A 144,179-nucleotide genomic window follows, 5' to 3' on the forward strand; every position below is an offset into this window, starting at 1 on the left:
CTTTTTTCTAATGCATTTTTCATTTTAGTCATTTGTGCCATTGTTATAGTCTTGGAATCATATGAAGGAATCACAATATCTTCATATAATTCAGGGTCTCCATAGTGAAGTACCTTGGCCACTCTTGTTGAACTCAAGCCTAGAGTTGAAAATTGCAAGGGGATGGCTTTAGTGCTCGGCTTCTGAATGGTCTTTATAGGAATGCTACTCTTTAGTAATTCTACCAATGTCTGAATGGTAGCCTACTCCTTTTCTTTTTTTGTATCTTCCTTTTCATCTAACTTCCTTTCCTCTACACTCAACATTTAATCAATATTACTTGTTGCACTTGGTAGAGGTGGTGGTGGAAGCATCAAAATTTTATTCTTAGTAGTTGTGTATGTGAAAGATGGTTCCTTTGGTTTCACCTTTTCCTTTTGTGGTGCTGCTATTGCTTTTTGTAACTCATCAACACTCATCAATATAGGGCTTGTGCATAACTATGCCTGTAAATTAGATTGGTGAAGGATCTTGGAGAGATCCTCTGTAGTAAGGGGATTGATGTTCTGAGCTAACTTGTTAGTAACATCCTTAATGATTATTATCTCTACAGGTGTGATGGTTGTATGAGGAGGGCTAGGAGGTGGCATTTTTGTGTCTTACACACTCTATTCCTCTTCTTGCTATTGATCAGTTGTTGCCATTTCTTCTCCGTTAGCTGATTCCTCATCTTCTTTCTCCTTACTCTCTTCCTCTCTTCTTTCTTCCTCATTTTCCTTTCCCTCCTCTTTCTTTTCTTCTTCTTTCTTCTCTATTTCCTTTGTCTCTACCTCTCTTTTATGTTCTTCTACCTTCTTTTCCTCTACCTTTTCTTTTGCATTGGTTTCTACCTTATTTGCTTCCTCTACCTTCTCATTAGTTAGGTTATAAATTGTTTTCCACAATTGTGTGGATTTATTCATAACATCTTCAATCTAGTTTTGAAGGATGCAAAAGGCTTTGTACTTGGGTGCAAACTTGCTACTATGTTTCTTGTTTGCCTTATTTATTTGAGCCTTTGTCATCTTAGGCTTTACTTGTGCTAGGGTAGATTATCTAATTTCCCTTTCCATATTTAAACAATAATGCCACTCATTCTCAATTATTTCATACAATTCCTTAGGCATGGTATTGTCAAGCTCTAAAGGTGTGTTTTTAATCTCTATCATCATGGCATACACAGATTCCTCTACTTTATTCTGCTCTTCCCTACTGAGCTTATTGAAATTAAGAGACTTTAAATCATTCAAATCTACATTTTTAATCTTATTACAAAGTTTTTCAATTGTAGATTTAGAAGGATGACTTACCACTTTAAATTGGCTAATGTCCTTTGATTGTGTTCTCTCCTCATCATCTATATCTAGCTATTCCACATACCACCTTCTCTTCTTGGGATCCTCTACAAGCTGTATAGTGGCTTTTTCCTTCTCCTTTGATGCCTCTTTGGACTTTTGAATGGATGCTCTTGTAGTGGCCCTTGTTGTTGTTGGCTTAGTTGGAGTTGGCTTAGTGACCTTTTCAGACTTGGGCTGAGCTGTAGGCTGTGTTTTTTCCTTTCTCTTCTTTTGTTCAGCAGGTGTAGGTGCTTTCTCAGCTTCTTCTCCCTCTACACCTTCCTCCTTTTCTTCCCCTAAGCCTTGTTTTAGCTCAACTAGGCCTTGCCATTGCTCTCCTTATTCTTCACTATCTCCTTCTACTTGTTCTTCTTCTTCTTCTTCACCTGCTTCTCCCACAATGTTTGCTCCAAATTTCTTCTTTATCTTCCTTACCATTTTATATTTCTTCTTGATGAAAGAAGCTATTTTCAATTTAGTCTCAATTTTGGACTTGACAACGTCATATCTTCCAAAGTGAGGGGCTACCTTATCAATTTCTTCTACAAGCAATGGTGTAATTCTACAGAGGCTTCATCTACATCAAGTTCATATCCTAATGGTCTTAGCCATCTTACTCTTGGTATTGCTGCTAGGATGTAGGTGTATTCAATGTCAACCAAGAAAAATATGTCATTGACATGTTTCTCTACTAATGAGATTGGTATTCTCATTCTTTGTTTCGTAGACTTCTTAAAGTCTTCAAAATAACATGTCATTTGAGCCTCAAAATTGTCTCCCATATGATCAATGAGCTCATTGATTTGTGTTATTGCAATTTTGTTGGGGTTCCAATTCACCTTTTCTATAGAAGGGAATTCTTCCATCACATAAAATAATATACACATCAGAACTAAACCAAATTTGCATTGAGCACATTTTGATCTCCTTATTGCTCCTAGGTTCTCATTAATTTGCTGCAACATGAGTTTTGCCAGATCATAGGTATGATCTTTCTTTACCAGTTTGTAGGCTACATCAACTACTAAACATGGTACACTATTCAATCTACTTGATTGATAATATAATTCTCACAGAAAAATCTAGAAGTGGATAAATTATTGTATCAATGGTCATTCCCTTATTGTTCCATTTAGCTCTTGTATTTTTCTCAATGACCTCCTTTCTATCACTTCTCAAGGTCTTTGGTCAATCTAGGGTTAGGAATCTCGTAACCCTATGAACTATTGTCTTGGTAATCTTAATAGGTCTTGTCTCTAGCCATAGACATCCATCATGAATTCTACTCAAAATAATGAGAATCCATTTTGTTTTGAATCCTATAGGGTAGACTAGGGCATTGGTCAAACCCTTTTTCTTAACTATCTTGAATTCCTTTTTTAGAATCTTACTCTCACATAGTTTATTATAAGCTTGGAATATTTCAAAGTCACCTATGGCACCAATTTTGTAGTTGTAACATTTTCTCACATCTTGCACCATGACCACTTTAGGCAGAATGATGGATAATGCACCAGCAAAGTCATTTTTGTAGGCAACTTCAGGAATTGGCTTGAATTCAGGCTATTTAAACTCATTGCTAACTAAATGAATCTCATGACTCTCTTTTGCTTTGGAATTTCATGAAATAGAGGCCATTTTACCGAACTAGGACTTTAAACATATTAAAAACTTTAACTTTGCATAGCTTGGCACTTGATAAATACCTTTATTAGCCAAGTATGTCAGAAGACATCATTTAGTAGATCATATCATTGGAGATAAATCTGAAGGAACCATGACAAGAAATAAGCTGAAAGGTACTTGTTTACTTGCTGATTTTGAACCTAGAAATGTCAAAGATGCATTGGAAAATGATAGTTGGATTGAGGCTATGAATGAAGAAATAGAGTAAACAGAGAAAAACAAGACATGGACTCTTGTACCTAGACCTAAAGACAAAAATGTAATTGGAACTAAGTGGATATTTAGAAACAAGTTGGATGAAGATGGTAAGGTATCAAGAAACAAAGCTAGACTAGTATGCAAAGGATATGCTCAAGAAGAAGGAATAGACTATGGAGAAACTTTTGCTCCTGTTGCAAGATTGGAAGGAGTCAAAACCTCACTAGCATATGCTGCTCACAAGGGTTTCAAAGTTTATCAGATGGATGTCAAATCAGCATTCTTCAATGGTATACTAGATGAAGAGGTTTACATTGAACAACTTGAAGGTTTTGTTAATCCAGATAAGAAGAACATGGTCTGAAAATTACACAAGGCATTGTACGGTCTGAAACAAGCCCCTAGAGCATGGTATGAAAGATTACATAACTATCTTATTCAGATTGGTTTTCAAAGAACAAATGATAACAGTAGCTTGTATATTAAGGAAGGACCAGATAATAAGATTGTCTTGGTAGAAATATTTGTAGATGATACTATTTTCACAGGGAATGATGATCTGTGCAAAGAATTCTCAGAACAAATGAATAAGGAATTTGAAATGTCTATGTTTGGTGAGATCAAATTATTTGTTGGTCTTCAAATTCAACAGAATAAAAATGATATCTACATTACTCAATCAAAGTACATCAAAGAGATATTAAAAAAGTTTGGAATGGAAGATTGTAAACTAGTTGGGACTCCTATGTGTACCATATTAAAACTTACCAAGGAAGATGAATCAAAGGAAGTAGATCAAACATTGTATAGATCTATGATTGGAAAATTGCAGTATGTAGTTCATACAAGGCCAGATATTGCTCTTGCAGTTGGTATTGTAGCAATATTTTCAGCAAAACCAAGAGAAAACCACTTGATGGCAATCAAAAGAATAATGAGATATTTAAAAGGAACTGAAGAGTATGGTTTATGGTATAAGTTTGGAGGAAATTTGGATTTGAAAGTATTTACTAATGCTGATTGGGCACGAAATCTTGATGACAGAAAAAGTACAAGTGGAGGTGCATTCTTTCTTGGAAAAAGGTTGGTTTCTTGGACAAGAAAAAAGCATAATTGTACATCTCAATCAATAGCATAGGTAGAGTATGTTGCTGCAGCAGTAAACTGCTCTAACATTGTTTGGTTTAAACAATTGTTGGAAGGCATGAAGATGGAAATCAAAGAACCTATTTTTATGTTCTGTGATAATACAAGTGCAATCAACATATCTAAGAATCTAGTGATGCATTCCAAAACCAAGCTCATTGCAATAAAATATCATTTTTTCAGAGAATTGGTGCAAGATAAGGAGATTAGATTGGAATATATTCATACAAAGGACCAAATTGATGACATATTCACAAAACCATTACCTAAGGATGCATTCTTGTATCTAAGAGGTAAGTTAGGGGTCACTCCCCTATCCGAAATTCACTAAAATAAAGTTCTAGTGATGCATCAACTCATACTAGATTGAAGATCTATCAGTTGATGCAACATAACTAGGAAACATTGCATATGAATCAGTACTAAAGGTACACTGAAATTCATTTGAGTTTGAATTGTCTTTGGCATGTGTTTTCAAAGAGAGAGAGTTTATTACTATCATATCTCTCTAAAATTTGTTCAAAATAAAAGGAGATTACTATAAGAGGAAGAGTTTTCTATCTTAGAGGGAGAATTTTTATCTTGACATGTTGTGTTGCCATATAAGTAAAAGACTTGTTTTCAAATTTCATTTCTGTTATGACATGTTGTGCTTCCATCAATGCCAAAGAGGGAGATTGTTGGATACAATTTTTAATTGTGTATTGTCTTTGATGTTACACAAATGTCATATCAGTCATCAGATAGAGTCTACCGAGCTCAGATGGTTAGCAAAGCAATTTATAGTGACTATCGAGCATTCCTGAACATTACAAAGGTAAGTTAACTTTTACCAAGCTCACTCAGTAAGTAAAGGCAAGTTAGCTTTTACCGAGCTCATTTGATAAGAAAAGGCAAGTTAGCTTTTACCGAGCTTACTCGGTAAGCAAAGGCAAGTTAGCTTTTATCGAGCTCACTTGATAAGTGAAGAAAAATTAGCTTTTACCGAGCTCACTCGATAAACAAAGGAAGGTCGGTATTTACCAAGTTAACTCGATCTTCAAAGGAAGTTGCAAGGTTTGTAGTGTTTACATAGCTCCATTTGGTTAAACACTGGGGAAACATTCTGAGCAATGGTCATCGAGTTGGGTCAGGCAGTGAAGAATTTTATTGTTCTAAAGAATTAAGTTTAATGCAGCCGACTGATTTATGTTTTTTAGTTGATTAAGCCGACTTGACAATTTGTAAGGTATATATGAAAAGTCAAGTTGTGAATTCAAAAGTAAGGAAATGAATGGATGCAAAAAGTGTGAGCAAATACATGAGCGAATGTTGAGGAAGAATTTTTTATCCCTATGAAGCTGCAAAGTTGCATTCGATTAGTGAGGATTTAATGAAGCAGAACAGAGATCTATATTCAGCAAAGATAAGTTGCATATATCTTAGATAACTTCATTGTTTCTTTCTAATCATCGCAACAGTGATTCAAAATCTCTTAATAGAGTTGGTTTGACAACCATTTTGTAAATCCTCTAACAAGGTGACAATTCAGTTGAATTGTTTTAAAGACCTCTCACAAGGCCACCTCTAACAAGGTGATCAAATCCTCTAACAGGGTCACACCTAATAGTGTGTTTTGTAACCTTTAACAGGGTTGGCTCCTAATAGGGCTCACTTCAGAAGAGTGAAAATTGGTAACTAGTTACTTGGTGGTTTTTCCCAAATTGGGTTTCCACGTTAAATCTGGTGTCTCTTGTGTTCATGTCATTTCTTTATGCATGCATGTTAATCACTTTAAATGCTTAATAAAGTTAACAGAACATCTATCAAGTTTCAACATTTATTTGTGTGCTTACCTAGTGTCAGCAACAGCTGTATTTTAAGACATCTAAAGATTTGTAGAAATAATTTTTGTGGTAACCGATTCACCCCTCCGCTCTCAGTTACTCCATCTCTATTTCCAACAAGTATGTGCTGAGATTTGCCTCAACAAGCTTGCGCACATTTTGATGTTTATTGGATTATTGCCCTAATTGCTCAATCCTATGACCTTGTGAATCAGGTCACTATCAATGCTAATGAAAGAACCTCCCAGCCATAGAAGATCATCATGTACTCTACTAAGAATTATTCTTGTCCAATCATTATTATTGAAATCCATGTAGAACATATACTTAACTAGGTTAAGAATTCTAGATATTTGTGTTCAGATTTTAATGATAAAGCATTGTTGCACATCTTCTCCAAATCCTTGTGAATTTCTAAATCACCTATGCTTTGAATCTTGCAGTGGATATAACCTTTGATATCTTCCACATGAAGAACATTTTTGAAACTTGTGAAAATGCTCCAATGGGGTTGTCGAGCAAAGGAAAAAATGGGTGTCTCTTAAAATTATACCTAGGCCTAGTGCTTACATTACAAACTTCTTGCCTTTCCATTCTTGAAGAATTCTTTCTCAACAATTCAGAAAAATACCTTAATTATGCATACTAAGGTTTCTAGTGATTTTGCATACTTGCAGGGTTCCTTAATTCTCCAAATCTTGCTTCAATCTCACTCATAAACTTCCTAAAAGAAAATGATGTGTGCCAATCAGTTTGTATCCTTTAAATCTTCCACAATTTGTACTACACAATAAATGGATATCTGCCACTAGTTTAGTAAACTATCTCTATGCAATAGAGAGATTGATCTTTACATATATCCTCATCCTAATCATATCAGGCAATGCATACTTTACTACAGACTTCTCTTAATGTCTACTACCTTCTGTCAACTACACAACCCTTAACACCTTCTCTAGCATCAGTTATCAATAACTGGTACTCTATTCCACTGAGAGTTTTCAAAGATAACAAGTGACTTCATCATCTTGTTAGGTGCATTTTCTATAGCTATGTAAGAGCTTTCTAGTTCTATTGCCTTTACAAATGATTCCTTTAATTCATTAGGCTTTTCTTTAACTTCATTTCTTCTATTTTTCCTCCTATAATTCTGATTCCTATTTACGTCTCTTCTATCCATTCTACAAAACCTTTCTATGTGTCCAAAGTTGTTACACAACTAACTATAAGTACATCTCTTTTCTATTCATGTAGTTTATCATCAGGTGTTTTGGAATTTCTTGCAATGTGTCCATGATTATTGCATCTGTAGCAAATAATCTATCTTCTTTCTCCACTTTCATTACTATGAGATCTTCTTTTGGTTCCTACATGGTTAGTATACCTATGTATCCTATTATTTGCATTATCATTGTCAAATTTAGGTTTCTTACAATCTGATACATAATGACCATATCCATGAAAATAAAATTTAGAAATAGGTTTGAAAGAATTACCTTTTCTATTGAATTTAGTGTCTTTAGGTACATCACACCAAGCAAAAGATTCCTTTCTCTTGATATTCATATCATGATCAAATTCTTTGACTATCTCAGAGTGAGCAACAGTCACCTTGTCTTTAGATGTATCATTTGTCTTGCTTAGGTCCTTATTGACTTTAGGAGTAGCACTTTCTTTTGTTTCAATAGGTTTCTTGGCATATTGACCAAGAAAGAATCCAAGTCCAATTTTTCATAACTGGGTCTTTGTACACATAATTGTTCTTCAATTTTATCACTACTAGTATATAATTTCTCAAGTTGCTGCCTGGTTTGTACCAACTCACCTTTCACAATGGTGTTGTATTTTCCTAATTCTGCATGTTCTAACTTAATAGATTCTAGTTCTGATGTTATCTTGATTAACTGAGATCTCAGATCTACATTTTCTACTTTTAGTTCAGAATTAATCCTACCTCCATTTTTCTTAAGACTCAGCTTAAGTTCAACTATCTTCAACACATGTTTTAGGATCTCATTTTATTTCTTTGGTTCTTCATTTTCATCATCATTGGTTTGATTAGTAGGTCCTTTCTATTTTAGGTCATCTACCTTGTCCTTCAATTCACCAATGTAGGCTTTTGCATCCTTGTATCTATCTTTAAGACCATCTCTTTCATCAGTAAGAAGATCAATCTGTTCAAGTGCTTCTTCAAGATTTTTCTTTAGTTGTTTCATATCCATGATGATCTTATTCAAGTTTTTAAACATTTTTTGAATAACTAGGCTCTGATACCAATTGTTAGAAATAGATAATATTGAGTGTGTGTGTGTGTGTGTGTGTGTGGGGTGTGGGGGGGGGGGGGGGGGGGTGGGGGGCAGGGGGTGAATCATTATTTTCAATCCTTATAGCCACAATTGAATATTATTAGTTACTTAACATGTGCATAAGAAAATAAACCAATAGTGCTAAGGAATGTAACAACCATACACAAAGAGAAATCATAACACCATATTTTTTAAAATAGGGAAACCCTAGCCAAGGGAAAAGCCTGTGGGTGTCATGCCCAAACTACGAGGGCAAAAACACATGCACACAAAATCTTTTTTTTTTAAATAACGATAAAATCACTCTAAGTTTGAAAATGGTTGCGATTACAGTTTAAGTCAGTTTCTCTACATTAACTTTCAACAATAAGAAAACAATTATTTAAATGAAAAAGCAATTGTATTCGAGTTTAGATTCATTGAAAATGTATAATCAAAATCAACTATAACTTCTTAGACAATAATCAATTTACGACCCCATCGATATTGAAAAGTCACTTTAAGGAAAAACAATTTAACTAGAATTCAAACTGAATATATGCATATCAAATTGATTACTTTAACCTTTCAACTATTTTTTAACAAATTAATGAGCCATCAGAGTCTTACTAAATATAAATCAAAATACATTTAAACTAATTAAAATCATATCAGTATAGCACTAACGTTACACTAATTTAAAAGATGGTAGATCCTATAACTTAATAGTAATTTAACATGATACTAATTCATAACCACACCACACTTATCATTTTGATTTTAATACAATCGTAAATCAATACCAAATTCAATTGTCACAAAATTAAAACTATAATAGCAACTAAGCTATATTCAAAATATATATATATATATATATATATATATATATATATAGATATATATATAAAGACTAATTTAATATTAATCTTAAAATTAACTAATCATTATGTTATGGCTGTCTAAGTCGATTAACAACTAAATCAATTATAAAACAAAACTAACTACATCTAACGTAACCTAATCTTTAGATTAATTAAATACTATACAAAAATGAATTAACAAAAATATAGCTAAATTTATTTAATAATTAACAAAACAAATCTTTAAGATTTAACTGAATTAAAAGCTAACTAAAATAACATAATATAAAGTCTACTAACTAAATAATTTTAATAAATTAAGACATATTTGTAAGTAACATACTAACCCATACTATCTCTCAATTCAAAATAGATTTAACTAACTACTAATAACACTTAATTTAAAACTATATTATTTTAAAGATTAAACAAAACCTATAAAAACTAACTAAAACTAATGGCAGGATAAAACTAACATACTTTAATACAAATAAAATGGCACTAACAAAATTGTATTGAACACTTAAAATTCTAACTATTTAAAAACATACTTAGTTAAAACTAAATACTATCTAACATTTCACCTATTTGTTTAAAGTAACCAAAATTGCTAATATTAATTAAAATCCAATTTTTTAAAAAATATATATATAAATTAAACAATTCTATATTAAAATATATATGCATATGAAAATACTAAGTAGAATCTAAACTATCTTACATTATAAAAATAATAATTTAATACTGAACTAACTAATATGATTAAAAAAAACAAACCTACATTTTAAACAAACTAAACTATAAACAAAGACTCAACTAATCCACTTGACAAGTGGATTCCCCTACACCTACCCTAGTCACCAACCCCTAAACTTCCATCCCAACTAGCTTGGGACAGATTCCTAGCTTCCCACGTAGACCGAGGTCTGCAAAGCGTGGCCCAAGCAGACTTGGCCTAGGGTAAAGTGGGCAGTGAAAGGACAAGAGCAAGGAAAAGAATGCCTCTCAACCAAGGTAAAGGTATTAATGAGGTTTAACTTCATGCAAGAAAAAATTAGACAATCACTTGCCTCAGCCCCAATATCGACCAACGTGAGAAACGTGACAGGGTAACGTCATCACATCATGATGGCACATTGCATATCACCACCTAGGAAAGAGGGGGGGAAGGTAAAAACTTAAAGTATAAAATTTTTTTTTGGTGAGAAGAGGGTTAAGAAGTAAAGGGGTTAGGAAAAAGATATTAGAATTATTATTTTTATATTATATATATGTATTCTCTTGTTTCTTCTTTTTTTTTTTTTCTAAATTAATTCTAATTTCAGTTTATACATTCTATTCAAAAGCAAAGTTAAGAGAATCCTTAAAGATTCTCTGTTACAAAGATAGGATAAAACATTTCTCATTCAAAATCCAGAGGCCTTTTTGAGTCTAGGATAGATTTTTTTTTTTAAAAGGTCTTAATTTTTGCTAAGTATGAATTTCCAAGTTGATTTATTTACCAAGAGGGGGGTTAAATTTATTTTTTTTAGAGCAAATCTATAAGGACTTATTACAAACTTAATATACCAAAGTTTTGAATTATCTATTTTATTCAATAATGCAATACTTATTTGATTCAAATAATCACGAAAACTGAATCTACATGCATGATCATAAATTTCCATTTTTCAACATGTATGAACAACTTGATAATTTGCCAAACTAAACATCAACATTATTCCCATCCTGTTCTTAATGTGCATCCTTTCTAAAATTAAAATTATGACCAAAGCACATGACAAGCAATATACTCAAACACCAATTTTATTGGCCAACCTGATTCAAAGGCTCAGCCGGGAAAGAATCAGGAAGAAAACCCGACTTCGTTGCCATTTACAATAAGATTTTAAAAATACAATTTCATAGGATATCAATCCCAATTACAAAAATTTTATCCAATTTTCTTCATGATCAAATCAAGGAGTTTGTAATATTTTCTGAATCTCATTTCAAGAACCATGGAGGAAACCAATAACTGATCGGGTGACAACCAAGCAGAAACAAAAGAACATCAAGCATGCATAATCATACATGGTTTACATTCACAATGAATCAAGACTAGGGAAAGGTGGATTCTTCCAACTGGAGAAGTCAAGCACAACACCAATTCAGATGCCCAATCGGGGCCAATAACCAAGAACTTTCGTTCTTCCATTTAAACTTGCCATACTCATACCAGGTTTATGCTGACGAGTAGGGGCCCATAATGCCCTACCCTTTATCCCTCTTCTCATCCTGAGAAGAGACTCTACATAGGTTGGAGTCAAACTAAACAGACCTCTCCCAAAATTGGTCACTTTTTCCCTCTCCTAGGGTGAGTAATAGCAAAACACCCATGCAAGGAAACTCAAAATTGCAAACATAAACAAGAAAGGAAAACAACCAAAATAACAAGGTTTACAAATATTCCCAACATACCCACAACCATACAACAGTAAAACAACAACAAGGTAACAAGAACATGAAACAAAACATAAAAAATGAATAAGGGAGATGGGAGTTTCCTACCTTCACAAAGAGGTCATGGAAATGAACCAATTTGAGTAGAGTATCCCTCCTTCCTTCAAGCTTCAAGAAATCTTCTCTAAAAGTAGAGATTGGGTAACCACCAACTAGTCCAAGGAAGGCCTCTAAAATAAGCCTCCAACTCAACCACCAAAGGGGATCAATAACTACTCCCACCCACTAGCCATTCTAGAAACTCCTAACTCTACCCTCACTATGGTTAAACCTTAAAAGGAGGTGGGGTAAGACAACTCATGACAACCACTTGCGATTTTTGCACAAAGGCAAAAAGGAAACTTTTGAGTGACCTCAAAAGTCAACAAAAGGAGCTTAGGGGTTGGAAAAGACCCCTAATCCATACCCATATCCCTTGGGTATAATTATTCCATGTTTTGAAGTCTTAGGAATAGGTTTAGAGCCATCCAAAATTTGAAGAATAAAATTAGGACCAACTAACAACTCTAAAAAGAAGATTAAGTGCTAATCTGAATTAGGGATGACTAAACTCGATTAACAAATGAATTAAGCAACTGACACTAACTTAAATCGACTAAGGTCCAAAGGTTACACGGCTAACCCTAACTAGCATACAGAAGAACATAAACAAATCACGAGTGTCAAGCGACACCACAAGAACACAGTTACAAACATTAACATTCACTGTACATAGAAAGATACATACATACATCTCACAATACAATATGTGAATTACGAACAACAAGGTTTTCAAAAATTAGCACAAAGAGATCAATTCTGTTCCTCCATAGGGTTTCTTGGCTAAATATCTGCACACTCATTGCACACATCAGTAGTCCCGAAAATCACATGTACATATATACGTATCAAAAATTTACATAAATTGAAACATACATAAATTAGGGTTTTTTTTTTTGCATCTTAATTATATCCTTAATCATAAAGATTCCAAAATCAATGTGTTAATCCTTAATTTCTCACATACATATACATAAAGCATTAAATGACGGACATCAATATCTGAAAACAACATCACACAACATGAAATAATATGATATGTTCAAGTATCTGATAGTGTCTCGACCATCTCGAGTCGTGAGTAACAAAATGATAAAATAATAACTAGGGCTACGGAGGGTTGGGGCAAGGCCTCACATCCACCCCGACTAGGCATGAACTTCCTCCTAGAGTTCATCAAAAGATAAGGGTATAGAGAATCGTATCCGTGACACATCCTTCCAAGAATCATGACCTCATCGCAACATACCCCCCCAGACTCTAACTTGGTCCAGCTCTTGACCTCGAGGAGCTACGGTCTGTCGAGTAATAATAAGGATAGTCTCTAGCACTAACTGGCTGACCAACTCCACCTGTAGCCTCGATAACTATAGCTTGATGCTCAGCCTAGCAGTTGTCAACTGCTGTAAAAACTCTGTGAGAGCTGCCCATGTCTCCCACTGTCGGCTCTGAAAGAACCCCTCTCTGACCATTGGATGTATGTCCCTGCGAACACTCTCTAGATATATGACCCATGCCACCACAAGCGTAGCATGGCCGTCGGGTATAAGATCGTGTATCCGTTGATCCTGACTGTTGTGGGCCCTCTGACATGCTAGACCCACTGTATCCACCCCTGGAAGACTGCTGAGTCTGTACTAACTGTGACTGTGGTGTATGTACTTTCTGATCCTGCTGTAACTACCACTGCTTGGGCTTGCAGCCCTGGTAACCCTGTGAGAATTCTTGCTGCTACTGCTGAGGCGGTTGGCCCTTAGAGGACCCTAGTGTATAATTCTGATTCCCTTTCCAAGGGGGTTTCTTCCGGGTAGAGTTTCGGTTCTGAGACCGATCCCGTGATTCCTGTTTGCCTCGAGTATCCTCTGCCACTAGTGCTCTCTCCACTACATGTCTGAAGGTGGTAGGGAAGGCCATCCAAACTAGACCCTGAAGTGAGAAATTCAAACCCGTGATAAAGTGATGGACCCGTAGTTTCTCGTCCTTCATGTATTCCACTTAGGGAAGGAGCTCAAGAAACCTACTCTCGTACTGAGCCACTGTAAGGCCTCGCTGATAAAGAGAATGGAACTCCTCTATCTATTTCTACCAAAAATGCTCTGACAAGTACCTCTCGCAAAATCTTTCTAAGAAAGATTCTCATGTGAGGGTGTCCATCCTCACTCCACCAATGATCTCCTCCTGATGCCACCAATTGGAGGCATCCCCTCTCAACTGATGAACTGCTAGGTGTGCTTTTAGATTACTCCCATAAGGGCGTAACCCAAAGCACCACTATAAGCTCTGCAACCATGCCTCTGCTACTAAACCCTCAGTTGTACCGGTAAACAATGGTGGTCCGAGTTGAATCAATTCCCTGATGTCATCTCCTATATGTCTAGGAGGTCTGTCAAAAGGGGGCCCTCTCTGGTGTATGGACTCTTCCTCGTGTTCACCCTGACCCTCTATCTGTCTCGATGGGGGACTCCTAGTCCTCATTTTGACTCTGGGCTCGCCTCCTCTGGGTCCCTCTGCTTCCACTACTGGAATCTGTTGGACTGGCTAAACTATAGGTACCACTCTTTGTTGAACTACACTGATCAAAGTCTGGAGTGCATCAATAATGTCCTGATTCAGGTTCGGTGGTGGTGGAGGTGGAGGTGGTGGTGGGGGTGGTCCATCCCCCCGTCCCGCTCTGCCACCTCTCGCCCCACGACCTCTGCCTCGTGGGTTGCTTCGAGTAACAGGAGGCATCCTACAAAATTTAACGTTTCGTTTTAAGTTTTTAGAAGCGTAAGGGTTTAAGGTTCCTAGTGTTGAAATGTGCGCTCTGATACCAAAATGTCATGTCCAAACTACGAGGGTAAAAACACATGCACACAAATCTTTTTTTTTTAAATAATGATAAAATTACTCTAAGTTTGAAAATGATTGTGATTACAGTTTAAGTCAGTTTCTCTACATTAACTTTCAACAATAAGAAAACAATTATTTAAATGACAAAGCAATTGTATTCGAGTTTAGATTCATTGAAAATGTATAATCAAAATCAACTATAACTTCTTAGACAATAATCAATTTACGACCCCATTGATATTGAAAAGTCACTTTAAGGAAAAACAATTTAACTAGAATTCAAACTGAATATATGCATATCAAATTGATTACTTTAACCTTTCAACTATTTTTTAACAAATTAATGAGCCATCAGAATCTTACTAAATATAAATCAAAATACATTTAAACTAATTAAAATCATATACGTATAGCACTAACGTTACACTAATTTAAAAGATGGTAGATCCTATAACTTAATAGTAATTTAACATGATAATAATTCATAACCACACCACACTTATCATTTTGATTTTAATACAATCGTAAATCAATACCAAATTCAATTGTCACAAAATTAAAACTATAATAGCAACTAAGCTATATTCAAAAAAAAAAAAAAAAAAAAAAAAAAAAAAAAATATATATATATATATATATATATATATATATATATATATATATATATATATATATATATATATATATATATATATATATATATATATATATATATATTTAAAGACTAATTTAATATTAATCTTAAAATTAACTAATCATTATGTTATGGCTGTCTAAGTCGATTAACAACTAAATCAATTATAAAACTAAACTAACTACATCTAACGTAACCTAATCTTTAGATTAATTAAATACTATACAAAAATGAATTAACAAAAATATAGCTAAATTTATTTAATAATTAACAAAACAAATCTTTAAGATTTAACTAAATTAAAAGCTAACTAAAATAACATAATATAAAGTCTACTAACTAAATAATTTTAATAAATTAAGACATATTTGTAAGTAACATACTAACCCATACTATCTCTTAATTCAAAATAGATTTAACTAACTACTAATAACACTTAATTTAAAACTATATTATTTTAAAGATTAAACAAAACCTATAACAACTAACTAAAACTAATGGCAAGATAAAACTAACATACTTTAATACAAATAAAATGGCACTAACAAAATTGTATTGAACACTTAAAATTCTAACTATTTAAAAACATACCTAGTTAAAACTAAATACTATCTAACATTTCACCTATTTGAATAAAGCAAGAAAAATTGCTAATATTAATTAAAATCTAATATTTTAAAATATATATATATAAATTAAACAATTCTATATTAAAATATATATGCATATGAAAATACTAAGTAGAATCTAAACTATCTTACATTATAAAAATAATAATTTAATACTAAACTAACTAATATGATTAAAACAAACAAACCTACATTTTAAACAAACTAAACTATAAACAAAGACTTAACTAATCCACTTGACAAGTGGATTCCCCTACACCTACCCTAGTCACCCACCCCTAAACTTCCATCCCAACTAGCCTGGGATGGATTCCTAGCTTCCCACGTAGACCGAGGTCTGCAATTCACTGCCCAAGCAGACTTGGCCCAGGGTAAAGTGGGCGGTGAAAGGACAAGACCAAGGAAAAGCACGCCTCTCAACCAAGGTAAAAGGTATTAATGAGGTTTAACTTCATGCAAGAAAAAATTAGACAATCACTTGCCTCAGCCCCAACATCGACCAACGTGAGAAACATGATAGGGTAACGTCATCACATCATGATGGCACATTGCATATCACCGCCTAGGAAAGAGGGGGGGAAGGTAAAAAATTAAAGTATAAAAAGTTTTTTTGGTGAGAAGAGGGTTAAGAAGTAAAGGGGTTAGGAAAAAGATATTAGAATTATTATTTTTATATTATATATATGTATTCTCTTGTTTCTTCTTTTTTTTTTTCTAAATTAATTCTAATTTCAGTTTATACATTCTATTCAAAAGAAAAGTTAAGAGAATCCTTAAAGATTCTCTGTTACAAAGATAGGATAAAACATTTCTCCATTCAAAATCCAGAGGCCTTTTTGAGTCTAGGATAGATTTTTTTTTTTAAAAGGTCTTAATTTTTGCTAAGTATGAATTTCCAAGTTGATTTATTTACCAAGAGGGGGGTTAAATTTATTTTTTTTAGAGAAAATCTATAAGGACTTATTACAAACTTAATATACCAAAGTTTTGAATTATCTATTTTATTCAATAATGCAATACTTATTTGATTCAAATAATCACGAAAACTGAATCTACATGCATGATCATAAATTTCCATTTTTCAACATGTATGAACAACTTGATAATTTGCCAAACTGAACATCAACATTATTCCCATCCTATTCTTGATGTGCATCCATTCTAAAATTAGAATTGCGACCAAAGCACATGACAAGCAATATACTCAAACACCAATTTTATTGGCCAACCTGATTCAAAGGCTCAGCCGGGAAAGAATCAGGAAGAAAAACCGAATTTGTTGCCATTTACAATATGATTTTAAAAATAAAATTTCATAGGATATCAATCCAAATTAAAACAATTTTATCCAATTTTCTTCATGATCAAATCAAGGAGTTTGTAATATTTTCTGAATCTCATTTCAAGAACCATGGAGGAAACCAATAACTGATCGGGTGACAACCAAGCAGAACCAAAAGAACATCAAGCATGCATAATCATACATGGTTTACACAACACGATTCACAATGAATCAAGACTAGGGAAAGGTGGATTCTTCCAACTGGAGAAGTCAAGCACAACACCAATTCAGATGCCCAATCAGGGCCAAAAACCAAGAACTTTCGTTCTTCCATTTAAACTTGTCATACTCATACCAGGTTTGTGCTGACAGGTAGGGGCCCATAACGCCCTACCCTGTATCCCTCTTCTCATCCTGAGAAGAGACTCTACACAGGTTGGAGTCCAACTAAACAGACCTCTCCCAAAATTGGTCACTTCTGCCCTCTCCTAGGGTGAGTAATACCAAAACACCCATGCAAGGAAACTCAAAATTGCAAACATAAAAAAGAAAGGAAAACAACCAAAATAACAAGGTTTACAAATCTTCCCAACATACGCACAACCATACAATAGTAAAACAACAACAAGGTAACAAGAACATGAAACAAAACATAAAAAATGAATAAGGGAGATGGGAATTTCCTACCTTCACAAAGAGGTAATGGAAATGAACCAATTTGAGTAGAGTATCCCTCCTTCCTTCAAGCTTCAAGAAATCTTCTCTAAAAGTAGAGATTGGGTAACCACCAACTAGTCCAAGGAAGGCCTCTAAAATAAGCCTCCAACTCAACCACCAAAGGGGATCAATAACTACTCCCACCCACTAGCCATTCTAGAAACTCCTAACTCTACCCTCACTATGGTTAAACCTTAAAAGGAGGTGGGGTAAGACAACTCATGACAACCACTTGTAATTTTCGCACAAAGGCAAAAAGGGGACTTTTGAGTGACCTAAAAAGTCAACAAAAGGGGCTTAGGGGTTGGAAAAGACCCCTAACCCATACCCATATCCCTTGGGTATAATTATTCCATGTTTTGAAGTCTTAGGAATAGGTTTAGAGCCATCTAAAATTCTAAGAATAAAATTAGGACCAACTAACAACTCTAAAAAGCAGATTAAGTGCTAATCCGAATTAGGGATGACTAAACTCAATCAACAAACGAATTAAGCAACTGACACTAACTTAAATCGACTAAGTTCCAAAGGTTACACGGCTAACCCTAACTAGCATACAGAAGAACATAAACAAATCATGAGTGTCAACCGACACCACAAGAATACAGTTACAAACATTAACATTCACTGTACATAGAAAGATACATACATACATCTCACAATACAATATGTGAATTACGAACAACAAGGTTTTCAAAAATTAGCACAAAGAGATCAATTATGTTCCTCCATAGGGTTTCTTGGCTAAATATCTGCACACTCATTGTACACATCAGTAGTCCCAAAAATCACATGTACATATATACGTATCAAAAATTTACATAAATTGAAATATACATAAATTAGGGTTTATTTTTTTGCATCTTACTTATATCCTTAATCATAAAGATTCCAAAATCAATGTGTTAATCCTTAATTTCTCACATACATATACATAAAGCATTAAATGACGGACATCAATATCTAAAAACAACATCACACAACATGAAATAATATGATATGTTCAAGTATCTGATAGTGTCTCGACCATCTTGAGTCGTGAGTAACAAAATGATAAAATAATAACTAGGGCTACGGAGGGTTGGGGTGAGGCCTCACATCCTCCCCCACTAGGCATGAACTTCCTCCTGGAGTTCATCAAAAGATAAGGGTATAAAGAATCGTATCCGTGACACATCCTTCCAAGAATCATGACCTCATCGCAACATACCCCCCCAGACACTAACTTGGTCCAGCTCTTGACCTCGAGGAGCTAGGTTCTGTCGAGCAATAATAAGGATAGTCTCTAGCACTAACTGGCTGACCAACTCCACCTGTACCCTCAATAACTGTAGCTTGATGCTCAGCCTAGCAGTTGTCAACCGCTGTAAAAACTCTGTGAGAGCTGCCCATGTCTCCCATTGTCGGCTCTGAAAGAACCCCTCTCTGACCACTAGATGTATGTCCCTGCGGACACTCTCTAGCTATATGACCCATGCCACCACAAGCGTAGCATGGCCCTCGGGTATAAGATTGTGTATCCTATGATCTTGACTGCTGTGGGCCCTCTGACCTGCTAGACCCACTGTATCCACCGCTGGAAGACTGTTGAGTCTATACTAACTGTGACTGTGGTGTATGTACTTTCTGATCCTGCTGTAACTGCCGCTGCTTGGGCTTGGAGCCCTGGTAACCGTGTGAGAATTCCTGCTGCTGTTGCTGAGGTAGTTGGCCCTTAGAGGACCCTAGTGTATAATTCTGATTCCCTTTCCAAGGGGGTTTCTGCAGGGTAGAGTTTCGGTTCTGGTACCGATCCCGTGATTCCTGTCTGCCTCGAGTATCCTCTACCACCAGTGTTATCTCCACTACCTATCTGAAGGTGGTAGGGAAGGCCATCTGAACTGGACCCTGAAGTGAGAAATTCAAACCCATGATAAAGCGATGGACCCATAGTTTCTCGTCCTTCATGTATTCCACATAGGGAAGGAGCTTGAGAAACCTACTCTCGTACTGAGCCACTGTAAGGCCTCGCTAATAAAGAGAATGGAACTCCTCTATCTATTTCTGCCAAAAATGCTCTGACAAGTACCTCTCGCAAAATCTTTCTAATAAAGATTCCCATGTGAGGGTATCCATCCTCACTCCACCAATGATCTCCTCCTGATGCCACCAGTTGGAGGCATCCCCTCTCAACTGATGAACTACTAGGTGTACTTTTAGATTACTCCCATAAGGGCGTAACCCAAAGCACCGCTATAAGCTCTGCAACCATGCCTCTGCTACTAAACCCTCAGTGGTACCGGTAAACAATGGTGGTCTGAGTCGAATCAGTTCCCTGATGTCATCTCCTATATGTCTAGGAGGTCTGTCAAAAGGGGGTCCTCTCTGGTGTATGGACTCTTCCTCATGTTCACCCTGACCCTCTATTTGTCTCGGTGGGGGACTCCTAGTCCTCACTTTGACTCTCGGCCTGCCTCCTCCGGGTCCCTCTACTTCCACTACTGGAATCTGTTAGACTGGCTGAACTATAGGTACCACTCTCTGTTGAACTACACCGATCAAAGTCTGGAGTGCATCAATAATGTCCTGATTCGGGTTCGGTGGTGGTGGTGGTGGAGGTGGTGGTGGGGGTGGTCCATCCACCCGTCCCGCTCTGCCACGTCTCGCCCCATGACCTCTGCCTCGTGGATTGCTTCGAGTAACAGGAGGCATCCTACAAAATTTAACGTTTCATTTTAAGTTTTCAAAAGCGTAAGGGTTTAAGGTTCCTAGTGTTGAAACGCGCGCTCTGATACCAAAATGTCATGCCCAAACTACGAGGGCAAAAACACATGCACACAAAATCTTTTTTTTTAAAATAACGATAAAATTACTCTAAGTTTGAAAATGATTGTGATTACAGTTTAAGTCAGTTTCTCTACATTAACTTTCAACAATAAGAAAATAATTATTTAAATGACAAAGCAATTGTATTCGAGTTTAGATTCATTGAAAATGTATAATCAAAATCAACTATAACTTCTTAGACAATAATCAATTTACGACCCCATCGATATTGAAAAGTCACTTTAAGGAAAAACAATTTAACTAGAATTCAAACTGAATATATGCATATCAAATTGATTACTTTAACCTTTCAACTATTTTTTAACAAATTCATGAACCATCAGAATCTTACTAAATATAAATCAAAATACATTTAAACTAATTTAAATCATATCAGTATAGCACTAACGTTACACTAATTGAAAAGATGGTAGATCCTATAACTTAATAGTAATTTAACATGATACTAATTCATAACCACACCACACTTATCATTTTGATTTTAATACAATCGTAAATCAATACCAAATTCAATTGTCACAAAATTAAAACTATAATAGCAACTAAGCTATATTCAAAATATATATATATATATATATATATATATATATATATATATATATATATAAAGACTAATTTAATATTAATCTTAAAATTAACTAATCATTATGTTATGGTTGTCTAAGTCGATTAACAACTAAATCAATTATAAAACTAAACTAACTACATCTAACGTAACCTAATCTTTAGATTAATTAAATACTATACAAAAATGAATTAACAAAAATATAGCTAAATTTATTTAATAATTAACAAAACAAATCTTTAAGATTTAACTGAATTAAAAGCTAACTAAAATAACATAATATAAAGTCTACTAACTAAATAATTTTAATAAATTAAGACATATTTGTAAGTAACATACTAACCCATACTATCTCTCAATTCAAAATAGATTTAACTAACTACTAATAACACTTAATTTAAAACTATATTATTTTAAAGATTAAACAAAACCTATAACAACTAACTAAAACTAATGGCAGGATAAAACAAACATACTTTAATACAAATAAAATGGCACTAACAAAATTGTATTGAACAGTTAAAATTCTAACTATTTAAAAACATACTTAGTTAAAACTAAATACTATCTAACATTTCACCTATCTGAATAAAGCAACCAAAATTGCTAATATTAATTAAAATCTAATATTTAAAAAAATATATATATAAATTAAACAATTCTATATTAAAATATATATGCATATGAAAATACTAAGTAGAATCTAAACTATCTTACATTATAAAAATAATAATTTAATACTGAACTAACTAATATGATTAAAACATAACTCCATTAGAAAATAAATATTAATTACATACTAAACTCGTAATTTGACAAATCTTAAATTTATGGAAAGATAAGAACATTCTTAAGATACCTATTTCATTTCATCAAATTTTGGTGAAAAAAAAGTCATTACCTACAGGTTTAAAGTAAAAATCACATTAAAACAGGCCAAAAGCACATTTTTAGGATGTTTTTAAAGTTGAGCATATAGGTTTGGTATCAAAAGATATAGTAAACCTTATAAAGATATTAATTATTTTCACTTAGTATTGGGGTGGGTGGGAAAAAAGTAAATATAGATTTTGAAATGGTTTGAGATATTTTAGAAGTATAGATTTTTCAAATAGCCACTTTTTGGCACACCATGATCCTGCACATATCCAATACTTTACTTATATGGAACATCTTAGTAAATTATTCTTTAGTCAACTCATAAAATTATTAGAGTTGTCTTAATAAGAAAATATAACTTAAAACAATAAATCAAATTGTTAAACATGTTCTACTGATATGCTTTGTTCTGCACTATGTCAGAACTGCATCATTGTTTTCATCATAACTTGAATTTGGTTGACTATACAGACATGTGCACTAGTATATTTCATCCTTATGATGTCATGCATCTCTAGTCAATTGCATAAGAGAATATTCCAAAGGAATATTCTATTATCACCAAAATTGTCCTGCTGCTCTAACACTATCTGATACTTAAACAATTTTCTTTTGCAACTAAATGAGGTTAATCTACAAAAAAAAAAATGTTGCCATATATTTTTACTTTATCTAATTGATTGGACATATTGCCAATAGTTGCATATAAGAAAAAGGTTGTATCGCATTAACCAATGAACTTATTTGTGATAATGCTTATTGGGTTAAGAGAATAAAGAATAATCTACTGAGTGTGGCATAGTTGAACAACATTGGATTCAAGGTTGAATTCATGAATGGAAAGGAAAACCAACTGGATGACAAAGGAAATTCGGTTGGATCTAACAAGAAAAATGAATGTAATCTATTTTATATTGATCTCGGTGAATGCTCTATTTTATTGCTCAAGTAGAAGAAATTTAGTTATGTCACAAAAGACTATGTCATGTAAACTTTGATAACTTGGTCAAGACAAGAAAACTTAGAAGAGTAAGAGGTATTCCTAGCTTGAAGAAACTAGATGTTGGTATGTGGAAGAATTGCCAAATTGGTAAGATGGGAAAGACTAGTTTAAGAGCAAAAAATATCAGTCAGAAAAAGTCTTGGAAATTTTACACACTAACTTATGTGGACCAATTGGAATAGAAAGTTACAGTGGAGAAATTTTTTTAATTCTTTTTGTTGATGATTATTCTAGAATGATGACTGTAAAAGAAAAATCAGAAGCTTTTGAGAAATTAAAATGGTGTCTTGCAACAGTAGAGAAAGAAACTGGAAAGAGATTGAAATGCTTGAGATCAAAAAAAGGTGGTGAATTGATCACCAACAAATTAAATAATTTCTTCATTGAAAGAGGAATCAAAAGACAAGTATCAGCCCCAGGTATACCTCAGCAAAATGGTATAGCTGAAAGATGGAATAGATCCATCATGGATTGTGCAAAGACACTAATGATAAAAAATAATTTTACTATCAAATACTGGAAGGATGCTATCAACACTATAGTTTATACTTTTAACCAAGTTCAGTTGAAGAAAGACTCAAACCAAACTCCCTATGAACTATGGTATAGCTCCAAACCTAATGTAAGTTACTTGAAAGTATTTGGAAGGAAATGTTATATCTTAAAAGTGTCTAGAAAAGGAAAAATTTATGTAAAAGGTGATGAAGGTATATTTCTAGGATACTCCTACAGATGTAAAACATACAAATGTTTGAATTTGTCTACTCGTAAGTTCATAGAAAGTGCACATGTGAGAATTGATGTGTTTGCGAAAAATTGTGAAGAAGGAAGCAAAAAGGAGCTAGAGGATTACAGAAGATTTTTATACTATGAACCTGATACATTGTCAAATCTATTAGAAAGAAAGGAAACTTCATCTCCCAAGTCCCCTAAATCTCCAATGGGTACTAATTTGCATGTAGTGCAAATTGAGTTTCATTCTAAAGGACCCAAGTCAGAAGCTATCGAGCTAGTAGGGCTTGAGTTAGAAGCTACCGAGCTAGGTCAAACAGAGTTTGAAGGACCCAAGTCATAGACAATGGAACTTGACCTTGATATTGAAGTTCATCATAAAATCAATGGAACTCAGGCTAAATTCAAAGAACCTATTTTAGCAAGATATGTTAGAAGGCATCATGCACCTGATCAGATAATTGGACATAAATATAATGGAACAATGACAAGAAGGAAATTGAAAGGTACATGTTTACTTGTTGAATTTGAACCAAGAAATATTAAATATGGATTAGAAAATGACATTTGGGTTGAAGAAATGAATGAAAAGATAGAACAAATTGAGAAGAACAAAACTTTGACTCTTGTTCCTAGACCTAAAGATAAAAGTGTAATTGGTAGTAAGTGGGTATTCATAAACAAGCTAAATGAAGATAGAAAAGTGTCAAGAAACAAACCAAGACTGGTATGTAAGTTTATTCTCAAGAAGAAGGTATTGATTATGGTGAAACTTTTGCACCTATTGCAAGATTAGAAGGTGTTAGAAATCTAGTTGCATATGCAACTCACAAAGGATTTAAAGTGTATCAAATGGATGTTAACTCTACATTCTTGAATGGAATTCTTGATGAGGAAGTCTATACTGAGCAACCAGAAGGTTTTGTAGATTCTAACAAAAGGAACATGGTATGTAATTACACAAAGCACTATATGGTCTCAAACAAGCTCCCAGAGCCTAGTATGAAAGAATACATAACTATTTGATAGAGATTGGTTTTCAAAGAACAAATGATAATAATAGCCTATATATCAAAGAAGGACTAGACAAAAGATTGTGGTGGAAGAAATATTCATTGATGACACCTTATTCATAGGAAATGAAGACTTGTTTAAAATATTTTCAGAAGAAATGAGAAAGGAATTTGAAATGTCTATGTTTTGAGAGATAAAATTCTTTGTTGGATTAAAAATTTAATAAAAGAAAGATGGTATCTACATCACTCAAGCCAAATACATGAAGGAAATACTAAAGAGATTTGGAATGGCAGATTCAAGACTAGTTGGAACACCTATGTCTACTAAACATAATCTTTAAAAACATGATGAATCCAAAGAAGTAGATTAGACCATATACAGATCAATGATTGAGAAATTGTAGTATGTAGTACATACAAGGCCTAACATTGCCTTATTAATTGGTATGGTGGCATGATTCTCTATAAATCCTTGATAAAACCATATTATGTCAATCAAGAGAATCATGAGATATTTTAAAGGTACTAAAAACTATGGCTTATGGTAAAAACTTGGAGGCAATTTGGACTTACAAGTATTTAATGATGCTTATTGGGTAGGAATTTGATAATAGAAAAAGCACTAGTGGTGGAGCATTTTTTCTTGGAAAAAGACTAGTATCTTGGACAAGTAAGAAACAAAATTGTATCTCTCAATACATAGCAGAAGAAGAATGTGTGGCAGCAGCAGTCAATTGTCCTAACATTATTTGGTTCAAACAACTATTGGAAGGAATGAAGGTAGAGATCAAAGATCTAGTAGTCATATATTGTGATAACAGTAGTGTAATCAATATATCAAAGAACTTAGTGATGCATACCAAAACAAAGCACATTGCTATAAAATATCACTTCTTAAGAGAATTGGTGCAGGATAAAGAAGTTAGATTGGAATATGTAAATAGAAAAGAGCAAATTGTAGAGATATTCACCAAACCATTACCTAAGGATGCATTTATGACACTAAGAGGTAAATTAGGGATCATTCCTCTATCTAAAGCTCACCAAATGAATTTTAGTGATGCATCAAATAGAGCATGTTGAAGATCATTCAGTTGGTGCAATATTGGCAAGGGCATATTGCAAATGAATCACTGCTTGAGGTATATTGATATTATTAGAATTGTTGTCTTTTCCATGTGTTGTCAAAGAGGGAGAAGTTTACTATCATATCTCTTAGAATTTTTATTATTATAAAGAGGGAGAAGTTCTATGAAGAAATGTCAAAGAAGAAGAATGAACTTGATAGAAGATTGTTGCAGAAAAATGTTTTCTGATAGAAGGAGAAAGATAAAAAAGTTCTCACTAATAGAGGGAGACTTGTTCTCAAAATTTCATTGTGCTATGACATGTTGTGTTTTCATTAATGCCAAAGAGGGAGATTGTTGGATACACTTGATTAATTGTGTGTTATCTTTGATGTTACAAAAATTTCATATCAATTATCAGTTAGTGCATGTTGAGCTCACATAGATAGAAGAGATAGTTTTAAGTATCTATCGAGCATTTTTGTTTAGAAGACAGTTTCTACCGAATTCACTCAGGCATCAAAGGAAAGTCTACAAAAGATGAGTGTTAAGCGAGCTCACTCAGTTAATGAAGGAAAGGTTGGATGGAATCACTATTAATCGAGTTTACTCATTTGCCAAAGGATCATTGTGAGTTTGTAGTGTTAACCAAACTTCTACTGATCAATGTAGGGAAATCATTTCTGAGTTAATGTCTACACTGAGCTAGGTTGGCTAATAAAGGAATTTTCTATTTTGGCATATTAAGCTTAATTAATTTATCTATTGATTCCAACAGACTAAGATGATGAATGTTAATTATTCTAAGTTTTATTCTAGCCAAATTAACAATGAGAAGGATATAAATATAAGGTCAAGTTGTGATATGGAATGTGTGTGAAAAAGGATCACCATTGAATATTTGAAGATTGCTCTAAAGAAGAGAATCTGGAAGTCAGAAAAATATGTTTGAGGAGTTAAAAGGATATATTTTTTTAGGAAGAATCATGTACAAGCTAGATTGAGATATGTAATCTATAATTCAGTTACATCTAATTCAGTTCATCTCATTGTTACTCTCTAGCCATTGTAGCAATGATCTAAATCTCTTAACATAGTTGACTTAATAGCTATTTGTAAATCCTCTAACAAGGTGGCAATTCTATTGAATTTTCTAAAGACCTCTAACAGGGCCACTCATGATGGAGTGATCAAATCCTTTAATAGGATCACACCTAATAGTGTGTTTTGTAACCTTTAATAGGGTTGGCTCCTAATACGGCTCACTTCAAAAGAGTGAAAAATAGTAAGTAGTTAAAATTGGTGGTTTTTTCTAAATTGGGTTTCCACATTAAATCCTGATGTCATATGTGTTCGTGTTATTTCTTTTATGGTTGAAATTAAGATAAATTAATGATAATCACTAATAATATCTTAAGATCTAAAAAGTTAATTTATTACTGAGTACATTTATTGTTAATTGAGTTACAACATTAACTGTGTATGTCAAGTATCGCTATTTCAGTTGTCAAAGTTCTCTTTATGTTGGCATCCAAAGGGATCTTGGATTTATTTTTGTAGTAACTAATTCAGCCCTTCCCTCTAAGTTACTCCTTTATACTTCCAACATTTATAACATTGACATTATTTTTTTATGTTATTATGATGAACCCTATCAATCAATCTCAATCCTATAGCATTTACAATGTTCATTAAATGTTACATGTTTTGAATCCATGTTATGTGTCCTTGGCATGTTGTCAATTCTAATGAATGAATAAATTTGATCATGGATTTGATCTACACACCATCCAGCTCCTAGTTAGTCTGCATAATCATCACATTTCATCAAAGGGATAATCTTTTATTTATTTAATCAAATTGGCCAATCATATATTAATTTATCCTCTACGATTAGATAACCCATAATCTTATCCAAATGTCACTAATTATTCTTTGTAACTAACATTCTCAATTAATTGATTCATCCTTTGAAACCATGGAAATTCTCAATTTTCTAACTCAAGATATTTTCTACCTTAAATTTTTATTTTACTAATTTCTATGTGTGTGGATATATGAATTTTCAATTCAAATATTCCACCTAGCCTTGACACATGGATATGATGTGTCATAGATTCTCTCTTCACACTTTGCTAAAATATGTCATATTTGATTTCTTACACATGTCTATAATAAACATCCATCATCATAGATTCTTGGCTACAAGTGGCTTTGAGATATCATATGCACATCATAGATTCTCCTCCATTTTTAGCCATATTAACATTCATGCATCATAGAATCTTACATTTGGTATCTTGTGTCAATTGTGCCATAGATATCCTAAGGACTATCATGCCAAGTTGCACATTTGTATTGAAAAGTGTCTGTCCTCACATTCATGTCTCTCCTCTTGCACTTTGACTATAAATTGAGCCATCTTGCTCTCTTTTTCTAGTCTTCAACCCTTATCTCTTAGATATCTTAGAGTCTTCAAAATCTTTAGAATCTCTTAGAGTCTTTGTCCTTGGAATTCATTGCACTTGAAACTACTGTACTAGTACTCTCAATAGCATTATATCATTGTAGGGTTTTGCTTTCAATTGTGTGCACTATAGGAAATTGGAGCTACGTAAAATGGAGAATAAAGAAGCACATGGGAGCTACAACTAAAAGATGGAGTTTTACTTATGTTTCTTTCTTTGTTTTAATAGACTTTCATTGTAGATCATAAGGGTTTTAGCATAGTTTGATTCATTTATCGTGGTTGCTCAACTAGGTTCCCACCCATTTTCTAGTCCTACACTTGGATACATTATACTTTGTTTCTTCTTTCAGTTAACTTTGCCACTTTAAATGCTTGGCCAAGTGATTTCATTTACAAATATGAGAAAATATGTTGTACTTATATTATGCATACGAGTACATATGATAAGATTTTATTTATGAATGAGTACATGTACTATGATTTCTTTTTTTTAATATATGTATGATATTATGTTTTTCCCTACCACATTTTATGTCTAGGCTCCTTATACATATGTGTAAACTAGTATGTCACATGGCTACACTAGATCCATCTAATCTTCTTGTTCCATATTTCTAGGCTTCTCATGCTAGGGTCAAGATTTTCTTTATGTCAAGAAGGGCCTTGTTGGAGAAAAATACTCTATGGTAGGCATGGTAAAAGCATATGGACTACACTCCTATCTCAGATAGTAGATGGATGACATTCAATGGCTTTGGAGATCAGAATTTATAGAAACATATGTTCAAAGCATCTTATTATTTTTTTAGTGTTTTATTTTGAACTATTATCATGAGATGATCATATTTATGAATTATGTAATTGAATAATGTATCATTCACGATCTTGATGTACTTGATAAAATGTGCATCTCTGATGGATGTATGATGTGTAGATCAACATCTTGGAAACATGTTGTCAATTAATTTTGATTATGAAGAATTCTATTTTTAATCTTGATTATTTCTTAACAAATATTTTATGACTTTTCAACCCATATTTTACTTTGTTATTTCTACTTTTCTCACAAATGTATGATGTGGAATTTGTTGACTAGGACATGGTTTCTACATATGGTATCAGAATCATATTTAATGTGTGTAGGTGTTTGATTTATCACCATGGCTACAAGAGCTAATCATAAGGGTGAATCAAATAGTGGTGCATGAGCTAATGAACCCAAGAGAGCTTGGATAACATATTGGCATCATTGACACAATGGAAAAATTTTCTACCAAAAATAATGCCAAAGGATGGATGCATTAGAGCATGATGTTTGAGGTAGAAATGATGAGGAGGAGGCAAGGAAGCACAATGAAGATCAGTACTAGGAGGCCCTACACAAGTAGGATGAGAAATATAGGGAGAAGTGTGAGGATGATCAATTGGATAAGGCACTTAGGAGGTCAAAGGAAGTGAAAATGGTAGAAGCTGACCATTGAATTGTTGTAATTAGTACTAATAGGGTGCAGATTGTGAATAACCTAAGAAAAGCCCTCAAGAAGGTCACTCCACCCATGTTTCATGGGAAAACTTCTAGGGAGTATGTAGAAGGATGGATTACAATTTCCTTGTTTTGAATTATACTAGAAAGTCTAGGGTAGTTTCGGCTACATTTTAGCTAATAGATGAGGTATCTACATGGTGGGAAAATGTGATGGCCAAAAAGAAACTTTAGCTTGGTAGGGTAACATGGAAAGAGTTCTTATAATTATTTTTGAAAAGGTGGTTACCTATGCTATTCCATGACAATAAATCATCAAATTTCTATAAGCCAATTCATGGAAATATATCAGTCACATAGTATCATGAATGTTTATGCCATATAGCAAAGTATGTTTGTTAGTATCAGCATGATGAACTATTTAGAACTAGGAAATTTTCTATTGACCTCTAACCTAATATTTATGGTGAGTTTGAGATGCTAGAGCCTAAGATCATGGATTTTTCCCTTTGAAAGGTTCTAAAGTAGGAGCAATGACTAAAGGATGTATCTTTATCCAAAAACTATTATAACTAGAACTACAAGAGGAAATACCAAGATGAAAAGAAGTATTAGGATGATAGGAAGAAGGGGGATGAAAAGAAGAAATAGAGTTAGAACATGAAAGGAAAAGGGCAAGAAAATTTGGAAAGGAATAAAAAGAAGAAAAAATGGAACAATAACAGGATCCAAAACAACATGAATGGAATTGGAAGGCACAAAAATAAAAAGGATGGAAACAATAGGAATAATCATATGGGGGACCTTGAATAGGGTGTTTTGTTTGTGGTGATAAATTATTTTCCATTAAATTCCCTCAACAATATGATAGGAGATACTTTCAACCTCAACATCACATTCATATTGCAATTGATCATAGGTAGGTCAACTATCAAGCCACTCCTATATAGATGATTGGTACACTTTTTGGTTACCCTATTTCAATTCTAGTTCATACTAGTGCTACATAATACTTTGTAGACCCTAAGATAGTAGCTAGATACCTATTGAGGTTGTTTATATGGATGAACCTTAGACTATTGAATATGGTAATAGGGTTGAGCATAGGGTAGAGTAATGCTTATTTTGTAGTGAGTTGGAACTCCCTAGATTCCAAACAAAGGTCAACTGATATGTAGCACCTTTGGGCTCATATGATGTCATCCTAGGCATCAATTGATTAAGTGAACATAGATCCTTAGTTAACTATTAGGATACGGTAATTGAATGCCTTGATGATATAGGTCACTTAGTGATACTAAATAGTGTCAAAATACCACTTTAACTGAGACAAATCTCTACTTTGCAATTAAAGAAAGAGAGGAGAAAGGTTTGTTAGTTATATGTGGCACATTTCATTGACATGGAAGAGATACCACCTTGTCTAGAGGATTATTCCATTTTGTGTGAATTTGGAGATGTATTATTAGATGATCTACTTGAAGTACCTCCTAAGAGGGAGTTTGATTCCTCCATAGATCTTGTGTTAGGGGTAGAACCTCAATCAAAGGTTCCTTACCACATGACCTCCATAGAAATGTATGAATTAAGTATACAACTGTAGGAACCTCCTAGACAAGGGTTTCATCCAACATAGTGTATCAACATGGGGAGCTCATGTTATCTTCATTAAGAAGAAAGCTGGTACCTTAAGGTTTTGCATCAATTATCATATGCTAAATAAGATGAATGTCCAATTTTGGCTAGGAAGTTTGTTTAGGAGATATTTCCACTACATGGTATGTTGGAAACCATCATCTTTGATAGGGACACCCATATGAATTCAATCTTTTGGATGACCTTGAACATAGCTTTGGGTACATGTTTAAACTACAACACTACTTATTACCCTGAGGCCAATGTATAGACTAAGAGAGTCAACCAAGTACTTGATGATTTGTTATGTATTTACTACATGGATCAATAGTACAAATGGGAGGAATACCTTCCATTATTAGAGTTCTCTTACAAGAAATATTATCACTCTTCATTGGGAATGACTCCTTTTGAGGCCCTTTATGAATTTAAGTGTCATACTCCTATCAGGTAGGGTAGGATAGAGGACCAAAATATTGTGGGTCACAAATTATTGAAACAAATGGAGGAGCATATGATTTTGATCCACAATCTATTGAAGGAAGCTATTAATCATTAGAAGAGTGACACTTACAAAAAGTGCACTATCAAACAATTCTAGACTAGAGGTAAGGTACTTTTATGGGTTAGACCACAGAAAAGTTCAATATCATTTAGCAAGAGCTCAAAGCTTGAATTGAGATTTTTTGGCCCCTTTGAGGTGTTAGAGATTATCAACTCTATTTCTTATCATCTTTTTCTATCACCCATGCTAGCCCACATACATAATGATTTTCATGTTTCACAGTATAAGCCTTATCATCCTGACATCTCTCATGTGCTTGATTGGGATGTGTTGCAAATATAGGATCTGGGGTGGTGGCAGTTTAGTCCACCTGAATCATTGAGAATTGTACCATCAGGGCATGAGATAGGTACATTCTCCAATACAAGATCCAATGGGACCAATTTGGCATAAATAGTGCCACTTGGGAGGATGCAAAGGATTTACAAAAAACTTTCCCTCATCTTTTTGTATAGATTAGTGTTTCAGTTAGCCATAAATTTTGTAGTGACTGTGCTATATTTGTTATGATTTAACATCGGGATGACATCTTCTCCTAGTGGGAAAGGATGTCATGTCTCACTTGTCCTCATGCCTAGTTGATTTCTTATGTGGTGATCGGGTCAACTTTGACCAATAAACCTTTTTTTTAAACATTGTTTAAGGGAACTAGAGTTGATTATCTAATTTTTGTGATTTAAATGACATGCATTTTTAAATATGACTAAAGATTAATCTGATGCATAGATATATTTTTTGGTGATTGTGCACTTCATCTTGATTATGTAATGATATTATGATTATTCTAATGGTTACACGATGTTGATACATGTATGTGTATATTGATTCATTTCTCGTTGCGAGTGTTTGAGGGGATACATGAACATTGAGATGAGAGTGGGGTTACGGTAGAGGATGCTAGATCATTGTAAGGGGATGGTCAGATATTTTCAACAACCTACATACACCACCTAGCAAAAAATTTGTATTATTGTGATCATATTTTATCAAATTTACATATATGCTATTTTCATTTTAATACATATGTCAAGCATTTATCAATGATTGAGCCTAAGAGTAAGTGTGGAATGTTAATGAATAGCTATGTTTTTCTTTTTATTGAACAAGATTAACTTCAAATAAACATTAAGTGTACATTTCACTAGTAAATTTAGACCTATTTTTCAATGAGAATTGGTTGATATTTTGACAGACAATGGTCAAAAAAATTCATCACTATAATTTCATCAAAATTTCAATGAAATCTAGAGTTTTTAATATATTGATGGCGAACCCTATTGAAAATGATCCTAATCTCTGTCACAAGATATAGTTAGAAAAGGTCAAAACTTTGACGATTATGACATTATTATTGATGACAAGCCTTATCAAATATTTGATGTTTAGGAGATTCTTATCAATGAGCTCACCATGCCCTTGATGGCAAGCATTGTTGAAACATTGATGATTAGGAGACTTTTATCAATGATCTTTCCATTCCATTTATGGTAGGCCTCATGCAAACATTGACTAATGGTTATTCAAACTTTTACAACAACCCTATATTTGTTATTAAAAAATCTTAAGAATCCTATTTGTTTGGCAATCCAAGGTAATTGGTGACTGTCATGCTAGTAGCATTAGGAGTGTAAGAATCCTATTTGTTTGATGATCCAAGGGAAGGAAATTGTCAGTCTCTGGGGAGTAAGTGTATTGATTGATTTAAAAGTGGGGGAATACATTTATAGTTTGATACGTGAGTGAGGCTTGACATGTTTAGTTGTCTATCATAAGTTTGACAAAGTTAAGAATTCTATTGGGGATTTAGTATCAAGTATTGTCTCTTTGCATCCTTGCATGATATAAGATGGGATTCAAACTCTTCTCAGTAGGGGATCAACTTGATATTATCATTTAGAGATTACTACAATTGTAGTAGCCTTAGTAACATTATATTCAATTGGAATAAGAAGGAGAAGATCATCAATTGACATCCCTCATTCAGCACCAAACATGTAACAAAAATAAATTATGTGGGAATCTTAAAATAACATTGTCATCAATACTTTCCTTCTAGATTCAAACCATAAATAGATTTAGTCCTTACGTAGAATTGCCCTCAAATGATGGGGAGATTCTTCCTTAAGCTTAAAACCTCAATTTATCATTCAATTATGTTGCTTGGTACTCTACAACCAAATACAACAAAATCATTGTCAATTAGCATTGCAAAAGATTTTGAAAAGTTTGAAGATATGTTCTTGTTTTCATGCATTGATGAGTGTGCTATATGCATATCAAGATCTATATTGTTATAAAAACAACTTTAAAAAGACTAAGATCAACATGTTACCAATATGGTTTCAAATAGAAGAGACCAATTTTAGTGAATGAAGACATGAGATGTTTCAACAAAGGAAACAATATATTAACTTTAATAACATCAAAATGTAGAGTGTAGCAATAGTCAAAAAATGGAACTCAGTGACAAAACTCCAATGTAAATAATGAAGAATCATTGTCTATAGCCACTGAAGCATCCATATGCCTTTGGTTTATCTCCCTCCCATCCAAAATAAGATTCAACCACTATAAATTGAGAATGTGCATACAAAAATGTTACATATGCATGGAAAATAGGTGAAGCTGAAAAAATGCACCATGTTTACATTAATGACCTATATAAAAAATGAAAACATGTTGCATTTTTTTAGCTCCACCTAATGTCCTATCAATATCAATTGAGATTACTTATTAAACTAGGGCCTCCTTCTGTGTTTCCTAAAACCAAGGCAGATGAAGAAAATTAATCCAAAATACATATTGAATCCAAATAAAAACTTTTACAACAAGTGATATGTAATAATGACCCAATTTGTGAAACCATTGGCCCGAGTTACATCTATAAGCCTGTTGGATACAATTGAATAATTTTTTGTTGTCTTCAATGTTACATAAATGACATATCAATTATCAATCAGTGAATTTCGAGCTCACTTAGGTGGTAAAGATAGTTTTATGTGTCTACCAAGCACTCCTATGGTTGCCTAGTTCAGAAGAAAGTGTTTGCTAAGTTCACTCGGGTGTTGAAGAAAAGAATACAAAAAATGAGTGTTAATCGAGCTTACTCAGTTTATGAAGAAAAGGTTTAATTGAATTAGTGTTAATCAAGTTCACTCAAGTACCAAAGGATTTTTGCAAGTTTTCAATGCTAACCAGGCTTCTGTTGGTTAACAAAGGAAATCACTTCTGAGTTAGTTTCTACCAAGATGGGTCAACTAATGTAGGATTTTCTTATTCTAGAATATTAAGCTCAATTGATTTATCTATTGGTTCTAGCTAACGATGGTGATAAATATTAATTATTCTACATTGTATTTGAGCTGACTTGAGAATATGAAAGGTATAAGTATAAGGTTGGGTTGTGATTTCAAAATGTAAGTTGCTATGAGTGAATCAAAAGGGATAAAGAGAGAAAGAAAATTTTAAGGATAAGAAGAATATCCTTGTGGAGCAAAAAAAGCTATATTCAATTAGGAAGGATTAAATACAAGCCAAAACATATATCTTTAATCAGTAATTTAGGTGGATCTCAATCAGGTCAATTCATTGCTACTCTCTAACCATTGTAGCAATGATCTAAATCTCTTAATAGAGTTGGCTTAATAGCCATTTTTAAATCCTCTAGCAAGGTGGTAATTCTATTGAATTATCTAAAGAAATCTAATGAGGCCACCTCTAATAGGGTGATATAATCCTTTAACAAAGTCACACCTAATAGTGTTTTTTGTGACCTGTAATAGGGTTGGCTCATAATAGGGCTCACTTTAGAAGAGTGAAAAATAGTAACTAGTTAAAATTGGTGGTTTTTCCAAAATTGGGTTTCCATGTTCAATCTTGGTGTTTCATGTGTTCATGCTATTTATTTTATGCTTACAATTAAGATAAAGTATGGATAATCACTGATAACATCATAAGATATGCTAAGTTAATTCATTACCAAGTACATTCAGTATTGACCTAGTTACAACATTAAATGTGTATATGTCAAGTATCAATATTTTTAGTTATCAGAGTTTTCTTTATGTTGAAATCTAAAGGGATCTTGGATTTAATTTTGTAGTAACTAAGTCACCCCTCCCCTCTCAATTACTCCTTTATATTTTTAACAATTGATAACAAAGCTTTTCATCCTTTTAGAGAAGGTTTCAAGGACCTATGCTAAAGATCAAGATGTCTTATAAAAGAGAGATTCCAAAACCCAAAAGAGACAACTTTGCAGCATTGAAAGGAGTTATGAGGTTACATCTAGCTACCATTAGTGATTCAGGCTACAAGAATCTTGATGCTGAATGCAAAACTCCCACTAGAACATTATCAATTGAAGATACTACTGAGAAGAAGAACCATAACATCATGATGATTGATATTGCATGTGCTCTCAGTTATGTTGAATTTGATGAGGTAAAAGAATATACAATTTATCATAAAATGTGGACCAAAATAAAAGATATTTATGGAGTAGATGATAATGTAAGAATAGCCAAAGAAAAAAGTCTTAGAGGACAGATTGACCAAATGAAAATGAGAGAAGATGAAAAAATTGCAAAATATGTGGAAAGAATCAAAGCCAGTGTAAGTGCAATGAAAGCATCTGAAGGAGACATTAACGAGGAAACTGTTGTAAGTAAGGTACTCAAAAATCTTCTTCCTATCTATGTAATTAGAGTGTCTACTATTCAAGATATTAGATGTGATCCAAATAATAAATTAAACTTGGATGCTCTAGTTGGAAGACTGATAGCTTTTGAACTAGATAACAATGATAACTATGTTCTTGTTTCCAAGAATATTGAGTTTACATTTGAAGCCAAATTCTCACTTAAAGAAAGAGAAAGAAATTGAACAATAATAAATCAGGAAATGAGGAAGAAACTAAAGAAATTTATGATAGGTGATCTTCAAATTTTTGAAGACCAACTTGCAAAGAAATACTCCAAAGGTAGAGGAAACGACAAAGGTAAAATCCCTCTAATCTATTTTTCTTCTAAAGACATTGGTCATATTGTTGCTATGTGTCCAAATAGAGAAAGCCAGGATGAGAAGAAATTCCACAAGTACAAAGGCAAGAAGGAATTCAAAAGTCACAAATCCTACAAGGAAAAAGGTAAGAAAACTTGTTTTATGGCTAAAGATTTTGATAATAGTGAAGATGAAATAGTGTATATTGATGTAAAAGATGAATCTAATGATGAAGGAGAGAAGATGGCACTTATCTTTCATGTTAGTAAAAATGACACATGGATTATAGACAATGGATGTTCACACCATATGACTGGAGACCAATCAAAGTTTGAGAATTTTGAATATTATGATAGAGGAAGTGTAAGGTTTGGTAACAATGAACCTTTTTGCATAAAAGGAAAAGGTCATATCTCATTAACCAATGAGCTTGTTTGTGATAATGTCTATTGGGTTGAAGTAATAAAACATAATCTAATGAGTTTGGCATAGTAGAATAGAACTAGATTCAAGGTTGAATTCATGTATGGCAAGGAAAAACTGTTGGATGACAAAGGAAGTTGGATCAAGAAAGCAAACAAAAGGTAATCTATTTTATCTTGATCTTGGTGAATGCTCATGTTTTATTGCTCAAGTAGAAGAAAGCTAGTCATGGCACAAGAGACTATTTCATGTAAACTTTGATAATATGGTTAAAATAAGAAAACTTAGAAGAGTAAGACATATTCCTAGTTTGAAGAAATCTGATATTAGTTTGTGCAAGAATTGCCAAATTGGTAAGATGGGAAAGACTAGTTTTAAAAGAAAAAACTATTAGTTAGAAGAAATCTCTGAAATTGTAGACACTGACTTATGTGGACCTATTGGAATAGAGAGTTACAATGGAGGAAATTTTTTTCCTTCCTTTTGTTGATGATTATTCTAGAATGATGACTGTGAAGTATTTAAAAAAAAAAAATTAGAAGCTTTTCAAAAATTCAAATGGTATCTAACAAGAACAGAAAGAGAAACGAGAAAGAGATTGAAATGCTTAAGATTACACAGAGGTGGTGAATTCATCTCCAATGAATTCAATAATTTATGTATTGAAAGAGGAATCAAAAGACAAGTACTAGGCCCTGGTATACCTTAGTAGAATCGTATAACTAAAAGAAGTTATAGATCCATCATGGATTATCCTAGAACACTAATGATGGTAAAGAACATTGCTACCAAATATTGGAAGGAAGCTATTGACACTCCAATTCACACTTTGAACTAAGTTTAGTTGAACTTAGGCTCAAATCAAGCTCATTATGAACTATGGTATGGCTATAAACCCAATGTAAGTTACTTGAAAGTATTTGGCAACAAATGTTATACATTGAAAGAATCTAGAAAGGGAAAAATTGATGTAAAAGGTGATGAAGGTATATTTCTAAGATACTCTTGCAGAACTAAAGCATATAAATGTTTGAATTTATCTACTTATAAGATCATAAAAAGTGAACATGTGAGAATTGATGAGTTTGTAGAAAAGAGTGAAGAAGAAAGCAAAACAGAGCTAGAAGATTACAAAAGATTTGTTTGCTATGAACATAATACATTTCCAAATCTATTTGAACGAAAGGAGTGTTCATCTCCTGATTCCCCTAAATCTTAACCACTTATTGAGTTGCAAGAAGTACAAATCGAGTCACATTCTAAAGGACCTTAGTCACAATCAAAGGCTACCGAGCTAGTTCAAACTGAGTTTGAAGGACCCAAGCTTGAATTTGAAGTTCATAATGAAGACAATGGAATTCATTCAAAGCCCAACGAGCCTAGTTAGAAAGATATATCAAAAGGCATCATGCACCTAATTAGATCATTGGAGACAAATTAGATGGAACAATGATAAGAAGAAAATTTAAAGGTACATGTTTACTTGCTGAATTTGAACCTAGAAATGTTAAAGATGCTCTAGATAATGAAAGTTGTTTTGAAGAAATGAATGAAGAGATAAAACAAATAGAGAAGAACAAAACTTGGACTCTTGTTCCTAAACCCAAAAATAAAAATTTAATTGGTACTAAATGGGTATTCAGAAATGAGCTAAATAAAGATGGAAAAGTGTCCAGAAACAAGGCAATATTAGTATGTAAAGATTATTCTCAAGAAGAAGGTAGTGATTATGGTGAAACTTTTGCACCTGTTGCAAGATTAGAAGGTGTTAGAACTCTACTTTAATATAAAGCTCACATAGGATTTAAGGTGTATCAAATGGATGTTAAATCTGCATTTTTGAATGAAATTCTTCATGAGGAAGTCTACATTGAATAGCTAGAAGGTTTTGTAGATCTTAACAAAATAGACATTGTCTACAAATTACACAAAGTGCTATATGGTCTCGAACAAGCTCCCAGAGCCTGGTATGAAAGACTACATAATTATTTGATATAGATTGGTTTTCAGAGAACAAATGATAAAAGTAGTTTGTCTATCAAGGAAGGACCAGACAAGAAGATTATGTTTGCAGAAATAATTTTTGATGATACCCTATATACAAGAAATGATGACTTAAGCAAAGCATTTTTAGAAGAAATGAGAAAGGAATTTGAGATGTCCATGTTTGGTGAAATAAAATTATTTTTTGGATTGTAGATATAGTAGAGAAAAAATTGTATCTACATCACTCAATCTAAGTATATCAAGGAGATACTAAAGAAGATTGGAATGGAAGATTTAAGAGTGGTTGGAACCCATGTCTACTAGACATAAGATTTCCAAAAATGATGATTCCAAAGAAATAGATCAGACCACATATAGATCAATGATTGGAAAATTGTACTATGTAGTACATACAAGGCATAATATTGCCCTAGCAGTTGGGATAGTGGCAAGATTCTTAGCAAATCATAAAGAAAATCAAATGATGGCAATCAAAGAGAATCATGAGATATATAAAAGGTACTAAAAATTATGGCTTATGGTACAAAATTGGAGGCAATTTGAACTTAAATGTGTTTACTAACGTTGATTGTATCGGAAGTCCTGATGATAGAAAAAGCACTAGTGGAGGAACATTCTTCCTTGGTAAAAGATTGGTATCTTGGACAAGTAAGAAACAAAATTGTACATCTTAGTCTCTAGCAGAGGAAGAATATGTGGTAGCAATAGTCAATTATTCTAACACTGTTTGGTTGAAACAACTATTTGAAGGAATAAAAATAGAGATCAAGGATCCAATAATCATATATTGTAATAAAAAAAGTGCAATAAATATATCAAAGAACCTAGTGATGCATACCAAAACAAAGCACATTGCTATAAAATATCACTTTTTAAGAGAGTTGATGCAGGATAAAGAAGTAAGCATGGAATATGTTAATACAAAAGAAAAAAATTGTAGACATATACACCAAGCCATTAACCAAGATGTATTTTTATATCTAAGAGGTAAGCTAGGGGTCATTCCCCTATTTAAAGATCACTAAATGAAATTTAGTGATGCATCAACCTGAGCAAATTGAAAATCATTTAGTTGATGCAGTATTGACAAGGGTGTATTGCAAATGGATCAATACTTTAGGTACATTGATATTATCAAAATTGTTGTCTTTGGCATGTGTTGTCAAAGAGGGAGAAGTTTACTGTCATATCTTATAGAAAATTTGGCATGTGTTATCAAAGAAGGAGAAGTTTTATGAAGAGATGTCAAAGAAGGAGAATGAACTTGGTAGAAGATAGTTGTAGATAGAAGTTTTTTGACAAAGGGAGAAGCAGAAGAAATCACATTGACATAGGGAGTCTTGTTCTCAAATTTTCATTATGCTTTGGCATGTTGTGTTACCATCAAAGCCAAAAATGGAGATTGTTGGATACAATTAAATAATTGTATGTTTTTTTATGTTACACAAATGTCATATCAATTATTAGTTAGTACATGTTGAGATCACTCAGGTGGTAAAGATAGTTTTCTATGTCTATCAAGTGCTCCTATGGTTGCCTAGTTCAAAAGATAGTGTCCACTGAGTTCACTCAAGCATCAAAGAAAAGAATGCATAAAATAAGTGTTAATCGAGCTCACTCAGTTATTGATTGAATTCACTCAGTTACTAAAGGATTTTTGCAAGCTTGTAGTGTTAATTGAGTTTCTATTGGTTAACATAGGAAATCGCTTCTCAGTTAGTTTCTACTAAGTTGGGTAAGGTAATAAAGGATTTTCTTATTTTGATATATTAAGCTCAATAGATTCATCTATTGGTTCTAGCCAACTATGGTGATAAATATTAATTATTCTAAGTTATATTTCAGCCAACTTGACAATGTGAAAGGTATAAGTATAAGGTCAAGTTGTGATTTCAAAGTGTAACCTACTATGAATGAATCAAAAGGGATGAAGATCTAGCAAGAGAATTTGAAGGATAAGCAGAATATCCTTGTGGAGCAAAAAATCTATATTTGACCAAGAAGGATTAAATAGAAGCCAAAACAAAGATTTTTAATTAGCAATTTAGTTGCATCTCAATTAGGTCAATTCATTGTTAGTCTCTAACCATTATATTAGTGATCTATATCTCTTTAGAGAGTTCGCTTAATAGCCATTTGTAAATCCTCTAACAAGGTGGCAGTTCTGTTGAATTGTCTAAACACCTCTAACAAGGCCACTTCTAACAAGGTGATTAAACCCTTTCAAATGGTCACACTTAACAATGTATTTTGTAACCTTTAATAGGGTTAGCTCCTAATAGGGCTCACTTCAGAAGAGTGAAAAATAGTAACTAGTTACAATTGGTGGTTGTTCCCAAATTGGATTTCCATGTTAAATCATGGTGTCTCATGTGTTCATGTTATTTCTTTTATGCTTACAAATAAGATAAACTAAGGGTAATCAATATTTCAGTTATCAAAGTTTTCTTTATGCTAACATCTAAAGGGATCTTGGATTTATTTTTTTAGTAACGGATTCATCCCTCCCCTCTCAATTACTCCTTTATATTTCAAGCAAAGCCATCATGGTCAAACTGGTCAAGGTGGTAAGGGTAGAATTTGGTGTTCTTAGATATTGGGAAAATTTTCAAGTCATATTGCACCTATTGTATGTGGTCTAAAATGATTTGGGTTTAATGCATTAAAAAATGAAAAAAGTTTTCAATGTTGCTTGACAACATTGTCAACATCTAAATGTAATCTCCTTAAAAACCTCATCAAATACTTATCATTGGCTATATCATTCAAATTTCAATTGATTGAGAGGTTATTGATATATTTATGATTCAATTGGTCAAATTCAAGGACATATATGTATGAACGGTTGGTGCATGGGGTTCAAAGGAACACTAGGGTCACAAGGTGATCTAAAAAGTAACATGAAAACTGATAATAAATTTAAGGTTATAAAATAAAGTAACCATGTCCATTAGATCCCTTTTAATTAAGTTTGAATATAAAAATGTGTCAAAAAGTTAAAGGTTACCAATATGAGAAAATGGGCCTAACAAAGGATACCTTTAGAGTTTAGTTGATGTTTGAGTCTAAAGGGGTAATAAGAGGCTATTTGATGTAATGGAATAATAAATACATGTTAAAGTTGAAAAATTGGTGTAAGTCATCAAATTGACAACATAAGGTATCAAAGCCTAATGATAAGTGTAATGGTCGAATGAGTTTTGAGCATCAATCAAGTAAAATTTTCTACATATTTATATGTTTTGACTGATATAACAACACTTTAAAATGGTTTTTTCATTGTTGATATGTTAGTATACTAAATTCCCCTAAATGATATTTGTTTGTAGAGAATATTTTTCAAGGGTTCTAAAGTCCTAGTTTGTGGAATTAGGACACAATTGAAGGATGAATTCTTGATAAGAAGAAAGCGATGACAATTAGTAAATTTTTATGTGATTGGTACTTAGGTGTGATAAGAGATTGATGGAAAACCAATATTTGGAGCATAGTGGTTGGATGGAGTTGTTTGTGATAGTCTCTAACCATTAATAGGTCTTAATAGATTCATTAAGTGATTGGCTGATTAGTTAATGGACTTGGTGTTGTTTCAACTAGTTTAGTGGTTTAAGAGGATATGATTTATGTGAGAAGTTGTATCTCACTGGAATAATTAAAGACCCTATCCTTGTACATGGGACAAATGTTTTGAACCACTATGCTTTGCATCATGATGGTATTAGATCAGAGGATTAGATTCTTTCAATTTGGTGAAGGTTCAGAGGAAGTCTAGGAAAGACAAAGATGGGTTTGATAAAATTAGAAAGAAATATGTTTGAAGCATACAAAGCATTGAAGGCATTGTTAAGTAATAGAAATAAGAAAAGAGAGAAAGACGAGAAGATGGAAAAATTATGTGTCAAAAGGAGGTAGAGCTATACTACCAAGAAAGAGATAGATAATGAGGCTTGATTCCATAGAAAGAAAGATGGGGTTGAAGCAGAAAAGGGATGAAGAACTTGAAAATGAGTTGGTTCAAAGTGTTTAAGTAGTGATGGATGGTGAAGAATATGAAGAAACTAGTGTTGAAGAGGTTCAAGGTGTTGAAGAAGATGTTGGAGACAAAGGTGCCAATGAGTACAACAATAAAGAAAGTTCTATGGGGATTGAGTATGATGAGTTAGTGGTGTTTGGGATAATGACGAGTCCTTTGAGTGAGAAGAAGGGTATAATGGAATAGAGTCAATCCCTATGATAGAGAGTATGGAGGCTAATGATGTAACCTTGATGGTGAATGAAGAGTTAGAATGCCAAAAGGAATGGCATGAGGTAAGTGATAATTTGGTATATGAAATTGTCCCAGTGAAAAGGACATAATGGTGTTGGTGATGGGTCATGAGAAGATCACAAAGGTTGTTTATGCTCCAAGAATGAAGATTGGATATGTTATTGTTACCAAGACAAAATAGTTTCTTTGGATGGCATACTTGGTGATTTTACAGATGTATGCAATTGGGATGAAGAAAATGAAGATATCTAACCAAATGAAGAGTAGTGAGTGGGATGGAGTGTTCACAATGCCAATGAAGAATCTTCCCAAGCCATCCTCCCCCAAAAATCCCTTTGAATGTGTGAAATTTAACAATAGAATATTATCTTCAGGTAATGAGATTTACTAGACCTTTTAAGAAACAACAAACCCTTGTTTTACATAAAACACTTGCATGAAAGGGCTACTAGGAAGTAACCAATTAATTTAGAAATAGATAGAGAAAGGGACTTTGGGATCATTTTTATTGTTCATTCTAGGTCAAAACAAAATATTTTAGATCTTAATGAGATTCCTCTAAGACATTGAAAAGAAAAGAGGAAGTTCAAGCAATTTAGGACAGAGAAACCATGTTTGGAAAAGAATATAATTTTTGGGTGTTTTAAAGGGCCTCATTATAAAGTTAAGAAAAACATGTTAGTCAAAGTTTGGTGATGACCAAAGGAGTCAATTAGAAATGTATACATCAGCATGGAATAAATTACACTTGTTAGTGACTATGGTGAATTTCTCCAACCACTCGATGATGGGACCATATATTGGTGTTTAGTTTTGATAGGATTAGTTTGAGCTTCACATGATTTTGAGAATCCTTTCATATTCTCTAGTTAAAAAGCCCAACACGTGAAGGTGGAAGCTGATTTGGCCTCTCCCCCCCATAATTACTCAAAATTCCCATTAACAACTAAGTAATTATTTCAGCCATACATTTAAGAACTATATCAATGAATCACTATAACCACATTCAACATTCATTAACATGACATATAATTAATTAATATGTATATTAAACATTCATCAATAATTCATGAACATGTCAATCATTATATTCACAGAACATTCATTAACACAACATATAATTCATTAACACATACAAATATTCATCAATAATTCATGAACACATAAATCATTATAATCACATTATATTATTCAATAACATGACATAAAATTCATTAATAAGAGACATTCATCAACACATTCATCATCAAACAAGGTTTTTAACATTCATGTCTTCTTCTTCTTCTTTTTTTGTCGAAGACAAAGGCTAATATGCACATTGTGACTATCTTCAAAATTCTCATATGGCTCCTGTGGTTCTGATCTTATGACATGATGCTTCCTCTTATTTTTTCAAGGACAAGGTTGATGTGCCCTTGCAATAAGAAATTCATGAGTTTAGTTCTAAACATTTTATAAAATGTTATAAGTATTTCATTAATCTAAAGAACATAACAAGGATTTTTATTTACTTGATAATGCCACATCATCTGCTATCATATTTTTTTCATTCCCAACCTAAGCATTCTCAACACTAACATTATTCTCAACTTCATCACCATGACATTTTGCATACTAAGAAAATATCACATAAAGGTGCTAGTGCTATTATGAGTCACCATTTTTCTTGATTTTCCTAAGCTTTCCTTAATGTATACTCAATATAGTTATTGAAGTTTCATGCTTGTTGTTTCATTTTTCCTTAGTCACTAAAAAACATTGTACAAGGTTCTCCATGCTATCTGTCAAGACTGTTATGTTCTAAATCTCTTTGAACCTCAGTTCAAATTAGTTCAAAGGAGTTCAATCAAATGGATTTATACTAACCATGTTCTTGCAAGTGATGCATGCCAAGGATTACAAAGTGTTCCTTTGAACTACATTGAAGCCATTTGAATCTCGGTTCAAAGCAACTCGAAGTTATTATATAACTAGCACTTTTAGGTGAAAAGTGATTATAATTTGCTAAAAACTCCTAGTTCCTGAGGCATTAATTGGTATGTCAGAAACTAATACTTTAGAGATGCACCTAAATTCCAAGCATGAGAAAATTGACATCATGACTTAAAGTGGGAAATTTTTCACTCAAGGAGAAGATTGGGTGTCAGACAAAAGTAATCATTGCTAGAACAACTACAAAGGGAAGTTATTTCATAAAGTGTATTGTGAAAGGATTTTGAATGTGTGAACCCAAACACAACTAATTTTTCATGAATGCCTCATTATGAGCCCGTAATTTCACATATATGTTCTCTTTGTCCCTTTAAAAAGAACACAAGTTCCCTCTTTTGTTTATTATGCGATAGAAAGATTTGAAGTAGAAGTGACTGAGAAGCAAGGAAAAGAGGTCATTTTTATTAGTGAGTTATACGTGAGAACATAGAAAAGCCTTCTCTTTGTTCTACTATCTATGTTTATTTTAGAGATAAAATCAATTTTGGGTTTTACTTTCTTTGCTTGAGATGAAATCTTTACTGCATTTCTTTGAGAATGTTTCAAGTCTTGAATGTCAGAGACCCATCATTAGTGATACTAATCTAGAGGGTGTTAAAATAGAGAAGTTTCAATCCAATTTCCTTCAGCAAGTTAATGAAATGAATGGTTGCATGGAAATATTGACTAGTGGCTTGATTGACTCCACAGGTCTCCCTTCTTCCCTGTTAAGCCTTGAATTGTTTCAATTTTGTATTGATCATTATGATGTGAGAAGTAAAATTATCTTGAACAAGGATGGGGAGTATGTGTTATTTATCTCCATGAAAACCATTTCCTTGATTTTATGCCTTCTAGAATGCAATTTACTACATTTTCTCCTATCCAGTCCCTTGTTGAGTATTAGGAAAGCACAAGTAAATATCGTAACATCCTAGCCAAGAAGTGGATAGAAACCAATTATGGCAGAGGTTTGAGGCTACCCAAGATAATCACTAAAGATCATATCAAACTCCATATTCATAATCTTATAGTGCTATTGCATCAAGTTAAGAATTCAACTAATGTTTTTCTTTTTGAAGAATGGATATTTCATTATGTAGATATTATTTTAAAGGGACAATAGTGAATGGATTGGGCTGAAGTAATTGCTAGTTCATTAAGAAGATAGCTCAAACATGCTAAGGAATCTAAAAAAAAATTCTATATGGCTTCTTATCTCACCTATTGCATTGCTTGTGTTAGTAAAATCACTTCCCTCCCACATGAAATTTGGAGTTAAGAAATAATAGTTTATCAATACTACCCTCCACTCCAAAAGGACAGGGTCCTAGAATATTTTAGAAAAGTACATGATGTGATACTAGAAAGCATGCATTTGACTCTAAAAAAGGCACCCATGCTCAGATTGTCCTTAGAAGCCCAAAACTTGATCCAAAAATATGGAAACTATTTCATCTAGTTCCCTAAGTTCACTTATTTGAGAGTGGGTGGGTTCGAGGATGAACCAATAAAGCTGTCACGCTATGCACTTTACTGCTTTGTTTTGGCTAAAGTTTGCAAACAACTATTTTCTCTAACTAAAGATAATCTACCATAGGAGAATTGGGAGTACATCTTTCCTATCAAACTCAATTCTTTAACCTATAGTAGTATGATTAATGCCTCTGTCATAGGAAGTAATTTGCTTGGATTTAGTTTTGGGTCTTATCAATGAAGAAAAAATTTTGATAGTAAAAAGATTTGTGGCTCAGGTTCTTAGTTTGAAAGGTCAATCCCCTATAGTCCCTCATTTGGAGGACTTGTTCTAGGATTGCAAAGATGAGGAGGAGGTGTTGAATAGAGACCATTGAAGGTTAACACTTTAGAAAATTAGTTCCCTCAAGCTAAAATTTCAATTAGAAGAAGTAATTGAGGATGGTTGAGATATTGTTGAACTAGGATGGGAAGAAGCTAGTGATTCAAAATAGTTAGAAGTGAATTAGAATCAAAAGGAGGAAGATGACATAAATCTAAGAACTAGATCCATCCTTGCCCACATCGACAACTGGCTATGGAGGCAAAGCATGAAGAAAGACAATGAACTTCAATCTGGAATATCTCCAAAAATAGTTTCTTTTTTTGAACCACTAACTTTTGACATTCAAGTTTCATCTCCTATTACAAGTAGTACATATTGACTCCTAATAGGTAGAAGAGAATGTTGTCTCTTGCATAGAACACAACTCCTAGAGCTAGATCCAAAACCAAGTCCAAGGAAATCATGCAACAAGAACTTCAGAAGGAGAAGATGATGGTTCAAGGATAGGATTTAGTAGATGGTCTCAGCTTCTTACATAATCTTGATGGTGATGTACAATTGATTAAAGCCCCCAAGATAGACCAACCCAAGTTCATGACTGCTACTAGAGAGACTCAAGGAATCTCTACTGGTCCTATTATTCCCTCTTGGCTATCCAACTTGGTCAACAAGAAAAGGAACCTCCAACCACTATCTACACCAAATAAAGACATTGTAATTAAATATGCAGCTCATGGCTTCAAAGTTAAGAAACTAAAAAATGATGCTCATTTAATTAAAGATCTAGAAACTGGAAAAATAATAGCAGAGTTAGCCACATATAAGTAGAAAACTAAATCTAGAGAAATAGAGACTGAAGGTTTCAAGGTTACTTCAATTGAACTAGGAACCATCAATAGGAGTACAAGTAATCACTTTTTACAATTTTTTGTTGATCACATGTTAACCTAGTCAGAGAAAGATAGTAAAGAGAAGAAAGAACTCAAAGATTTAGTAGTGACCATGGTCACCTACATAGATTTGTTAATGAATCTCAGGGCCTTTCTAGTGGTTCAGACCTTGCAGTCCTTTGATCCTAATTCCATAGATAGCCAACAATTGGTTAAACAAATGCAGAAAGGGAAATTACTTTTGGATACAATGCAAGACTGGATAACTTCTATCATTAAGGAGGGAAAGAAATTCATTCTATACTTCACTACTAAATTTGCTAAAGGAGAAACACTATTGGGTGAAATCTAGACTCTCACATTGGGATGGGAAGTCGATCAAAACTAATGTCAAGCCATTGTGTTTCAAATTAGTGAAGTCAAAAAGTATGGAGTATTGAAATAACTAGGCAAAAATCCTATGAAAACTATGGATTCTTGTATGTTGTTTACCCTGAAAAGTAATATGGGTTGGAAGGAATCGATGTACAAGGGGGCCATTGAAGAAATCCAGTCAATTTAAAATGAAATTATTTAGAATGCATAGGGAACTCTTACAGAATATGAATTTGGTGAATCCTATAGGGATTCTATAGATTGATGATGAAAATATGGATTTAGAGGTGCTAACAAAGAGTTTCAATGATGCAATTACAAAGATTAAAGATGGCAACACAGCTACTACTAGTGATTTCACTGTACTGGCAAATATTGAATCCATGTTGTACTTGAACAAGAACCTAATGCAATGGAAAAGTCTAAGAATAAAATAATTCAAATGAAAAAAAGATGCTTGCAGGTCTAAGTTGTTGAGTTTAAAGAACCCCTATTCCTATGCAATACAAGAGTTCATGAACACCTTCAGGAGCTAGAAACCGGTGAGGAAAATCGTAGGTGAAGAGGAGAAGACCGGCGATGAAGCTTGATCAAGACATTTACTTTCCATTTTTTATTTTTGAAACTATTTTAAAACTATTTGAATTAATGGAGGCCTTTCAGATATGTGAAAAACTATAAATGCTACGACATTAAACTGGTTAAGGGTTAGAATTTAGGAGGCTAAAAATAATCTAATAAAATAGGTCCTTTAAATTAAATGGCAATAGATAGATAGCATATATATATAATCTTTTGGATGACTATGTGCTAAAGGAAGATATATATATATATATATATGTATGTATATATATATATATATATATATATGTATGTATGTATATATATAGATATATATATACATACATATATATACATATATACATATATACATATATATATATATATATACACACATATATATGTATATATATGTATGTATGTATATATCTATATATATACATACATACATACATATATATATATATATATATATATATATATATATATATATATATATATATATATATATATATATATAGAATCTTTTATGGTGTTTTAAAACTAGGTGCTTGAAGCAGTCTAGGAATTGTTACTTTGTGAACATATGATCTATTGTATGGGATATCTATTGTTATTTTCATCTAGTTTATGTTAGTCAATTTTCTTGCAGGAGTATCTTGAAATTCTTGTAGTGCTTAGTTTCTTTCAGCTAGATTATCTTTTCTGAAAAGACTAGGCAATTTTCATCCTTTCTTGTGAACAAATAAATGAACTACCACCTTATTTCCTAAGAGTATGCAAGAGTACCTTAAGAACTTTTTGGTAAAAGTGTGCAATTGATCTTATTTACTTTCCTTTAATCCATTGATATATTTTGCAAAGGGGAGCTATACCTATAAATGTAGAGAGAAAACAAATAATATGAAGTTTTCTCAACTGTTGTGAACATTTTTGTGTTTTCCAAATCTTGGGTGTAGAAGAAATTTATGTGTAATTAGAAAAGACAATCTATTCACCAACAAATTTTTGGTGACTCTACTGGGGAGAGTCCCTTGGAAAGAGGGCCAAAAATTTGAAATAGTGATGAATTACAATGGTTCTTCCACATGATAATTTTTTCCCTATGTTGCAGCCCAATCTTGGATTCAAATATGCAGAGGAAGATATAATCTCATATTTAACTTTAGCTATTTGGACATTGCATCAAAATAACCAAAAATTTCAACAAGTTTTGAATGTTCTTGAAAGGGATGAAGAGTGTGCTGAACTTTTTAGAGGTGTACCGAAAGTTCAAGAGGAAGCAATAGTTAATAGACTTGCTCAAGTGCCTACAAAACCCTAGATAAACAAGTGAGAAGTAGATCTGACTGCTAGGAGGTATACAAGAGGAGAAAGAGAAAAGGGATTTTTAGATGAAAACTTTGAACCTTTAAAGAACTTGAGTTTCCTACCTGATTTTAATGACCTAAAGAAGAAAAGAACTAAGTCTAGTAGTAAACCTAGTTCTCCATCCAAACATTCCCCTTTCTCACCATTGGTGAAGTCTTTACTCCCATTAAAAGCTCTATTCTCTTCTCATTTAGATATCCAACCTCTACAAGTTATATTACCAAACATGGTCATCAATCAATCATGGGGGCATAATATAGGCTCTTTGAATCTAGGAGTTAATCCTGTAGCATTACCTAAAGGTTGCATTGAACTCTTACCTAAATTTGGTGGAGATGGTAAGGTTTCTATGAACAATCACTTGAGTTCTTTTCATATGGCTTACGGAATTATAAGTGTCCCTACTGAGGAAATTGTTGTTAGGTTATTTGTCTATATGCTGATTGATGCTGCCAGTGATTGGTTCAATCACCTACCCCAAGATTCCATCACTAGTTGGAATGATATGAAAGATTCATTTGAGAATAGATTCAAAGCCCTTGATAATTAATTCTCCTTGTTACTTTAGCTCATTCAATTAAAGAATGAAATGCATGAAACTATGAGAGAATTTGTGGCAAATTTCAATAGGTTAATTCAGAGAATTGTTGTAGCATCTAGACATAATCAAGAAAATCAAAAGATATTCTTTGTCAAAGCTATTCCTCTAGATGTGAGTTTTCATCTCATAAAAGATGTAGTCGCTGATTAGCTACCACTCAAATATTAGCTATTCAACTAGAGGATGCACTTATTACTACTAGTAAATAGAGAATAAAAGTTTAATCCTCTAGGACCACTTCAACCTCCATCCCCATAGACCTTGTCATGTAGAGGTTAATGAATGACATGGTAATGATAAAAAGAAAACTGCACAAACCTCATGGACCTTACCAATCTCCTTATCAAGATATGCATAGGCATCAACAACCCTAAGGTTATGGCAAAACTCCAACCTTGACCTCCCCTCAAACAAGATTGCAAATTGAAGAAATCCCTAAAGAGACCATGTACTCTTTCCACCTAACTATAGACCATGATGGGAAAACTTGTACTAATTAGTTATGATGTGTTCAATTAACAAAGGATTCTCTTGTAGCTAAAAAACCTATTGAATGCATAATGGTGGAAAATGAAAATACAGGCACCTATTTTATTGAGTATGAGTCTGACACAAAAAGGGGAGGTGATGCTTTTGTAACACTCCAAGATCCTACCTGTACTATATTGACCAAGAGTCAAAGAAATTAGAAACCTTACATGGGGGCAAACATAACTATGTCAAATTCAAAAGGGAAAGAGCATGTACACAATGATTCAACAAAGAATGCAGAACCCAAGATATTATCTAGAGCACAATCAACAGTGGATGCATCCACTTTTGACATTCTAGAATTTTGGAAATCTTCCTCTATATCAATTTCTCCAACTAAATACTTAAGTTTGAATCCTAAGGAGTTAGACAAATTAGTCTAGTATGTAAAGAGAGCTCGACTACTAATGTTCAATTTTCTGATGGTATGATTGAAAATCAAAAATCCTTAAATGAGCTAGTCTTGGTGTCTGAAAGATATACAAAAAATAATGCCCATATGGAACCAACAACCAATGCTACTAAAGGGGAGATAGTAGAGAAGAAACCTAATCCTTTCTGTGTATCCTTATTGCTAAATGGCCAAAAACTAAGCAATGTATCATTGACTCCAGAGCCTCTGATAATATTATACTTGCTCATGTTGCTAAAGCCCTTGGCTTAGATCTTTTTAAAACCTTCAGGCATTGTTATTCTATGGATGGGAAGAAAGTGCCCCTAGTTGGACAAGTGAAAGATGTACAATTTGTTCTTTATGCTTGTCCATATAAAAGAATAAAATTCACCATCCTAGTAGCTAACATCCCAGCTACTTATGGAATGTTTCTTAGTATAAACTTTTGTAAGGACATGGGTGGAGAAATCAAGATGGACTGGTCTGAAGCTTAGATCCCAATGGGAAAGAAAAGAATAAAACTAGAGCTAGAACCAAAGAATAAATATGTAGATGTACCTTTAGACAACCCCAAAGCTTAGATACTATATGAAGAGTGTTAGTTTGGAAAGTATGTTATTTTACCTGAGGATAAATGCAAAGAAAGTGAAGTGGTGAACTACGAAGATGCTCTATGGATTTTGGAGTTCAATGGTAGCTGCTTTAATTTAGAGTTAAGCATGGGAGTTGTTTTGATCTCACCTTCTAGAGATATATTACTATTCTCATTTAAATTGGATTTACATAATACAAACAACATTGCAAAGTATGAAGCATTTCTCTTAGGCCTTCAGGAAGCCAAAGCAAAGAAGATAACACAATTGAAGATGAGAGATGATGCCAGACTCATTTTAAAACAAGTAAGAAAGAAATTTTCTATGAAAAATGATAAGTTGAAACATTATAGAAATTTGGTTTGGGATGAAATGAAATCCTTTGATGCTTTTCTATTGAATTTGTGCCTCATTCTCAAAACACTAAAGTTGACTCCTTATCTATTTCAACCTCTTTGTTGTTACCATATCTAGACTTCAAAAGTGATACTTACAAGGTTAAAATGATTTATAGACCTAGGGTCCTAGACAAAATAAATCCCTATAAATTTTTTGATAATGATGCATAGTTAACAGATTTCATCGAATGTGTTAGAAATTTTTTTGATACTCTCTTTGAAGGGTCAAATACTGATGGCAATTTGATTGGAGAAGAATTAACTAAATTAGGGGAAATTATTCAATTAAAGGGTAACTAGATTGCAAAAGAGCTGGTGTCTTCAGAACATCTCTTTGGTAGAAAGGATGAAAGTTCCCCTTAAAAGGGAGATGATCCTAACCAAATTCTCAGAGAGCATGATAAAATAAACTTTGGGAATGAAGAAAATCCTAAGAGGATTTCTATCAGTCAAACCTACTCTAAAAAGGAGAAAGAAAAGTTGTCAAAACTTCTTACTAAATATTAAGATGGTTTTTCTTGGGGATATGAAGACCTAAAGAACTTTAGGAATGGAGAATTTCTACATCATATATCCCTAAAACCAAAAGCGACTACTTTCAGGAAAAAACTTAGGAACTACAATCCTAAGGTATATGTAGCTATTTTCAAGGAAGTAGAGAAAATGTTGAAAGCTCACATAATGTATCCAATCCATCACTCAACATGGATAGAAAATATTGTCCCTGTGAGAAATAAAAATAGTGAAATAAGAATTTGTGTGGACTTTAGGAATTTGAACCAAGCTAGTCTCTAGGATAACTATGCACTCCCCACTATGGATCATATTTTGCAGATAGTTGTTGGGTCCTAAAGTTATGTCAATGTTGGAAGGGTATTCAAGATACAATCAAATTAGTGTTGCACTTGAGGATCAACACAAAACAGCCTTTATCACTCCTTGAGGAACTTTTTCTTATAATCAGATGCCATTTGTCTTGATCAACGTAAGAGCAACTTTCTAGAGGGCAATGAATTCTTCCTTTAAGGATTTGAGAGATTGTATAATTTTAATATACCTTGATCACTTGACCATATAATCTAAAAGGAGGAAACATCACTTGAGAGATATAGAAGTAGTGCTTAACTGATGCAAGCAACACGATATATCCCTCAATCCTAAGAAGTTTGTATTCTTCGTAGAAGAAGGTAGACTGCTCAGGCATATTGTTTCAAAGGATGGTATAAAGATTGACCTAGATAGGGTGAAAGTGATATAGAAGTTAGCTTTTCCTACCAATAGAAGTGATTTAAAGTCCTTCTTTGGTCGAATCAATTTTTTAAGGAGCTTTATTCTTGAATTTTTTGAAAAGGTAAGGCATCTATTGAATATGATGAGCAAAAAACATCCTTTCAGGTGCCAAGAGGAAGGTAAGAAAGATTTTGAAGATATTAAAATGGCCATTTCAAATGCTCCCATGTTGGTTAGCCTAAATTTTGAAAAATATTCCATTATCTACTACTATTCTTTAGAACACACTATGTTATGCATTCTGATCTAATGAAGTGATAAGGAAAATGAAGCCCCAATTGCTTTCATGATCATTCCCCTGAAGAAACATGAGTTAAATTATACATAAATGGAGAAAAATGTGTTTGCTATGGTGAAAGTGTTAAAGAAATTCAAATAATACATTTTTCATTCCCATTCAATTGTTTATGTACTAGAGACAACATTAAAAACCATACTGACTCAGTAGGAGATTAGAGTGAATAAAAGGGTTGTGTGGGTGACTAAGGTTCAAGAATATGATTTAACCATCAAGCCCACTTCTATAGTAAGAGGATGAGGTCAATGTAGGTTGATGGCCAATAACAAAGAATCATCCCCTAACATTGTTGAAGCAATGCATTCTATTTTGCTAATAAGTTCAATAGATCCTTTGTTCTCTAACGTAGCATACTTTTTGACATATGGTGAGTGTCCTTCAAATATGAGCTATAAAGAAAAACACAATCTCCAATTGAAGGCTACCAAATATGTAATCTCTAATGGCATATTGTATAAAAAAGGAGTGGACAAAACCTTTTTGAGATGTGTAGATAAAGAGCAACAGAAAAAGTTGTTAAAAACATATCATTTAGATGTATGTGGGGGATATTTTTCATCTACAATTACTACTTTTAAAATCCTTAGAAATTTCTTTTACTGGCCAGGTATGTTTAAGGATTCTTATTATTTTGTTAAAAATTGTGAAAAATTTCAACTCTTCATTAGTCATCCTCAATTAGCAGCTTTACCCCTCAGGTCAATAGTGATTGATGAACCTTTTAATGAATGGGGTATTGATTTCATTGGGCCATTGAAGCCTTCATCTAGTGTCAGGCATGTGTACATATTAATAGCTACTAATTATTTCACCAAGTGGGTGGAAGCTATACCAACTAAAAAGGCCAACTCTCAAGTGGTATCTGAGTTCTTATCTAAATATATTTTTGTTAGGTTTGGGGTAGCTCAAAAGATAGTCATAGATAATGCAACCTATTTTTCATCTGAAGATATTTCCCTTTTTTTCTATGAACATGGTATATCATTAGCTCATTCCTTAGATAATTTTCCTCAAGGGAATGAGAAGGTAGAATCTAGTAACAAGATCTTGGTTGTTATAATAAGGAAATTGGTAGCTGATAATCCCCAAAATTGGCACAAGAAGCTATATGAGGCATTGTGGGCTGACTAGATCACCCCCAAAAGAGCTATTGGCATGGCTCTATTTGAATTGGTGTATGGAGAAGGTGCTCAAGTATCCCTACTTCTTGAACTATCTACTAGAAAGTTGCAGTCTATGATTGAAGATAGTTTTTTTCAAGACTCTCTAGAAAAGAGGATAATGTATCTAAACAAGCTAGAAAAAGAAAGACATAAGCTTGTTGATCACATCACAGAACATCAGATGAAGGTAAAGCAAATCTTTGATATGAGAACTAGGCCTTGTAAATTCTTAAAGGGAGATGAAGTGCTCTTATGGAATAAAAGAAGAGAACCTAAGGGAATGCATAGCAAATTTGATTCTCTTTGGAAGGGCTCGTTCATCATTTTAGAAAATGTTGTTCCAAGTGCTTTCCATCTAAGTTACCCAAATGACACAATTTTTTCCTTTACCTATAATTGGCAGTACCTGCAGTTAATAAAGATGTAGTTCCTTTAAGAGTCCTAGTCATGTACATACCCCATTTTTGGCTTTTTTCTGCTTTTTCCCCACTTTCCCGTTGTTTTCAGTTTTGGTGTTTTCTTGTGCTTGTTTTTTCTCTAGATTATGAGTTCTCTGTGTACTCTGTGTACCTAGTCCCTAGTTAGAGCCCCTATTAGTCCTATTCTGAGTAGCCATTTTTCTTGACTTTCCTAAGCTTTCCTTAAGTATACTCAATACAATTTTTGAAGTTTCATGCCTGTTGATTCATATTTCCTCAATCATAGAAAAAACATTGTACAAGGTTCTCCATGCTATCTATCAAGACTATTATGTTTTGAATCTCTTTGAACCTCTTTGAACCTTGGTTCAAAGTATTTCAAAGGAGTTCAATCAAATGGATTTATATTGGTTGTGTTCTTCTAGGTGATGCATACCAAGGATTACAAAGGGTTCCTTTAAACTAGTTCAAACCCATTTGAATCTCAGTTTGAAGCAGTTGAAAGTTATTCTATAACTAGCATTTTTCATCAAAAGTGATTATGATTTGCTAAAAACTCTTGGTTCCCAAGGCATTAATTGGTATGTCAAAAAGTAATAATTTTGAGGTGTGCCTTAATTCCAAGCATGAGAAAATCATCATCATGAATTAAAGTGGGAAATATTTCCCTCAAGGAGAAGATTGGGTGTCAGATGAAAGTAATCATTGCTAGAAAATCCATGAAGGGGAGTTACTTAATAGAATTTCTTGTCAAAGGATTTTGAATATTGAACCCAACCACAACTAATTTTTCATGAATTCCTCATTATGAGGTCATACTTTTGCCTATATGTTCTCTTTTTCCCTTTTACAAGAACATAAGTTTCCTCTTTTTCTTATTATGTGAAAGAAAGATTTGAAGGAGAAGCGATTGAGAAGCAAGGAAAAGAGGTCACTTTTTGAGGTGAATTATAGGTGAGAACATATAAAAACCTTCTCTTTGTTCTACCATCTGTGTTTATTTCAGAGATAAAATTAGTTTTGGGTTTTACTTTCTTTGCTTGAGATGAAGTTTTTACTACATTTCTTTAGGAATGCTTCAAGTCTTGAATGTAAGAGACCCATTATTAGTGATACTAATCTAGAGGCTATTAAAGTAGAGAAGTTGAAATCCAATTTCCTTGAGTACGCTGATGAAATGAATTGTTGCACAAAAATCTTGACTAGTGGCTTGATTGAAGCTACAACTTTCCCTCCTACCCTGTTAAGTCTTGAATTGCTTCAATTTTGTATTGATCATTATGATGTAAGAAGTAAAAGTATCTTGAATAAGGATGGGAATTCTGTGTCATCTATCTCCAAGGAAACCATTGCCTTGGTTTCATGCCTACCAGAATGCACATTTTTTGCATTTTTTCCTATCCAGTCCCTAGCTGAGTATCAGGAAAGCCCAAGTAAATATTGTAACATTCTAGCTAGGAAGTGGATAGAAACCAATTATGCAAAAGGTTTGAGGTTACCCAAGGTAATCATTAAAGATCATATGAAACCCCATATTCATGATCTTGTAGTGTTGTTGAATCAAGTTAAGGGTTCAACTAATGTTTTCCTTTTTGAAGAATGGATGTTTTGTTATGTAGAGATTATTTTAAAGGGAAAAAAATGGATGGATGGGACTGAAGTAATTGCTAGTTCATTAAAAAGCCAGCTCAAACATGCTAATGAATCTAAAGATAATTTCTACATGGCCTTTTAACTTACCTATTGCATTGCTTGTGTCAGTAACATCACTTCCCTCCCACATGAAATTCAGAGTGAAGAAATAATAGTCTATTAATATTGCCCTCTAGTCCAAAAGGATAGGGTGTTAGAAAATTTTATAAAAGTACATGATGTGTTACTAGAAAGCATCCATTTGACTCTGAAAAAGGCATCCATGCCTAGACCGTCCTCAAGAGCCCAAAACTTGATCTAGAAATATGGAAGCTATTTTAGTGAGTTACCTAAGTTCACTCATTTGAGAGTGGGTGGGTTCAATGACAAACCAATGAAGTTTCCATGCTATACATTTGACTACTTTTTTTTGGCCGAAGTTTGCAGACAACTTTTTTATGTAATTAAAGACAATGTACCCCAACAGAATTGGGAATCTTTTTTTTCTATCAAACATGATTCTCTAACCTATAGCAATATGATTAACACCCCCATCATAGTAAGTAATTTTATTGGCTTTGGTTTTGGGTCTTCTCAAGGAAAATGATATTTTGATAGTAAAATATTTGTAGCTTATGTTCTTGGCTTGAAAGTTCAGTCACCGATAGTCCCTCATTTGGAGGACTTGTGCCAAGATTGCAAAGATGAAGAGGAAGTGTTGAAGATAGACCATTCAAGGTTAACACTTCAAAAAGTCAATTCCCTCAAGATGAAATTTCAATTAGGAGTAATTAAGGATGGTTCAGTTATTGTTGAGCCAAGAAGGGAAGAAGCTAGTGAGTCAAAATAGTTAGAAGTGAATTGGAATCAAGAGGAGCAAGATGACATAAATCTAAGAACTAAATCCATCCTCAACCACATGGACAACTACCTAAGGAGGAAAAGCATGAAGACAATCAATGATCTTCAATATGTAAAGTCTCCAAAAATAGTTTCTTTTTTGAATAGCTAACTTCTAAGATTCAGGTTTCATCTCCTATTGTAGGAAGTGTATTGACTCCTAATAGGAAAAAAAGAACATTGTCTCCTACATAGAACATGGCTCCTAGAACTACATACAAAATCAAGTCTGAGGAAATCATGCAACAAGAACTTTAGAAGGAGAAGATGATAGTTCAAGGACAAGATTTAGTAGATGGTCTAAGTTTCTTAGATGATCTTGATGGTGATGTACAATTGATTGAGGCCCCTAGGTAGACCAACCCAGGTTCATGACTCCTACCAAAGAGACTCAAGCAATCTCTACCAGTCCTATTGTTCCCTCTTGGCTATCTAACTTGGTTAGCAAGAAAAGAAACCTGCAGCTAGTATCTACACCAGTGAAAGACATTGTAACTAGATATGTAGCTCACAGCTCCGAAGTTAAGAATTGAAAGCTAAAAATCATTTAATTAAAGATCTAGCAACTAGAAAAATAATAGAAAAGGTAGCCACATATAAGCAAAAAAATTAATCTAGAGAAATAGACACTGAAGGTTTCAGGGTTACTTCAGTTGAACTATGAACCATCAACAGGAGTACAGGTAATCACTTTTTCAAGTTTTCTATTGATCACATGTTAACCTAGTTAGAAAAACATAGTAAAGAGAAGAAATAACTCAAAGATTTAGTAGTGACCACGGCCACCTACATAGATTTGTTAATGAATCTTGAGACCCTTCCAGTGGTTTAGATCCCATAGTCCTTTGATCTTAATATTGCAAATAGCCAACAATTGGTTAAACAAATGCATAAAGGAAAATTACTTTCAAATGCAATGCAGGACTAGATAACTTCTATCATTAAGGAGGGCAAAAAATTCATTCTAGACTTCACTCCTACATTTTCTAAAGGAGAAACTCTATTGGGTGAAATCATGACTCTTGCACTAGGATGGGAAGCTATTCAAAACTGATGTCCAGCCATCATTTTTTAGATTAGTGAAGTTGAAAAGTTTGGAGTACTAAAATTCCTAGGTGAAAATCCTATGAGAACTGTGGATTCCTGTATGATGTTTATCCTAAAAAGTAATATGCGTTGGAAGGAATTTATCTATAGGAGAGCCATTAAAGAAATTTAGTCAATTGAAAATGAAATCGCCAGGATGCATAGGGAACTCTTGAAGAATATAAATGTGGTGAATCCTATAGGGATTCTACAATTCAATGATGGACATATGGATTCAGAGGCTCTGACAAAGAGTTTCAATGATGCAATTACAAAGATTAAAGATGGTGACACACCAACTGCTAGTGATTTCAGTACACTGGCAAATATTGAATCCATGTTGTACTTGAACAGCAACCTAATGTCATGGAAAAGTCTAAGAAAAAAAATTAAAATGGAAAAGAGATGCCTATAGGTCTAAGTTGTTAAGTTTAAGGAACCCCTATTCCCATGTGAAGCAAGATTTCATGAACACCTTTAGGAGCTAGAAGTGTTGGAATTATAGATGGAGTAACTGAGCCAGGGGGGGTGAATCAGTAACCACAAAAACAAATCCACAGATCCCTTAGATGTCTTAAATAACTAGTCACTACTATTACTCGGTAAACATTCACAAAAAATTGTTGTAAATCAGTTGATTAACTTGTTACTAATCTTTAATAATTCATAATTATTAACATGCATGCAAAAGTAAATAACATGAACACAAGAGACACTAGATTTAACATGGAAACCCATTATGGGAAAAACCACCAACTAACTAGCTACCAAGTTTTAGTTTTCTAAAGTGAGCCCTGTTAGGAGCCAACCTTGTTAAAGGTTACAAAACACACTATTAGGTGTGATCCTATTAGAGGATTTAATCACCCTGTTACGAGTGACCTTGCTAGATGTCTTTAGAAGAATTCAACTAAATTGTCACCTTGTTAGAGGATTTACAAAATGGCTACTAAACCAACTTTGTTAAGAGATTTTGAAATCACTACTACAATGGTTAGAAAGTAACAATGAATTGACCTGAATAAGATGCAACTAAATTTGTTGATTATAGATCTCTATTCCACATCATCAGATCCTCCTTTATCAAATATATCTTTGCTACTCCTCAATGATCTCTGATCATCCTTCAAAAATTTACTTTCCCAATAATTAGTCCTTCTTCACATTCACATCACATCAAATCTATCACATAGTTAGAATTCACAACTTGACCTCTTATATATACCATTCAAATTATCAAGTTGGCTCATTGACAAGCTACATTTACCAATAAACCATAGATCAATCGGCTACAAATATTACTTTAAATACATAAACTTTATTTCTTAAAATAATGAAATCCTTGATTAGCCAACCCAGCTCGGTAAATACTACTCTAGAAAAAATTTCCTAAGTTAACCATCATAACTCATTTAACACCACAAAATCTACAAAATCCTTTGGCTACCAAGTTAACTCGATAAGAACTAAACTATCTTCCCTAATCATGAGAGCTCGGTAAGAACTATTTTCTACCACATTTTCCTTTGATGACTGAGTAAGCTCGGTAGACACTGAATTGCCTTGCTTAACCTTGAAAGCTTGATAACAACTTTCTACACAAGGTAAAGCCTAAAAAAACTCGGTAGACACTATAAATCTTCTTTGCTAACCTTTTAAGCTCGGTAGACTCTGCCTTTTTCCTTGCTGACCAACTGAGCTTAGTAGACTCTATTTGATGATTGATATAACATTTGTGTAACATCAAAGACAACACATAATTGGACAATTATATCCAACAATTTCCCTCTTTAGCATTGATGTCAACACAACATGTCATAGGAGAATGAAATTTTGAAAACAAGTCTTTTCTGATAGAATGCTTCTCCCTCTTACATTTCATTCCAAAAAACTTCTCTTTCATAGTAATCTCATCCTCTTGCATAAATTATCTTTTTCTTGCAAATTTCAGAAAGATATGATAGTAAACTCTCCCTCTTTGACAACACATGCCAAAGACAACACAATTCAAACGAATTCCAATGTACCTTAAGTACTAATTCATATGCAATATCTTCATTACTTTGCTACATCAACTAATAGATCTTCAATTCAGTTCTTGTTGATGCATCACTAAAACTATATTTTAGTGAGCGTCAAATAGGGGAATGACCCCTAACTTACCTCTTAGATACAAGAATGTATCCTTAAGTAAAGGCTTTGTGAATATGTCAGCAATTTGTTCCTTTGTATCAACATATTCTGATCTGATCTCCTTATCATGTACCAATTCTCTGACAAAGTGATACTTTATAGCAATATGCTTGGTTTTTTAATGCATCACTAGATTTTTGGATATATTAATTGCACTTGTATTGTCACAAAACATAAAAACTGGTTCTTTGATTTCTTCCTTCATACCTTCCAATAATTGTTTGAACCAAAAAATGTTTGAACAATTTATTGCTACTGCAACATATTGAGCCTCTACTATGGACTGGGATGTACAATTCTATTTTTTACTTGTCCATGAAACCAAACTTTTTCCAAGAAAGAAGGCTCCTCCACTTGTACTCTTTCTATCATCAACATTTCCTGCCCAATTTGCATCAGTAAACACTTTTAAATCTAGATATCCTCCAAGTGTATACCATAATCCATAATCTTCAATTCCTTTCAAGTATCTCATGATCCTTTTGATTTCCATCATGTGATTTTCTTTTGGTTTTGCTGAGAATCTTGCTACAATACCAACTGCAAGGGAAATGTCTGGTCTTGTATGCACTACATACTGCAACTTTCCAATCATAGATCTATACAATATCTAATCCAGTTCCTTTGATTCATCATCCTTGGTAAGTTTCAATCCAGTACACATAGGAGTCTCAACTAGTTTATAGTCTTCCATACCAAAATTTTTTAGTATCTCCTTATTGTATCTAGAGTGAGTGATGTAAATACCATTCTTATTCTATTGAATTTGAAGACCGAAAACAAATGTGATTTCTCCAAACATTGACATTTCAAATTCCTTGTTCATTTGCTCTGAAAGTTCTTTACAAAGATCATCATTTCATGTGAATAAAGTATCATCTACAAATATTTCTACCAAAACAATCTTATTATCTGGTCATTCCTTGATGTACAAGCTACTATTATCATTAGTTCTTTGAAAACCAATCTGAATAAGATAGTTATACAATCTCTCATACCATGCTCTAGGGGCTTGCTTCAGACCATACAATGCTTTATGTAATTTGCAGACCATCTCCTTCTTGTCTAGATCAACAAAACCTTCAGGCTATTAAATGTAAACCTCTTCATCCAATATACCATTGAGAAATGCTAACTTGACATCTATTTGATAAACTTTGAATCCCTTGTATGCAGCATATGCAAGTAAGGTTATGCCACCTCCCAATCATGCAATTGGAGCAAAATTCTCTCCATAGACTACACCTTTTTCTTGAGAGTATCCTTCACATACCAGTCTAGCTTTGTTCCTTGACACCTTACCATCTTCATTTAACTTATTCCTGAATACCCACTTAGTTCCAATCACATTTTTTTCTTTAGGCATAGGTGCAAGAGTCCATGTTTTGTTTTTCTCTATCTGCTCTATCTCTTCATTCATAGCCTCAATCTAGCATTTATTTCCTAATGCATCTGGTTCTAACTGCTTGGGCTCAGTAGCTATTGATTTGGTAGCTTCTATTTGCAACTTGGGTCCTTGCAACTTGGTAGGCATTGACTTAATTTGAACTTCCTACAACTCAGTTACAGAAGACTCAAGAGTTGAAGTTTTCTGATTGACATGTGTATTTGGCACTGTATCAGGTTCAATGTAAAAGAACCTCCTATACATTTTTAGTTCCCTTTTTCTTTCTTCTTCAGTTCTTTCTGCAAATTCATCAACTTTAACATGTGCACTTTCTATGACTTTGTGAGTAGACAAATTCAAACATCTATATGCTTTACTCTTGCAAGCATATCCCAAGAATATTCCTTCATCACCCCTCACATCAAATTTACCTTTTCTAGATTCTTTCAAAATGTAACATTTTCTTTCAAATACTTTTAGGTAACTTACATTGGGTTTGTAGCCATACTATAACTCATAGGGGGTTTTGAATGAATCCTTCTTTAGCTGTACTTGGTTCAATGTATGAACTGCAATGTTGATAGCTTCCTTCCAGTATTCGATAGCAATGCTCTTTTCAATCATTAAGGTTCTTGCATAGTCCATGATAGATATGTTCCTTCTTTCAACTATTCCAATTTTTTTAGGAGTTCCAGGTGTTGAAACCTATCTTTTGATTCCCCTTTCAATGTAGAAATTATTGAACTCATGTGAAATGAATTCACCTCCTCTATCTAACCTCAAGCATGTCAATATTTTTCTTGTTTCCTTCTCTACTCTAGCCAAATACCATTTGAACTTCTCAAATACTTCTAATTTCTCTCTTAGATACATGACAGTCATCATTATTGAGTAATCATCAACAAAAAGAATGAAGAATTTTTCACTAGTATAACTTTCTATTCTAATAGGTCCACACAAATTGGTATGACCAATTTCTAAAACTTCTTCAGACTGATAGTTCATAAAAGCACAAACCTGTGTCACCTTTCATAAAGAAAAGTGATATCAGAATGTGACAGTTCAACATTAATGACAAAAAAATGGTATTTGCGTTTAAAATATGAAGATGATGTAAACTGATGAAATGTGTAGAATTGTATGAATTTTATGCCTATAATTTTTATTATTATTTTGACTAAGAATTTAATCATTTTATTTTATTTTGAAGTCCCTTTTTTAACTGTAAAAAATATAGGATGTAGTTCCTGTCAAACAAGTATGTGCAAATCATCTTTTTTTGTTATGATTTTAAAATATTTTATAGATGACATGTAGAGCTAGTGCACAAAAAAAGAAATAATTATTTTTTATGTATATTTTCTTTGTTATAAGTACTCAAGTTCAACCTTGTCAGAATCCAACAATTTTTTCCTCCCGTCAAAACTTCCCTATCAAATCTATACCTTCTTGAAAAAAAATTACATATTCATGAAGAGGATTCTCTCCTCTAGTGATAAATATTTATTTTTTATTTTTTTGATATGATTTACTATTTTTTTTCATTTTTTGAGAGAGCATCTTCTGAAATGTTGAAATATTGACTTATAATATTTTTAGATTATAGCATATTATAACTAATCAAAACACTCAAAAATTTATATAATGATGATATTGAATCTGAAATCTATAAAAGGGTATTTTTAGTTTTTTTTTAAAATTGAGTTTTGATAGAAAAAGGAGATTTGACCAAAACAATTTTTTTTATCACAAACGGTGACACAGATCTATGTTGTAGTTTTTGAAGGTAATCTTTCCCATCTTGCCAATTTGACAATTCTTGAATAGACCAACCTCAAGTTTCTTTATGTTAGGAATGCCTCTTACTTTCCTAAATTTTCTTATCTTTACCAAGTTATCAAAGTGCACATGACAGAACCTCTTATGCTATAACCAACTTTCTTCAACTTGCAATAAAACATGAACATTCACCAAGTTCAAGATAAAACAAGTTACCTTTTGTTTGAGTACCTAATCCAATCAACTTTCCTTTGCCATCCAATAGTCTTACTTTTCCATGCATGAATTCCACCTTGAATCCATTATTGAGTAGCTATGCCACACTCAATAGATTTTGTTTTAGTCCTTCTACCCAATATGCATTATCACATACAAGTTCTTTGGTTAGTGAGATTCTTCCTTTTCCTTTTATTCAACAAGGTTCATTATTACCAAAACTCACACTGCCACCATCACAGTCTTCAATATGTTCAAACTTAGTTTTATCACTAGTCATGTGATGAGAACAACCACTATCTATAATCCATGTATCATTTTTGCTCACATGAGAAATAAGTGCCATTTCCTCATCATTATCAGACTCATCCTTTACAACAATGTAAACAATTTCATCTTCTTCTTCATCATCAAAATAATTAGAATCTTTAGCCATGAAACATGTTTTCTTACCTTTATCCTTGAATGATTTGAAGTCTTTCTTGCCATTGCACTTGTGACCTTTCTTCTCATCCTTGTTTTGCTTATTTGGGTATCTAGTAGCAATATGTCCAATTTCTTCACAACAAAAATAGATTAGAGGAACCTTACCTTTTTATTTCCCTTTTCCTCTTGAATATTTCCTTACTAGCAAAGCTTCAACCACCACAAGATCACTATCTGAACTCTGTTGTAATTCTTCATAACTGTCTAACTGAGAATCCTTTTTCTTCTTACCTTTCTCCTTGAGTGAAAGCTTGGCTTCAAATGTCAATTCAATGTTGTTGGTAGCTGGAACATAATTATCATAGTTTTCTAGCTCGAATGCAATTAATCTTCCAACTATGGCCTCTAAATTTATCTTATCATTTCTTCACATCTCCTTTCTTGAATTGCAGAAACTCTGATTGCATAAATGAGAAGTAATGTTCAAAGAGCTTTACTTATAACTATTTCCTCCTTGATATCTCCTCTGGATGCTTTGATTGCAGTAACACTTGCTTTAACTCTTTCAACATATTTTGCAATGTTTTCATCTTCTCTCATCCTCATTTGATCAAATTGTCCTCTTAAACTTTCTTCTTTGGCTCTTCTTACATTATCATCTCCTCCATAGATTTCCTTTAGCTTGTTCCACATTTCAAAAGCAGTTTTGTAATCTTTGATATCATCAAATTCTTCATAACTCAGGGCATATACAATATTTATCATCATGTTGTTGTGAGTCTTCTTTTCATGAATATCATTGATACATAATGGACTAGCAATTTTTGCATACGCTTCACCCAAATATTTTAGTCTTGTATCACCAATAGAAGCAAGATGAAGTCTCATCAATCCCTGCCATGCTGGGAAGTTGTCCCTATTAAGTTTTGGAATTTCTCTTTCATAAGACATCTTGATCTTTGGCTTAGATCCTTGAAATATTTTCCTGAAAGCACCAAAAAGATTTGATACCAATTGTTGGAATTATAGATGGAGTAACTGAGAGGGGGTGGGGGGTGGGGCGGAGGGGGGGTGAATCAATTATCCACATATCCCTTAGATGTCTTAAATAATTGGTCACTACTGTCACTAAGTAAATATTCAAAACAAAATGTTGTAACTTGATTGATTAACTTGTTATTGATCTCTAAGCATTCATAATTATTAACATGTGTGCACAAGTAAATAACATGAACACAAGAGACACCTGATTTAACATGGGAATCCAATATGAGAAAAACTACCAAGTGACTAGCTACGAATTTTCACTCTTCTGAAGTGAGCCCTATTAGGAGCCAACCCTATCAAAGGTTACAAAACACACTATTAGGTGTGACTCTGTTAAAGGATTTAATCACCCTGTTAGGAGTGGCTTTGCTAGAGGTCTTTAGGAAAATTCAATTGAACTGTCACCTTGTTAGAGGATTTCCAAAATGGCTACTAAACCAACTCTATTAATAGATTTTAAAATCACTACTATAATGGTTAGAAAGTAATAATGAATTGACCTGAATAAGATGCAACTAAATTTTTTGATTATAGATGTCTATTCTACACCATTAGATCCTCCTTGATCAAATATAACTTTGCTGCTCCTCAATGATCTCTAATCATCCTTCAAAAATTCACTTTCCCAATAATTAGTCCTCCTTCACATTCACATCTGAAATGTCCCTTTACTGATTTTACATGGTATTTCCAGCCTCAAATCAGATCTTTAAAATCAAACAACCAATATTACAAAGATCAACCAATTTCCCAATAAAACCCAAATCGGGTATGTCCAAATTAGTGCAAAAAAACTTCACAACTTCACAAATTACTAATAAATATGAGAATGGAAATTTTTATAGAAATTTCAGCAGCATAACAGCCTACAAAATGACATTTCTAGATTTGTATAGCCTTTACACAACAGCTCACAAATGTAGGACAAAACTATGCTCAATTGGGCTCCCGAAATTAACAAACAATGCCCAGAAACACCACAAAAACACTCATAAACTATCTCAAAAGTTTAATCACGACCAAATACATATATTCAGCTCTATTTTAACATCTTAAAGTATGAAATACAGCAGCAAACCAAACTGATATGAAACACTCAACTGAAAACACCAAACTCAAACCAAAAACAACCCCGAAAACCCACAAATCGGCACTATTCAGCACAAAGGAAAAATCTGTATGAGCATGCACATGGAATGGCTTCAAACTCCCATCCTTAGCCTTCTTGGAAACCTACAAAATCCCATTCTTGGGTCTCCTTCTCCACAGGTTTGGCAGCCTCTGAAGAACAACAAGAAAATTAGCAAAAATCAAGTTCTGGAATGAGTCCAAAATGCCTCCAAACCCCTTTTAAAGAGGGAATAACCCTAACTCACATCCAAGAGGGGTTAATGAAATATAATTTAATAATAATTTTTATTTATTATTCCATTGGTTTCCAAAGATTAGCCCCTTTTTTCCGACTTCACCTTTTTGGAGCCTGCCTGCCTTAGCAAAGTTTTTTTTTTTTTTTAATTATTTGAATAGGGGACATGACAAGTCCTCCCCTCCCAAATATTGCTTGTCCTCAAGCAATGAAGGTTGGAATTCTCAAGAATATCCGCTCCTTCCCAAGTTGCATCCTCTAGTGGTAATCCTTTCCATTTGACCAAATGCTCTATGATGCTCCTATTTCTCAACCTTTTCTCTCTTGTATCCAAAATCTCTTCCGATATCAAAACTAATTTCCCTTCATCATCAAGAGGTGGTAATTCTGTAGATACTATGGTTTTCTGGCCTAGAACCTTCTTTAAGCAAGATACATGAAAAATATTATGTATTTTGCTGTTTGGTGGGAGCTCTAGTTCATAAGCTACCTCTCCTACCCTCTTGATGATTTTATAAGGCCCATAGAACCTTGGCTTGAGTTTCTCTGCCCCACTCCTCTTCAAGGTCCTTTGCTTATATGGCTGCAACTTAACAAATACCAAATCTCCCACCTCAAAAGATCTTTAAGTCCTTTTCCTGTCAGCATATATCTTTTGTTGGTTCTGTGCATGTTGTAGATTATCCTTGAGGGACCTTATTATGTCTTGGCTTTGCTTGATGAAATCACTTGCTGTGGGTACTCTGCTATCGAAAAGTATTAGATCAACAAAGGAAAGGGAATCATAACCATAAAGAGCATGAAAAGGAGGCATACCAATAGACATGTGATGAGATGTATTGTAACAATACTCCCCTAGGTGTAACCATTTCACCCAAGCATGTTGTTGATTGGAAACATAGTTCCTCAAATATCCCTCTATCCATTTATTAACTATCTCTGTTTGTCCATCTGTTTGAGGGTGATAGCTAGTACTAGGAGTGAGTTTAGTTCCTACCAAATGAAAGAGCTCCTTCTAAAAAGAGCTGAGGAATCTACTGTCCCGATCACTAACAATGTTTCTAGGCAAACCATGTAATCTAAAAATTTCCTTGAAGAACAATTCGGCCACTTGTGATGCCTTGAAATCAGATGTGATAGGAAAGAAATGTGCATACTTAGTTAGTCTATCTACCACCACATATATGTAATCCTTACCTTGAACCTTGGGCAACCCAGTGATGAAATCCATGGAAATACTTTCCCATTTTTGTTCGGGAATAGGAAGTGGCTGCAACAACCCTGCAGGAAAATTTTGTTCACTCTTGCTTTGTTGGCATACCATACATTCCTTAATGTGTTTAAGGACATCCTCCTTCATACCCTTCCATGAAAACCACTCTCGAATTTTCCTGTATGTCTTGAAGTATCCCTAATGACCAGCCAAAGGTGTGTCATGAAAGGCCCTCAATATCCTCTCCTTAGTTTTTGACCCTGGCACTAAGAAGATCCTGTTCTTGTAATAAATCAATTCATCAACAACCTTGTACCTGTTATCATCCACTAACTTATCCAAAATCTTGGTGGCAAATGAATCTTTAGCATACTCTAAAATTATGGAGACTTTCCAATCAGCAGAGATAGATGATAAGGAACACAAAGTGGGCTTTCTTGAGAGAGCATCAGCAACCACATTATTCTTTCCTTTCATGTATTCAATATCAAAATCATAAGCTTGAAATTTGCTTACCCATTTTTGTTGATGATCATTCAAATCCCTTTGGTTCAAGAAGAACTTGAGGGTATTATGGTCTGTCTTTACAATGAATCTCCCACATACCAAATATTGTCTAAACTTATGAAGTGCATGCATGATTGCCAACATTTCCTTATCATAGATGGAGTAACATTTCTCTGATTGATTTAATTTTCTACTCTCAAATGCTATTGGATGTCCCCTTTGAGTTAGGACAGCCCCTATACCTTCTCCAAAAGCATCACATTCAACAACAAAAGGTAAAGAGAAATCTGGAATTGCAAGCATAGGCCATGAACTCATTACCTCCTTAAGCTTATCAAATGTTTTTTGTGCCTCTTTTGTCCAAACGAAAGCTCCTTTCTTTGTAAAATCAGTCAAGGGGGTAGCAGGCTAAGAAAATCCCTTGGCAAATCTCCTATATTAGCTACACAACCTGAAGAAACCTCTCAACTGTGTAAGATTAGTGGGTGGAGGCCAATCCAAAATTGCCTGGATTTTTTGTTGATCAACCTGTACTCCTTTAGAGCTTATAATATGTCCCAAATATAGGATCTCTGTCAAACCAAAATCACATTTAGATAACTTAGCATAGAAGGATTGCTGCTCCAAGATTCCCAAAACAGTGTCTATATGCTTTAGATGCTCTTCCCATGTTTTACTATATATCAAGATATCATCGAAAAATACCAAAAAAAATTTTCGAAGATGCTGACTGAATACCTTATTCATACAAGATTGGAATGTTGCAGGTGCATTAGTGAATCCGAATGGCATAACAAGAAATTCAAAGTGCCCATAGTGACATCTGAAAGCAGTCTTTTCCACATCTTCACTCCTCATTCAGATTTGATGGTAGCCTGATCTTAAGTCAATTTTTGAGAAGTATACAACACCATGTAACTCATCAATGAGTTCATCTATGCGTGGTATGGGATACCTATTTTTTATGGTCTTCTTGTTTAGAGCCCTGTAGTCTATACACATTCTCATTGTACCATCCTTTTTCTTGACAAGTACCACAGATGATGCAAATGGACTAGAGCTAGGCCTTATGAATCCCATGTCCAGGAGTTCTTTAATAGTTTTTTCAATTTCTTCCTTATAACCTCTTGGATGGCAGTATGGGGTTGTTATAACTAGTTTGGCACCCTGTTCTAACTCTATAACATGCTCAAAACCTCTATCTGGTGGTAATCCTAGAGGCAAATCATTGAAAACTATACTATGCTTATCAAGAATATTTTGAATTTCAAAATGGAAATTACCTTGATTCTTTGGAGAGCTTGTTGGTTGGATTATGACTCTTGCTGCCCATGTTACTTGTCCTCTTCGAAAAGTCCTCTCCATCCTCTTTGCAGAGACCGCCTTAGGTGCTCCATTCGATAACCCTCTCAATATGACTTCTTTCCCATTGGAATGAAATTTAAACTCCATAGTTTGATGGTTCATGTAATAGCCTCTGATAGAGTGCAACCATTGAACACCCAATACAAGATTTGTCTCCCCAATACCAACCACATAGAAGTCATCACATAACTCATAATCTCCTAAGGTCATCTTGAGTTGTTTCACCACCCGTGTGCAAGGCATAGTGAATCCATCAGCTACAGTAATATTGAATCCCTCAAAATCTTCTTCTTTAAGCCCTCTTTTCATGAAAAATCTCTCATCAATAAAATTGTGAGTTGCCCCACTATCAAGAAGAACGGTCAACCTTTGCCCTGCTAGTACCCCTCGAATTCGGAAGGGATGGTATCTTGGGACTCCTGATAATGCTGCTAAAGTGCCATCCTTGCTGATTTCTTTTCCTTTCTCTTCTTCTACCTCCTCCTTAGTATCATGAAATTCCTCATGCTCATCTAAATCATATTTTGAAGCAACTTCAATATAGTGCACTTGAACTTTCCCCAAACATCTGTGTCCTGGAACCCATGGTTCTCTACAAGTAAAAGAAAGCTTTTTCCTTCGTAATTCACTCCTAGTCTCTTCATCTACCTTCTTTTTTGCCACATTTGTCACATCTTTTGGTGGTAGTGTTGGGAAAGTCTTTTTCTGAAAATTTCCCTTATGTTTCCAAAGATTTGGGGGTTTTTGATTAGTGATTGATTTCATAGGCACGCAAGTTTCAAGTTGCAAGCTTCTTTTGATAGCTACCTGTAAGGTTGAGGGTGAGAAAGCCTTAACCAAACCCTTAACAGAATCTTCTAAACCATCAAGAAAAAGATAAACGATCCTCTTTTCACTCATATCAGGTACCATAACAGCCACTTTTTGAAATTCTTCTATATACTCATTAACTGATTTGGTTTGCTTCAACTTTGACAATTCTTTAAAGTACTCTTCATCATCGTTGAGGTCAAATCTATCTATCACTCTTTGACTGAAATCTTCAAATGTAGTTACCTGATCGTGACCTTGAGTAGTCATTCCATGATACCACCAATCATAGGCTACATCTTCCAAGTGTAGACTTGCAAATTGAACAACATCACTCTCTTTCATGGGGTTAAGTGTGAAGAAAGTTTGTAATTTTTGTAGCCATGCTCTAGCTGAAATTTTATTTGTTCCATCAAAAGTAGGTGCTGCAAACTTGCTTATTTTATTTTTGAGATCTCTTCCACTTGTGTCATGCTCCCTCCTGTTCTCTTTCTTGGGCATCAAAGTGTTCATTATATCCACATATTCTCTAAAAGGAACTGGACTACGAAAGTCATCATCTAAGCCATTATAAGTAGCTCTTAATGTAATCAAGTTACCTGTAACCTCTTCCACTGGATTAATGGTTGGATTTGGTACTGGTGGCTCATCTGCATTCAAGAAAATAGTTTTGGTTGATTTAGATGGTGTGGATCTCCCATTTCTTGGCTCCTCTCAAGTGCTCCCTTTTTCATTAATAGATGCAACTCCTTGTAATTTTTCTGTCAATATTCGCAAAGCCTCTCTAGTTTTCGCCAAACCATCCACTATTTTCTTCTGAGTATTTTCGATGTCTTGGAAGAATTTCTTTTCCATCTCATCTGGATCAACCATTCTTTTTTCTTCCTTGGATTTTGTACTTTTGCTTTCAACTGGGGGTTTGATCAAAATTTCTTTATTCTTTTCTCGCTGCAAATATCTTTTTTCTCTTTCACTTAGTTGCATGCGATCATAAATTTTGACATGCAATTAATTAGAAGCAACATACAACCATAAAATATGACATGCAAGATCTGGGTAGTTGTCAAACTGACATGCAAGATCTGGGTAGTTATTAAAACTAACATGCAACTTCTACAAACCCTCAGGCTGGCAAGATCACGGCTCTGATACCACTGAAATGTCCCTTTACTAATTTTACATGGTATTTCCAGCCTCAAATCAGATCTTTAAAACCAAAAAACCAATATTACAAAGATCAACCAATTTCCCAATAAAACCCAAATCAGGTATGTCCAAATTAGTGCAAAAAAACTTCACAACTTCACAAATTACTAATAAATCTGAGAATGGACATTTTTACAAAAATTTCAGCAGCATAACAGCCTACAAAATGACATTTCCAGATTTGTATAGCCTTTACACAACAGCTCACAAATGTAGGACAAAACTATGCTCAATCGGGCTCCCGAAATTAACAAACAATGCTCGAAAACACCACAAAAACACTCATAAACTATCTCAGAAGTTTAATCATGACCCAATACATATATTCAGCTCTATTTTAACATCTTAAAGTTTGAAATATAGCAGCAACCCAAACTGATATGAAACACTCAACTGAAAACACCGAACTCAAACCAAAAACAACCCCGAAAACCCACAAATCGGCACTATTCAGCACAAAGGCAAACTCTGTATGAGCATGCACATGGAATGGCTTCAAACTCCCATCCTTAGCCTTCCTAGAAACTTGCAAACTCCCATTCTTGGGTCTCCTTCTCCACAGGTTTGGCAGCCTCTGAAGAACAACAGGAAAATTAGCAAAAATCAAGTTCTGGAATGAGTCCAAAATGCCTTCAAACCCCTTTTAAAGAGGGCATAACCCTAACTCACGTCCAAGAGGGGTTAATAAAATATAATTTAATAATAATTTTTATTTATTAGTCCATTGGTTTCCAAAGATTAGCCCCTTTTTTCTGACTTCACCTTTTTGGAGCCTGCCTGCCTTAGCAAAGTTTTTTTTTTTTAATTATTTGAATAGGGGACATGACAGCATCACATCAAATCTATCACACACTTAGAATTCACAACTTGACCTCTTATATATACCATTTAGATTATCGAGTTAGCTCATTCACAAATTACATTTACCAATAAACCATAGATCAGTCCGCTACAAATATTACTTTAAACAAATAAACTTTATTTTCCAAAACAATGAAATCCTTCATTGGCTAACCCAGCTCAATAAGTACTGCTCTAGAAACAATTTCTCAAGTTAACCATCATAACTCGGTTAACACTAAAAAATATTGAAAATCCTTTGGCTACCAAGTTAACTTGGTAAGAACTAAACTATCTTCGCTAATCGTGAGAGCTCGGTAAGAATTGTTTTCTGCCACATTTTGCTTTGATGAACAAGTAAGCTCGATAGACATTGAATCACCTTGCTTAATGTTGAAAACTTGGTAAAAAATATCTGCACAATGTAAATCTAAGAAAACTTGGTAGACACTGTAAACCTTCTTTGCTAACCTTCTGAGCTCAGTAAACTCTGCATTTTTCCTTGCTGACAAAGTGAGCTTGGTAGACTCTATCTAATGACAGATATGACATTTGTGTAACATCAAAGACAATATATAATTGGACAATTGTATCCAACAAGAAGTTGTTGAGGAAAATTGTGGGTGAAGAGGAGAAGACCGACAATGAAGCTTGACCAAGACAGTTAGTTTTCATTCTTTCTTTTTGAAACTTTTTTGAAACAATTTTTATTTACTATAATTTTTTTAACCAAAATGGCTAAGCTTTAATGGAGGCCTTTCAGATATGTGAAAAACTATAAATGTTGGGGCATTGAACTGGTTAAGGGTTAGAATTTAGGAGGCTAAAAATACTCTGATAAAGTACATCCTTTAAACTAAATGGCAATAGACAAATAGCATATATATATATATATATATATATATATATATATATATATATATATATATATATACTCTTTTGGATGACTGTGTGTTGAATGAAGTTTTGAATATATATATCATCTTTTATGGTGCTTTGAAACTGAGTGTTTGAAGCAATTTAGGCATTGTTACTTTGTGAACATATGATCTATTGTATGGGATATCTATTGTTATTTTCATGTGGTTTATGTCAATCAATTTTCTTACATGATTATTCTAAAATTATTGTATTGCTTAGTTTGTTTCAGCTAGATTGTCTTTGGTGAAAATACTAAGGGCTTTTCATCCTTTCTTGTGAAAAAATAAATAAACTATCACCTTGCCACCTAAGAGTATGCAAGAGTACCTTAAGCACTTTCTGGTAAAAGTGTGCAATTGATCTTATTTACTTTCCTTGAATCCACTGATAGATTTTAGAAAGGGGAGATTTACCTATAAATGTAGAGAGAAAACAAATAATTTGATGTTTTCTTAGCTGTTGTGAACATTTTTGTGTTTTTCAAATCTTGGGCGTAGAAGAAATTATTGTCTAATTAGAAAAGACAATCTATTCACCAACAAAAGGTTATACCATTTGTAATTTAAGATGTTAAATTTTATTTATAATTACATAATTAATTTTTAATAGAAATTTAATATATACCTCTATCATTGTGAACCACACCAAGACCTTCATCATGTGTAGGATATGTGCCTTCGTCATCGTGAGTAGGATCTGTGCTAAGAGTAGAAGGTAGTAGTAAATCTCATACGCATTTTTATCATTGTTCAAAATTAATATCGAATTATTTCTCATTAAGTTCTTAATTTCTATTATTATTCATTAGGCTCATTTTACATGTGTGAACTAATGCACTAGAATCTTCTACATCTCTTTTACAACTAGAATCTATGCAGTGGCATGCAACCGCTACTTTATTGCCTTTCTTGAAGCCAATTTGTTTGTCCCCGTCTATGGCTGCTAGGTTAAATTCAATTTCTTGCATATTTGCATAATATTATCAATATTAAATGTATTTCTTATTTGTAATTTTATACAAAAAAAAATTGATATGAAATTTCATTTACTACTACTTAGAAGTCATAAGTGAATTTTCATATATCCACTGGAGGCAAGATGGTATTGACCAACCTTCTCTTTCCTAGCTTGTGGAGAATTTGATGTGTCTAGAAGACTATATATGTAAACTTTAAAATATGTTAGAAATATATTAGATTATATAAATATAAATCTCACTAATTTTTCCATAATTACATTAATACTATACCATACCTATTTTTTCTTGGTGTTGAGTTAATTCCTTTATCTAGTAGCCTTATCTCATTTTCATCTTCAATTATTTCATTCCATTCCATCTCTAGAACCATAGGAGGATATCGGTACTTTAGGTTGAGCTTTAGAGCCCTTTTATATTGGTCTCTCATAGTCCATAGATGTTTGGAATCTTTTTAAAGAATTTATACTCTCTTCAAAATATTTTAATGAACGAGATCATCTATAGATTTTATGAGTTGATCTTTTAATTCAAGGCCTTGCTCATTCTACCTTTTAACAAAAGGAAAAATTGTTAGATAAAAAAGTTAGTTCAAGCTATGTACCTTGAATATATTACAACAAATGGATGAACGAAAACATTTTAACAACCAATTATATGAAGTTATGTATCTTTTATGTAATGTGGGCCCAAATATGTTCAATGTCAAATCATAAAATAATCATAAAAAAGATTATTTCCTACAAAATTATCATGGGATCATTATTCAAAATTGAGTTATGAATAAGAAAACTACAATTACACTCTAAATAATTACAATTTTTAAAGTATCTAAAAGCTTGGCCAATTTTAAGGGAATCATATATTTCTTAGCCATCAACAACAATGTCTCCAATAATTGAATAGAAGTAACAAGGGCTACTCCAACAAAGGCTGGTAAATTATCACCAATATAGGTGTTTTTTCTATCATAAGAAGTTGTACCTCTTAGTGCACAAAGTTAATCAAAGTCATATTATGATAAAATGAACAAGAAAGCACAAATCAAATCATATTCAACACAAAAAAAATGTACCAAAACAAGGATTTACCAATTCTACTTCCATTAGGTGTGATCTTTGCATGCTTCTTGTTGTTGGTCCTAGAGTCAACAAACTCAAAGTGCTAGTTGACGTCATGGAAGGAGGTGTATGCATGTCATAAATACCTAAAAAATAATCATATATATATGAAATGTACTGTCTTTTTAAAATATATATTTCAAAAAAATGACAACACTAATAAAAAACCATCAATAATAATCATGAAGAACATAATGTCCCTTCTAATGATTGAAAATTGAAATCACATATCTATAGGAGCTACATTGGTACCCTTGTCAAGTAGGACAACTTGGTAAGGTCTAAAAAATTGTTGTAACAACACATGTACATATTTTGGTTCATGATCCATAAATTAGTATAAAACATAAAACTTTATTGAACTATTGTCCTAGCAAAATATTCATTGTTTCTTACTTCCAGACAATGTTCTCTCTAACACAATTCATTTCTTGTCATTGCTTTCTCTTCAATTGGATTTGGATCCATCACAAGCACAAGAATTTTTAGATTGATACTTTTGAGGCTCTTTTTACACATGCTTATATGGTCACAGGTATATGCGATTTCATCATCACATAATATTATGGCTGCCATATTAGCAAGTAATTTCTCTTGTGTAATATGTTCTTTTCACTTTCCCTAAGCATCAAATTGTGACAAAAAATACATAAAACAATCAAAACAAGTCCAAAATCTTAACAAAAATATCATAATAATATGAAATTTTGTAAAATTACAATTATACAAATTTTTATACAAAAGGTTTACCTATGCTAGAGAAGGGGTGGGAGCATTATCCTTTCCTCTATCATCCAATGAATCATCCATATCATCTTGTGATAAAGAATATATATAAAAATATTATCATAATGAAAGCAATAGTTTACTTAGCAAAAAAATTATTTATAAAATGACATATTGTATATCGGAGTTATAATTCAAAGTAGTTAGTTTAAATTTTACATATATAGTGCTTACAAATCTTACAATAGTAACTTTCTTTGTATCTATGTTATTCAAGTTGTAATTTATTAGTAGCTCTTTACCTAAACTTGTTGATTTTATCGCACATACAAAAATACGATTTTCCTCATGTGCCTCAAAAATGCAATGGGGTCTCTTATTAGTTGACCCAAGATGCATACAATTTATAAAACTTTTAATGTTCCCTATTGCTTTTGACCTTCCATCAATGTACACAACAAGTCTTTTACTTTGATCATTTTCTTTCCATTGTAGATAATTTTCTGATAGTACATGCCTATACATACATTTTATTATATTGAACTATATGCATCCAATTATTGTAATTATAACAAGGTCCTACATACTCCATCAATTCAAAAACTTTGTTACAACTAACTTTTATTTCATCCATGGAAAATATGCCCAAACCATGTAATGATGATGGAGCTATGCGATATATCCTCTCGTTAACACAAAAATTAGTGTTAATAAGAGGTAACTCCTTGGGTACCCATTCTTTTTGAAGATGTCTGTACCTTAGGGAAATGTTGATGTTGTCCTTTGTCTCATCATCATAAGAACATGAACCCCCTTGATCAAGGAAATATTGCATGCATTTATTGAATTTTTTTCTAATCTTTTGACATCCTCTTCTATTCTCACATTTCCCTCACTCGAGGAAGAAAAATCTAAAAAATACCTATTTGGTGGTACTTGTAGCCCATTAAATGAGAGATATAGTTGAAGGAGAAAAATATATTGCTATAAAATGAGGCTAATATTGATGAAGTTTTCCTCAAGTTATTGTTGAAGGTAAAGAGAAAGAAAGCATGTAATAAACTTATACCTCTTAATCCATGTCACTCTATACGATCCTCATCAAAAGGGTATAGTTTCCTACATATTTAAATCATTTTTCTTAAATTAGTTACAAATTATATGATACTTATGCTAGAAATTACATAGAACATATCATGAACAATATGCATACATCATAATCATTTTATAGTTTTTAATTCGCTACATCTACAAAAATTTTTTTATAAGTAATCAACACCAAGAATTGAGCATGATAACAAATATTTACACATAATCAACACCTAATACATTTCCATTGATCATGTCTTTGATCATCTTCTTCATGCATCTCATCGTCATGAAAATCATCATTATCTCCATCATCATCAAAATTGTCAGAATGACCATCATCATCATTGTTGTCATCATCATCATCACCATCACCATCACCACTACCATCATCATCATCATCATCATCGTCGTCATCATCATCATCAATGACATCGCCATCATTATGAACATCTTCATCATCGTCATCATCATCTTCATCATTATCATCATCTACTTTGCCTTCCACCTCTTTGAAATCTTATTTTTCAATCACATTATACTTTACTAGTCTTACTCTTGGATTGTGTCTAACGAAAAATGACCAACCTAGTTTATATGGAACAACAAAGTAAAATAGTTTCTCACATTGCCTTGAAAGAACATGGGGCTCATTTCCAACTGGGTCAAATGACCTTGTATTAAATATTATAAATCTCTTACATGTTTAATAATAGTTCTATCATTTTTATTTAGTCATAGCATGTACCATTTGACAATAAATAGAACTAGTTTGAAGGAATTAAAGTCTCACTCAATTATATTATCCAAAATGCCATAGTATCTTTTTCTAGATTGTTGACAATGCATCATGTTTCTAGAAAAAATATTGGTGACCTAAAAGACTACAGTTATCCCTGAATCACAAGTTCTCTTAGTGTCATCCATGTTTTCTATGTGAAATTTATGACCATTGTAGTACATAGCTTTCTGGTGTTTGACCTATTAATTTTCAAACATGTCAAAATTATGCATCCATCTATGAGTTTCTATTAAACAAATGGGCCATGATAGATTAACTTACACATACCTTTCTACCTCTTAAACCATTTTCTAAATAAATTATCATTAGTGTAACATTGGTATCTCCATTACGATGAACTTCTTTAACCAATGAAGCAAAACCTTCCCATGTTAGTTAGCAACCATTTTGTTGAGATCATTCAATCCACATCATCATCCAATCAAGATTTTTTGCAATATATAACTGAAGTGCATCCCACTCATGACCAACTATATAAAATAAATAAACTTGTTAGAAACAACTTATATTGATAATGGATAGGAATTAATTAACTACAATAACATCTTATAATTACCTCTTACTTTACTAAATCTACCTAAACACATAAAGTACTCCCCTTTGAATATTTTAATGGAGTTGGGATCCCAAATGTGATCTACATGAATCTTTGATGGAAACTTGGGAAGATACTCAATAATATACACCACGTTCTGGCATATCATATATCCCTTGACCATAGAACCCTCAGGATGTGGTCTTTGTTGAACCAAACCCTTCAAAAATTTCAAGTTCCTCTCAACCATCTACATTGACCTAGTTAGTATAGGTCTACACAATTCAATCTCCTCAATTAGATTTATTAGGCAATGTTCTTATGCATTAAAAAAGGTTAAAAGTAGAAATTTTTTCATCACACATAAAAGCTGAGGAATTTTTCTCTTCTAATGGTTTATGTCTTTTATATTAATTTCTTTAGATGGCAACCAACTAGAAGATATTCATCACACAAAACACATTAATAAGACTCTACAAATAACTATGCAATAAATTACAAAAAAAGAAGAGCAAGATGAAAAAATAATATCTATACAACAAACATAAAAAATGACACTTCTAACCTCGTGTGCTTCCAAAGATCATATATAACTTGTTTGACACTCATGTTGTCAAAGTTGTCTCAGAGAGATAAAGGTAGAACATACTACAATAATAATAAAATAGTCTTTGCAATATATTATAAAATAAAACAATAAAAAGTACATGATGATTTATAAACTTATTGTAAATAGAGAAGAACATGACTTATCTTGAAAAAGGTATGCCAATCATGCATTTTCAACCCTAACAAAAAATAAGCTTTCTTTGATATGAGACTACTTATGTTTGCAACAAATCCTATGGGAAATTTAATTTTCTTTTATGGCTTCAAATATGCAATCAGATTGCTACTGCATTAATAATCAATGAATGACACTCATATTAATTTGGTTTACATTGCTATTTGATTCAATAAAAAACTTCAATGCATGATTGGATTCATCAATGTCATTAAAATTTTTAACCATTTTCTCCTTATCATGCCTTCCATCCAATATTTTCCATAGTGTCTCTATTAAATTCTTTTTAATATGCATAGAATTAAACAAGTGCATGATTGAGAGGTGTTCATAGTACAACAACATACTAAATTATCTAGGATATATTTTAAATCCTTCTGGAGGTTGCTCATCAATGTCTTGATGAACTTCACAAACATAAATTACATCATTATTAAAAAATATACAGTATCCAAATTTTAATTTCATACTAAAACTTGCATCAAATGGACTGACATTACCTCAACGATTCATTCTATTTTATTCCAACTTCCACATTTGAGGTGTCATTATTTGTGGATTAGATGTTGTCTCTTCTTTCCCATTGAAAAAATATTTTTTGGTAATTCAATACTTATGATTTTTGTGTAGAAAGTGTCTATGCTCATGGAACACCTTCTTTCCTAAACTTTTTGAATGATGAGTTTTCATATTTGGACCACAAATTGTACATGTAAATTTTTCCTTTTTATGAAGACCTACAAGATGTGTATAATTGGATGACGTGTATAAGAAGGTTCATATCTACAATTGTCACATGCAAATTCAACATAAAAAGAAAATCCATTAGCACTATCACATACCAAAATTATGTGTTAACAATTTTACATATCACAAAAATGTGTTAGTCCAAGGACATCATGTATTGTCCATACAAGAATTGCGTAGAAGAAAGGCGACAATCTAGCAATTGTCACCTTATTTTGTTCTTGGTTCATATTATTAGGTGTGGAATTTCTTTATATGAAAATATTTGGGCTATAAAATTATATCAAATATAAACATACAAGCATCAATAGTATCTTGTATATAATCAAGAATAATTAAATAATTAAATATTACAATCTATTCAGTAAGGGTGGCATCTAAAAAAATCAAATGACATAGATATTCCACTTTACATAAAGACATAGGCAGTGTCTTCATGGAAAATTATTGGTACATGTAGATGTCATATGTTTTCTTTGTATTAAATAACATTGGATATGGGTCTATATTATGTTGTGGACTAGGTGTTATTCATAATATTACATATAGAGAGATGTGTATTGAGATCAAAACAATCTATGGAGAAATCTTCAAATTATCTGTGATACATATCCACCTAACTAATATGTAAATTTTATGGTACAATCAATGGGGAATAAAGAATACAGACTCAAAGGAGCATTGATTATTTGCAAACTCAATAACTAGAAAACAAAGTTGTTCTATTCATGATGTTTGGAATGCACAAATAATTGTTGGTGCCTAAAAAGCTATGATCCCTATTGATGTTGGCTTTGATTCGAGAAAATATGAAAATTAATCCATACCCAAACTACAACTAGTTTTATTTAATCCATAGAAATGGACATACCATAGTAGTATTTAAAATTTTTGTACACATGGATGAGAATGAAATAGACATCTGCAAAGGCAATAGGTAGTGGAGATCTCTTAATCACAAGTACATTTTGCTAAGGATACAATTATAGCCTTTGACATTCACAATTGTTATTCTTTTGTAGGCTGAATATTTAGATCAATTGTAGAATATCATTAAGAATATCTTTAAATGATGGAATTATGCATCTAAACTTTCTTATTATATGCATGTTTGCCTAAAAAAATTCTTATTATATGCTTTTCTTTTCTAATTAAGAGAACATAAATGGCTTTTATTGCAATGTGTTTAAACCTTAAAGAACTCATTTATATACCAAGAATGTTAACTACAAATGGATGAGAATGAAAGTAGCATTGAACATATATGATGTCTCAATGGAGCATACAAACATTTTTTGTGTAGTTGGACTCTTGAGGTCTAATTCAAACATTTTATCAACAATGTGAGGCCTTGAAAGTGAAGGAAAAAGCTAGACCATGATATTTTTTATTGTAAAAATATGCATTATAATTTTTAAAATTGTAAGAAAAAAGCTAAACTATGTGCTCAACATTTGATCTTAACAATAGTGACCATGTCATCTTAATCAATTAAAGAACTACCTCTAAAATCATATGTTACCATCATAAAATTAGTCCAAAATATGTTTATTTCATCTAAATTGAAAAAACAAAAACAAAATTACATTTTTTACTATCAACTCTTTTATCATAGAAAATGGAACTCATTTACCTAAAAGAATGACTGGGTGAATAGAGAGTGAAGTATGTCATGAATAGAAATGTCTTTCACAATTGGGTAATTGCTTGTGGAGGTCACAACCACTTTATGGAATAGAAAAATAATAAGAAAACTAAACACAAAGTCTATGAAAGAAACTAGATGTTAATCAAAAATAAAGTCTATTAAAGCAACTAGTTGCAACTAATTGTACAAAGAAAAATTTAAGAATCATATGCTTTTCCATCACCCATTCTCACCTCACATTTTAGCAAAAATAATTAATACCACGATTAGATTTTACATGTTTACAAGCTAGAGCTGACGGAGGAGGCCTATGCCATAGAGATGCAAATAGAAATTTTCCTATGTTGGCAGGGTACAAAGATGACTAGTAGGTGTTCTTATTGTACATGTTTTTATGAAAGTGGTGAAAACAAAGATTTTCCATATTTGAAAGATGTGAATGAATTTATAATGTTGTTCACAAATGGTGATTGATTAAACTTGTGAAGTGTGAGCTTGATCAATAGGTGTTCTCATTGGAATTAGATACAAATAGAAAGTTTCCTATGTTGGATGCTTTGGGAGGGTGTAAACTTGACTAGTAGGGTTCTTGTTACACATGGTATTGATGAAATGGTGTCAACGAATAGTTATTGTTATGTTGAAAGATTTGAATTTTTAGTGTATTTTCTATTAGTGCATGATTAACCTTGTGATATGAAAACTTGATCAATATGTGTTATTGTGTAGACGTGATAGAAAGTTTCCTTTTTCAAATGCATGGGAGGGTGCAAACTTGACTAGTAGGTGTTCTTATTCCACATGCTATTTTTTCAATAGTGTTAATAAAATTTTATCATGTTTCAAGATTTGAGCCTTTAGTGTTACTCCTTAAGTTGCATAATTAATTGGTTGTAAACTCACAAATATGTTGTGATGAGGGTAGTGAACTTTACTTGGTGAAAAAGGACAAGGTATTTGCGATGAACTCATTTATTTTTCCTTGAAAAGATGACCCTCCAACATCCTTGTGAGTGTTTTCATTGGAATGAAATTGAGTATTTGTGGATTACAAAGGTCAATGGCCTATTGAGGTTGACAAAGATAATTTTTAATAAGGAACATAGCATGTATGTCATCCTTCAAAAGAGGTGTACATATTTTAGTTATTTGAGATCTAACATTTTATATTAAATTTTCTTCCATGTCATGGTAGGATAAGATTTTGTATTCTTTAGTTGTTAAAGTTAGGTATGGAGTTACTTGAGAATGAGCTACTACTCATTATAGTTTGGTGTAGAGTCTTTTTTAGATGCATAAGTTTCTAACATTATAATTTGATCTTGGTGAGGAGAATTACATTGGGGTGCATTCAAAAATCTCAATTTTTTTAATATGTTGTAAAGCTATAGGTGTTTGGTTAGAAAATTAAAATATTGAGTTGCAAGATATGCTTTTGTTAATGTTTCATCTTCACTATTGGAGAATTATGGTCTATATGAATCTTTGGGCATGCCATACTTGAGTTTTTACATTATGTAAGTGTTCTATACTTCCTAATGACATGGTACATAATCTTGTATGAGTTCTTGTATAGGTCTCAATAAGAATTTTCATATAACATTGACAACTTAGGATTAGAATCTAATGAAAAAAACAAAAGAAAGAGATAATATGAACAAGAATAAGTATTACTCTTATCAATGATGCAATAATGAATCAATTGAATAAAATACCATAACTAATTGATTCATTTATAATGTAGATGTTCTTGATTATATAGTTGAGATAATAAGAGACTATGATAAAGAGAAGTCATCACTCACACAATGTGGAACCACACCCACCAAAGCTGGATCATCCTAATAAAGATTGAGATGCCACTTAGAGGATCTATTTCTAGAATAATTTAGTGTTTGTGTTTCAATGTTTTTTGGACTGCAAGATCAAGGGTTTAACTAAAAGCTCCATCTTTGATCTAATTTAGTATCTTCAAGTTTTATGACTTAATCCCAACAATCAGATATACTTCCCCAATCCAAGCAATAAAAACATGGCTATGTATTTAAAACCATTGAAATTACAAATAAGAATAATCTAGGACTAATATAGAGGAATTGTAACCAATTAAATAAAGTTAATTTAATGATTTTGCTGAAGAAAATTAATGTAATTGAAAATGCAGCAAAGAAAAACACATAATCAATTGACAAAAAAAAAATGAGAGATAAGAGGCACAAAACAATTTGATCTCAAAGTTCTCCCTATCTAGACTATGTCCCCAGGTCCTACTCCAACTAGTGGACTGATTTGATTAACTCCAAAAAATCACTTACAATGTGTTACAATATCAATCCCTTCAAATACATCTACATTAGTTTGCTCCAATGTACAGGATTGAAAAATGTCCTCCATAATTTTCTCTCTCCTCCTCAACAATAAGTTCTCCTTCTGATTGCTCTCAAAGATTGAATAATCAAAATAATTTTTTTATGTCTTGGGAAGGTCCCCTACCCCCTATTTTATACATAAAAACAACCTAAAATAGGCAAAAATCATATTTTACATTAATAAGGCCTTTAACAAATTAAATTTCGAAACACCCCCTTTTTGCCATTTTAATTTTTGACATTTACCAATTTTGGAGTTAAAAGTTATAAAAAAATAACAAAATCCCTTATTTTAAATAATGTTGGGTGGATTTATTATGGGTATATAACAACTCTTCCACTAATATGAAATATACCATAAATAGCCCATTGGCCTTCCTTAATTTTAGGAGGGCAATGGTTGGGAGTTCAACTTCCATCATCTAATTCCTTTAATTCGAATTAAATAATCATTTTAATTTGAATTTGAATTTTTTCCCTCTCTTTAAGATTTTATGATGTCATGATGATGTCATTAGAATCCACACTTTTACTTGAACTTCAAACTATCATAACTTTCACATTCGATCTTCATTTTTGACAAAAGGAATGTCATTGGAAAGCTTTTGATGGGCTCTTTCATTTGAAATCCATTATTGACCACTTTTGAGATGATTATTTTTTTCACCTTTTTATAGCCTTTGGTCCTAGTTTTGACCAAACTTTGACTGGTCGTAACTTTGTCATCTAAACTCCAATTTTTTTCCGTTCAAGTTGTGTTGGAGTTAGAATTGTGAGGACTTCAACATGGTAATAATTATTGCAGTTTTGGAGATACTTCATATTTCAGTGAAAATATCCTTCGGATCAAGCCTCCCCACTAAAAAAAGAGCTTTCGAACCTTCAAAAGTTTATTTTTACATAAAACAAAAAAAAAGGGCATGTTTGCCTCACTTGTCTAGTATCATCTATACAAACTGCTAGAATTTTGAATATCTGAACCATCAAACACATTATGAGGAATTACATAACACTGCTAATACAATCAACCATATATCCACCAGTTTTCACTGTTACATCCATCACCCACATAGTACCAACTAGTAGAAATAGAAGCAATAAAACTAAAATAACTGATGAAATGGAAAAGGTATCAACATTTTGGATCTCTCATATAGAAACATAATTAGAAAATGAACCTTTCAAATCCTCTTTTACCATCACTGGTTGTAGACATGATTCTACTTGCACTTGATCCTCACTAGCTACTACATACATGAGAGTCAGTTTACTACTTGCATTTACTATCATTTTCAAATGTCATGTGTTTACAATTGATCCTTCATTCTTCATGTGATGAGCTCTTATAATGTATTCAATTCCATTTTTAAACAAGTGATACCTATTATGTTCCCTATAGAAGATATCTTTCCTATCATATAAATATAGGCTACCCAACACAATCCCACAAATATCAAGTGGAACCACATCAAATTCAACCTCATATATGAACTTAGATGTTATTGCAAATCTTAACTTACATTGCTTAGTTACTCGCAATCTGTTACCATTGCACACCCAGCCTAATGGATGAGGTCTCTTATATGGCTTAATTTCCAATCCCAACTATTTAACAACTTCCTATGAAGTTAAATTAACTTGGGACCCACTATCTATCAATGTGTTAATTTTAGTGTTCTTAGAAATCACCCTTATATGAAAAATTTCACACCTTTTACTATCTTCAGGAACAACATGACTTTTGGAAGTGGAAGCATGTGAAACATCAATGGTAAAATCAACAAAAGCTTTAGCTTTCAAACTCATAGCCAATATTGTTGTCTCATCACAAGAATCTGATCCAAGATCCCGAGCAACAACTATAGACTTTTTCTTTCCATTTTGATCCTTCTTAAACTACTTTTTTTCAACTTTGGATACAATTTCTAACACTTTTCTTCTGCATGCCCTTTCCTCTAACAATGTGAACCAATAGGCTTGTCACCTTCCTCTTTCTTTGTTGTGGCTACTTTCTTGCCCTTCTTTTGTCCTTCAGGAGGAACAAATTCCTTCTTTGAACTGAAACCTATGTTTCCTCCATCTACTTCAATATGAGTTGCTTGAACACATACTTCATCAAAGTTAGAAGGACTAAAAATCATTATTGTATGCTTCAAATATGAATACATTCCACCTATATACCTTAATAAAGTATCTTGCGTGCAAAGAGGAATTCCAAGAGTTAAAGTCTTCCTCCTAAACACCTGTGTATAATCTTGGACAGACTGCCCTTTACCTTGTTTTAGATTTTGCTACTCCATAATGGCTTGTTGCATATAACCCAAAGGATAAAATTGTTTCTTCAAATCAGAAGTACAAAGATGAAATGATTTTACTGTGTGTAGCAAGATCACCCTGGATCTTCCTCTCCCACCAGACTAATGCAGTGCCTCCCATCCTGAGAGTAGCTAGCTAGATTTTGTAAGAATCATCCAAAATATTTTGAACCCTACAATACACTTCAATCTACTTAAGCCAATTATCCAATTTTTCAACATCCAATTCACCATTATATATAGGCAAATCAAACTTTACATCAAGCTTTAGCAAGCGTGTCTTCACAGAATGTTTCTTTTTAGAAGAAGTAGACAGAGAAGAAGAAGATGATGAAGAAGATGATGAAGATGGGGATGGAGGTTCAAGAGGGTCACTACCACCTCCTACTCCTTTGCCTTTGTCATCTTTTGATGAAGATTTAGCTTCTTCCTTCTTCCTAGCCTTGTCCACCTTTCTCAAGTGTCGTTCATGCCTCACTTGAAGAAGAATGTCCACCAAAGCTTTCAACTCCACAAAAGCTCTCTGAAAGGCTTCTACATCAAACTCTAAAAGATTTTTTCTAGATGCCATGAATTGCAAAAAAGTTTTTTTTTTTCATACTTCTAGATTGAACTCTTCAAGTTCACCTTCTCTTGTTTCAACTTCAACCTGATTAACATTCACCACCTATAATTTCACTACAAAAATAGGCTCCAATATCAAACTTGATCTGATTTAGGATCTTCAAGTTTTATGACTTAATCCCAATAATCAGATATGCTTTCCTGATCCAAGTAGTAAAGACATGGCTATATATTTAAAACTATTCAAATTACAAAGAAGAATAATCTAGGACTGATATAGAGGAATTCTAACCAATTACATAAAGTTTATTTAATTCTTTTGCTAAAGCAAATTAACATAATTGAAAATGCAGCAAAGAACAACACATAATCAACTGACAAAAAAGAAATGAGAGATAAGAGGCACAACACAATTTGATCTCGGAGTTTGGCCTATCTAGACTACATCTTTGGGTCCTACTCCAACTGGTGGACTGATTCGATTAACTCCAAAAAATCAATTACAATGTGTTACAATATCAATCCCTTCAAATACATCAGCATTATTTTTCTCTAATGTACGGGACTGAAAAAATGTCCTCCAAAATTTACTCTCTCCTCCTTAACAATAAGTCATCCTTCTGATTCCTCTCAAAGATTGAATAATCACAATAATTTTTCTATGTCTTGGGAAGGTCCCCTACCCCCTCATTTTATACATAAAAATAACCTAAAATAGGACAAAAATATATTTTACATTAATAGGGCCTTTCACAAATTAAATTTTAAAACCCCCCCTTTTTGCCATTTTATATTTTTGGCATTTAACAATTTTTGGGTTAAAAGTTATAACAAAATAACAAAATCCATTATTTTAAATAATTTTGGGCAGATTTGTTATGGGTATATATCAACTCTTCGTCTAATATATGAAATATATTATAAATAGACAATTGGTTGGCCTTACTTTTAGGAGGGAAATGGTTGGGAGTTCAACTCCCATCATCTAATTCCTTTAATTCAAATTAAATAATCATTTTAATTTTAATTTTAATTGTTTCCCTCTCTTTAAGATTTTATGAGGTTATTAAAATCCACACTTTTACCTGAACTTTAAATTGTCATAACTTTCACTTTCGATCTCCATTTTTGACAAAACAAACGCCATTGGAAAGCTTTTGATGAGCTCTTTCATTTGAAATCCATTGTTGACCACTTTTGAGATGATATTTTTCACCTTTTTATGTCCTTTGGTACCAGTTTTGACCAAACTTTGACTAGTCATAACTTTGTCATCTAAACTCCAATTTTGCCCGTTCAAGTTGCGTTGGAGTCAGAATTGTGAGGACTTCAACATGGCACTAATTATTGGAATTTTGGAGATACTTCAAATTTTAATGAAAATATCCTTTGAATCAATCTTATGAGGATTATGAGGCAATTTAGGGGAGTTTAACTTGAACACACATAACCAAATAGGAAACAAGAAACACTATTTGAAAGAAAATTATAAAGTTTTAATATATGTAAGTCAGGCACCTGTACTGATCTAGCCTCCTACTACTCCCACAGGTCCTAAATATGTAGGTTGTATCTAAGCTACATGTACTACATTGTGTATACAAAACCCTTTTTTTTCCTTATCATTTTCTTCCTTTTCCATTAAAAAAGATACAACAGAGACATGGCCAATAAGAAGGAGAGGATCAGTACCATGTTATAACATAATCTATCAAAATTTAATGACTTTTAGTTACCTTCAACAACATTGAGAAGTGGTTACAAGATGGACTCTATCGAAAATGAAAGGATTCATTATGCTTTCCATGCACTCGCATGATTTCTCAACTATTAATGCACTTGTAGGATTCTTTCCCCTTCAACCCTCCCGCATGCCCACACTTTGCCATGTGAAAATAAAATTAAGTTTCACCTTTTTTTATTTCATATCTCAACAATGTTTAAATTCTGACAAAAGTACTTAAGTGCCATCAAAAATTTAACAAGTAACTTAAGTCTCATCAAAATTTTGACAAGATACTTAAGTATCATCAAAATTTTGACATTTTCGAAATCATATTTAAAAAAATGTTAATCTGACAAGCCAAATTGGCATGTCATCAAAACAAAACCCAAATGTTAGTGTTTAAGTCACACCCTCTTGAAAATGAAGTTATAACAAATAAATAAAAAGGAAAATTGGGGATTGGTAGAGAGATTGGGTTAGTTATAGAATCAAGAAATCTTTTCAAAATTCCTTGAGAGAAAAAATAGGACACACAATGGTCGTAGCTAGAAATTGAAGGATTTATCATTCATTGGACTATCCAGGTTCTGTACGTGTTCACATCTACTCTTTGATAAATGTACATGTTTAGAAACATTTATTTTTAGAGCTCACAATGGTTGGAATTATAGTGTCTTGTTTGTTTCATGAACTATAATTTTTTCTTGAAAATTGTAGTTAATCTTTGCCATCATTGTACTCTCATTCTTTTCAAATCTTAGATTAAAAAAAAATAGCATAAGAAACCACAAAGTCATTGTTTAGATAGTGGAAATCTAGGAAGTTAATAGCTGAGGAGTTGGATACAATTGAATCAAATAAATGGTATCTATAAGTAAAAAAAATTGATAGGTAATAGAATTACTAGGACACTAATATTTATTAGAAGTATTACAATTTTGTGAGATTAATCTTAAAACTACTTTACACATCTAGTTGGGGTGGGCATCATTTGTCTCTAGCACCAAATAAATAAATTTGGTGGATTGTCCAAATACCAAACCCATGGATTCCAAAACTTAGCATGTTGGAAACATTTTTGTTCTTCTTGGTTAGGAAATTGGACCATTGTTAACCACTAACACAAATTAGAATATGTTCTTGATGTAAGTGGACTTTAATGCAAAACTTTAAGGATAATGAGTCATTTAAAAATGCATAGGTAAAAGGGATATTGACCAGTCCAAATGAAACTTATGGAAAGAAAATATAAGGAATATTATGTGGAAAATAAATCACAACTTCAAAAATTTCGCTCGGCAAGAACCAATGTCAAGTGGTAGACTTTCCGACACAAGAGGGTGCCAAGTGACAAGAGGATGGTGTCAAGTAAGCTAGACACATGAAGGAGCTGAGTGACTTAGCACTTAGCGAAACTTGGCACAAAGTATGCCAAGTGTGTTCGGTCATCATTGCAAGATGATGCTTGGTAATAGAGGATGCTGAGTGAGCTAAAAAATAATAGCAAATAGAGAGCCTGATCAAAGACTAGACCGAGTGAGCAATATAACAGACTTTCATTAAAACACAGAGAGCCAAAGGATGAAGCTTTCAAATGTGAACTTCTCAAATGCAATAATATCATGCAATGATGAATAGAAGAAGAGAACAACAAGGATTTGTATGCCTGCTTTCTTTCTTTCTATTCAAATAAGATAAAAATATTACAAAAAAATTTGGGAGCATATGAGTTCAGCCAAAAAACCCTAAAATCTTAAAACTAATAAAACTTTAAACTTTAAACTTACAACTCTAATGGTTGCATACAACAATGCCTAGAGAAATCATTGCTTCATAGGTTGAATCAATAATGAACTTATAGAATGACAAAATAGGTCCAATACATGCTGTAGATTCCTTCTATCTTCTATTCTCTAACTTGATCTACCGATCAACTTCCTTGTTTGCTCTATGCTCTTGCACTTCACTACTCTGCTCTACAACTCTTCAATTGATCAAATGAATTAGATTCGTTCCTTTTGTCTCCTTGCTAAAAAGTGTTTTCCCTCTCTTTTCAAATTTGAACTCATCTATTACATTCAATGTTTCTGACTATTGTAGACCATAAGGGTGGTAGGTGGGCATTTGGCTCTAGGGGCAAACCTACTGCATTAAATATTTCAACATTTCCCCTTTGTCTCGAGCCAAACCAAACAAGGATCACTCCTGATCCAAATCAACTACACCAAGACTCTCTCTTAGGTGCACAAAAGTTCCTATACTTAAAAGCTTAGTAAAAATGTCTACTAGCTACTGCTTAGACTTACAAAATTCCATTTTGACATCTTCATTCTCCACCAACTCTCTAATGAAGTGATATCTGATCTCTAGATGCTTGCTTCTCCCATGAAAGACTAGATTCTTAGATAATACAACTGAGGAGATTTTGTCACAATAAATTGTGGTTCCATCCTCTTGCCTTTCATTCAAATCTATCAAGATCCTCCTTAACCAAATATCTTGACAAGCTACTCCATTTTTTGCTATGTATTCAGTATCTTCTGTAGATTGAGCAAAAATAGGTTGTTTCTTGGATGCCCATGAAATTGCACCCGATCCCATATGAAACATATATCCAGAAGTGTTCTTCCTATAATCTAAGCTTCCAGCCCAATCACTACCTGTGTAACCAACCAACTTGAAATCCTTATTTGTAGTATACAAAATCCCAAATCCCTTGGTACCATTCACATACCTTAGGATCCTCTTTCCCACTTGCCAATGGGAATCCTTTAGTGTTTTCATAAATCTGGAAATCAAACTTAATGCATACATCATGTCTAGCCCAGTTGTAGTCAAATACATCAAACTTCTAATCATACTCTTGTATAGTGTTGGATTCACATTTTTGTCAAAATCTTTCTTGCTTAACTTTAGACCTATTGTTGTTGGTGTTGGAGCTACCTTATTGTTTTGCATTTTGAATCTCTCCAAGATCTGCCTTGCATATTTTTCTTGAGAGACAAAGATGCCATCATACATTTGTTTTACTTCTATGCCTAGAAAGTACTTCAAGAGATCTAGGTCTGTAATTTCAAATTCATTCTTCATCACCTTTTTGAACTCATCCATTAGGAAATTATCATTTCCAATGAGGAATAAGTCATCAACATACAAGACAACAATCAATACATTACCATTTGTTTCCTTGATGTAAAGTGTGGTCTCACCATCACTTTTTCTAAAGCCATTACTCATCAAGTATGAGTCAATCCTATTGTACCACACCCCTGGAGCTTGCTTGAGCCCATATAGAGCTCTCTTCAATTTATACACTTTGTGTTCTTCACTTGCAACTTCATAGCCAGGTGGCTGCTCCACATATACTTCTTCCTTCAATACACCATTTAAGGATGTGAACTTCACATCCATTTGATATACCTTCCATTTGTGTTGGACTGCAATTACTATGAAAGCACACACAATTTCCATTCTTGCAACTGGGGCATATGTCTCATCATAATTTCTACCTTATTGTTTCTTATACCCCTTGACCATTAATCGTGCCTCATGCCTATCTATTTTTCATTTAGCATTGTACTTGGTCTTGTAAACCCATTTCACTCCACTTACTTGTTTCCTGGGAGGAAAAGTAGTTAACTCCCATGTCGCATTCCTTTCAATAGCATCTATTTCCTCATCCATGGCATTACACCATTTCTCTTCATTCATAGCTTCCTCAAAATAAAATGGATCACTATGAGAAAATAATGAAAAATTTACACTCTCATTGTAATCTTCATCATACCTTTCTTCTTGGTATCTCTACCTTATACTTTTGGTCTTTCTTGGCAATAGGGAGACTACATTGGGGTCTGAATTTTTAGTATTGTTGCTACTACTATTTTGCATACTAGCTCAGGGTTGTCTTGATGTGCTTGGAGCTATTGCTCGGCATGTTAAGGGTTGCTTTCCTTTTTTCCTTTGTCTACCATCCATGTTCACTACTCCATCTTCTTGTTGATCACCAATGTCATCTTCTTCCTCTTCAATAGTAGGAACTTTACCTGAAGTGCTTGAGGATTCATCTACTGAGCCATCCCATGACTGATTTTCAAGAAACTTCACATCTCTTGAAATGATGATCTTCTTGTCAATTGGATCATATAGCTTATAAGCCTTCGATTCTGAGCTATATCCTGTGAAGATGCACTTTAGACCTTTGTCATCTAGCTTTTTCCTTTGTCCTTTTGGCCGATGTGTATATGCTACACATTCAAACACTCTCAAGTGTTCAACTGTCCATCTGTTCCTTGACCAAGCCTCAAGAGGAATCTTTTCATGAACTAATTTTGTACGAAACCTATTGATTAAGTATACTATTGTTGCTACAACTTCTCCCCAATATTTAGTTGGGATTCCTTTTCCTTTCATCATGCTGCTTACAATTTAAAAATGGTCTTGTTCTTTCTCTCAGCCACTCCATTTTGTTGTAGAGTATAACTAGTTGTAAGCTATTTTCTTATGCCATTTTTCTTGCAAAAAATCAAAAACATATTGGAGGTATATTCCCCTCCTCTATCTAATCTAAGGACCTTTACACAGTGTTCACATTCCTTTTTAGCTAGGGCTTTGAATTCAACAAATTTATCAAATCCTTTAGATTTTATCTTCAAAAAATACACCCATGTCCTATGACTGAAATCATCTAAGAATGTCATAAAATAAGTACTCCTCCTAATAGAAGTAGTTTTCATAGGGCCTACCAAATCAAAATGCACCAATTCTAATGGTGCTCTAGCCCTTCTAGAATTTCTAGAATTAAAGGGAAGCCTATGTTTCTTACCTGAATCTACTATGCTTGGAAAACCATCTACTATTCTTTTCTTGGACAACAAATTGAAACCAGAATAGCCAAGATGTCCATACCTGAGATGCCAAAGCTTAGAGGGATCTTCAATCACTCTCCTAAGAGCTAATTGTTGATGTATTGATGTACATGGATGCTTGGGAGGTACAACACTGACTTGAGAAGAGAAGCATGTCTCTCTATTCAATGGGAACATCCTGTTCTTTTTCATTTAGACTATTGCAAGTAATCTATTACTTTCATCCTTCTCATGAATGACACACTTGTCATTTTGCATTAGCACTTTGTATCCATTTTAAATGAGTTTTCCAAAACTCATCATGTTGTGCTTCATTCAAAGGGAAAAATATGCATTATGTATCTCCTTCTTCTCACCTTGCTTGATGTGCACCATAATAGATCCGTTTCTCACTATGGGAATGGTTCCATTGTTTTCCATCTTAAATTCAGACTTAAAAGTCTTAGCAATGAAAGAAAATAAACTTTCATTGCCACTCATGTAGTTGCTGCAATTATTGTCCAGTTATATATCTTATGGCTTCCTTCTTCACCGATGTTACACATAATGAAGGTTGTGGGGTTTTTTTCATTTCCCATGTTCACATCAACCATATTAGCAATTTTCTTTGACTGATCAGCTGGCTTCTTCCAGCATTCACTTGCATAATGCCCATACTTGTGGCAATAGTATCACTCAACGTTGCTCTTGTTGGAGTTGTAATTCTTCTTACCTCCTCTAGAGCTATTTTGAGAGGTGCTCACTCCCTCTTGGTTGCTTGTTCATCCTAAGCTTTCTACACCAACATTCCTTTGACCATTTCTTCCATGACCTCTACTTCTCAAGCCTCTATCAGAGCCATTTCTTCCTCTCCCCTGCCTCTTGAATTTTCTTGAGCCTTAAAAGATTTCTCTTGGGAAGTTGTTGATATGTTTATCTAGTGTTCATGGATTTGAAGAGTTCTCATCAACTCATTCATGGTTAATGTGGTGAGGTCCTTTACTTCCTCTATGGTCATCACAAGGTTGCCAAATTTCTAAGGTAAACTCCTCAATATTTTTTCCACAATCCTCTGCTCAACATTGTCTTCTTCACTTGATTTCAATTGGTTTATCAAAGTGGAGATTCATGAGATGAACTCTGCAATAGGTCCATTATCCCTCATCTGAAGGTTCTCAAACTCTCTTCTAATCATTTGTAGATTCACTATTCTTACTTTATCAATCACCTTGAAGTTTGTCTCAAGAATTTCCCATGTTTCCTTTACATAATTTTTTCCTGCAATCTTGGGAAAGATTGTCTCTGTCATTGCTGCCTCAATTAGACTTAATTCCTTAGCATCCTTTCTTGATGACTCTTTCAAATGATTCTTTTGATTGTTGTTTAGGGTAGCATACTGAGTTGGGTCTGTCACATCATTGAACCCATCAACCACAAATGCCCACAAATCATTGGCTACCATTATGTTTTTATCCTTTTTGCCCAAATATCATAATTGTTTCCATTAAAGGACAGTGGCTACTGCCATATCTTTCCTACAATTCCTGCCATGTCAAATATCTCTGAAAAAAAAATGCCCTAACTCACTATCAATGTGAGGCCTCAAAGCTCTGATACCATGTGAAAAATAAATCACAACTTCAAAAAATTTGCACAGCAAGAATCAATGCCGAGTGGCATACTTGCACAGCACAAGAGTGTGCCAAGTGACATGAGGATGGTGTTGAGTAAGCTCAGCACATGAAGGAGTTGAGTGACTTGGCACTTAGGAAAACTTGGCACAAAGTATTTCAAGTGAGATCGGTCACCATTGGAACATGATTCTCGGTAATAGAGGATGTCGAGTGAGCTCAACAATAATAGCGAAGAGACAGCCTAGTCAAAGACTAGACTGAGTGGGCAGTATAACAGACTACCATTAAAACACCAAGAGTTGAAAAATGAAGCTTTCAAGTATGAACTTCTCAAATGCAATAATATTATGCAATGATGAATAGAATAAGGTAAAAATAAGGATTTGTATGCCTACTTTCTTTCTTTCTATTCAAATAAGGTAAAACTATTACAAAAAATTTGAGAGCATTCAACTTCAACCAAAAAACCCTAAAATCTTCAAACTGATAAAACTTGCAACTTTAAACTTATATCTCTAATGTCTACATACAAAAATGTCTAGAGAAATCACTTCTTTACATGTTGAATCAATAGTGACCTTACATAATGAAAAAATGGGTTCAACACATGCTAAAGCTTCCTTTTGTCTTTTGAACTCTGACTTGATCTATTGATCAACTTCCTTCTCTGCTCTATGCTTTTGCACTTCTCTACTCTTCTTTGCAAATCTTCAACTGATCAGATGAATTAGATTTATTCCTTTTGTCTCCTTGCCAAAATTTTTTTTCCCTCTCTTCTCAAATTTGAACTCACTTGCCGCATTCAATGTTTTTAATTGTTACAAGCTGTTAGGGTGGTAGGTGGGCATTTCACTCCAGGGGAAGACCTACTGCTTTAAATCTTTCAACATATTAATTGAAATGGCTTATAATGGATTAAACAACTCATTTATTTTTTCTTTTTCTTCTATATCAATTTACAAATTCTTTTTTGGGAACCCTCTTAAACTCACTTAGAATGACACATGGAATTTTTTAGGAGAATGTTACAAAAACTAGGGTCTTTAGAAAATTTATTCTAGTTTAAGTTGGGGGTTTTACTGATAACAACATTACATCTATTGTGTTGAATCATTTGCATTGGTTACATTCTGAAACATAAAATGAAGTAAGAGCTTAAAGAGCTCGGTTAGAAAGTACTGGTTGGTTCTTTTAAAGAAAATATAGTTAAATAGGAGGACACTGAATTGGAGAATGATGTTTGGTTATTGGGTGTAAATAGTACACTATTCTATGTAACCCCAAACTATACACTTAACCTTGTGGAAACTAATCAAATAGTGAACACCCCACATTTTGGTATAGGTTGAGATGCATGTAGTTGGATTAATTTTACAAGATTCATTTCTTCATAGAGATTATACCTATCTTTAAGTAAGCATTCAAAATTTATTTTAAAACTTCTAAACCATGTAAGCTTAAACTGAATGGATGGGTACTCTCCCAGAAATTGAATTGCTTAAGTAAATGCAGATGACTGCATTATCTGAATTAGTTATTTTTGTTACTTACATGTTATTCTATTGAGTGAATTTTGGTTACATTGTGGAAATGGTAAAATCCAATGCCACGATAACTATACTTGAGAATTTTCTCCAAATACTTTTCATAGGATGCTTGTTTTAAAGTTTTCTCTACACAAAAGGGGTTATAAACAATAGATAAGATTGTTATACTCTTCCACTTGAAACATAGAATGTATATTATTAATATATCTATGACCAAGAGATGTACGTTAAGTGATGGCTTGTTTTCATAACCACTACCTGAAGTGGATTATCTTTGTCTCCCCAAATGAGTTCATCTTCTAAATTGTGATGTCAAACTGCTTTCTCTAAATTATGAGTTATGCTGAGTATAGATGAATATTTCTACAAGTGTTTTTAGTGTAGTTCTAACTCTTTTATGGTTGGGTGTAATGTGGAAAATGGGAGGTTTAGAGATAGAGTTTTAATTTTTTTGTTTCTCTTTACCCTTAGTTCTGATTGCTTGAATACATTATGCATTGTTTCTTCTTTCAGTTAATTTTGGCACTTCAAATTCTTAGCCAAGCTATTTCATTTATGTATATGAATAGATATGTTGTACTTATTTTATCCACACCAATAGATGTGCAAAGATTTCATTTCTTCATATGAGTAGATGTGCTATGATTTATTTCTTTGTTTATATGTATGGTATTATGTTTTTTCCTACCATATTTCTTGTTTAGGCTACTTATACATCTATATAAAGTAATATGTCACATGGCTACACTAGATCCATCTGATCCTCTTGTTCTGAGTTGGTAGGCTTCTTGTGGCAAGGTTGGGGCATTCTTCCTATCGGGAAGGACCTTGGGGTAACTAAACACTCTATGGATGGCATGGTAAAAGGGTTTGGGCCACACTCCCATGTCATATAGTAGATGGATGAAGTCCAATGGCTTTGGAGACTAGAATTTATAGGACACGTGTTCAAAGCATCTTGTTTTTTTTTCAGTGATGTATTGTTAACTATCACATGAGATGACTATATTGATGAATTCTATATTTGGGTAATGTATCATTCATGATGTTGATGTAATTGATAAAACCTACATCTTTGATGGATGTATAATGTGTAGATCAACAACTCGGCAACATATTTTAAATTACTTTTCATTATAGAAAATTCCATTGTTAATCTTGATTATTGCTTAGCAAATGGTTTATGAATTTTCAACTAAGATTTTGCTTTTTTATTTTCTCTTTTCTCAAATGTATGATGTTGCATTTTCTGACTAGGACATGGTTTCTACACTTTATAAATTGATCTAATCTCTAAATTGATAAGGCTCTGTGTTTTCAAGAACAAGAAGGGCTAGCTCAATACCTTTATTAAGATTCAACATTTTTCTTTCCTATCAAAATTCAATCTAAATATCATCCTAAGAGGATTATAACGGTCCATGTATATGTAATTATATGTGTTATTGCATTCTAAACTTTTGTCCCCAGTGTGAGTATATCTAGATGTTGTGAGTTTTCCAACACTCAATTGACAGTCACTGAACTATGAGATATTTTGAATAGAGAATTATAATATATAGAGGAGGAGGTTAAAATTGATTTTTGTTAAAAAGTCTTTACATTGGTCACTTCTTTCACATCATACAACTATGAAGCATTTTCTTCAAATTTATTTATATTCCTCTTATAGTCTTTTGTTGGACTTATTACATTAATTAGGTTAGTTTCTATGTTTAGATTAGATAAATAAAATTAGTTAATATATAGTTGTTGGGAAGTTATTCCCATAAGTAGTTGTTGTAAGGGAAAATAAGACTATATAAAGATGCTCATACATCAATGTAAATATTATTCATATCATTTTCAGTATCAATTCTTTATGTTTTTTAATGTATCGAGAAAATTTGAATCAACAATTTCAGTATTTTATATTTTTGCTCTTTCATTTGGTATCAGAGCAGGTTGATCAATGGGGAGAAGAGTGTTGTTAATGGATTTTGGATAATTAGACCCTAACTTCTGTAGATTTATTGAAGAGAGGTTTGAGACTTATTGTGCAGATATTATAATGTTATATTTTCCATGAATATGTTGTGATTGTTCTTTTTTATTAGATATAAAATAGGGATCAGTTACAGATTACATGCATCACTTGTTTTTTCATTACATTATTTGTCCTACAATATTGTTTTCTAAACAATGGATAAATTATCTACAATTCCTAAATTTGAAGGGCCTAAGTTTCACACATGGAAAATAAAGATAAAATTTCTTTTGATTGAAAAATATTTATGGGACATTGTTAATGGAACTATTCAGAAACCCCAAGATGGAGATGAAATAACAAAGTGGACAACCAAAGATCATAGAGCCTCTACATTGATTGGACTTGGTCTATCAAATGCATATTTGCACCATAGTGATGTTTCAAAGACTTCAAAAGAAATATGGGATGGGCTTAACACCTTGTTTGGTTCACATGCTTCTAGTACAAAAATGTCCATAAAACAAAAGTTGTTTAGGTTGAAAATAAATGAAGGTGATAACATTGTTCAACATATAAGTACTTTTCGTTCACTTCTTAATCAACTTGCAGGTGTGAACTCTAAAGTTAATGATGATGATGCCAAAGAAATCCTACTTAGTAGCATGCCTTTAAGCTTTGATCATTTTTTTTTCATTTTGAACAAAATGAATCTTAGCCTAGAAACTATAATTTCTTCTTTAACTGATGAAGGAAATAGAGCTCATAAGAGTCATAATTTTACTAGGGATTATGCTTTATTTGCTAGAAAGAAATCTAGTGTTCCTGGCAGAAGAGAACTAAAAAAAAGTTATTATCAGCAAAGTGGACATGTACAAATAAATTATTTTTAGTGGGCCAAAGATCTTATCGATTGGAAGTTGAAGAAAAATACAACCTTTGTTGCAGTTGAAGGTGAGACACACTTTTGTGATTTCACAATACATTCAAATATTGATGATTGTGATAGTCCACCTGAAATTGATACAAGATTTGTGCTAACTTTTTTCTTAGAGAGGATTATTGCATGGGAATCAGCTATTTGTGTCCCTATAAAGTCGGGGCTTGGAAAAATCATCCCTAAAGATAAGAAGGAACTTTATAGATTTGTGTCCCTAATGAAAAGAGGGGGCTTGGTTGCATGATTTTCCTTCTATGGAGTGAAGGGGGACAGGATTTGAAGAATGGTGTTAGAGACACTTGGAGCAGATGTTGACTTTGGAAGGAAAGATGTCCATGCATAGTGGTGATTGTTTCTACAGCACTTGAGAAGCATTATACACACTCGAAGAAGATGTGGACTTTCGGAGGAAAGACATCTCATGTGTAGCACCAAAGGAGGCATCAGGCACACTCAATGGAGATGTGAAATTTTGGAGGAACTATGTCTCATTGTGTAAGGGAGGTGGAAACAATGTTATTATGATGATGACTTTAGGATTTGCAATCTGAAGTTGTGCAAACTACTTTCAAAGATTAGCAAAGGAGCTTCATCAAAGTTTCCAAAGGAATAATCTTGGTCAAGGCTTTTCACTTTTATTGGATTAATGTAATAAGGGGGGGATGTTGGACTTATTACATTAATTAGGTTAGTTTCTCTGTTTAGATTAGATAAATAAAATTAGTTAATATATAGTTGTTGGGAAGTAAGTAGTTGTTGTAAGGGAAAATAAGACTATATAAAGATGCTTAGACATCAATGTAAATATTATTCATATCATTTTCAGTATCAATTCTGTATGTTTTTGAATATATCCAAAAAATCTGAATCAATAATTTCAGCATTTTATATTTTTGCTCTTTCATCTTTGATGCTTCTATCTTTCATTATATGATGAGTATTATTTGTGATATATCATAGCCTCCCTACACAAACCATAATATGTCAATTTGTGATCCTCTGTCAACTTTTGAAAGTAACAAGATTGCTATGGACCCACCTTTTCATACCTTGTCTTCTACTATAATAAATTCTCTTCAAATTGAGAGACATGACCAACTAGACCTACCTGCGTTTGTATACTGATGGGATGTGGTCTGAATTTGAACTTTGAACATGAGTTTGGATATGTATTTTTAGACCCGTGTAATTTGAAGTGTGAAACTTTGAATTGTGAATCTTGAACTTCACATTTTGGGGTTTAAGTTCAATGACTTCCAACAACACTGTCACTTTGTAAAGCACAACTTCATAGGAACATTATTTGCATAAATCATCATGAAAGATGGGAAAATTTAGGGGGATTTATTTGTGGAGCTTTTAAATGTTGGGTGCGAAAAGAAAGCAACACCATCGATCAAAAATAAAGTTGATTAAGTTCTTCATTAGAGGGCTTAAAACTGGTATAGAGTGGTGTATACAAATACTCCTGATAAATTTATTAGATGGCTTCCCCAATTGTTTAACATTGGGATAAACTTGTATATATTTGATAAATGATATTCCTATGGTAAATATTGGAGTTGTTTGAGGGAAACATAATTAAGAACCAATACCGCATGAAACAAAATCTTGTATTTAATTCATTTCAAAATATAATTCAAATCCATTTCAAATAATGTAATTTTTGTGGATGTAAAAGCTAAGTTGTGGATAGGTGAAATCTTACGTGTGTCTGTAAATTGAGTCTATAATCAGTCCTGGCCTCCTATCATAGAACATTGAGTGTGGTAAGGGAAAGCTAGGTTGATCTGGGCATACAGTCATATTTGTCATACCATGTCTATTTTTTCCAAATTACAACTTACAAAATTATTGTTCTGCCTGTGTGTCTTGTTGGTGTTAACTGGTCTCCAATAATTGAAATTTCATCATTTTTTCTCTTCTATTATGTATCCAAATCATTTTCATCATTTTAAAGATGGACTATCTCATACCTCTTCTCATCTAATTATGAGCCATGTCCTCTTCAGCTGTCAACTCTCATGGTAGAAAGCTTGTAAATTCTACCAAAAGTATAAATTAATTGCTGAAGGATAGGGTATGCACTTTTATGTTCTTCTGTAAGTATTCTTTTACCACCTATAATTATCCCTTTTCAAAATACTTGAATTGAAATAGTTACTCCATCTAATTTTAGTTTTACTGAGATTTTTGCATCTTCGATCAGGTTCACTTCTGTAGTTGTTCTAATTTTATTTTGGTTCCAAAGCTTTCTTTTTATTTCTTACAGTAGGGAATTAAAAAATTGATTGTAATGTCTCACGAACTTGGATAATCTTTTTCTTTTGCTTTCATGATTGATTGTAATGTCTTCCGTAAAGGCTGTGGAGTGTAAGGTTATCAATAGATTTGAGAGGCAAGCACCAAACATAGGGAAATAGAAGTATGACGTGTTTCCATGTGGGTTATTCCATTTTTAAAATAATTTTCTTATTAATTTTAATCATTGCAAAGGATACCACTATTGAATCTTTTCTTCATATCTGAATTGTATGAGAACTGTTCAAAACTATCCCAAAAAATTGACTTCCAATACCATTATATGCATTAAAAAAACACTACCTTAATTAGAAATCGTAAAATATTTTGATAAAATGATAGGAAAGTTTTAAGAAATCTGTTTTTCTAATTTTAGCTATTTAAAATATTATCTAACTCCCACTATCATTTTTATCATTGTGTAATAGAATTTTTAGAAATTTATCTAATTATTGCAATTTAGATGAAAAATATATATTTCCCTCTTTATTTAATATTATATATAATACAAATGTAATCTATGTAGCAATCAAACCAAGTAAGCTCATTAATCCATGAATAACTAATTAATGCATGATATACCTACTATCACAAGAATATCACCAAATATAAATGGCTAAAGGATACCAATGAATCTTAATATGAAGAAATTAAAAGTATTGTTTTTAAGTTTATATCATTAAAGTACCTTCAATTTAAAATGATTGAATTGAAAATAACAATATACTCTTATATTTATCTATATCTATACAAGAAAAATAAGTCTTTTGATTCCCATATAGAATCTTAATTTATAATATTTTATGGGATTTGTATATATGTAAAGATTTATTTATACTCTTATACAATATGCATAAATAAAGAGTTATCTATAAACTAAGGAAAGTAGATTCATGTTTCTACTTTTAAACTTTTTGTAGACATGATAAAGAGTCATTCTTGAATTAAGTTAAAAATTAGAGTTAACTAGTGCTCTTGGCTTAGGATTAATAAGCCATAAAAAAATATCTTATGTAGGAGGAAATTAGTTAGTCATCTTCATTTTATATTAAGATTTATTCCTCTCATCTTTGTTCACATAAGAGCATTAATTTTCTTCTTTCAATAGTTGTTTATGTGAGATAACTGGTATAAATAAAATAACTTCCATGGTCTTATAAATTATGGATGAATTCACATTGAGAGTAAGATTTATATCTTTCCATAACATTATAAATAGGTTAAACTACAAAAATATTTATATCTTTCATAGGATATAGTCATAAATGTTACTTTAATACATTCTTATATAAATAGGTTAAAATTTTGTGAGTTGCCTTAATTTTGCAAGGATTGGCTTGGAGAGCATTTCTATAAAGCGCATTAATACCTAAAAGGATTTGCATCTCTCATAGCTAAACTTAGAATCAATTATTAAATGTGTAAACTAACAAACATCAATGATTTCTTAAACAACAAAATTTAGGACATTCAATTTTAAGCACTCTGCTCTTCATTTATTTTATAATGCAGGTCATTTTATATAAATATGTGAGAAGGAAAACTTTTATGACTTGTCAAATAATATAAAAAATTAATAGATAAATGATCTATTTTAATAATTTTTTCAGAAAGATGAGATAATAATCTGTAGAATTTCAACCATCTTCTTTCTAGTCAAAACAATGTTATGACCTTTTACATGTTTGTAATCATATATTTAACTTTTTCCTTACTTTTTTAAGACATAAAAACCATCAACATCAAAATCATATTATAAATATTGTGAGTAACATTTCAAAAATAGCATACCAGTCATGTAAATTGACTCAAATTCATCTATCGCGTGGCTTGAGTTTTGAGAAACAGAAATCTAGAATTTTGCAAGTAACCTTGCTCTTTCTTTTCATTAGAATTTTTAATAGCTTTAAAGTTATCAGTGCTCATACATATGATGTAGAAGATTTTGAAATAATGGAAATGGAAGAAACACTACAGAATATTCATGCACACAATGTAAAATGTTTTGGACTCTATACTTGCATCAGAAATATGCATTTTCAACATGAATAATATGGTGAAAGGAAATTCTCCAACGATTCGTCATGCTTTCTAGGGCTACCTCAATCCCACATAGTATGGCCATTTACTTTGATGTGACTCCGTTTGTAGTTTAACTATGTTTCAACTTACTCTAGAACTCTTTTAGAAAGCGACTTTTGAAGTTTTTCGCCTCTTCGAATCATCAAAATATTCCCTTATTTCTCCTTGTGTTCCACCAATTACAAATTTGATTCCACTTGCGATTTAGATTTGCAATGATCCATACTTCCAATAATTTTGCATTTATGTGCTTGTTTCAATCCTCCATTCTTAGTGAACCACAAAATGAAATCTCATTTATCTATATAATACACACTATTTAAATTCCATACCAAAAACTTATTCCATTTTATTTTCCATGATAGGTATCTATAAAAGTTTCACAGTCTATAATTTTCATGCTTTCTCATTTTAATTATTTCTTCATTCCTCTGTGACATGGAACATATCTTTTCATTTTATGAATAACTTAAGTTAGGACACTTAATTAGCAATCAGATTATTTATTCTGCCTGTAACCTCATTTAGAGCATAGCTTGCACAACTTCTATATACTCCTAAAACATATTCAATGTTCTATACTTTCAATATTTTGTCTCTACATTGTATCATAAAAAATTAAGAATGGTTATTAAAATTGAATTGTAAATCTCAAGGTGATGCTAGATGGTGATTTGTTTGATTAAAAAAATGTTATTTAGTAATAAATAGTGATACTTTTAATTTATTGAGCCCATCTTTCATAAGAGTACATTTATTTAATTGTGTTTTCTAACTTTATTTTCCTTCTTTGACCATCTATACAAACACAAGTATATCTCCTTGACATCTTGTATAGAGAACTTTTCAATAATTATTGGGTGAAGGCACAACTTGTTACCTTGTTCTCTTTTTCCAATATAACTTACCTTTCTCCAACTCATTTTAGTTCTCATATATATCTACCAAAGGTTTTATGTTCCAAGTATATTTCATAAATATTTTGTGGAAAATAAACTATTGCCTACATTTACCATACTGAGATACTTCTACACATGTCCTTACATTTAGAATGGATTCTTTATCCATTTGATGTAGAATTAGAAAAATATATCTATTCCAAACAATATTTAATATCTATCAAAATTTACAGGTTGATTACCTCTCCTTTAATATATGCCTTAGTCATTGACAAAAATTTCCATAAAGCTTCTCAATAGAGATAAATTAGATATACATTCACTTCTTAAGTGTTTTCCATTGCATGATTTGTTCATCCAACTCAATTGACAACTAGATGTACGAATTCAATCTCTCTTATGGCCTCCACTTATAAAAATATACCTTTTCAAGAAAGTTTGCTAACCTTGTAACAATAGGAAAAATTCAAAATAGCTCTATAGTACAACTCACTCAATTTACTACTCCTACCATCTGTAACTCAAGGTGAGCCAATAGGTTTTGTGTCTTTCTTACCATATACCATTTCCAATTTCTTTAAAAAAACTTAGCAAAATAATAATTGTGCAAATCTAATGAATTCTATAGGTGGTTTATTGTCTCATAAATAGACGTATCTTTCATGGAATTTATGAAATCATTGGTGACCCCACTTTCTTCTTCAACGAACTAGAGGTACCTATACAACAAGTAGGAGCTTTGTTAGATACATTTACAAATGTAGGATATCTTGTCACATCTAAACCACCAAATCCTACAAAAATGATGTTTGGCTTGCATACATATCTACAAAGAAACCTCCACCCACTATTATTTCTCCTATCATAATTTTGAATCCATTTCACTCATAGTGGATGATAAAAATTTGCATGACTATAAAGAAAGACATTGACTGCCTCAGTTCAACAAAAACGAAGATGTGCACAAGTTTAGTTTTGATATGGTTGATAGTGAGATAACTGAATTTCATTTCACTTCATCTAATCCAAATACATAGCTCCATCCCCAATAAGTTCAAGATGGCAGTATTTATACATTGTCCCATGGTACCATTAAAATTGCAAATAATTTTTATAATAAGCTTAATATTGATACATAAATCAGTTTGATAGATAATTCAAGTCTTAACCATTCCTATGATGATCACTTAATTCCAACGCTTCAAATCTCTTTCACGCCCATTACAAATATCCAGGAACATAATGTTAATTCTTCTATTGATCTAGTTAGAATAATCATATGTGTGAATATTTCTTCTACAATAAAAAGGAAAAGTGATGCAACTGAGGTCCTTAGGAGGAATCTCAAAATGGTAATATGAACTATCAACTCTAAATGTTTCTTTTTTGGAGAAAATAACTCAAAAGCAAGGCATTAAATTGTTACAGATGTTACTTTTGTAGCAATAAAAAATGTTTGACACGTAGAATATAATGGTAACTTTGCATGTACACTAGGAACATCCCAATTGTTTATCAAACTTGATATCGAAGAGACCAAATAACTTCTATCTTAGTAATGCATATAATGAAATGAGTCTTCACATGCCAATAACAGACCTTCTAGGTGCAACTATAATTTTAACATGAAAGACCATACCCACTATCGCCACAAGATTCTTCATCAGGACAGAAAAACTCATTATCCATCTTGTTTGATGGAAAGGTGGGGAAAACTATATAAAAAAAGGGTCAAACAAAATGTTGAAGGATAATGGTGTTGTTCAAAGTGTGTAGCTAAATTTCTAGATCATAACTATAGATATGTTCTTTGAGTCAAGATTGAAAACTCAATAAGTAGTCTATGAGTGCCTCCTTCTCATGAAGCTACAAATAAACTCATTGGAATTCCTACAAAAGAATAATATTTGTTATCATTCAATTAGAAGGTGAAGACATGTTCAGAGGAGGCTACTGAACATCTATAATACTATCAATATATGTTTACCCTATTAAATGACATGGAAACATATAACAATGAAGCACAACTGAATCAACAATTGTTGAAATTGATAAGTTTGATGTCATAGGTGAAACCATATTTTTATTACAATAAATTCCTACACTCTACCTTCCTAATAAAAAATAACACCTGTAAGGTACTCAATTTTTACTAGCTCTTTTTAATTATTCCTTCTTATCTACTCTATATCAAATTCTATTTGTATGTAATCTATCTATGTATAGGGTACCAAAATCTCTTTAATACTTGTCACATACACTAGCTATAAATAAAAAAATGATTTATGGTTTCCTTATGAAATCTTATAGGTACACCATTTATGCTATACATGGTGATGTGACTTGATTTATTTTGGTGCATTTATACTTTCTACTCCACACATTGTGATGTTTCTCTCATCCTTACACTCAAGGGATAACTTGATGATGTGGTTTGATTGAGGCCTTGGAATTGTATATCTAGGGAACATTCTATTTCAATGTAAACAACTTAGATTAGTACTACAACCTACAATATAAAAAACTCATAAGAGAAGCCTTACTTGTAAATAATTCATAACACATATTTTACTATTTCAATTAAAGAAATGAGTAAAAGATGACATTGTCTTATTTTGCTAACATAGTTTCTCTTATGCTCTTATAATGTTTCAATGCTCAAAGATAGTGATCATTTAGTTTTCCTATTATTTGTGAATTGGACAATGAGCTAAAATGTGCAAGAGTCAGAAGGATAACAAAATCAAATTGAGCGTGTTGATCTTCAAAATCATAATAGAAGCGTCTCATATTATGATCTCCATCGAGAAGAAATAATTTCACATTGCTACATTTAATGTGTATTTATGTCCAACCAAACTCATGCTCATACACTACATTCCCACTTCCATCATTCTTCCAGTTCCTTGAATCAACTATCCCTTTTTCCCACTACAACACATCTTCTTGTTATCCCCAATTGCTAATATTGATAATAGTTGTAGAAGAGTCATATTAGTTGTTAAGTTGTCATTGATGTAAAGAGTGTTTGGTAGGACATTATGCTAATTCATTTAGAGTGCCACATCATTTGATTGGTGAAGAGGATTTGAAGATACTATAATGATGAATAAAGTATTGATAAGTATTTTGATTTCAGTGGGGACTTGATGAGTTTTTTGATAGTGTAATATTGATTTGATTAAGTTTTGAGATCATGTATAAGCAATTTATGAAGTCATGAAGTGAGAAGGGAAAGAGATAGCAAGTTGCACCAATCTAGTTAGTTTGATTAGTGAATGAAGAACTCAAATGTCACTAAGAACATGTAAAGTGAATGAAGAAAGATCTATATTAATTGAGAAAATATAGTATTAACCTAGTGTAGTACTGACTAATCAAAGTGTAGTATTACTTGAAAAAGAGAAAGAAGAATAGCTTTAGATGAGAATCAACTTGAGGTTGACATTTGATAGAAATCAACTAACTCAATTGTCTAAGAAATAAGTGGAAAATTGACACCAAAATGTGTTGATCATTCTATTAGATTTTTAAATGATACTTATAGGTCCTTTAACTTTAAGATGTTGCAAAACTACATTTCTTGGAGAAAAAGAAAAGAAGGGGGAAGAGGAAGATACATTTTCCAATTTTGGTCAAATAATCATTACAAAAAATTAAGAAGAAGAAATGTTAATATTCCCTCCATGGGCCTTCTGTTGATTTTATTAGTTTGATTGAAGGACTTCAATAATGACATATTCTTGTTAGAAATAGGAAATACTTGGGTGGGGGGTGGGGGGATGGGGGTGCATCTGCATTTCACAAAAAAAATTCCCAACTATGGATATCTTTTACAATCTTAAAACATACACATGTGAAAAAACTAAAAACAAAATGTACCAATGACATAATTCAATTCATAACACCATTATTTGTTAATTAAGGAAACCTTGGCAAAGGGAAAAACTTGGTGGGTGTGGTACCCAGAAAATGATCGACTAATCAAAATTATACTTTGAAAGATATTGAACATGTTATGAGTCTATTTCATCTATATAGTGTGTTTGTCCTTGTTAGAGGACTATTCCTTTTTAGAAGCTTCAACTCTATTTGGACTTGGTATTTAAATTATAAAATATATACAAGATGATTCTACTACCCGAACATGCAATTAATGATATATTTTGCATACAAAAGGAATAGATACATAAACCTTTTGATAATGTTGATATCATCAATATTTGATTTGTCGTTTGTAGCTTTATGTACACAACTTCTCATATACTATTATATCTCTTCTCTAAACTAAAGTTCACATCATAAAATATGTACATATTAATGTCCAAAGACATAACACAACCATTACACAACTTCACATTCAAACAATGTCCTTTATATGAAGTTATTCTCTCATGTTCTCTTCATGTCTTCACACATGTCCCAAAATACAAAACTAACTTTTGCTAAGTTATGGTTAACATCTATGATGTCATCCCTAATTGGTTAAGTAATTATTTTAGAAATCCAAAATAATTCCTTAACAAAATTGGTCATTCTCTTGCCTCTACTCTATTCAAGACATATAAGACTGCAACTAATAAAACATTAATAACTTTTTTCATATCATACATAATGACTTGCACTCTAACATGTAATGTCATTATACATTTTTCTAGCTTCCTCAAGTGCACATGTGCTAATTCAATGTCTATAAACTATGCAAACCAAAACAGGTGCCCCTGACTGATAATAATCATTTATAACATTTATAACACTTAGACAATTTTATAAGTCTTCAGACCAAAACTATGTCTCTGTAATATGTTGACTAAATACAAGTGATATGTTTCCATAAATGAAAACCTTAATACATTACCATACTCACCTATTATTCAAATTTCCAACAATGTCATATGTGTGAAGTAATTGAAGTTGTAAGTAGAACACGTCAATGTGAAACACTAACCTATACCACATGGTAGTATCCTAGGTTCTTGTGGGGTATCATGACTTCCTTTCCCACCATTCTACAAAATTTAATATGAAAAATTGATCCTAAATGAGATCAATGGATCCTAATGTGTTATTTTACCATACATTCAAATTTTTCCCATGAGGTACTCTAAAAGAATTTATTTTGACCCTTCCATTTAATGTATCATAGATAATAGAATTTTTCTTACTTACGGGGGTGAAGCTTCTTTGATAATTTTCCAAATAGTGTAGAATCTTGAACTAGGAAATTCTAAGATCCCAATGACAAGAAGCTTGACTAAAATTTTGAACTAGAGAAGTGGGCAATTTTGGACCTAAATAAAACATGCTACTATGTGCAAAATAAGGAGGGACCAACATGGGGTCAAAACATGGCTCTAATTGTAGACATAGATATCCAAGTACTTCAGCAAGGAACCTAGACATCTTTGGTTTTGAAAAATAGGAAATCAACAGGACATATTAAGAATACAAAAAATAAAATAAAATAAATTGCCAACACAAAAAATTAGTGGAAAGGAAAGATGTGAAATAAATTAACCACTACGTATAAGGAAGGGGTTGCATGCTTCTTTAGATTTGATACAACTTCACATTTTGGAAATGACTAGTGTTGGATCCATTGGGAAACAAAGTCAATAATTTGAGCTTCAGGAGTTGCGATGCAAGGGCATAGTGGAGAAGTGGGGCAACAAAAAAAACTCCAAACTAAATAACAAGAATAGAGCTAAACTATGCATGACAATATTTACAAACTAAGGACATGTTTACATATATACACAAAGGAAGGAAAACTCCTACCATAGGAACTAGAAACAAGAATCTCATATGAAACCATCCACTTGCTAAGAGAAGAAGGAGCCTATTCAAAATAGTAGATTGTGCATCAATGGAGTTTTCCCGAACCAATGCTCTTTAACAAGTTCATTAATGTTGTAGATCATATTGGTAGCATGTAGGAATTACCTAGATAACCATTTAAACCTAAAAATATATTCTTCATCATAAACCTTTGTATCTCCAACATATCTTTCTATGGTACTCTCCAAATAAGTCCTTACTCTACACTAAAAAAAATTGATGGATAAGAATTTCTTCAAGAGAAATAACATAATTCTCGTTGTCGTTGTCATCAACAATTTCACTCTTCACATGGACTTTAACTTCATAAATTTGAGGAAAGAAAGACTTTTCCTTCAATATAGGATTGAATATTGGGTCAATATTTTTGACTCATTTCTATAAGGAATAATCAAATTATCATCATATATCTAATGTACTATGTCTTTTCTTTCCTTTAATGTATTGTCACATTTTTAGCATTATTCTAACAATTTATACCAAAAAAATCACACATAGAGGAATGAAAAAAAGGTTCATCCATTAGTGCCTCTTCTTTGACTTGTTTTAAATTAATACTTGAACCATTCTGAGATAATTTATCTATTTTTAGAGGTGATAGGGATCCGTAGATGATCTCTTCTTCTTCACCACCAGGGAGAGTGTTATTTATTATTGGCATTGATTTATCCATAGGTTGAAAGTTGATATCATAATTTCTTTCTTCAACTAGAGTTTCAGCATAAGAAAGAACCTTTCTAATGTGTAATTTTTCCTTGTCTTCAATAACAACTTCATTTTTCAATTGGAAGGATACTTCTATGGATTGGTTACAGATTTCTAAACATGAAGAACCATATTCAACCATCTTTTCAATATGGATCCAAGCTTCAACATCTGATTGCGCATCATTCTGAAATTTTTCACCAACAAAATACTCCAAAGCAACATAGTTATCATCATTATTAAACTTGAGACTCTCTATAGAAGAAGAGAATAAATATTCAAGGAAATTGATGTCATCTCTACCCATGGATTCCTTGGTGCTTCTTTGATCAACAAATACTGAATAAATGTGAGAGTTGAAGCAAGATGATATGAATAGAGGCTCTTCATCATCGATCATTAATTCCTTATTCATTGTGATACCTTTTTCTTACATTCTCACAACAATCTCATCTTTTCCTCCAACTCTTTTAGTTTCATAAATTTGACACAAATACTTCTCCATAAAAGAAAATATATGTGTTCTTCTTCAATACTCAAGTTGGCTTTTATAGCATGAGAGTTTCTTTTTTGTAGTGCTCCTAGAAATATTGTAGCACCTCATCATTCATCTAGATGATCTCCAACATGGTAGGGTTAGGTCTCATCTTTCTCATGATCTTGATATTTGGCATGGTCGTGCTATAGAGTCATCAATCTAGCATATAAAGGATAATGTCATTCACCAATCTTTGTATTGGAGTCCCTAGCGTACTCACCAAAAACCTATTGTTTAATAGTTTTCTCTCCCTCTTTTATTAACAGAAAACCATACTCTCTTTCAGAATGATTGGATAACAATTCACTACCAGTAGATGGGAAGTTTATTATTTTTCTTATTATTCTTTAAGATATCTTTGAATTTTAATGATACAAATCCATTCTAGAAATTTTTGCAATGAGTTTTGTTTATCCTATTCTAGAAAAGGGTATGCTCTTAAATACAGAGAAAAAGAGGCCATTTCTAAGTTTTCCATCACCATGAAAGGCATTGGCCATTTTTTAATCTTTGGTTCAGCTACCGTCACAACCATGAGAGTCGTAAAACCCCTTTCGACACTTTGTCTATCAGCTCCTACATGCATCTACACAACTAATAAATTAATTATGTTTTCTAGTTGCTATGTGCAATTAAAATAGAGGAAACAAAGATATGATTGAAACCTTAGTAACTCGCAAACTACCAACAACCATTAAAGCTTAACATCATATTAAACTTAATGATTCATAGTTTTCCATATCCAAATTTTCCAAACATAGAAAGAAACATGTAATGCAATGAAAAACAAATTTGATGATAACTTTTGAGACTTGCTTAATTGTCTTAGAAATAGGAGAAAAATTGAAACCAAAATTTTTTTATCCTTCTATTAGACTTCAAAGTGGTACTTATAGATCTTTTAACTTTTGGCTGTTATAAAATTACACTTCTTAGAAAAAAAGAAAAGAAGGGGGAAGACAAAGAGACATTTGCCAATGTTGGTAGAATAATGATTACAAAATATTAGAAATTAGAAACATTAATATTCCCTTCATTGGCCTTTTGGGGATTTTCTTAGTTTGACTGATGAGCTTCTATAATGTGTCATATGTGTGAAGTCATTGAAGTTGTAAGAAGACAAAATCATCCAAATAGGATAATACATAATGCTAACCTCTTCTACGTGGTAGTATCACAGGTTCCTACGGGGTCTCATGACTTCTTTTCCCAAATTTCTCCCAAAATTAATATGAAACATTGATCTTAAATGAAATCAACGGATCCCAATGATTTTTTTGAGAGTGCACACAATGTTTTCATGTAAGTTATCTCTGAAATAATATTCTGACCCTTCCACTTACTTTGTCATGGATAATAGAAATGCTCTTACTTATGGGGGTGAAGTTGCTTCACTACTTTTCAAAACAATGTAGAAGCTTGACTGGGAAAGTCTAAGATTCCGATGAGAAGCGGCTTGACTAAAACTCCGAGCCATACTTTTACAATTTTAGACTCGGATAAAATATGCTAGTATGTACAAAATAAGGAGGGACCAAAACGGGGGCAACACAGCTAAGGGAGCAATTGGAATGAGACAGTAAATATATATGTGGGAGCCTAGATGTTGGAGAAACTAAATTCAATTAGATTGAATTATTGTAAAAAACTATTTCTAATTTGTGATGGATCATTTAGGCAATTGAGATGAATGTCAAAGAGCATATAACATTTGTTATAGTTAGTCTTAAAGTTGGAAAGGTTTAACCTCCATGAAATATAGGCAAATTAAATTTAAGTCCATAATTTGAGGTTAAGTTATTTGTTAAGTATATGTTTAGTAGTTGTGATATAGCATTTTCTAATGAAGCTCCTCCACTAAGTATAAGGCATGTTTAAAATCTATATAATAGGCATTATAATCTCTATTGTGGTTTTGGCAATATGGATTTGAAAATGTAGAGCTAAATATGTGATCATTATAATAACCATTGACATCAATTATGACATAAGATTTAGTATATAAAGGGACTTTTATATAGAGAGGGATCCTAAATTTTGATTATACCAAGGATGTATGGTGGGTTTAAATTCCATGTTTCTTTAAGCATTGTTTGCATTTTAATGGATGATAACAAGAAAGCTAAATTCTAGAAAGTGAAATGACCTCAAGACATGTAGTGGTATCTTAATTAGTAAAAAAAGTTAACTATTTTTGTTTGTATTAATTAACAATTAACATTATCAAAGTTATATTTAAGTATAATGATTTGGAAAAAAAAAGGTTAGATTTCTAAATTATCAATATAAAACAATTTTATTATCAATAATGTTGGCATCTTCCAAAGATTTGAAACCTTGGTTGAGTTCTCCACTAAAGTGATGTATTTCGTGGCTACCACCCTTTACTTTCTATAGGACCTAGACAAGGAGAGAGCGAGACTTTCCACTCCATATATGGCTTCCTAGTAGAGGATGAAGGCCCTTTTGGACAAACCTATCAAGGAAGAGGGGGTTGACTGTCAATAGGGATGGACCTAAGAAAAAGGATGTTGAGGAACTGGATAAGAAGTAGGATAGTTAGCCCAATTGGTTGTTTTTCTTTTTGTTTTAATGATATCGTGTAATCTGAACTTGATGCCCTATAGGACTTTTTCTTATTTGTATAAGTTTAACTGCTAGACTAATAGTAGTAATATGCCTTTTTGTACTCTGGGGTCAGCGCTTATCTCTCTTAATTGCTATCTATATACTTCAAAAACATTATAATTTGTCAAGCATTTTATATTATTGATGTAAATTAGTGTTCCATCTTTTGAACAATAAAAATGACTATACCAAAGAAAGAAATTTAAATGACAAACCTTGAATTTGTTGGGCTTAATTTTTAGCCTATTCTATTAATAGGTAGAAGAAGATGGAGGAGCTATGTTATAACAGGCTGATTTGTGCCCAATCTAGAAGTGTTCTATAATAGGTTTTGCCCTCATGCTTGACAGTGATAAGATAATTCACAAATTACACACCATATATATGTATAATAGATTGAAATTGTTGAATGGAAATATGATTTACTTTATTTTTAAAGTTTGCATACTAATAAACCTTCCCTTTATCAGTAAGGGATGTATGTGTAAACCATGGATAGGGTGCCTAACATTTATGTGAAATGTATTGTCTAAAACCTAAATTAAAATGTAATGGATATGTATGTAACACATGCCTCTCCAACATCCGTTGTTCCTGTGCGTTTGTCCCGAGTACACAGTCATGTCATGACGGAAGTATGCAGTTTGTCAGTAAAACAGTAGCAATTGGCGATTAAAAAGTTGATATATATTTTTATTCTTATTATTTAGAAATAAAGTCTAGTGTAAGTTGGCGTAAGTATTATTAAAAATTAATAATTTTCGACAGCGCCATCTGAAACAGATTTGCTTTTCGTATGTGATTTGTTTTATTCTATCTTAGCAATGAAAGTGCCCTTGTTTGCACGCTCCTCGTGCATTGTAGACCTTCAATACTGTTCACATTTTTTGAATAATATTGAAGGATACGATTCCCTGTGAAGAGAAGGAGGAGAAATGTGTAAGACTTGTCATCGGTAGCGACGAAGGTAAAGAGATGATACTATTTTTATTAGATTGGACTATTTTTTTGAGCCTGCCTTCAAGCTTACGCAGAAAAATATCTTTTTACTCATCTTCTCAATGAAACAAATGGTACTAGTAAAATTCTAAAAATAGGAGAGAAGATTTGCAAAATTTTGATTTGGGTAAATCAAGATTTGTAGAAATCTTGATTTCAACAATTCTACAAATAGATTGTTCTTCATATGAAAGTGCAAAACCTAATCATAACATTAGAAGTTACCAATTTGAAATTGTAGGTTTTGCATGTTGTAAATTGAGAGGATTGTATGGAATTCTATTGGAGCAAGTTTGTCCCCAAATTGACTATTTATTTACTATTATAATTGTGTGAGGTTGCACCATAATTTTTTTTAGTCTTATTAGGGGGATCATTTCTTTGATTGGTATTTAGAGCGAAGACTAAATTGTTAATTCTTGTATCTTGAAAGTTGTGATCCTTTTTGGTACAAGAAGAAATGAGATTATTGTCCTTTTGGTGATGACATCACTATTAGCATGGAATTGATGCTTGCAATTAGATGATACTTTTTTGTGCCTACAATTCCCTAAGCCCATTTGGAAACATGAATTAGACTAGAATAGGCATGTATAAATTCCAATACTCTTAAATCTTCCATTTGGGTACACCAAATCAAAATTGAAAATAGGAATACGTATTCCAATTTTGGCCAAAATATAAGCATTTTCTATTCCACCTATATATGTGGAATTAGAATACATATTCCTATTCCAATGTTACTTTTTGAGAAAATATAATATTTTTAGATCCCTGCTCAAGCTTTCATGTGTTGTTTTGGCCTTTGTCATTTTCTTTTACATTAAGCCAAGGAATTTTTCATGGGTTTTTTCTCTAAGCAATTATGACCCTTTTCTATAGCACATGGAGATAGGAAAATGACTACCCCTCTTTATATTTCTAGCTTGTTGGTTCACCATGCAATGTTGCAAATCTGGAGAGGGAGCTTTGTGCATTGAACACTGGAGGTTGTATCAACTTCCATAACCAACTCACACCTTACCCACTCTTGGACTTCCACAATGACACTAGGGTTCACTACTTCAACAAAGCCATAATTGGCTTGTGTTTCCATGACAATCTTAGGGTCGATCCAATGACTAGACCCTACCAAATAAAGTCATTGATTTCAAAAATATGCTACAAAAAGCTTATGAATTTTCCAAGAGGACAAATTATTTCCTCTCATGACCAAAATGCATCCTTGCATTTCTTCGTGAGAGCCCCATAGTCATGGAAATTGATGCTAGACATGGGTTTGGGAGCATCGTCAAATTTCTTGATTCAAAAAAAATAATTTGGTCCAACTAAACAAATAATAGGAATATGCATGCATATTCATTTTCTATTCTAGATTAACAAATCAAGAATAGGTATTCCTATTCCCATATTCATATTCCTATTGCCAAACAGACCCTAAATAATTATTTTTAGTGCTTGTTGTAATCTAGTGTCCAACAAAAATGTCAAACAAATATATCATGTTGTGTATGTTTTTGGGTAGATAGGTTATTTTGGGTGCATTTATTTAGAACATGAGGTCAATTTGTTGATATTATGTTATTTTTACAGTAAAAGTATGAGATTTGAACATAATTGAATCAAAACCTTTCCACCAAGAATATAATTATATATTTTTACAACTTGTTGTCATGTTTGTAATAGGTAGAGATAGGGAAAGAGAGGGGGAACAGATAAGGATAGAAAGAGTGAAAGATACAAGTTGTTAGATAGAGATGGGTACAAATGAGAGGATAAGGATATAATATATAGATAGGAAATCATATTTAAATAGGTAGAGAGAGATAAAAATATAGAGATAAATTGGGAGGTCTGAGAAGATATCCAATTGTCTTATAATGATGATAGTGTCTCTTGCAATTTTATGATATTCATTTCTTCTAAAAGAGATACTAATGAGTGGAGAAGTTTTATTTTTTGTACATTCTCATTGCAAAGTTGGTAGATACAATTGAATCAATACTTTGGACATCAACCCAAGGAATCCTAATTTATTCATAGAGAAACAAGATTTGTTTAGGATACTTGTGGTAGCTAATGGCATTAAGGGGCTCTTGATGCTTTTGTTTATATCTTTGCAAGAATCTATAAGTAAACAGTTAGGAAAGATTAATGGTGGGTGCAAATATAGTTGTCCTTCTACTTGAGTTGTAGTGAGATGCCATAAGATATTTTATATTAAGATCATTTACAAGTTGGGTGCTTCTTACAAGAAATAATTACAACTTCTTCAAGCTCTTTACAATTAATCATGCTAGAAACAACAATTAGAAGACCAATAGAAAGAACTTAGAATTGACCTTTTACAATTAGATGAATGCAATGAATGAAAGACCAAGAGTCACAACATAGAATTCCACAAAGATGTCCCTCTTGAGATGTGAACTAGGATGTCCACAAATAGAACTCATTGCTTCAACCAACTAACCTAAACCCCTTGGATACCATAAGGTATTTTACTTTAGAATACCAAGAAATAAATAGAATATCATGAAATGATCATGTCAAGTGTAATTCAAGCTTAGATGTTATCTAATGGACAATTGTTGACACATGAAATGTAATTATCCTAGGCCATAAGTAACCAAAATATTTTAAGTTTCCAAAGATTTAAATAATGACATTCTATTGAATGTGTGCATGTATTAACATGGTCAATGAAGACATCAATTTTACTATTATTCAATTCACATTCCCTAGTTTCTTCCTATATTTGATGTGTCTCTTTGTTCAAATTGCTAATTAAAATTCATGCAAGATGATGGGTTCATGGAACTCATTCACCCTTTTCATATATACTTTGGCATAAGTTATATTTTCTAAATTGCATTTAGACAACATTCAAAAGATATTTGTAACAAAACAAACATTGAAAGGACAAATGATTTTTTACTATTTATAATATAGTACTATAAAAAATATAGGCAACTTTTAACAAATTTATGTTTAGAGATGCTAACATATAGTGTGGGTTTGACTAAAGTCATACTTAGATATAGTAGCACACAAGACCTTTGCATTTTTCTTGACAATGTCACATTGTAAAATATATTATAAATGGTAAGAAAAAGTAGTCATGCTTTCCTTTTACAATATTTATAATAATTTAAATATTAGAAAATATTAATATTTTTAACAATTTATAACAAATAATAAATTAAGAAATCAATAAAAACTAGATGCAAACTAGAGGTAGATTTCAAAAATTGTGAAACCTAGTGATGTAATGATAGGTTTTGGTTGCCTTCACAGTTTTAGTTTAAATGTGAAATACTTAATTTGTCATGGCTACCATAATTTGGCCTACAACAAGGGGATGTTAGAAGACTCTTAGAAGTTGGTGGTTGAGCTTGGTGAAAAAATGGGTCCTAGTGACCACATTGAACCAATGAAGATTGAGGATTACATCATAAATAGTGAGGTTGCATGGGTTTACCTATGGGATGGAGGATTTCTTCCATTCATGGAAGGCATGGAAAATCATGATGATCACATCCCATGCATTTTTTCAATTCCTAGACTAATAGGAAGGTAAACATTAATGCCCATGTGCACCAAGTTGTGGTGCCAAAAGGGGGGTATAAGTGGACACGTTTTTTCTGAAATCAGCAATTTCTAAACTTCAACAAGAATTTGAAGATGTTTATGCTCAAAATATTAAGATATGGAAAAAATAAAAGTAGTAGTCCTTTGAATCTAGTTTCTGAACTACAAATTTCTTTTCAAAATGGTTTAGTTTTAGGTCCTCAAAAAAGTGGGCCACAAAAAGTGGTATTGTTTATTCCAAAAAAACATAACATAGTACAAACTATGGCCCCCCTAAAATTTTAACTTTTTTCCTGAAATTATTTAATCACTTTAGCCTACAGTTACTTAACAATATGTAGTTTATCCTAGATTTTTTGACTAATTTTATAATGTGTATGTTATTTTTTATGAATTTCTTAACTAGACACATCCCAAAAATGTGAAATATTTGTGTGCTCCCCCTAGAAATGATTGAAAACTAATCTAAAATCTAAAATTATTTTTTTCAAAGTATGTAGAATGGAGTCTAGTTTCTAAAACACTAAGTTGTTGCAAAATTTGATGAATGAGCTACAATCTACAGCCCAATAAGTACATGCTAGTTTTTTGACAAAAAATGGACATACATTCAAAAGAAATTATAGATGAAAGGCTTGAAATAGTTCAAATAAAAAATAAATTATATGGTTATATAGCTAACACAGAGACCTACAATGTCATGTAACCCAATCTTATCGATGCTCAACCATGAGGAATCTTGAAAGAGAGGACATGAGAAAAATAAATCATTTTTTGTATGTTTGCAACAAAACACATATTATACCAATTTATAGACTCCAAAACTTTGGATTGGATCTCCAAGGCAATACCAAGCCTTAAGCTTGGTAAAATAAGAAGGTTTGAATAGTGTGTATGCCCTATAGCACATGCACACTATAGTACATATGCACTATTTAAAGCTTTTTTAAATTTGGGTCGCCATAATGCATGTGTGCTATAGTGTGCATGCACTATAGTGCACATAGACTATTGAGATCTAAATAGTGTGTAGAGAGGGATGAAGAGAGGAAAAGTAAGAGAGAGAGTGGGGGATGGGTGTGTGTGTGTGTGTGTGTGTGTGTGTGTGAGAGAGAGAGAGAGAGAGAGAGAGAGAGAGAGAGAGAGAGAGGAGGGGATGGAGGAGAGAGAGAGTAGAGAGGGAGAGAGTGAGAGAGATAGATAATAGGTGGAGGGAGAGGGAGAGAGGGGGGGATGAGAGTGTGTGTGAGAGATCTAGAGAGTAGGGGATGAGAGAGGAGAGAGGGGGGATGGGAGTGTGTGGATGTGTGAAAGAGAGAGAGAGAGAGTAAGGGATAGGAGAGGGGAGAGAGAGAGAGAGAGAGAGAGAGAGAGAGAGAGAGTAGGTAGTGGGAGAGGGAGTGGGAGAGGGAGAGGGGTGGAATGGAAATGTGTGTAAGAGAGAGAGTAGGGGATGGGAGAGAGAGGAAGTGTGAGAGAGAGTAGGGGTAGCAGAGAGAGAGAGTAGAGGATGGGAGAGAGAGATTGAGAGTATGGGATGGGGGAGAGAGAGATAGTACAGGATGGGAGAGAGAGAGAGTAGGTGGTGGGAGATAGAGTGGGAGAGGGAGAGCAAGAGAGAGAGGAGGACGAGAGTGCATGTGTGTGAAAGAGAGAGAGAGAGAGAGAGAGAGAGAGAGAGAGAGAGAGAGAGAGTAGGGGATGGGAGAGGGAGAGTAGGCAGTAGGAGAGGGAGTGGGAGAGGGAGAGAGAGAGGGGGGATGGTGTTAAATTATGGTGATAGATCAGGAAAGTACTGTACATACTTCATATTATGGCCAACATATTATGGCCGACATGTTGTAACCCTAAAATAGATAAAATACTTGTATAAAAGGGTTCAGGGTTAGGTATTTTCATTATGTTGTGATGCGAAATTGCTTCTTGTGTCAGTATTGAGCTGTAAGGGATTACAGACTGTAATAAGGTTGTAATCACTAGATTGTAATAAGATCAAACTTGTTATTTGGTGGACGTAGCCCAGGGATTGGGTGAACCACGTTAAATCTTGGTGCCTTGTGTTCATTTCTATGTGATCTATTATTTTTTTTTATTGGTTATATTTGCATGTAGTTTTTATTTTTGTCCATGGTTTATCCTAACAAGTGGTATCAGAGCCTAGTTGTTTTTTCAGTTATCCTCTGCAGGAAAGTTTCATAGTTGAGTGGGAGTCTCATAGTTGAGTGAGAGAAATGGAAGATGAGGGTAAGCTGAGGGTTGATAGGTTTAATGGGCAGAACTTCCAGTTATGGAAGATGCAAATGGAAGACTATATGTATCAGAAGGATTTATGGAAGCCGTTGGAAGGCAAAGCCAAGAATTAGGGAACTCTGTCAGAGGCTGAATGGGATCTTTTGGATAGAAAGGCACTTGAAAGAATTCGGTTATGCTTGGCACCATCAATGGAATTTAATATTACAAAAGCAAAGACAATAGAAGAGTTGATGAAAACCCTAGTGACACTGTATGAAAAGCCCTCCGCTTCAAAGAAGGTATTTCTCATGAAGCATTTATTTAATATGAAAATGGCAGAAGGTGGATCTATTGCAGATTATTTAAATGAGTTTAACACAATTACTAGTCAGTTATCTTCTATGGGTTTCAATTTTGATGAAGAAATTAGGGCTCTCTTGATTTTGTGTTCTTTGCCTGAAAGCTAGAATGGCTTGGTAATGGCGGTGAGTAATTCTATTCCTGGATCTAGTACCCTAAAATATGATGATGTGATCGGTGTTGTTTTGAGTGAGGAAACTTGTAGGAAATCCTCAGGTGGATCTACATCAGAAAGTGCTTTGAATGCACAAAGCAAGGGCAGAACAACTAAGAGAGGAAGTAACTTTGGAAATCATGGGAAATCAAGAGGAAACTCAAAGGGGAAGAAGTCTCAATCGAGAGGACCAAACGACTACTAGTACTATGGGAAACTAGGGCACAAAAAGAAAGATTGCTAGAATCGAAAGAAAAATGAAGGAGATAAATCAGATGGAGACAAGGAGGCAATTGTGGTAAGTTACAAATCCGAAGAGGATGCTTTGCTTTTGTCTTCAGAAAGTGTTGATGATTCATGGGTTTTAGATTCTGGTGCTTCTTTTCATGGTACACATCATAGAGGTTATTTCATTGATTATATCCAACGGGATTTTGTGCTTGTTTATTTGGGGGATAATGAACCCTGTCAGATTGTTGGAAAGGGAAAAATTAAGATTAAGTTGCAAAATGGGAATCATTGGCTACTACATGAGGTAAGACATGTTCCAAGCCTGAGTAGAAATTTAATTTTAGCAGGGCAACTCGACGATGAGGGTTGTGTAGTTACTTTTAATGATAAAAATTGGAAGGTTTCAAAAGGTTCCATTGTAGTAGAAAAAGGTGTGAAAATATGCATCTTATATCTTTGTACAAGTCATATTGTTCCTTCTACTTTGATTGTTTTAGAGAAAAATGAATGTTCAAGAACAATTGTTGCAGTTGAGTAGGGAGAACAAATAGCTACTGTAGATTCTGATACAGTGCTATGGCACAATAGACTTGGGCACATGAGTGAGAAAGGTATGAAAGTACTTCATTCAAAGAAATTTTTACCAAGCCTAAAATGTGTTAATATGGATATCTGTGAAAGTTGTGTGTGTGGAAAAAAAAAGAGAGTGAGTTTTGTAAAGACTGGGAAGGAAAACAAAAAGGATAAATTAGAGCTTGTGCATACAGATGTATGGGGACCAGCTCAGGTATCTTCCCTTGGTGGCTTTCATTATTATGTTACATTTATTGATGACGCAACTAGAAAAGTATGGATTTATTTCCTTAGATAGAAATCTGATGTATTTCAAACTTTTAAGAAATGGAAATGCTTGGTTGAAAATGAGACTGGTAAGAAATTAAAATGTCTCAGATTTGATAATGGTGGTGAGTATTGGAGTCATGAATTTGAAGATTATTCCTCCACTAATGGTATTCGTAGACAAAAAACTGTTCCAAGAATTCCGCAGGAAAATGGAGTGGCTGAATGCATGAACAAGACTATAATGGAGCGCGGAAGGAGCATGAGGTTGCATGCTGGGTTGTCCTTACACATGTGGGTGGAGGCTATCAATACTATTGTATATTTGATTAATAGAGGTCCCTCTACTCCTTTGGGCTATGGTATTCCAGAGGAAGCATGGACTAGTAAGAAGGTGAGTTACTCTTTTCTCAAGACCTTCGGTTGTGAAGCTTTTGCTCATATAGACTCTAAACATAGAACCAAGCTAGAAGCTAAATCAAAAAAATGTGTCTTTCTTGGATATGAAATTAATGAATTTGGTTATAGGCTTTGGGATTTTGAAAACCTTAAAATTGTTAGAAGTTGGGATGTCATATTCAATAAGAAAGTGTTGTACAAAGATCTATTGTAGCAACATGAGAAGAAAGAAGATGATTATGTAGTGTTGGATGATACTCCAAAAGTTGGTGTTCTAGCCATTCCTCATGATGTGCAACAACTGCAACAATAAATACCACACACACCAGTGAATGTTAGACGTCCAACAAGGCAAATTAGACCTCCACAAAGATTTTCTCCCTCTTTGTATTCTATTTTACTTACTAATGCTGGTGCACCTAAAAGTTATGATAAAGCTGTGCAGGTGGATACTAAGATTCAGTGGGAGTTTGCAATGAAAGATGAAATGGACTCTTTGCTAAAGAATCAGATATGGGATCTATGCAAGTTGTCTGCAGGTAAAAAGGCTTTATAGAATAAGTGGGTTTACATATTGAAAGAAGAGGAAGGAGGTCATAAAAGATTTAAGGCCAAGTTAGTTGTTAAAGGATTTGCATAGAAAAAGGGAATTGATTTTGATGAGATATTTTCTCCTGTTGTTAACATGACTTCTATTCATACTATTTTAAGTCTTGTGGCTACTGAAGATTTGCATTTAGAGAAGTTGGATGTTAAAATAACCTTTCTTCATGGTGATTTGGATGAAGAATTATATATGGCTTAGCCATAGGGTTTTGAGGTCAAAGGTAAGGAGAACTTAGTGTGCAAATTGAAGAAAAGTTTATATGGCTTGAAGCAAGCACCTCGGAAATGGTATCTGAAATTTGATAGTTTTATGCATGAGCATGGATATAATAGGTGTCATTTAGATTACTGTGTTTATTTTAATAGGTTGGATGATGATAGCTACATTATTTTATGTTTATATGTTCATGATATGCTCATAGCTGGGTCTAACATGGATCATATTAAGGGGTTGAAATTCCAGTTAGCACATGCATTTGCTATGAAAGATTTTGGGGCAGCAAAAAAAATCCTTGGTATGCAGATTTGCAGAGATAGGAAGAATAGAACATTAATGCTATCTCAGGCTAATTATGTTGAGAAGGTGTTGTAACATTTCTCAGAGAATGCTAAAGCTGTTAGCACACATTTACTTGGTCATTTAAAGTTGACTAAGGAGATGTGTCCTAAGACACAAGAGGAGGAGGATAAGATGTCCAAGGTACCATATGCTTCAGCTGTAGGAAGCTTAATGTATGGTATGGTATGTACTAGGCCAGATATTGCACATGCACTGGGAGTCGTTAGCAGGTATATGAGTCATCCAGGATTTCAACATTGGAATGCTATCAAGTGGATTCTCAGATATTTGAGAGGAACATCTAATAAGTGTTTACACATTGGGGAATCTACTACTGATTTACAGGGCTATTTTGACTTAGATTTGGCAGGGGATATCAATACTAGGTGAAGTACTACAAGTTATGTCTTTACTATTGGTGGGGCAGCCGTGAGCTAGGTTTCTAGGTTACAAAAGATTAATGCTCTATCCACTACAAAGGCAGAGTATGTTGCTACTACAGAGGCAACCAAGGAGATCATATGGCTTCATTTCTTCTTCGAAGAATTGGGACATCCTTAGAAGGATAATTATTTGTTCATAGATCGTCAGAGTGCCATTCATCTTGCAAAGAATTTAGCTCTGCATTCTAAGACCAAACACATACAGTTGCAGTACCATTTCATTCGGTCAGTTTTGGAGGATGGATAGTTAAAGCTAGAGAAGATCCATACAAATGACAATCCAGAAGATATGTTGACAAAGGTTGTAACAAGGGGGAAGCTGCACTCCTCTTCAGCTTCGGTTGGTCTTTTAGACTGAGCATGAATCAAAGAACAGTAGAGTCCAGGGTGGTTTGATCTACTAGGAGCCCCTATGTGGTAGTGGTATTGCTACAGGATCAGTCTCCAAGTGGGAGATTGTTGTTTAGTGTGGAGCCTGATCAGTCCCCAAGTGGGAGATTGTTAGATTATGGTGACTGATCAGGAAAATACTGTACATACTTCATAATTAGTGGGGTTCAAGGCATCGCCCCAAGAATTTTTTTGGGCCGTGGCTAACATATTATGGTCGACATGTTGTAACCCTAAAATGGATAAAATACTTGTATAAAAGGGTTTAGGGTTAGGTATTTTCATTATGTTGCAATGCGAAATTGCTTCTTGCGGTGGTATTGAGCTATAAGGGATTACATACTATAATCAAGTTGTAATCATTAGATTGCAATAAGTATTAGACTTGCTATTTGGTGGACATAGCCTAGGGATTGGGTGAACTACGTTAAATCTTGGTGCCTTGTGTTCATTTCTGTGTGATATATTATTTTTTGTTATTGGTTATATTTGCATGTAGTTTTTATTTCTATCAGTGGTTTATCCTAATAGATAGAAATGTGTGTGTGTGTGTGTGTGTGTGTGAGAGAGAGAGAGAGAGAGAGAGAGAGAGAGAGAGAGAGAGAGAGAGAGAGAGAGAGAGAGAAGGGGATGGGAGAGAGTGTGAAAATGTGAGAGAGAGTAGGGGGTGGCAGAGAGAGAGTATAGAGAGAGAGAGAGAGAGAGAGAGAGAGAGAGTAGGGGATGGGAGAGGAGAGAGAGAGGGGGGGATGGGTTTGTGTGTGTAAGATTGAGAGTAGGGGATGGGAGAGGGGAGAGAGAGATAGATAGAGAGTAGGGGATGAGAGAGAGAGTAGGTGGTGGGAGAGAGAGTGGGAGTGGGAAAGGGAGAGAGAGAGGGGGGGTGGGAATGTGTGTAAGAGAGAGAGTATGGGATGGGAGAGAGTGTGAGAGTGAGAGAGAGAGAGAGAGAGAGAGAGAGAGAGAGAGTAGGGGTGGTAGAGAAAGAGTAGGGCATGGGAGGGAGAGAGTGATAGTAGAGGATGGGAGAGAAAGAGTAGAGAGGGTGAGAGTGAGAGAGAGAAAGTAGGTAGCAGAAGAGGGAGTGGGAGAGGGAGAGAGAGGGGAATGGGAGTGTGTGTGAGAGATCTAGAGAGTAGGGGATGTGAGAGGATAGAGAGAGCGGGGGATGGGAGTGTGTGGGTGTGTGAAAGAGAGAGAGTAGGGGATGGGGAAGAGAGAGTAGGTGGTGGGAGAGGGAGTGGGCGAGGGAGTGGGTGAGGGAGAGAGAGGGGGGAATGGGAATGTGTGTAAGAGAGAGAGTAGGGGATGGGAGAGAGAGTGTGATAGTAGGGGATGGGAGAGAGACTAGAGTAGATAGGGGGGGGGAGAGAGAGAGAGAGAGAGAGTAGGCAATGGGAGATGGAGTGGGAGAGGGAGAGAGAGGGGGGATGGGAGTGTTTGTGAGAGATCTAGAGAGTAGGGTATGCAAGGAGAAATAGAGAGGGAGGAAGGGAGTGTGTGTCTATGAAAGAGAGATAGTAGGGGATGAGAGAGGGGAGAGGGAGAGAGTAGGGGATGGGAAGAGAGTGTGTGTGTGTGTGTCTATGAGAGAGAGAGAGAGAGAGATAGAGAGAGAGAGAGAGAGGAGAGAGAGAGAGAGAGAGAGAGAGAGAGAGAGAGAGAGAGAGAGAGAGAGAGAGAAGGGGGTGGCAGAGAGAGAGAGTGAGATTAGGGGATGGAAGAGAGTGTAAGAGAGAGTAGGGGATGGGAGAGAGAGTGAGAGTAGGGGATGGGGGAGAGAGAGTAGAGAAGGAGAGGGAGAGAGTGAGAGAGAGATAGTAGGTGGTGGGAGAGGGAGTGGGAGAGGGAGAGAGAGGGGGGTTGGGAGTGTGTGAGTGATATCTAGAGAGTAGGGGATGGGGGAGAGAGAGTAGGCAGTGGGATAGGGAGTGAGAGAGGGAGAGAGAGGGGGAATGAGAATGCATATGAGAGAGAGAGAGAGAGAGAGAGAGAGAGAGAGAGAGAGAGAGTAGGGGATGGGAGAGAGTGTGAGAGAGAGTAGGGGGTAGTAAAGAGAGATAGTATGGGATGAAAGAGAGAGAGTGAGATTAGGGGATGGGAGAGTATGTGAGAGAGAGTAGGGGATGGGAGAGGGAGAGGGAGAGAGAGAGAGAGAGAGAGAGAGAGAGAGAGAGAGAGAGAGAGAGTAGACGATGGGAGAGAGAGAATAGAGAGGGAGAGAGGGAGAGAGAGAGAAGGTAGTGGGAGAGGGAGTGGCAGAGAGAAAGAGAGGGGGGATGGGAGTGTGTCTAAGAGATCTAGAGAGTAAGGGATGTGAGAGGGGGGATGGGAGTGTGTGTTTATGAAAGAGAGAGAGTAGGGGATGGGAGGGGGGAGAGAGAGAGTAGCCTGAGAGAGAGAGACAGACAGACAGAGAGAGAGAGAGAGAGAGAGAGAGAGAGTAGTGAATGGGAGAGAAAAAGTAGGTGGTGGGAGAGGGAGTAGGAGAGGGAGAGAGGGAGTAAGTGGTGGAAGAGGGAGCAGGAGAGGGAGAGAGAGGGGAGGATTGCAGTGTGTGTAAGAGAGAGTATTCAATGCGAGAGAGTGTGAGAGAGTGAGAAAGTAGGGGGTGGCACAGAGAGAGAATGGGATGAGAGAGAGAGTGAGTGAGAGTAGGGGATGGGAGAGAGATAGTAGAGAGGGAGAGAGAGATAGAATGAGAGAGAGATAATAGATGGTGGGAAAGGGAGAGAGAGAGGGGGGGAATGTGATTATGTGTGAAAGATCTAGAGAGTAGGGGATGGGAGAGGAGAGAGAGAGTGAGAGAGTGTGGATGGGAGCCTGAGAGAGAGAGAGAGAGAGAGAGAGAGAGAGAGAGAGAGAGAGTAGGTGGTTGTAGAGGGAGTAGAAGAGAAAGAGCGAGAGAGAGTAGGGGATGGGAGGGAGAGAGTAGGTAGTGGGAGAGGGAGAGGGATGGGAGATGGGAGTGTGAGAGAGAGAGTAGGGGATGGGAGAGAGAGTAATCAGTGGGAGAGGGAGAGCGAGAGAGAGAGTAGGGGATGGGAGAGGGCAGAGAGAGAGAGAGAGAGAGACAGAGAGAGAGAGACAGAGAGAGAGAATAGGGGATGGGAGAGGAGAGAGATAATAGGGAGAGAGAGAGAGAGAGTAAGGGATGGGAGAGGGGAGAGAGAGAGAGTAGCCTAATAGAGAGGGGGGTGGGAGTGTGGGAGACAGAGAGAGTAGGGGATGGGAGAGGAGAGAGAGTGAGAGAGTATAGGCAATGGGAGAGGGAGAGTGAGAGCGAGTAGGGGATGGAAGAGGAGAGAGAGCAAGAGAGAGAGTAGGGGAAGAGAGAGGATAGAGAGTGAGAGAGAGTAGGGGATGGGAGAGGATAGAGAGTGAGAGAGTAGGGGATGGGAGAGAGAGAGTGAGAGAGACTAGGTGATGGGAGAGGGAGAGTGAGAGAGAGTAGGGGATGGGAGAGGAGAGAGAGAGAGTAGGGGATGGGGGATTGTGGGATAGGGAGGGATGTGCTTTGACATAGCCTATAGTTCATACACACTATCTGAAATCACCAAACAAATGGTCAAAAAGAAAGTTTGGGTCCCTTTTTATCCATATTATACTTTTTTTCTATTGCGCATTCTATTATTATGACAAAAAACATGAGTTTCAAGCTGTTGGAAGTTAGCAAACACTATTTGAAGACTTCTTGAAGCTAGCAAACACTGAATTCAATCATTGGATTAGCTTTTTGAATATTCTTTCTATAGAAAAGGTTAGTACAGTCCTTTTTAAATATTGTTTGTTGATATAGAGAGATAAATTTGATTATAATTTGACATGTTTAATATATAGTGAATTCATTGAAATTTGTACATTTGAATGAATTGCTATTTGAAAATGGTTAGAAATTAGGAAATTTTTTTAGATATATTTTGTATTCATTGAAATAATTGTAATTTTTATATGTATTTGAATGATTTATAATTTACAAATTGTACGTAATTCAAATGTTTCAATAATTTGACATGTAGAAATCATCATCATGCCAAGGAAGAAACCAAAAACTCAAACAAATCAAGATAGGGAGACAGATTTGGAAATTAAAAGAGATAAAATAAAACTACTATGTGAACAAAGAAAATTGCAAAGCAATAATGAAGAATTGACTTACAAAAAACATCAAGAACCACTGATACAAAGAAACAAAGAGGAAGAATTGGAAAGAAAAAGAGAATGAATGAGACTGTTACGCTCAAGAAGACAATTGAATTGTGAAGCTACAACATCTTCCAATGTTAGAGTCATATCATCCTCTCATGTTGAAGAGACACTAATTTGTATATTTGATGATGCACACACTCCATCATGTCATGTTGAAGGCACAACATCAGCATATCAAGTAGGTGCTATTCCATCTTTTGCATCTTATTGCCAAGGCACATCATCTTCAGTTCAAGGTATGCAAAAAACTCAACTTTTTGTTGATGTTCAAAATGTCGAGGGAATGGAAGAGATTATAACACCACCAGGAATTCATTTAGAAGACCAAAATATTTGATTGATATTGATACAAACATTTTGAAATCAATGCCTAAGAAGATTAGAAAGCACACTTGCCAAAGAATAATTAATCGTATGTGGAGATTATTCTTTGAAAAATTAAATATTATAGGTCAATGCCAATTATTTGTTGAAATGATGAGGAATTTTAGAGTTAGGCCTATCATGAAGATTCTTGGGCTAAGAACGATGGATGATTCAAATGAAAAAAATATTGTAAAGAATCTAACAAGTGCTTATGACAAAGTGGGTTTTAAATCATGTACCGAAGATGGTAATATCACAAGATGAGTACTTACATTAAAAATAGTAAGTACCCAAATGAAGAAAGCTTGACTCATGAGAAAGAAAAGAAAAAAATTGAAAATTGGTAGAGGTACTCTAAGGAGAGCCATGTTAAGGTGTGGGAGATTGGAAGATCCAACAAAAAATGAGTTATAGACATCTAGTGGTAGACTACCATAAAACGATAAAAAAATTAGTGAAGCTTTGAAATCATTGATCAATTTTTTTTGAAAAAATAACACGTGTTTCCCCTAATCAAAGAGATTTTGTAAGAAGGAGGATTGGTAGCCAAAATCAGGACCCACATGCAAAATATTTTTTGGACTCAACTCAGACAAATTTTTTTGCAAAATTTATTGGTGTGTATCCTCAAATTCAAATAAGTCAAAGATTTTTTGAGATGGTTAAAGCTTTATATGTGAAGATAAATCACACACTCACAAATTGTTCTTGTAGGATACATATTAAATTTTCTAAACATTTTGATGTTTTTAGGCATATATGTGTGTTTTTGCATTCTAAGTTTGTTTTGCAGGATTGTAACATAAATGAGCCACCAAGATTTTCAAGGGAATTCATATCCAACATTTTATGTGAAATAGGGGATGATAAATAATTTTAAAATACATTATGATTGGATGGTACATGCTTATTTTGTATTTCTTTGCAACTTTTATCAACTTGTGAACATATGGATAGTACACATGCAATTGGAAATGAAATAATAGATTATGAAAAATTTAAGATAGTGACATATGCTCTAAAAGATAGAAAATAGAGGAAAAGATGTGATGTAGTCATTAAAAATATTCTAATTTATGAGTTTACAATAATTTTTTCTAAAAATATTATTTACAAGTATGCAAGGCATACACATAAAACTTAATGGCTAGATTTGCAATTTAAGTTGTGCAAGGATACATTTCCACTGGATACCATTGTTTCAGTTGTAGACTTCATAGAGAAATACACACTACAACCACAAAATGAGGTACAAGCAAAGTATTATACTTTTCAACAGGTTTTCATATTTGTTCACTTAACATGCATGCATTCACCTACAAGTACAGAGGATGGCAGGAAGATTTTGAGTGAGTATAATTTTTACATCAGTGATGATTGACCACATTCTACAAAGTTTGTAAATGATTTTTTTCAACTATTTTATGGAGATTTGGCTAAAAGGGGCATCACATATCATCAGCACATTATTTGGTCAAATAATTATGCATCTCAATTCAAGAATGCATGGATGTTCTATTGGTTGAGTAGGGTGCACAGGTTGTGTAGAATTCAATATATGTGAAATTTTACAAAGGTTGGTCATGGAAAGGGAGAGCACAATGGTGCAGGCGTATGCATCAAAAGAACCTTAGTTTGTGAATAACTAAAGTACAAAGATGGAGCAATATTAACAGATGCAAAATCCATCATCTAGTGGTGTAATGCTACAATAGGTCTAGGTAAGGAAGGTGAGTCTATAGTTCATAGATTTTTTCTGTTGATAGATAATACTAACATTACACCATATGAGGATTGTTGCACACTAATAGGATTCAATGAGTTGCCCTCTTTTAGAAGCTCTGATGCAGGTTCATGGAGTATCCACACATGAAAAATGGCATGCTATTGCCCATCATCTATAGAGAAAAATTTGGATGACTATGAGTCAACTGAATGGGTCGACAAATTGAATATATGGTTTTTGGACCAAATTGACACCTATCATCTCCCACAAGCACTAGAAATGGTAGACATAGATTTTTCTATTGACTTTGACCACTTGTCTTATTTAGTGCAACCTAGTAATATATATTTATATATCTTTGTAATTTCAATATATAACTTTATAACTTTTACCTAAGTATTTTTTGAATTAATGACCACATTTTTTATATTTGTCACTGCAAGCCATGTTTTTGCTATTATTTCTCTTGAAGACAATGAAAAAGGGAAAAATTATTATTTGTGTCATTGTGTCCAAGCAAAACAAAAACTAGATCACCTAGTTATAAATGGTGAAGGTTTAGAGTACCATATCGATGCGATGGTTGCAATTGGCACATGTCTTAGATGATATTCTATGAAAAACCCTAACTTGAGGTTATTCAAGGATTCACAAATAAAGAGGAAGATTTTTTATTATTCAAACCTTGTTGTTGCATCAAATGTCCACTTGATAAAATATGATTGAAAACCACATAATAAGATTCTTTGGAAAATTACCATGAGGCAATACTTGAGACATTAAAATGTAGAGTAGATCTAGTTGGTTCATTAGATTGAATAGGGAGAGAGGGAGAGAGAGAAAGAGTGATCAATTGAATCCAAATACAATGTTACAACCTCTCCTCCAAGACTGTCCACATGATAAGGTGGGTGCTGTTATTATGTGTAAGTGATGAGATAAGTTTAAATCACAAATTTTATGTTTTGATTTGTTTAGAATCTAGATACTTTATTTGAATTTATACTAGATTCTTTAAAAGGACCCATTTTCATATTAGTCATTTGAATAAGTGAAAATTTGCAATTTTTTGTTTCGATCAAAATGTAATGAAAGAACATGAAAATTGTTAGAATGTGAATGCTTTGTGATGTAAAGTCATGATTGTGTGCATGTAACAAAAAACTTCAAATTGGCGAAAGCAAGGATACAATGGGAGAAGTTTCCAAGACTCATCAAGCCATTCAGTATGCCACTTGATCATTGCTAGAAGCTCAAACAAATAATTATTTGCATTTCGAACATTGTTACCAATAATGATATTATGACTAACATGATTTTATCTTTTATTTGTTTTATCATCTGTAATTGTTTTAGAGAAACTCCAAAACAAATTTATATCCAAATTATAAACTTATAAAACCCATCTTATAAATTTTTCAGATGTTGTCTATTTGGAAGTGTTAAGACCAAAGTGTATAATCTTTGGTTCACTCTTATTCACAAGATTCAAGTTTTTAGCATATGTATGGGTTCGAGGGTCAAATTCTTTAAGGATGACCATAGGATGTTATGTTTGTTCGTTTTTAGTCTCAATATTGCAAGGTTGTGATTGTATGGAAGAATCCACACCCTTAAGGATAATCATAGGTGATTGATCAATGTTTAAGCTTTAGGTATAGGACATAGTGGTCGTGCAATTTATGTTTGTGTAAAACTCAATATTCACAATTCTAACTTCTTCAAAAAACTTGTTTTTGTGGATGGATCTATGTTATGTGCACAAGTACCTAAAATTCTTATTTGTGATTATATCTTTGAGAATCTAGCTAGAGATGGGAAATTGATGCAAGGATGGTGGTGATGATGCTTGTTTCTTAACACAAAATCTCTCAAACTAGGCTAGGCTGCTTCCAAGCCTACCTAAGCACAACATATGCTATCCCTTTCAATTCTCTAAAGTTAGAGACAAGGTGAATGGCCTATTCCTTGTGCCACTTTCACCTATTCTAGTTCTCTTTATCTACACCTTCACAAAATCAAACAACAACCCCCTTACACCTCACCACATGACACCTTCATCATCTTGCACCTTGAAGATCTTTATCAACACTGTCTCCCTATAAGCTTCCAAAGGAATTAAGTCACTACCAATATAGTACCTTCACTATTCATAAGGTTCTAGACACCTTAGAGACTTCAAAACACCAATAAAAACTACTCAATCTCATAGCCTACCTTAGAATTTAGGTTAAAACTCAAATCCCTTAAATAATCAACCAATATTAAAAATAGATTCTAATACATTTTACTGCATTTTTTGTTTTTTCAATTCAAAAATCTAAGATTTGGACTTTCTTATTCAAGCATATGATTCAAAGACTTAAACCTATGCCATTAGGAATACAATCCTCACTAAAACTATGACTCTTAACAACCTCAATCAACTCTACCAAATGAACTTATATACTTCATTACCTCATTAAAGTCTTTCAAATTGTTGATGTTTGGCTCCCAATTATTGAGGAGATCTTTAAACTATCAAACCCTTGTATTGATGAGAATTTTATTACAAATTACTATGGTTGGCTTCTAAGCTCCAATATCCTACCTTTCCTTCTCATTCAAATGCTTCTTTATTGTCTTATGAACAAAATCAATCTCCCAACAAGCATGTAGACCACACACCAACTTCTACCACATTTTCTTTATTTTGAAATTGTTGATTCACTGTTAATGTATGCAATAGTTAGTAACTTGCTAATTTATGAGCATCTCCCTTACAAGTAACAAGTTAAGGTGTTAACTTAGAAAGAGGACAAACTAGAATAGCCATAAGAATCATTAATACCTTGCACTATCTCCACAAATGAGAATATGCAATCATTATCACACCATATTCTGAAATATTACAAAATTTACTATCCAAACAACAAGTAATATATTCTTGGTAATAATATTTAATGATGACATACAAATGTTCTATCAACCACAAAAGTATTATGCTCTTCACCATAAATAGGAAACTTTAAAGATCATCATACCCATGAAATCCTAAGAGAGAATAGAAGGACTATAATCTAAATGCCAATATAGCAGCAATATTACACCAAAATACTAATTTCCATTTCACAACTATATACAAAACACTTTGTTTCTCTTCTCCACAAATTCTCCCTGTCACTCTATATCTCTCTCGATATGAGATTACATTTATTTATAGCATAACATGAATCTTTACCTTTCTAAGAAGTTCTAACAATATGAATGACTATTCATCTTCTACACTTTCTCAATTTTACATAATTTGTTGATTGCACCTTTTAGCAATTTTACACATTTTTCGTATTTTGCATTTTAAGTTCTAATATACTTTCTTAGGTACCTTAAAACGTTTATCATCATCTTATAACATCTTAATACTATGAAATATTCTATTAATGCCTTTACATGACATTTTTCTACTTTTTATTCACTATGACTCATAACACTTAAAATATGAAATTGGTCAACATAAACTTAATTTGAACACCTAATAACATTATATGAAACAACTAATTCATAATATATCAAGACTCAAACCATACTAAATAAGATTCAAGATTCCATGAGAAATGGTCAGAGTGCCCTACACCAGAAATTCTTGTTGAAGTCATGAAATTTAAACATAAATATTAGGTTGATGGATGTCTTTGATTGCCAAGGTGTACGATGGTGCAAAGTTGAGAAGAAATAATGGTGACATTTATTCATCAAACTTTGTATACAATAATTTTTAAAAATCTCATTACAACCTACTATAAAATAGTCAAAGAGAAGAGTAGACATGATTGTAGTCAGTGAATTTCACATTTTCCATCTGAATTTTTGAAGAGTTTGAAGGAATTTTTAAAATAAGAATAAATGAAAATCAGATTTTGAACAAATTTCAAGACTTTAAAAATTATAAATTCAAGCCTAAAGTGGTGTAAACTTGTAGGTCTAGGAAAGAAAATTAGGATATAAGGAAATATCACACAAGTATTAAAGTGGTTAACTCAAATTCTATTTCTACTCTTAGCATTTTATTTCATGTGGTAGAGAATTTTTAAGCAAATACTTGATGATAAGAATAGATGACCATCAGTCCATCCTACTCTCCCACTACACAAATATTGACTTGTGGAGAGAGATAGAACCAAACCTTGTAGTTAGACAAAGAAGTTGTTTCAAGATATTGTTTTCATTTAAGTTGATCTATTGTTATGAAATGGGTAGATGTTCACATTTATCAAGATTTGGATTTTGATCTTTAATTGCTTGTAATTTGGTGGATAAATTCTCTGTACGACTAGGTAGTATGTTAGTTAATTTGAAGATGCTACTAAAATAATAATTTTTCTCACAAGTTGAAATCAACTTGAAAGAAGAGGGAAACCAAGATTATGGATTCCAATAGGAGAGTTTCCTTAGTTTTGGTAGTCAAGATTTAGGAGCATGCATTTGGTCTAGATTCCAGTGAGAGGCATTTTGATGAGATTAGCTACAAGTAAGAGATTTGAAGAGAAATAAATTTTTTCAATACTAAATCATGACCTCTGATTTTCATAGGAGTGCATAAATACTAAACCATTACCAACCGGATAGTAGTATTTGGATTTTTATAATTGAATTTGTCTATTATGTCTATAAAAACTGCAAACCATTTCCAAAACCCTTCAAACACTTAGCATCAATTTTTAGATTAGAAAAGGTCACCATCCACCCCTTATTCTTTCATACTGTACTTGCAAAATATTAAAAAATTACACTAAAATAAGTATATTTTATTGATTTGAAAGCAAGTTTACAATTGGATCTTTCCTCTTTGTTGATTTTTGAATGTCTCAAGCCAAAATAGGTTGTTTCCAACCATTCCACTCAGCCATCAAATGGTTTGAGCCGTTGGGACTCCTAAACCAAAAAGTTGCTTGGCAAATTGTAAAAGTTGTTGACAACTTTTAAGCAACTTTTGTCATTGTAGTAAGAAATGTTGCATTTAAACTTTATTAACACTTAGAAACCTTATTGGGCTTCCCAACCCCTAAGAAACACATAGAAAAAATTGAAATGACTAACATATCATCCATTACAACAAAATGATGACTAAGGTTTATAAACACACTAAGGGGTCTTGTGTCTTCAATAAAATGGATGAGTCATAGGGAGATCATGAGATCTATCCCCTAATCTTATTACAAACATATTGATAAATGAAAGTTAGGTGCTCTACACCATAATTTGCAGTCTTATGACCCTTATTCCTATCATATATGCAATAGTGATTATCACTGCAAAATTCAGGCTTAGCCTTGGGTTCATAAGGTTTATAGTTATATGGTAGTGTAATGATCTTATTCGATATCAAAATATTCAACATCAATTCAAGTGAGTCTCCTAGAGGTGTACAAGTGTGCTTAGATTTGGAAACCCATGCTAGTTTATCTCTACTAGAGTTATTCAATTTGTTTGAGTCAATATTTAAGTGGAGAAACATTTTTTTTTTTAGTTTGAATGTCATTGGTCATTGATCAAGTTGATGTCATTGGTCAAGTTGATCACATTAGGCTCTTTCCTCATTGCTTCCATTTGTTTCATAATGACTTTTAAAGATAAAGGTTCCTCCTTTTGAATCAATTTTTTAACATTGAGGTTGTGTGGAAATTTTACTCCTTGAGAGAATAAGTGCATGAAACATTTATCTTTTTCTTGATCCAAGTTCAATTTCATGAGCTTTTGTTAATATTTATCTTGTTGAAATTGTAAGATTTCTTCCTTTGCGATTTCTATATCTAGCTCATTATCTTTTGAACTATGTCTAGTATGTTTTGACCTTTGAGGTGAAAGTGAACAATGTCTATAAATTTAATTAGTAAATCCTTGACAAAATTGTCATGCTTCTTCCATATAGCCTTAGGTCACTTTCCTTGGTGAATCTTATATCTAGTTGTAACTAGCATGAAAGAAGATACAATAATTCAATACAATAAATAGAATAGACTTGATTTTCAAACTAGGTTAGTAATATTTCCACTTTTCCAAAGTGATGATGTAAAATGAGAAAAAATGTATAAAATGTCATCCTCTTGCATAAAATGTTGTCCTCTTGCATTTTTTTTCCACATTTTTTCATAACATAAAGAAAATAAATTGAAGATTAGGATACCCATTTCACTTCTCTATAAAATATAAAAAGATGAGGTATGGTTGTTTTGTACCAAGTCTCTGTTGTTACACTATGGGCCACTTTTTAGCCATAAAAACCTATCCATTTACAAAGGAACTATATGGAATAATTATCCCCCAACTATAAAAATTTAGTAAAGTATCTTAATATGATCCTAAAGTAAGGATTTTTCAATTGGATTGAACCCATCAACTCTCTATATGTGTTTTTTTTATAAAACCCTCACCAAACAAGGCCAAAAACTAGGGTCTCTTCAAATCTGACCAAGAAGTCACTTCAAAGACCTGTTAGTTGATCCTACACCATATTTATGATGATTAATTTGACTATTTTATATAAAACCATGACATCCTTTAGCAGATCTCCCGTTGTTATACCTATGGCATCAAATTTGATGTAGAGTCTACAACCATAATCTACCACCACCTCCTGCAGTGCCTAGCAACAACCAACCAACTGCAGGATGCCAAGAAAAGTTACCAACATCTTCCCAATGTTGACCTTTTTCTTTCCAAGTGGACTCTACTTCTCCAAGGTCTTACCCTCTCCCTAGGGTTCACAACAATCTTGGGTCTCAATTAAGCTTTAGGGACACTAGCCCTCAACTAGGCCAAATAGGGAAAATTAGAGAAAATACTTTTAAGGTTCAAGAAAAGAATTCTTTTTTCATACTTAGACCTATCCCACTAAGGATTCATCCACTTTCAATATTCAAACACCACTAATAAACCTAGTTCCCAAATCTAGGCCTAAGAATCCTAGTAGGTTTATTTCTAGTTTTCAAGGGTTAACTCCCAAACCCCCAAAAAAAAGTGAGAAGAAATATACATTTCTAGATTCCTCTTTCTAGACTCTTGAATATTTCAAAGTCTTATGGGCTGATCCTACTCCAGTATACCCAAACACCAACTAGGTTCACAATCCTAATAGGCCTAATTAGGTTGGCTTTCCAAAGCAAGTGCCAAGAGATAGGGTTACAGAATTCAAAAAGCCACTTGGGACTCTTCCTCACAATGCCAAAAAATAATTTCACCCTTCCCCTAAGTCACTATGACATATTTGGGAGTTCTAGACCACTTCTTTAAAAATTGGTTGAATACATGGTGATATTCAGCCTAGGGCCTACAAGCAAAAATAAAAAACCACATTTTCTGCCCTTGAAACTCTGACATATGTTAAAATGCTCCCCTAACTAGTTTCCCTCCAAAAAATCAGCCTGGTTGCACTGTTGGGTTACAAGTTAGAGGTCCATGAATGCAAACTAGTCACGTTACAACACTAACCAAGAAACCCTTAGTAAAATAACAATAACTTGCACAAATGAATAGATAAAAATCTAAAACCAAATGCAAATGAAAGGTGATTCAAATACCTATCAAACCATATCACTCTTTCACATGTTATAGTTTTTACATGTTCATACAACAACACAATGATGTAATAAGATCAAAGATGTAAGGTTAATTGGACTATAAGGCAAGTGTCAAATTGAACCAAGGGGTCAAAAATGATAAATATAGGTGATTTTTCAAGGAAAAAAGAATTTTTATATTTCTTAGAAGGTTATAAAGGTCCTTAGGGTCATTAGTTTAAGTTTTAGTGTAAGAATTTGGCTTAGGCCAGAATTCACGCAAGAACTAAAGAACCCAACACAAGCACACAGTAGACCAAAATAGACAGAGTATGATCAAAATGACTATATTCATTTAATAACTAGATTCAAGAGTGCATTAGGAGTGCCTGAATATAAAGGCCTCAAGAGAGCTTTTAGAATGCATAGAAGTCAGCATCATGATATGTCATACATCTAGGCACATGTCCACCAGATATGGGTTATCCTCCATTGACCACGGGATTAAGTGTGATGATGTGAGGATAAGCCTACAATGGTGTAGCATGCAAATCAATGGTGTAGACAACATGTGCTAAATAAGGAGTACGGATAAGTGTGTTGTCATCATGAAAACTCATTCAATGATTCATACTCATGTGTTGTAGACACCATGTGCATAATTAGAGTTGCGTAACTCAATGAGAGTTCACAAACTCCTAAGTGTCTCACAAAAATAATAATAAAATAATAATAAAATAATGCAAAATAATGAAATAATGCATTAACCTAAGTACAACTTAAGTAAGTGTAATAAGTAAATACTTATTTCCACAATCAGCCCCCCTTAAGTGTAACTTAGGGGAATGACCTTAAGCTTATGAAATGTAGGATGATATGCAGTATGGGTCCTGACTACTAGGCCATGTTAGGTATCCATGTACATAATGATATGCAGTCTCCGATAAAGCCGGGAAAGAGGGAAAACCTCATGGGAAAAATCCTCCCCCAAAAAGAGAGATAAATAAGGATGCATGGATGGATGGAGTAATCAAGACCCCCCCATTACAACATACATCCAATATATACATAAGAGAATGATGAGAAGAGGAAGAGAGATAGGATGGGCTCCCTCCCCCAAAGAAGAATGCTGAATAGTGACTGCTCTGATGAAGAAGCTGATCCAAGACTGCACAATGGTGTTCCTCCCCTTAGGAAGAATCAATGCCAAGGGTATAAATGAGATGCTTCTGCTATGTGTGGTGAGAATTCCATGAATAAATGATGTCTCTGAAACCTGCTCAACTAGTTGAAGAACCTATCCCAAAGAACTGTCTATATCTGCAACTGATGAAGAACCCTGCTACAACTGTTGATCATAAGTATCCATAATCACTTCAACCTGGGAGGATTGATCATATAGAGATTGAACAAGAGAGCTAGATTAAACCCTCATGAAAATTGAAGAAGATATTTTTCCATCAAGAAGAAGAGGCAGATCATCAATACTATCTCCCAAATCTATCACTGAACCTGCATCTGGAAGACTAGATGTAGCCTGCTATTCTGGACCTATCACTGTGGCGATGTATGCATGTGGACTGAACTGATGAAGTAACCTCTTACTATATCTGTTGATAGAACCCCATGTGTCTGAATCTATTGAAGCACTATCGCTGGAATCACTATCAGTATCCACACTGTATGATGTGTGAAGAGGAGTAGAGAACAAGCTAGGTAAACTTTCTTCAAAATGTACATCCTTCTCCACATATATCTGATGTGTCTCAGGATCTAGAAGTCTGTATGCCTTCACATCATCTTCATAACTAATGAAGGTACAAGGCCAAGATGTATGTGCTTTGCATCCCTTGGAAGATATATTTGCCCATGTAGGACAACCGAAGACTCTGAAGCATGTCACAATAGGTTTTTTGCTACACTATGCCTCAAAAGGAGATTTGCCATCAAAGGATAGATGAGGAGAACAATTAAGAATGTGAGTGGTACTTGATATTGCTTCGACTTCTAATGAGGGATCTAGAGACTTGGCATGAATCATGCAACTTGCCATAGACTTAAGAGTGAGAATCCTCAAAGTTGCAACATCTGTCTTGTGCGGACTGAATGTTGAAGGAGTCTGAAGATCAATTCCCTCATGTTTGCAAAAGTCCTTAAGTAGATTCTTTTCACATCCATGTTTCCATTGTCCATGCGGAGTACTAAGATGGCTTTCTTGGATTTTCATTCTACATGAGCCTTGAAGTCTAGAAATGTGTCCAACACTTCATTCTTGTTATGCAGAAAGTAGACCAAAGTGAACCTTGAAAATTCATCAACAAAGGTAAGTATATAGCAACCCTAGCTAAATGCAAAAGGACCTGCTAATACCATGTGAACCATCTGTAGAACACTAGTTGCTCTTGAAGACTTCCCTCTTTGTAACTTCCCCCATGGATGCATATCCATTGAATCTATTGAACATTTACCATTAGAAAAGTTGATTTGATGTAGACCTTTGACCACATGGTATGTGCAAAGTTGTTGATGGTAGCGGTAGTCAAGATGACCATACCACTCATGCCATAATTGCATGTTTGAATTGGATTGTGATAACAAGGCCTTTGAAGGAGACTTAGGTACAAAATGCGAGAAAGAGTACAACCTCTTGTGATCATTCACTTTCCCCACTGCAACCAAGGAGTCATCTTTAAGACTGTGCACTTGAACTGAGTCAGGAAGGAACTCAACTCTAT

The sequence above is a fragment of the Cupressus sempervirens genome, chromosome 1, assembly GCF_028749045.1.
Source record: "Cupressus sempervirens isolate cs-2001-9-10 chromosome 1, ASM2874904v1, whole genome shotgun sequence".
In the NCBI taxonomy this organism is placed as follows: Eukaryota; Viridiplantae; Streptophyta; class Pinopsida; order Cupressales; family Cupressaceae; genus Cupressus; species Cupressus sempervirens.